This window comes from Buteo buteo, chromosome 11 (genome assembly GCF_964188355.1).
Source record: "Buteo buteo chromosome 11, bButBut1.hap1.1, whole genome shotgun sequence".
NCBI lineage: Eukaryota > Metazoa > Chordata > Aves > Accipitriformes > Accipitridae > Buteo > Buteo buteo.
The window spans coordinates 17,792,564-17,936,742 of NC_134181.1; the positions used below are offsets into that span (position 1 = coordinate 17,792,564).

The 144,179-nt window shown below is 39.1% G+C and overlaps 1 protein-coding gene across 6 annotated transcripts; it reads right to left on the reverse strand.

The window, feature by feature from the left end:
• Window positions 1-2,591: 2,591 nt before the first annotated feature.
• TOX3 (TOX high mobility group box family member 3) lies at window positions 2,592-117,528 on the reverse strand. Of its 6 annotated transcripts, XM_075040226.1 has the most exons (10): window positions 117,412-117,528; window positions 115,829-115,964; window positions 59,442-59,507; window positions 55,253-55,507; window positions 40,720-40,989; window positions 39,120-39,347; window positions 37,661-37,741; window positions 34,739-35,461; window positions 6,368-6,511; window positions 2,592-2,891 (listed from the first exon to the last, which is right to left on the reverse strand). In XM_075040226.1, the coding sequence occupies exons 2-9, from the start codon at window positions 115,829-115,831 to the stop codon at window positions 6,404-6,406; spliced, it is 1,734 nt and encodes a 577-aa protein (XP_074896327.1). In that variant the 5' UTR covers window positions 115,832-115,964; window positions 117,412-117,528; the 3' UTR covers window positions 2,592-2,891; window positions 6,368-6,403. The 6 variants fall into 6 exon arrangements, with proteins under 6 accessions (XP_074896327.1, XP_074896324.1, XP_074896323.1 ...); XM_075040223.1 differs by lacking the exons at window positions 115,829-115,964; window positions 117,412-117,528 and adding an exon at window positions 110,390-110,926 and having other exon boundaries at window positions 55,253-55,504; XM_075040222.1 differs by lacking the exons at window positions 115,829-115,964; window positions 117,412-117,528 and adding an exon at window positions 110,390-110,926.
• Window positions 117,529-144,179: the final 26,651 nt, after the last annotated feature.

The following is a 144,179-nucleotide window of genomic DNA, read 5'->3' on the forward strand; positions in this document are numbered from 1 at the left end:
AGCAAAACCCTGCACCATTCCAGCCCTTCTTAACAAAAATGGAGGAGAAAAGCAATCTATCCATGCAGAAATTAAAATAGGAAGTGTCAAGATAATGCAGTTTTACTTTGTATATGCTGGAAAGGCTGGCAGAGCAGAAACAAAAGCCATCCATGCATCGCGTACCTGGGGAGATGCTGCAACTGTGAGACTCTTGTATCTGCTTTAGAAATGGCGAGTTATGCAATTCTTGGGCTGTATTTCCCAGCAATTCTATTCCTGTCTGAATATCTTACCGAAGAGCAAAACACCAAATCAAAATCTTCTGCGTTCATTCAAAAACAAATTCTGCAAAGTTTATAATACCATCTCAAAACATCTCAGGAAATCCTTGAAGGTTGAACAACTATCAATTTCACTACTTAAAATTTCAAACAGAAGCATTTTCTTTAGACTTTTAGTTAGTTTAGATTTTGCAGAATCAGTCTCCTCCTAATTCAAATACACAAAATTTTAGTAGGAAAAGACAAGGAAAAAGAATGATCGCATTTTGATCTATTTTTTGGGTGGATGGAAACTCCGCAAGAATGATTTACTACACAGCATTATAACTCTTCCTGCTGATGCTAACAGATGTCTCAAAATGCAAAACTGAAAAAAGGTGGTAGATATTTATTATTATGATGTATACAATAGATTTATTTCTGCTTAGGTTCTAAATGGATCTGCAGTTTAGTTACATTTTTTTAACTAGTTCACTTTTCCCTGATACCTTCACTTGTTCACATCAAGAAACCTTAGGAAAAGAATTTGAGAAGACATAATGGTAATTCTGCTGTGACACATAATATTATGCCAGATTTGACAGTTGGAAAAACCCCTATTCCCAGCATGAATCCTTCCATTGAATCTTAACTACAGGATTTGATTAAAGATTTTAAAAGTTACATTTGAACTTCAATGGTGAGCACTTCCTATTTGGTAAAATAGAGAAGAGATGAAGTGGTGCTCATGCTTGTGAACCCCTGAACATCCAGGGCTAAATTCTGCTCCGAAATGCGGCAGGCACAGATTTCAAAGGCTGTTGCCTTCTCCCTGACTCCAGTGACAGCCTCCCCAGGGGCACAACCTTTTGATGAGGAAAGAGGGATAACTGCACCTAAGCACCTTCCACCTGGGTCTCCTGCTCTTTCCCTTAGTGGCAGCTGATCCAAATAAATACGAGAACATGCAGATCAGCTTTGTAGATAGGTGGGATGACTTGCAGGACTTGCCCAGACCAAACAGTCTGAAGGTTCAGGGTTTGTAGCCAACACATGGGAGCCACATGTGGGTGGCTGGGACTCCAGCAAACACTCTTTTTCAATTTCACAGCACATATCTGAGATGTTGTTCCACGGATGTTGTGTATATAATCTTAATAACACACCAATTTAATCAGGTCTGCCACAGTACCTTAGCTATCATTTAATTGACTGTGGTTTATATCTCACATATTTAATAGTCCTGTGATTTATCCACTTAACCAAAAAAAGACAAATATTAACAATTGCTATACTGTGAACTCAAATTAAATATGATGGGTTTATTTCTTTGGATTTTTTATTGTACTAAATAAGCTCACAAGCTGAATCTGTAGAGGAAAAAAAAATCTTCCTAATTATATCTTTCCAGTCTCTTACAAGGAAATCAAAGCATTATTGCTGATACAGCTAAAAAAGATCCCATTATGTCCCACTCATCTTTAGCGCCAGGTCTTTTTCTAGTAGCAGGTGATCTTTTGATCTCCCCCCTTTTTCCTCCAGGTTAACTGCATTCAGCATTTGTCCGAAAGGCTGCAACATGCCTCATGACATTTCATAAGCTTTATAAATTCCATTTTTCCCTTTACTTGTTTCCTCTGGTAGTTTTAAATCAGTTTATCTCTCCCACAGAGCAGGGGTCCTGACCTGACATGGACCTTTGACCGTCACAGTGCTAACACAAGAGCTCACTTATCAGATCCGAGTGCCTTGGAAACGCAAAGACAGCTGGCACTTACTGGGAATGGGAGGTTAGTAAAATTAATGATGTTGTACTGAAACGCACAAGGTAAATATTTTGATAGGTTAGAAGAACATATTACCCATAAACCTCATCCATATGGACACTGCGCATAAGTGGGAGTTGAGCTGGAAAGGGAGAAGCAATACTGAGTGCCAAAAAAGTGGCTCCTTCATGTCCCAAAAAAGTTTGATTTTTTTCCTCTCACATTTCTATTTTCTATGATTGACTTTTAAAATAAAAGGGAGGTCACTCTTCTCATCCTCAGGCTTCCTGGAAAATTATTGAAAGTCAGAGATATGTGGAAGATATCATGACCTCTTCTGCACACCCCATGAAGGGGCAGCCAGGTGAAATTCTTAACTCAGTTTGTCATCTTACTTATGACAAACACTTGAATTAAATAAAATATTTTGGGAATAATGTCTCTAAAATGAAATTTTGATATCGACTGCTAAGCAGAGGATGTTATTTTAGCTAACATACCAATTTGCTCATTTTCAAGAAAATTAATTAGGAAGCAGCTGCATTTTTTGCACAGAAAAAAACCCCAACAACAACCTTCAGGAATTTAGAGTTTATTTAACATCTTATAAAAGCAATGAATACATAGCATGAATTTTGTTTTCCTCAGAAATTCACTCAATTTGCACCACTGGAGAAAAAAGAACTGGAATATCTGTGGAATAATCTCTATTTTAACTGTAGCTCTATAGGGGTTCAAGTGTACTATTGCTGTCACAATGTTCATGTTTGCTAAAATGTTTTCTGGATATCTGAAGGAAATTCCTGGATAATCATGTAATCTTGAGAAATGCAAGAGGGAGTATTCACCACCTCCAAAATTAGATCGCTCTCAGGAAATATATCTGGAATGACAAAAAATAATTAATTTGTAGTTTGATGGAGTAAATTTCAAGGGATAAGTTAGGTAATCAATCTTACTGCATTAGCTTGATTTGAAATTTCTTATTTCTGCCTTCCTCCACCATCTCTAGCTGTGTGCTGGGGCCAAGACAAGGAAACACCCTTTCAGGCTGGGATTTAGAGCTGGGGGAGTGCAGCTATGGTCAGACTTTGCACAACCCTATCCCAAGAGGGCTGCACTGAAAACTGGAACATTGATTATTCAGCAGCGAAAATGGACCTTGGATGTAAGGGTCACATTTCTTTTCATTTTCCTGGGGCTTCCTCACATACACACATATGAAGAGTGACACAGTTTCCTGCATAGAAATCAAGTTGCTTCCTAAAAGTTGTGAAATATCTGTAGCTAATGGTTCCAAACAAGTTTTGTAGCTGTGAGCAGAGCATACGCCACTGAATCTCACCCAATAATCCAGCCAAGTCGTTTGCATTCGTACCAGCAGATATGCTGTGATTTAAGGATGTTAAGAATGGACAGATTACTATATCTCTTGTTAATAATTTCTGCTGTTTAATTATCCTTGTAATATGCTGCTGAGAAGTGGCATCTGAGCTGGGTTTGTATTCCACTCACTTCAAGAAGAAAAATTAAGCTAAACTTGCACTGTTTAGCAAAAAAAAGGCGGGGGGTGGGGGTGGGGGTGGGGCGTGGAGAGAGAGAAAACACTGAGGGGAAATCAGCAGTAGTCTTCAAAAGTTTGTAGAAGACATTGGCACAGATGAAAAGAATCATGTGTGATGGTTACAGTGGAGAGCATTGGGCAGTTCCTTGAGGAGTGGAAGATGCAACGGCTGTCCCTGCTGAGGTTTTTGAGGACAGATTCAAAACATCTGTCAAAACAAAAAACCCTTGGCATAGTGGGTCTGCCCTCAGGAACTAGAGTAGGTGACCACTTGAGGAGTCTTTCCAACATAAACTTATGCCATTCTTTCTTTTGAATTTTGATGTTCATTTTTCCACCTATTGCATTATGTCTTGGGTTGGTTTGGTGGATTCATAAGCACTGTGGTGTCAGGTCTCCGTTTCTAAAGCATACCCATACCCACATTTTATTTAAGATTTTCACTCATCATATAGATGCAGCATGTCTTAACTTAGGCTAGCCTTACCAAAAACTCAATCTTCACTTTCACGAACACTCCCAGTAATGTCAATGGAAAAATGTATATGAGTAGGAATATGCAAACAGGTTCTTTGTTCCTAAATCTTGATTATTCTGGTGAAAACTAGCTTGGCACATAATAAAAGTAGTGCTATTAACATGTTAACAGGAATATTAATACTACTGGTGCAGTTGTTAAGATCCCAAAGGTTTCCATAGATTTTAACAATGAATTTTTTTTTTCCCCACCAAAAGAGTATAATCCAACACAATCACTTGCCATTTACAAACAAGTTGTGCATGTACTTTAGTGAGAATTTTCCTTTACCCTAAGCACAGAAAAAATTCAGGCCCTGATGTTAATAGCTAACCCCCTGGCTTTATTAAATATAATGTCAGGTTTGCCATGGGCCTCAGTAAAAATAATCAATCAGTATTTCAGTTCAGTCCTTACGTGTCCATTCTGCTTTTCCTTCTTGCTATTGTAATTAAGCACGCTCGAGCTTGTTCAACGCAGCTGGTATTATTTTACACATAAATCTTTCATTGGCACTTTTCTACAGAAATGGACTAATCGCAATTTAGAACATAAATTATGGGAGCATAAATAAGAGAGCGTCTCTTTTCCCCCAGTCGTTCCATCTTCAAGTTTGACTTTGATTGGAGTGGGATTGCCAATAGTGTTGGACAGTTTACAAGCTGTCCCCAAAATCCTGAATGATGTGTTTCTTGCTGAGTCTATGCCCCACAGGATCCGCCAAGCAGGCATCACACTAATCCAGTATTGAACTATTCAAGCATGTGGGAGTTTGAGCTGTCAAGAACTGTAAGAATCATATGCGAGAAACTCAGCTTTTCTCTCTTTTTCTTGCCCATTTCATATATGTAACTACATTTATCAATATGTTATGTGTTCATCTCACCACTAGCCTATTTTGATTTCTTGCTTTGAAGAAGCTGCTATAATCAATCTAAACCAATCTAAACAATTCAAGGAGTCTCATATGTTCACTTCAGAAAGAGCTTCTGTGAAAAAAAGGCCTTTACAGTTCACACAAAATATGAATGCAGGGGTAGCTAGCTAAAATGGGACAAATCTCAAAGTGGTCACAGACTTCCACTGAACCCTGAGCAACCATCTGAGCCTCTTTTTCCCCTTATCTGCAAACATTCTCAATATGGCCTCAGAAATCAGTGGCTAGTTTGACAATCAAGAATTTATGCAAACCATTAACAACCCCAATTTCCCCCTCTCCCCAAGTTTAAAGACAGAGGGGAAGAAGTGGGCTCGTCCAGTGCAGTGGGATTGCTTGGCTTTGTGGTACCCCTGCTCAGGCTCCCTCTGTTGCTCAACACTTTGCAAATGAAACAGAAAAACTTGCTTTAAATACAGGGTTTGGCTCGGCTTTAAGGATACTATATAAAATTCTGAGCCACTCTTCAGAAATGCCTTGACACAGATTTACTCCTAGGTTACATACACAGTGTAATTGACTCTGCATTTCTGAGAAAGGTCTTGGAAAAGGAAGAAAAAAGCCCTAAGTTTTTGGTCAAGCTCAGTGTGGAGATCCACTGTTGTGTACGACCCAGAAAAGGTTAAGAAAAGCAGATCAAGCAGACATTCCTCAGAGTTGTTATGTGACCCCATGAATGGAAAAGACCCCAGCCTGAGCTCTCTGTAGCAAAGTGGACAGTATCTATTTCAAGAAAATGTTTTTATCATTTATTATGTCATAAGCAAAAGAGTAAAATAAACTGTTTATTATCATGTATAAAATGCTTTTGACCAGCCAACTGAAAAACTAATTTCATTTTCTCATTACCCTGCCTCGGGCATCCTTTAACATCAATTTTTATTACAGACAAAGAAGGGAAATGAAAATGATCAGGTACAGTGGCAGAAAAAACATTTGTTTCAGAATTTTATAAAGTAAGACTACTAAGCACTGAACCTGCTAATCATTCTTGGTAATTACCATAAATTTTGCAAGAAATAGAAGAGGGGTCCTAGGGATCTGTATTTTAATGCCCCAGAAGGAACTCTCCTGTGTGGAAGTATTAAGGTTTCTAAGAAAACTTGAAACAGTAAAACCAGGGGTCTCTGCAGAGACTGCTAGGTCTCATTGCACTGGAATAGGAAAGTTAGTTATATAGATGCTCCCTAAAGGAGAATTAGAGGCATTTTTCTTGCTTCTAGGTGGAATTTATTGTTCTCCTTTGGGTATGATTAAACCAGCTTCACCAGCACAGCCATATGCCTTAACATCTTTTATACTTCCAACGTGCATCAGATTGCAACAGTTCTATGGACTTACCAAACAAGACAAGAAAATGCCCACAAGGGAGATCGCTCAGAGCTCCCCTCCATGCCCCACTGAGTGGGTCCTCTCAGCCCTTTTCCTCCACAAAGGATCCACACTAGAGCGATCCCAGACTGAAAGTAGGCTCCGTGGTGATCCCTGAAAGAGACACAGGAAAAACCAGAAAAATAAATCTGCACTTACCAGTGGCCCAGTAACTCATTTTGTATTCTGGCTTTTCACCAGGTGTGAAGGCCTTTTGGAGGTATGTGGCCAGGAAATCGATAAGCAGCAAGACTGAAACAGCTGACATTAAGTATTTAGCATTTTGTGATATTTTTTTTTTTAATAATTTTTTTTCCTTGAAAGATTCAAAGAGTGCTATTGAGCCCATCACCATGCAGTGCCTGGCAGAGCCTATAGCAAAACATTTAACCATCTGGCTCTTGAAGACCTTCCACATGCTTCAGCTGCTGGGGGATTGGCAGCAGGGAGGACCTTCATGGATGTAACGTCAACTGTGCAATGATACCAAAAGTGATGTGCTTCTTACAAGGTGCTTCTGCCATAAACTCTACCAAAGCAGCATGTTCCAACAAGACAATAACACAGTAAGACATTTCATAAGAAAAAAGAATGTTGTATCTTTTTGTGTAGCAATTTCATAGGCATTTCCAATCCAATTTCCAAGCTACTCACAGATGTGGGAATTCAGGCTATTCATTTTCCTGGGACAGCTTTAGGAGCCATCCTGTTTCCTTTCCTTGCTTTTCCTTTTTTTCCTTTCCTTTTCCATCATTTTATTCCTTTCTGCAGAACACCCTGGACTTCAATGGGAATGATGAGTTCCAAATGAAGACAGAATACTATCTTAAATGACTATCACTGTCTTCCGTGGAAACGACTCCAGGGAAGTATATGTATAAATATATGAAGTTTTAATTCACCTACATGTTGAACAATCATCTAAGATAGTGGAGTTGGTGATAGATGGAGGAACAAAGGCAGAAATGTGCGCTATGAATGAGGTCAGCTCAGTCATTTTCTGGAGTCAAACTATAGGGAATTGATCCTTTACCCATCTGCAAAAATCAAATTAGAAGCCTCTTAAATTCTGCTAAAATGATAATTCTTAGGGGGTGTTTACTTTCAAAGCATCCTCCAGGACAGGCCTTCCTGGCACCCAGGTGAGATGGATTGCTATGGCCACTGCAGGCCTGATCCTCAGCTGTTGTATTTTGGTGGAGTTATTCTAATTTATTCAGTAATTAGTCCAGTTGATATTAGTTCAGACTATAGTTTGTACATGCCTGTTTGCAATGAAATATGGAGTGTCAAACATGAGACAAAAATTTCCTCATTTAGATCCAAGCCCTAGACAGGTGGTTTTCTCTTTTGTTTCCTGAAAATGGTTTAATTTTTTCAGGCAGGTGCTTGAATGATCACCATTAAAAGCTAACTTACCATTTATCTCCTCTCTAAATGACATGTTGATTTAGGACTGCATGGCACATCAGTTATAACATGACTAAGCTCATCTTAATTATTCTTTTATTTAAGCCTACACATTATCTTTAGGTGTTTCTCTGCCAGACTAACACTGAGATTGTGGCAAGTACCCTTCACTTTAAAGTTCTTCTGGCTTGTATCAGGAAAAATTAACGTTATTATTAAGCTGTTGAATCCTAATGTAATTCATCTGAAAAACAGGTAGCAGCCAACAGTTAATGCATAAGGATGATGAGCAAAGCTTGCTCTTAATACGCTCGCAGGAACCTATCACTAGCTAACGTTATGCAGTACAGTTTGCTTGGATCTGTAAAACAATCTAGTGTTTCAGGACATAAAAGTAATATAACATTGGATTAAGGGTACAAGAGGTGCTAGAATAATATTTCCAGGAAGCAGGAAAGACAGTTAAAACAGAATGCAATCACGATACAGAAGTAAATACAGTATTTTGAGAATACCCTCTATTATCCTTGTGAATATTCTCAGGAGGATAAGGAGGCTTTATATCACAGATAATTAAATGCAGCCTCTTTACTATTATATCTGTTGTATTCCAGAGAGCAGTAGGTTATAGGGCAATAGACTGAAATTAGATTTTAGCAGAACATGTGTCCTGACCTTTCTTTAAAGCAGATCTATTTACTTTATAATGCAGTTCATCTTGTAGGAACTGATGTACTCATAGACAGTGTAAAGGTTAAGATGTATGTGACTCTTAAACCTTCTTGCTTCTAACTCTGACATAATTCTCTTTGTTTATATTGTGCAAAGAGATATTTTAAATAGCTAGTGTTGAAAATAATCCTTTTTGTGGTGATATTAATTTCAGCTATCCTAACGTTTATACATGCAGTGGAGCAAATGCATTTCTAAATTGCAAATCTAATGGGCCTGATCTTCTCAGTGTAAATCAGAGTAGCTTCACTGAATCAAATACTGAAGCCAACGAAATTTCACTGATTTATATCTAGGTACCTAACTTGGAGCTTAAATGGATTAAAGCCAGATTTACATGATTGTAAGTGATAAGATCTTGGCCTCATGTATTTTGATACATTATGGGCCAGATTGTGAAACCCTTATGTCAGTGGCACAACTTGCATGAGTAAGTGCTCACTGATGTGACTGTGGGCTGCACAATCTGGCTCTGTATTACACAGATGTAAACAAGTAACCAAGAGAAAGTTATTAAGTGGCTTTGATGATCTCATAAATAAACACGTCATGACACTTAAGTAGCTTTAATAGTATCAGAACCACAAGAAATATGTACAGTCCTATATTACAGATGCCCTGTGTTGTGGTCTTTAAACATAATGGATGAGAGTTGATTCAACTATATCATGCCATGATTCTGGATACCATTTGATTTGCAGAGAGAAAATAGCATAAAATAGGACAATGTTGTACTGTGCAATGCAAATAGGAGGTTTTGCACATTCCTCACTACTCTTCCTGTTGTTATCTATTGATCACCCAAAGTCTTTTTTCTTTGGCTTGTGATCTTGTTTTTTTCCTCTCGTTCTTATTTTCTCCTCCTTCATGTAATTTATTTTCCTAGCAAGACCTTCACATTTTGAGCACTACCTTTTTTTGCAGTAGGTAAATTTATCCATTAATACTGCTAGTTATTGAACACTAATGCACATAATAGACATTATAAGTTCGTGGGTTTGTGTGCACATTTCACAGACGTTAATAGACATATACATATATTAACAAATTTTGTTTCTACGAACATCACGTAGGCTGATTCACAAGAAACATAGTCATAAATTTAAGTGGTGACAGCATCCAAAGACTCGAGGCAGTTACTACATAGCAGATCTCTCAAAATGCATGCCCACCCCTGGAGCCGCTGCTATGTCCTAGCAGCACAACGCTTCGTGACATGACATTCTGCAGCCGTTTAGGACCTGCACAAATACATTCCTGTAACACATCACTTAATCAGCAGCAGGTGAGAGATTATTGAATTAGCTCATTGACCATGTTTGTAGCTCTTAACCACTAAATGCTATGTAAATTATCACAGCCAAATGCACGGGCCTTTCTCTACTAACGGTACCATGAGCAACAAATACAAAAGAAATGGAAGGAAATAACATTTTACTTTCAGACAAATGGTGGTTCATTTTAGGGAAGTTTCCTTTAAACCTAGTCTGTTTGACCATTGGGATAATGATCAAAATTTGCAAGGTACAGGGATAATACTTGAACCTTCAGTTGGGTTGGGAGGGGGAAGTGAAGAACAGCACCTCAGCAACTTCTCAAGCATTGCAGGAAGCAGAACAACAGAAGGCTTTTGCAAAAGAAGTGTCTAGAAACAAAAGAGCAATTAAGAGATTGGCTAACAGAGCCTCCTGGAGATGCTGTGGGCTTCAAACTCACACCACCCCAAAGCTGCTTGCTTCTTCCAATGTGTTTTTTTGTCATGGACCAGGAATCACTCGCTTCCCAAGGGGCAGTACTCAGCTCACAGCCCATTCACCAACAGTGGCACCTTGAGGTGCTGGAAATACAGTTCCCAAGGAGCATTCTGTCTGTCTCAACATTTATTCTGAAAAAATATGTTTCTATTTGGGTCAAAGGACATTCCCAACAAAGTTCAAGTAATCTGAGCAAACAAAATAGAAAGGCAGAAATGTAAAATGCATTGTGCACCTACACAGCAACACAAATTTCTACGTTAATCTTCTTGAGAAAGATAAAAAATTATATGCCTTAGTGAAATAATTAATTACTTTTTAAAAAATAATTTTCCACCTGTTAGTTTTTATACTCCTTACTATTGCTGTTCCTCTCATTCATTGTATGGCATTCATATGAATTACAAATTCCAGTTCTATAAACCACAGCAGAAGAGCAATAAGTAGTAAAACTAGGAGGTTTCAAGCGGAGACTCTGGACCAATCGCTCTGTTCTGACATGATATGATAAATATCGATTCACCTGACTGTTAGGCCTTTCTACTGGATTATCCCAAATCTGTTTTTATTACTGTGTGCAGAGACACATAGAGCTATACTGCAGGTTTTAGCACATTTAGCAAAGAGTAGCCATGTGGAGTCCCAGGCCTGTGAGAGTTGCACCAGCAGCGACAGACTCCAGAGTCTTCTGCACAACCTGCCTCCTCCCAGCAAAGCTCATCTTGCAGCTTTGCTGGGGTTTAATACTGTCCTAGTTTCAGCTGGGATAGAGTTAACTGTCTTCCTAGTAGCTGGTACAGTGCTATGTTTTGAGTTCAGTATGCGAAGAATGTTGATAACACTGATGTTTTCAGTTGTTGCTAAGTAGTGTTTAGACTAAAGTCAAGGATTTTTCAGCTTCTTATGCCCAGCCAGCAAGAAAGCTGGAGGGGCACAAGAAGTTGGCACAGGACAGAGCCAGGGCAGCTGACCCAAACTGGCCAACAGGGTATTCCATACCATAGGACATCCCATCTAGTATAGGAACTGGGAAGTGGGGGCGGGGAATTGCCAGGTGTTGGTTGGCGGGTGGTGAGCAATTGCACTGCACATCATTTGTACATTCCAACCTTTTTATTATTGCTGTTGTCATTTTATTAGTGTTATCATTATTAGTTTCTTCTTTTCTGTTCTATTAAACCGTTCTTATCTCAACCCACAAGTTTTACTTCTCTTCCCAATTTTCTCCCCCATCCCAATGGATGGGGGGAGTGAGTGAGCAGCTGCGTGGTGCTTATCCGCTGGCTGGGGTTAAACCACGACAACCACTAAAGGCTTTAGACAAGACCAGAGAATTCTTCTTTTAGAAAAAATGCAAGCCCAAATACATAGCACCTGGGATCATCTAATTTGCTGGTATCAAGTCATACATGTAGGGCCTACAGAGAAAAGAAGGGCCAGAGGAGGGTCTTTGGCAGGAATATTTGCTCAGTGGACTTTTTCTCTAAGGACCAGGGAGAGTAAAAGATGATTTAAAAGGATGACCCAAGGTAGGAGTTGCATTACTGCCTGCCCCAATCTATGGGCAACTGGGCTCTCAGCAGGCGCCCCAGTTCCTCTGATACTCCTGTCCTTCATTACACTTTCCTCTGGCTTATGGGAGCCCAAGTGAAGGAGTGTGTCTTGCTAATGGCATTCAGGGAAGAGTTAAAAAATTTCCAGGTTTCTATGTGAGAACCAAACTTCAGAGAAGCCCTTATATATTTTGATGGAGCAGCACTTGTTACCAGCAACAGTACCAGGAAAAAAAAGTTGTGATGGCTAATAAATACAGCTGCATCCTAACCACTATCACATCTGCTGTAGAGATGGAATTTGGAGGGCTGCAACCACCAATGTTGCTGTTGGTATCAGGAAGTGCTGAAGAGAGAGGCCCTCGCAGTAACACAGCACTACAAGGGGTTTCCCTCCCTGCAGCATCCTCTGTGGGTACCCAGAGCCTCCAAGGTCTCCAGTAAGACTGTAAACTCTGCCTCTGCCACAAGCAACGGGAGGCAAAACAGCAGAGGAGCTCCCTCCCTTTCCCTTCAAAGCGAAGCTTTCCTGCGAGAGGGATGATCTGTCCCAGAGTGAAAAAAACAGCTTTGAAAGGATACAGCCCGTATGATGGTTGCTATACGCAGTCCGCTTACAGGAGTGAGAAGTAGCTGAGAGGCTGTTACAGACCATATGGCACGCTGCGGTCTGTGCTTCCCGGCGCTGCTTCAGAGGCAGCCATGAGATTTTCCCTGTGAGCACTAACGTACGCACAAACTGGCTGTGGGGAAGTTCTTGCAGCCCCTGGCACGGGCGCCTCTCCCCTCCTTTCCCTGCTCTCCCCCTTTCTCTCATTTTGTGACATTTCCCTTTATAGTTTCTAAACTCTCACTCATTCTCCTTTCTTAGACAAATGCATATAAGGGCCGCATTATGCACAGGGAGATAAGGGGAATGGTGAATCATGAAAAACAGTAATTAATGCTGAAATGCCATGTGTGGTGGTTTTTTTGAATACATTGCATGAGATTAGTGTTTTATATGGATATTTTTTTTCCACTAAAAGACTAGGCTTTCTCTTGCAACTGAAATAAAAAGTAAACTATGAAACAGTACCAAAACCACAAGCTTGGTAACCATCCTCAGTAATGTAATTTCCAGTCCCACAAAAATTTACTTATTCTGGCAATCTCGAAATCTGTGGAGCAATTACCAGCAGCATAATAAGGGATATCAGCACTGATTTTAATGTGAGCGAAATGGCTTCTGCAGTGTTCTTGGAGGAAAAAGTAGATATATTATGGAAAAGGCCTTACATAATAACCTTTTTGTAAAGCTTGGATGGCAAGATGATTCTGTAAGACACTGAAGTCACATGTCATTAATCAGAAATGACAGTCTCTATTCATGTATATTTGACTGAAACTGCATAATTTTAGCCTCCAATAGCCCTGGATAAATGACCCTAAGTATAGCACTTTTTCAAATTGACAGTGATTGATGACGGACCAAAAAATTATGAACACAGAAGAAGTAAACATGAAAAATAGACAAACCCTTTAGTATCACACAGGTTTCTTGTTTTTACTTTTCCAGCTCTTTCCCTCTTATTTTTTTATCTCTATAACCTTGTTCATCATGCTTTAATCATTTTTATGCTACCGCATTTGTTACATTTTGCCTGCAGTGCCCCCACGCTAAACCCTGAGCTTGCTGAAAGATTCATTCAGATAAATGGAATTGATTTCATATTTTCCCATTCATGAGGAGTCTTTAAAGATAGAACTCTTTATGCAGTATGAAACTAAAGAAACTGATTACTTCTAGGAAGCATTTATCTACATCTCTTGACAAACCGGCAGAGCACTTACTTGTGTGAGCAGCATCCCTTCCACAATAACTGGTTAACCAGTCTCACTGGGGCTGCAGCAGCCCTACATCATCTAAGTCCCTTTTATAAACACAAACCACCTGACTGACCATGGGATAGATAATGTAAATAATCTTCTCTAAGTAATTAAAGCCCCACCCTATTGATCTTTTTAAAAACCACTATGTGCTCATGCTAATTGATGAAATAGTAAAGTGAAACCAGCACCTAATTAAATTCATTGTGCATAAACTAGTCCTCATCTGTAACAGTAACCGCTGCTGGAATTAATTACTGACCCTGCCTCGGACCCAGAACAGCTCTGTACCGTGCCTCGACACCAGCTGATGCTCCCTACATGGAGAGGACACAGGTCTGAGCCCGGAGTTAAATACCATTGATTTTGTACCTTCCTCAAAGTGGCTGCTTGTATACGAGCTTGAGGTGATGGCAAGACGGCTGTACCGATGACAACACGAACAAGCATGCTGTGGCAGAGGGGGTTCACCTATTTGCTGACAGGGCTGGTTCGTCTCGCTGTGACCCACCAGGATGGGACCAGCTGGGAGATGGGAGAAGGGCAAGCGCTGCCCTGCACCTATTCTCTCCGCCCCCTGCAATCAGTCATACGGCGAGACATGGTTTCTGATTTCAGATGGGCTTTAAATGGTGTAGTCTACAAAACAGATTTCATACCACGAGCAAAATGACTGAGCAAGAGGAAAGCCGGTGGCTTGCAAAATGGATAAACGTTTGGATAACTTTTGTAATTTATCTCCTTATAAAGAGCTTTAAGATCTGAAGATGAAATTAGAGATAGATGGTGGCCCTATTTTTTTCTCTGCAGATCAAGTATTGGTCAAGTATGAGTCCTGCTATTTTATTTTGCTACTGAGGCTGGTGGTTGAGCTGATCCATCACAAACTGTTTGATTTCCCCGTTGCAGTCAGTAGAGCTGAGTGTGTGGTAGTGGTTAGTCGTCCTAGCAACTGAAACATAGTTCTCGATGCTGCTTTTATCTGGAGCTATACAACAACACAAATCTCTTCTGCCTGTCAGGCTTAAATGAAAAGTTTTGGGGGTTTTGTTTAGTTCTGTGGGGTTTTTTAAACCAAATGATTCTTGGTTTGAGCAAATACTGGCAGTTGTTATGAAGGTAGAAATGAACCTTTAAAACTGTTTCCATTGGTATTATTCCACTGTACTCCAAAGCTTTGAACTGATCCTGGGAGGTTAAAATTCTGCCTTGTTTCATTAAGGACACGCTGGTGCATGTGCTGTTAGCCTGTACAAAATGAAAGGCTTTTATTGGCACTTTTCTCTGTCATGAGAGTGACTTTCATATTGGATTAATAAGGCTAATACTGCCACTGCATTATCACTTTATGAAAATTTGCTAATGAGATTTGAAATTGCTTAATGAAAATATCCCAGTTCTTCCAAACACCTACCCTGGTGATCACCTGCTGAAAGCTGGACTGCACGGCCGCTGCAGAAACGGGGAATGAGTACTTGATGCCAGGAGAGACAAACTTTGATTTTCTCACATGCTGCATCATGTAATGTCATTCCACATCAAGGTCCCCTGAGTTACACCACGTCAGCCCAGCTTAGGGCTTCACGCAGTGTAACAGAAGGCGACATGGTGTAATCCAAAGCAATAAGCTCTAAGGAGCCTGTTGCCTCATTAAAGCACTTGTGCAACAGGGCCAGGTGCTGCCACGATCGATACTCCTGGTCTGCTGAGCCCTGCACTCTGCTTCGAGCAGGGCCAGCACAGGACCCCACACCAGTCTCCAAACTGGGGTGGCCAGACCATGCTGCAACCACCTGCCCCAACAGTCGTGGGCAGAGTGAGCGGCTGGAGTACACGGGGACATACCCTGGCACAGACCTGCTGATGGGTCCCATATTTCAAAATAAAAATTAAAAAAAACAACCCCAAACCAACAGCAGCAAAAGTTATTCCCTGCTGTTTACTTTGAGCAGCTTCCACATTGGGGTTGAAAATGAATGGCGCTTTTTTTGTAGCTTTAAGCTTATCTTGTCCCACTTTGCTCTTCCTTGCACTGAGGAGGCAGAGAGACGGTTTGGACCCTTGCAGGAAACGGCTGCAGTTGTGGACTTGCAAGTGGGAAGATCTTGGAGGCATTTACCATCCAGAGACCCCTGGGAGCACTTTGGGACTAGGAGAACAATCGCGATAGATATGCAGAGCAAGTCCACAGATACGTGATAGATCTGTTAAGAGGACCAGTTATCACTTCTTACAATAATTGCTGAAGGCCATCTGACTAGTCTGGAAAGCAATAAAGCTCCATTTTTCCCTCACTTCCAGCTGTCACAATTTTCTACTGGGCCATGAAGACAACAAGACGGAAAGCTGGAAAAGTCTTGGTCATAATTCTACATTCCCTGGCACATTTCTCAGCCATGGAATTATGCAACAGAGGAATCTGTCCTCAGGAGTCTGCTTTTCTCCTGTCATAAGTCATGGCTTGTAACACTGCAGTCAATACCCAGTGAAACAAAAGGAGCCCCTCTCTGTAGGAGGCATTTGGGTCGACAGTAGCTGCGCGAAGAGCTCCACGCAGGGAGCAGTGTGTCGTGCTCCAGGAAGCGCTGAATGCCAGTGTTTATCCAGCAGGAATCTGGAGCATCTGAATTTATCTTTTTTTTTTTTTTTCCCTTCTTTACTATCTTTTCATCCAAGTGAAAAACTTAAGGGGAAGAGCCACTATGCAGTTTAAAAACAGATTAGTGAGCAGATGTTCATCTAATCCAAGCACTCACCATGATTTTTTGTTTGTTATTAGATCGTGTTTAGACCACAGGAATGATGAAGTTGCTACTAGACTGTGCATGCACGTGTTGCTCATCAGGGCCATCCTACTGCAGGTTTTAATGCAGAAAACCCAATCTTGGAGGTGCAGCCACAATAACATTAATAGGTAGCCCTTAGGTCAAGCAGTTCTACTTTCACACTGAGGTCCTGGTGCCACCCAGATTTGCACCAGCTGAGATTCACCAGCCCAAGAGAGACATTTGATGTCCAGCTGTGGGCCATTAGGACTCATTTCCAAGCTTATAGCCCAGACCATTTTAGATTTACTGTTTGGTTTCTTTTCACTTCTCCACAGGTTGGTATTACTTCACATCACATCTGGGAAACATGTACCCTACGCCAAAGGCAGGTGGATCTATCGGTTATGTCACTAGTTAGTCAACCCCCAGCACAAAAGGCATAAGCAAAGTTACATGAATCAATGTTACTAAAATATTAAAACAAGGACTCCCAAACAGTCTACATGTATTGATCAGACAAGGAAAACCACAGAAAAACAAGCAAAACCCCAGCCCCTGAGCCAACTTCCAACATGGCAATTGAGGGACTCAGAGCTCCTCATTCTCATTCACACAAAGGTTACTGAGGCATCACTCTGGCAACATAAAGATACCTCAAAGGGGATATAAATATTCAAACCTTAAGGTCCATTTATATTGCTAGAGGGGGGTAAAATGGCCTTAGGGTAAATGAGAATTAAGATAATAGATTTTAAGGCCAGAAGGGATCACTGTGATTACCTAGTCTGACCATGGAGTTTCAGTCAGTAATTCATTTACCGAGCTGATGTCTTCTGGTAGCAGGAGTGTACCTCAGTACCACAGGTATTTACTGCACAGTGGGCCGTAAAGATATTTTGCAATGAGTGTGCCAAGGCTACGCAGTGCGGCAAAGCGCTCTCGTGGTATCCTGACATCCCAGTTGTAAGAGCTGGATCCCTTGTGTTTGGGCTAGACCCCACCAGGCTGGGAGCGCTCAGGCTAATAGTACTGCTTGAGCATTTCAGCTAGGGTACAGCAACAGAAAGAGCGGTCAGGACAGCCATCCAGGGAAAGAACTTAAGAGGAACTCTTTCTTCGACGGTTAAGGCATCTGACTTTACACTTGTGCAGAAGTCACAGCCTGAAACCAGAGTCTGTATTTACATTAATCCCATCATTCTGCTGATGGTGGTTACTGTCACTGGTGGAAAGAAACATGGTGCTGATAAACACAGTGCTGCAAAACACAGCTCTGGCAAAAAAGTGAGGAGGTGGGAAGACTTCAGTTCCAAGACGGATGCAATAGTTCCAGTCTGAAACATGAGAGGATTCAGTCTCTGACCTTGGGGCTCATCTCCCATCCTTCTGAGTACAGAAATTCTTATTGACGGTGCTGGATGAAGCTCTTTGTGCTCTAGATGACCTATTTGTAAAAAAATTGGGTTCAAAAATAGGCCCTTGCAGAAAAACAGATGCTGCAAGTGAGCTGAACAATCTTGGGTAATTAAATTGTAATAAAAAAATTGCTTCATTCATTAACTATGGTAATTGACCAAAAAGCAATAGGACACCTGCTATTTTCATTATAACTGCCCCAATATAATTCAGGGTGCAATCTCCATGTGGAACAAGTCATTTAGATTTAACATGGCTTCAGATTATTATATTAAACAGCTCATAAACATCCTCACTCTTTATTTCAATCATTGCTTTCAACAGAGTTTGACCAAAGATGAATCCTTAGCCTAGGATTTATAACAAACAGCATTTCACCAAATCTCTAAGAGTATTCTCATCTTCTCTTGCCCATTCCTCTAGGCTCTATCTAGCATGAAATGTAGTCTTTATAGATGTCTCAAAGTTCAGTGGGTGTTGCCTTCTATTTTCTTTATTTGTTGTTTAAATGGGATAATGTACTGTCGTATTGTTATTTATTATTTACAATGTACCAATACATGGAAGTGTCTCCCCTGCAGAGTACAGTCTGACAGACAAATGTACTGGAGATGCAAAAGAGGACTTTTATTTTTCAGTAGAGGGGTTTTTTTAACATCCTGCACAAAAAGGATTTATTGTCTAACTGTATGGGTGTCGATGCTGAGCCAATTCCATGTCCCAGTCAGACAGGGTTCTTACTGCAATAATATATTTACCCAAACAACAATAATTGTGGCAATTGGTTGCAAAGATCCAATGAAACACATTTCTCCCACTTTTAATTTAAGTAGTAATGGAGTAGTAATAAGTAATAAGAAAAAGAAATAAGATTAATTCATATAAAGTAACGATTTCAGTGGCTTTTGTACTGTCAAAACTCCCCCAAAGCTCCTAAGTTGTGTCTTGAGAATTTTAGCTAAGCTCCTTCTTGGCTGTGTTTTGTAAGGGCTCTGCTTATTTTCAGTTTCAGCTGTACAATTTGTACAGCACATTGAATGATTTAACCAAGCAGATTTAGAGTTCAGTAGACAGTGTTCTTTGTTAGATTTTAGTCACATACCAAATTCAATAGACTCTCTGCTGCAGGCGTACGTCAAAATGCCAGGAAGGCATGAGACATTGTTGAATATGTTGGAGATTATTGTTTAGAAAAAATTAAACTTGGTCTCTCATTCAATCTTTAATTAAATAGTCATACTCTAAAGCTCAAGGGACAAAGGAAAAGAGAGAATAAAGACAGTTGTTCTGTAAAACACAACAGATATTTCTTTATATCTGTATTGAACAAGTCAGTATATGTCATCTTCTCTGGAAATAAATACAAGTATTTTGGGTAAATGTGTTCCAAGCAATGAATTACCATCACTACTGCTAGCTATTACCTAAGATCATTAATGAACAGACAGCTTTTCTGCATAAATAGAGATGTGTTTGTTTCCTAATAAGAGCTGCCATCCTATTCTCTGCTGGTGAGTTTTGGAAAACAAGTCTTAGATCTCGCTGTAAAGACCTCACACAAAAACTGAGCAGCCATATGTGATAGCTAGCTAAACCCCAAGTAATTTCTCTGCTCCCTGTCTGCAAATTTGTCCTTAAATATGAACACTGAGCAGACTGTATGTTAGATCCTAGGCGTCAGGCATTAGCATTAAATTGTTTAAGCCCAGCGAACTGCCAGGAGTCTGCCGAGCCTCCCATTTCAAGGAATTCTTGCAAAGGCCACTATTAGTGGTCTGACCACAAACCCACCCAACTGATTCAGAGTGGGAACACTTCAAAAGTCCTCAAAGTGTGGGCAACCACACCACAGAAAACCAGCAGCCCTTAACTATGTCACCCCTGTGATGCTGGAAGGATTTGCACTCTCCAGGGGTCACCGTGGGAAGCATGCTGCTTTCCAGCAGATTTCGTCCTTCATTTTGTTAAACCATGGAAGCAAGATTTTAACTTCATGCCATCCATGGGACATGGTCTTTACCACTTGTCTTGGTTTCAGCTGGAATAAAGTTAATTTTCTTTCTAGTAGCTGGTATAGTGCTGTGTTTTGGATTTAGGATGAGAATAATGTTGATAACATGCTGAGGTTTTAGTTGTTGCTGAGCAATGTTTACACCAAGTCAAGGACTTTTCAGCTTCTCATGCCCCGCCAGCAAAAAGGCTGGAGGGGCACAAGAAGTTGGAAGGGGACACAGCCAGGACAGCTGACCCAAACTGGCCAAAGGGGTATTTCATACCATGTGATGTCATGCCCAGTATATAAACTGGGGGGAGTTGGCCGAGGGGCACCTTGGCTCGGGGACCGGCTGGGCATCTGTCAGGGGGTGGTGAAGCAATTGTATTGCGCATCACTTGTTCTGTATATTCTCTTATTATTAGCAGTAGTAGTAGTATTTTCCCTTCGTTTTCTGTCCTGTTAAACTGTCTTTATCTCAACCCATAAGTTTTACTTCCCCCTCCAATTCTCTTCCCCATCCCACTGGGGTGGGGGTGGGGAGCGAACAAGCAGCTGCGTGGTGCTTAATTCCAGGCTGGGGTTAAACCACAACACCACTCTATGCCATGTTTGCCCAGACAGTAAAGCATGTCATCAACCTACATTAAAAATAACAATGGTTTTGGCTGCTTTCTGGTATTGACTGTGTGATCATCAAAATAACTAACAACAGAAAAGATAAATCTCTTTTACTCTAGTAATTGCTAAATTGTGTGACAGAAGTGCTTTATTCCTGCAAATGTAATGAGAATGGGAAATGGTAAAAATTCTAACCCATTGAATTACAATCTTTAAATTGTAATCCTGTTTTCCTCCTTGCAGACCTTATTCACAGTAACTTGCAGCAAATCAATCAGTAGCTCTTTAAACTGAGCTTCTTAATATTCATATTCTTAATTATCTATTTAATGTGGGTAGTGAAAGCTCATTATTCCTCTCCACTCCAAATATTTTTAAATGTAAACTGAAGTTTTACAAGGTTATGACCAAAATATGCACTATTTTCTTATACCGAATTGTGAAGGTCAGTAAAGTCATCCGATTAGTGGTGATCAAACAGCAACCACAGTCTTACAGGCAGGAGCCTCCATCTGTTCCCATTGAAACCAAGAGTTACTCGGCCAGTTCGGCAGAGCATGGTTAGGTCAAAGCTGAGTGTACTCAGTTTCAGTAATATTTGAAAAATAAAACAAGGAAATCCTCCTAATGTACTCACAGTTTGATAAAGAAAGAAAATTAGTAGTTAACTATTCAGTGCTCAACAATTAGGCTGAAGGCTTGGAAGAGACTAACTTAATGCCGTAAATTTTCCCACTTACTTAGCCTTCCATTTTCAGAGATTTTGCCTATAGAGTTTGTTCATGAAACTCAGCTTTGCCTTCCCCATTCTGAAACTTCCCAAAGCCAAAGTAACCTTTGCAGTGGTTTTAAAATTAGTCCTTTAAACATAAGACCTAAAAATAGGCATAGCAAAGGTTTACGCAGCCCATTCTCCAGCGTCCAAAAGCAGCTGCTCTGGGATGAGGGTAAGCACAAGACACGCACGACATGGTATTTTCTCAGATTGCTTTCCAGTCTCCAAGAAATTTTATCCGGGGGGCTTCCCACATCAGAAATGGTGTCTTTGTATTGAATAAACCTGGGTGGATTTTCCTTGATGAGTTTGATCAGTTCATCCTTTGAACCCACATAAAATTGTAGCATCCTGTCAGGAGGAGCCCGACAGTTTGATTATCTGTTCTGCAAGAGCAAGGGGATGGCCAGTGCAGGTGCTTTACACACTAGGAGTGCAGGATTTAACCTTTTTCATGAATATGTCAGAGCAGGTCTTTAGCTGAGAGAGTACGGTAGCTATGTGGCAGTTTTGTTGGGGTTTTTTTAAGCAGAAGTTAACTTTTTTATTTAGTTGAACAGGCTTGAAGTAAATTCTACCAACTTTCGTTTTCGAACTACAATAGTCAATAATGACTTACAATCCAGGTGTCGGGGAGGTGTGCAAGAACCTTTTAAAATGTAAAATAACAAGATTCTGTGAAAAATAGAAAGGAAATAATTTTCAATCCAAAAGCAGTTGGAAAATTCATGACGTGTACTCATTAAAAGTACCTTCAAGATATCAAGACAGGCTTTCTCTATAAATGCCAGATGAATAAGAATGATAAGTAGCAGCTATGATGTACAAAACACTCCAATGAACACAGTTGGTTTTGGTTTACGCTGCTGGGTTTTTTTTTTTAAGCAAACCTGTATTACCTTAAAGAACTATATATGGACCAAATGTGGGAAAGGGAGTAGGGAAGAGAATCTAATTCCACTGCTATGTGAAGAAAAAAACCCCAGCAATATTGATTTTGCTTTGTGACCAAATATTGCGACGGCAGAGGCAGCATCTTTTTTGGTAATGACTGGCTGCTTAATTGCCTAGGTGTGGAAAGCAAGAGACTGCACTTACAATTATGTGAATCAAATCGTACTCCAAGGGGAAACAATATCAAGTCTTTCAACACCAGCTACATCCCCAAATTTTCCCCAGGCTCAGTATTGCTCACAGTTGGTCCTGCAGGGCTGCAAAGCTAAACAGGATTGCATTGGGCTCTGAGTCAAAATGGCCTTCACCTCTACTTACAGCAGGCATTTAAGCACACACAGCTCTGAGTTACGATAATTCTTTTACTTGATAAAAGTATTGAAGCTGCTCTGTCAGGATTTGGTCCAGTAGCACCAAAGCCATTGCAAGCTTTACAATTGATTTCAAGAGGTGATGGCTAAACCCCCACTGGCACTAAACTAAAACCATAGGATGGAAATGCTATAAATGATACTGTAATGGGTTAATGAATCTTTATTCAAGTGCTGTTTAATTCACAGAGGAATCATCTATCTACTCTGCCCCAAGGACTCAGTTTCTTCCAGTACCTGACCAGCAAATCTCAGTCGCAGCAATATTTGCCTTGCGCTGCAGACGACCAGCACTCTGTGTTTTTCCACACAGGAAACCCAGGATAATGTTTTCAAGAAACAGGTGCAGTTATCAGCACTTAAACATCCCAGACTTTAATTAATCACCAAGAATAAAAGCAACTTGGTTCAGCTTTTCATGAAGTCACCTATTTAATCTGCTGCTTCAGTTTTACCAAAAACCTCCATAACAAACTTTTCTTCTCGCTTCACTTCTATAGAGTGAATTCCTTAACAGAACCAAAAACCAAAATAAAACATAAATCCTTCGGGAATTCTCATTATTTCTATTTCCAAAGTCTGGAGAAAGATGAGATGGATTATGAGCCGTTACAGGCTTTTCTATTGTTCTTAAATCTTAATTATGTTACCTACTCAGGAACAAACTTCATAAGGAGCTTAACTTTAAGCATGTGCTTAAGAGTCATTGAGTCCAAGAACAAGGTAGAGTCAGGACGCTGGCAGCCAGAAATGGGCTATTGGCAGGCCACAGATATCATTAGCTTATCTCCAGGTTCAAAGGGCAATGGAGGCCATTGGTGCCTGGGGGAGATTTAGACTGATTTGATTTGATCTGGGCTTTTATTAGTGTTTATAATTTTTCTGTAATTAAAATCTATGAAATTTAAGCAGATTTTTACATCCAAACACATGCCGAATCAGTATCACCTGAATATCAATAGGCTTGAACACATGCTTTTGCACTGTACAATAAGGGCTGAAATACAATTAGGCCAGCCCACAGGGGTTAGCGCCCCATACCCAATCCCAATCCCAACACCCATCACAAAATCAGCCAGCTGGACGTCTATTTCGTAATGCTCTTCTTCTCACCCACCAAACTACACCAACAGGGAGGATGGGAATGAACTCCCTGGAACTGCTTTCTTTTTGTAGGCATTTCCAATCAATTACACCGAGTCCCGCCTTTCTCCTCATTGCCTTGTTACCAAATATTTTTCAGTAGCGTACAGAGGTCACTGGAAGGATCAGGGCCACATTACAGTACGTACCCTCCCAAGAGCAAGCTATCCTTGACCCCAAGACGTGGCAATTCAAACAGCCAAAGCTTTGCATCAGAAACAGAAAAACATTAAACAACCTAAAGTGCAGGATTACAGGCTGGAAGTTCTCTCTCTCCTGCCCCTCCTCCTCCTCCGCAGGGTTTAGTCGTAGAGGGGACGCGTAACATTTTCGGCATGTGCATTAAATGAGTCCTTTCCAACAGATTCGTATTGGCCGTAGCTCTTGGATCCTCTAGCGAAGGTGTTGGAAGGCAAAAAAAAGCCACTGACTATCACTGGTTTCTGCCGCACGGCTCGCGGCTTGCAGGCCTCCTGGTGTTTTGCGAGCTGCCTCCCCTGGGGCCGCCGGCAGTGCCGCTGGCTGAGCCGGGGCTGCCCTGCAGCTGCAGGCAGAGCCCAGCTCGGCAGCCGGCGCGGGGGGACGGCGGAGCCCCTCCTCGCCAGCAGGTCCCCGGGGGCCACCAGCACCCTCCAGCACCAGCCCAGCGGGCATAGCTTTCCAAGTCAGACAAGTTTTCCTTTCCTGGAGCGCCCTGGTCAGGCAGCGTCTACGGGATCGCCCTGCATCGGCGGGATGGAGAGCTGGAGAGGACCTCCCTCCCTGGTGAGGGCTCAGAGGAGACCTGCAAAGCGGGTGCATTTCTAAGCGCCTTCCTGTTGCCCCACGCCTGGTGCAGCCAGCAGTCCAAATGCCCTTCACCCACCGCAGGGCCAGCACGAGCCCCGTTTCGCAGGGAAGGTTTCCTCGTGTCTCGGGGACTTCCTCTATCATAGGATCCTGAAAGTCGCTTTACCATCGACGTTGCCTGGCTGGGACCGGCTGGCTGTTGAGAACAGGCACCAGAGACTAATGATATGGCCTCAAGTCTGCATAAAAATGAGAGTACTGAACCAGCGGTAACAAACGGAAAGTAACATTTGCCCTCAAAACGTAGCTTGGATAGCACCTCCAAGTGCACTGCGCCCTGCAGGGACTCTGCAAGCCTGTCATGTTATTCCCAGTTGAATATTACGAGCAACAAATACAATTCTGGAGGAATTTTTGCTGCACGTGAAAGCTCATGCAGTCCATAATTTAGAGAGAATTTTTTTCTCATTTTTCGGTACTCTCAGATAACCTGAAAGCTATTTTATTTCTTTGTGCGGTTTCTTGGCTTACTCAGCTTTTATTTGCCTGTGTTCTCTGTCGAGACAGTACCATGTGAAATGCTTCTGGTTTGCTGAACCAGACAATGCTGATACAGAGTGCCCATGTGCCCTTGCATTTCCTTGGCTCCCAGATGTTGGCTGGAGATCTGTGTGATTAAAACCATGCCTCCCCATACAAATGCCTATTTGGAGTCTCTGCTCTGAGTAGGGCAGCAACTGCTCCTTGCTAGGGTTTCTTAAGGGTGCAAATTATGCCAGAATACATAGTATATGTAGTCTATCCCAAGATATGTAGATGAGAAAAGATCTAGTCATTTCCTTTGCCTAAAATTACTTCCATTTCATGCCTTTTCCAGCAGAGAGGAGGGCTCGTGCAGTCCCCACCCTCCCACCCGGCAGCACCTGAAATTACCCCACCTGAGAGCCATGGCCCTGCCACGGGCAGGCTCCCACAAGAATTGTGTAACTCTCCCAAGAGGTGACCTTCCTCCGCTACTCAGGTTCGCGCTATCTTAGTCCATCTGTTTGTTTGGTCCTCTTGTGCTCCTGGCTCCCTTGGAATGGCCCTGGAGAACTGAGAGTTACTATCTGAGATAAAAAAGATAAGGCCAACAGTCTTGCCAACCAGGATGGAAAGGACTTGAAATCCACCTTTACTACACCTGTATGTTAGCCAAAACTCAAGTTCAGTTAGGAAGACTACAAGTATTTTGCATTTTTTACAAATAAGGCACCTCATACTGTTAACAGCTATTACCAAGTATAATTGCACTGTAGTTCTATAAAATAAAATGTAATATAATACTTACACTTTCCAATTACACAATAGTGATTGTGAATAATTATACAAAATCTTGGGCTTTTTTATGGCCATTTCTAACACTGAATTTGCGTACACTATATAAACACCATCTGTAGAGAATGTAAGACACAGCTTCTGTTTGAGCACAGATATATAAAACCGTATCATCAACTTTTCAGCGAGCATCCCGTTAAACAGTTATTGTCTGTACCTTCCTCTAAACTACATTAATTCAGCAACTTACCCTTTTGGATTCACACTCCCGCATCATTGCATCCAAGCTTACATACCTCCAGTACTTTCTGTTTATTGCAAGAACATTTCTGCATGTGCCCTGAACCCCTGACTCCACCTCCATCCAGTCCTCCCCAGGCTCTGTCCGGCGTGTGTACCACCGCATCCTGCCCCAACCCCTCCACACATGGGTATGATTATGCACCAGCGGTCGACACAGAGCAGTGGTTTCCAAATTCTTGCCATGAAAAGCTTTTGAGGTGATTCAGTAGAAGGCTGCTATAGAAGGCTGCTAGTTGTGAATACCAAAGCAGGGGCTTTCCCCTCTGCAGAGGCCCCTTCTTAAGTATAAAGTACAAACAATGAAAATGAAAAGCAATAAAAAAAGAGAGATCTGGGCTTTGAACACTTCTTAGGGTCAGGCACTAAACCCTCTTTTGACAGCGACACAACGCACACTTGTTCTCCTCAAGAGAATTTGACCTCAAGTAAGGAATTGAACAAAGTGCGTATTTTGTCTACAGTGGACAAGTACATTGTTCTAAAGCAACAAACAAACTTCAGATAAAATAAACAGATAATGATAGGGAAAAAAACACAGACTCCCAGAAATGAAATCCCACTATAATTTATGCGAATTTAAAAAAAGAACAAAGTATTTCTGATTTCATTGACTTTGTGTTGTATGGCAGAAGGTTAATCAAACTAAAGTGTTACATTTCTCCTCTGTTATTGATTAACCAAAGTCAAATAACATTACCATTTTGCTTAATGCATTTAAATCACAAATATTTTCCCAGATGCTCTGCACAGTCGCTTTGCAGATTTCAGTGGAAGTTGTTTACATGCTGAAGCATTGAGCCTGGATAGAAACACTTTGCTGTGATAGCAATACATACCCAACAGTTTTCGTTTTCTCATTTCAGGAGGAAAATTGCTGTTCTTCCCTCTCCTTCGAATTATCTCTCTTTCTGCAAGAATTATTCTTACATCATTTGAAAAAACTACAAGCATGCTCATCACGGCTGCATTTTTGTGCCCATCTTCAACTAAGCCCTGGCCCAAAGTCCCCTGAAACCACTGGGATTATTTCTACTGGCTTCACAGCCTCTTATTTAGCCCCAAGTACACTGCAACGTTGGTTTTAATTTTTAATAGGTCCAGTGCTCAGTGAAGTTGCTTATGCGGAGAATTTGGCCGAATGGCATAGAAGTGATCTCCCGCCCCGCTACAGCGACTGCCGTTACACGACCTATCGCAACAAGGCCGAGAAGGAGCAGTGGTCCACAACAGGCTGATCTTGCTCCCTTTGAAATGATAACTTATATCTTGCATTGACTTTTAATACCAAAATGACGTGCAACGAGACAAGAAGGGAGTCCATGCTGATGGACTCACACCCGCTGCCTGCTGTGTCCATCAGCTGTGCTGCGGGCACTGGGCCTGGCACAGATTCCAAATGGGGATCTGCCTGTTGTGCAGCTGAACTGGCAGAGATGCACAATCATGTATCAATTAATTTTTGCTGATCAGCAGCTTTGAAAATGGAAAGAAATAATCAGAACAAACTCAGCCTTGCATTTAAAGCCAGGTACAGCTTCAGCGGACTTCAACAGAAGTGACTGTGAGAATATTACATTTTTATTACTATTTTTGTTCAAAGATGTTTGATTTGTCCAAGCCAGATAGCAAGCTCTGGCCATTTTCTGAATGAAGGACAAGGATTTCATTTGCATTGGGATTAAAAAAAAAAAAAAAGGAATAAAAAAAGAAAGGCTGCTCATTCCTTATAGAAACACAAGTATCTCTAAATTGACACTTGGAATTACGTGTATTCCACCAGGAGCTCAAGATCTACCATAATATGCTATCTGCTGTAAATGACCGAAACACATAGATTTATCTGCCACAACATTATAAGGGAGAAAGTCTGTTTATACAAGGATGATAATTATCACTAGCTTCATCTCTATTCTGCCAGTGCCACAGTATGCTAAGCAGTAACCAAATCCTTTGGCAGCCCGTGCTGCAAAGCACCTAGACTATCACCCCCAAAATTCCCAAATGCGTGCCTTGTATTTACATATATTTTAGACTTCTTCCATGTAAACTTAAGCGCACGCATCTGGACTTCTCTTTATTTAAACAGATCTGTATCATGTACATGGACTATTTATTCATTTCCTTCTGATCATCAGGAATAGGAGGAACAAGAAGAGGCTCCAGAAGAGGCTCCGGAAGAGGAGAAGCTCTTCAGGAGGAGCTTTCCACAGGTGGTGAGCAGGTAGGAACAGAGTGCAAGAGCTGGCATGGGGCAAATAAGCCCTGGCTGCTACTGTGACTAGCAAAGCAGAGGGAAAAGTGAGAAGAAGCTGGGAGAAACAGGGAACACGATTTGGGTGGTGCCACATGCAGCTCCACAGCTGTTTGGTCCCCGATCACTGAAGTCAATAGCAAAACCCTCGCTACCCCGTGCTAAGGGCAGACAGGGAACGGCACTTTCGTATGAGGCTGGAACCCACACATGGATTGCTCACTGCTATCAGTTTATACTGATGTATACACACATACAGCGGTGCAGCAGCGAGAATCCCCTGATCAATAGCTGATACGGCAGAATTTTCAAAAGTGAGCTCTGATTTTCGGACACTGAATATTCAGCATTTCCAAAATCAGGAACCGGAAAGAAATTAAGCAATGGTTCAGCTACTTAGTGTTTTTTAAATATGCATGCTCTATGGTCAATTCTCATGATTCGTGGAACACCAAAACCAATTCCAAAATTAAGCACCTATAACCACCAGTGAGAAAAGTATAACACAGGGGATTTATGTACTTTATGCTAATTCAATGTGTATGTTTGTTATCAGTACGCTATGGGATATAGCATTAAAAATAAAGCAGCCTGCAATAACTACACCCTTTAGGTTTCACAAATATTGCCAGTAGGTGCAACGGTGCTTTGTTTGCCTGCATTTACTTCTCTGTTTTGTAAATACAAATATTTGGTCAAGGCATCTGCTCAGTCAAGAGCTGTGACTGCTAATCCAGGTGCAGGTTTTCAGACCTGTGCACAGTAGAAACCCATCTAAAGGACTGAGTATACAAATCACCAGTCAGGTGGTTAATTCTTTACACATTTATGATGATACACAGTTACTGAACCAGCACAAAGGTTAGATACCCATACTTGAAAATCAGACCTGTGACTTCTTTAGAATATAATTTAATAAAAGTAAATGCAGAAAATGTAAGTAAGGCTATGTTACTTTAAGCTTCCAAATATTCTTATTATCGCTACTTGGAATTGTCTGGAAAACAAATACAACATTTTGCAGTTAGACCCCTGATCTATGAAAGCACTTGAGCAACTGTAGAATGGAGCATATGAGTAGTCACTTTAATGAAATTATTATTTATATACAGGAATTATCCACTCATTTTAAGTGATTTGCTGGATCAAAGCCTTTCTGTTTCAATTAGAGCAGCAGAGTTAAAGTAATCTAACAACTCCAGTTTTAAGAAAATAACAGACCAAAGGTGGCTGTATCAATAAAGATATTCCCAGAGGGGAAAGAGAAGAAATGATACCTGTATGAAGTGCCCATGTAACTCCACCACATCAAGCATAATTATCCATTCAACTTTTTTTACCTAGAAGCTTCAAAAAAATTTCATTTCAGACCTTGTAAGAAAACTCTGCGCTACTTTGCTTTGTGAAGGGGCTGAAGACATTAATGCTCCAAGAACTTGGACAAAAATCACCATTTAAAATACCACTTCTACTTTTTAACTGAGGTAAACAGAGCACATTATAAATCTCCAGTGTAGCCTACTGAAGTGTCAGAACAGCTCATTCAAAGCAACACATTCTCTTCTGAAATATTTTAGTATTATAATCGAAAATGCTCTCCCTCAGATGCACCTGAGAAGCATTAACTTCTTGGTGACTTTAAGAACCAAATCCTTTAATACAAACCTAGCTTTTCCCACAGGCACTTGAAAATATTTAGCATTTTTTCAGTTGAATGCAATTTTCATAATAAAGTAGCTCACTCAGCTACCTGACACCACAGACAAAGACACCGAGTGAGCAGCTCCTGCCAACTTCGGCAGAGCATGATCGCAACCCCTAGTTACATATGTAAGTAGGCTTTTAAACATCCAATTGCTGTAACAATTCAAGTAATTTATGTATTATATGTTATTGTTATATATTTTACTCAGTATTTGTAGCACAGGTATTTTATTCCATAACATCCAGACACGACTCTTCCATACCTGATGTCCTTCAGTCAACCTTAATGGAAGATACAACAGATCTTAAATTTCTGTAATATTGAAATTCTACCTCTATGACCAGTTTAAGGATAACAAAGAGCCCTTTGCTACTCTAAAGCCAATTTGGATGCCTGATTTTCATTTCCGTGTTTTAGGGGCTGGTAATCAGAACTTGTTTAATATAACACCCCTTCTGCTACCAAGTAGATTCCTCCACATAAACACACGCCCCTTGCTGACCAGCACCGGCTCATCACTACTGACGCTGCTCCCTACTTTTAGTCAACTGCTCATTTCACTTTTACTGGCACACCTCAGAAAAGTGTGGGAATGAGGTATATTTTGTTCTGTGCCACAACACTCAGTCCAGTCTATCAAATGCAAAATGTTCATATTTAACTGCATCTCGGGCAGTTTCAAGGGTATCATTTTAAAACTACAGTGTATTTCGTTAAATCAAGCCCTACAATGATACTGTTCTACTTCCATCCACTTAGCCTATTAATGCAGGCCAATAGTGCACGTTCTTGCGGTAGCAAACCCCAAAGTGTACCAGGAGACTACAGTGATAGATTACATGTACATGCTGTGTCATATCCAATTAACTCAAATTGACTGTGTACTGCATTATGCTGTTAGTGCATGGAAGATCAATAAATATGGAGAAAATCCAACGAGGCCCTCTCCATTCCCATCCAATTCTAGTAGGTCTGAGACAGATCATGCTCCTATGATGTGTATGCTGCTGCTGAAGAGGGCAGGTGGTGCATAGACACCATTCAAACTTGGCCTATTCAATCTAAACTCCTCTAACTCGCCATTCATGCATAGCAAAACACCATCTGGTCCTATTTTGCCTCCAGCAATCACAGCTGACCAAAAACGATAATAACAGCTGTTGCAAAACAAAAGCCAAACAAAGGGGGGAGGGAAAGGTTAGAATGAAGTCCAGTGCTGCAAAACACTCCATGAAGTGAGAAATGGAAAAGGAGCCATTCAAATAGCCAATCCCCATTGAAAAGAGTCAGTGCAAGACTTCTGGTTAAACTTGAGATATTTAATCCATCTGTCCTGCAAACCACAATGGTCAGGTGATAATATAAAATTGAGATTATGTTGCAGAGAGGTATTTAAAGGCTTTGTTCTCCAAGTTAGAAACTAATGACCCTGTGTCAGCTAAAAATTAAACCTCCTTATGTTCTTTCATCATGTGTCAACCTGGGTTAATGTGAAAGTAGAATGTGTTTAACCGGGGTGATAAAGCGTCTGAAACCTTGGGAAAAGAAGGGAGCAGTTAAGTGCTTGTAAATGATATGAAGGAAAACAGTCTTTAAACCGTGCACGACACTGAAATCATACGGGTACTGCATTTCTCCTGTATAAATTGCATATTAAGTGATTTAAATTAACAGTTTTATTTATGACCTACGATAGCAAAGTTACTCACTTAGACTCAGGGAATATGAGCACCAACTTGCACAGTTTGAAACACAAGATGTTCTGCAATATGCTATTGTGGGTAATGTAAAATATAATTTTGTAGCAAGCAGGGGGATGCTCCAGTTTTTCAAGATTCAAATTTTGATATTTAAAATGTACAGTCCTGCTCAATGATTAATTTTTTTTAGCTGCAGTAATTAAAACTATTTTTCCTGGAATTGACCATCAGTAGTTCAGCAGCTCTTAATCAAATGTGATAAAACCCAGGATTTATGAAACCATTTAATGAGCGTAATAACACCTGCTTCTCGCTGCAAATAGTTGAAAACAGACTTCAGTTGTAATTAACTCTTATCACTAGTGACATTTTTCCAACGATACTTCATAGGTCTTCAAAATGACAATTATAGAACTAATACACAATTACTGTCACATGCAGTTTAGCAATTATTTCTGAAGGCATTTGTCTAAAGGTTTCAAAACGACTATAAAATGGTTCCCTTTGTTATGTAACATTGGCTAAAACCAACACACACAAAAATCTCTCCCAACCAGCCTCTGCCATGCCATTTCTAAAGCGGGCAGGCTTCCTTGCACTTGGAATAAACATCCTCCGTCCCAGACATTATGAGATATCATACTAAGGCTATTAGGAGCATGGGTAGCTGTCAACTGACACCTATTATGAAAAGCTTGAATTTATACATTATTTCTTCTGCTCCGAGAAATCTATAAATTTATAATTAGAACCTCTTGCTGTTCAATATTTGTACATAATAAACAGAGTACCTGAGGATGATGAAATATTGAAAGCTGACTTCATTATTATTAAACTCACATGGTATAGTACCTCTAACCTCAAGTCTGGCTGCAACTTTTTGGGGATCTATATTCCATTATTTTTTTGGTTGTGGTCTGAGCGTGGTAGCCATGGACACCGCCTCAAACAGGATTAGGATTCGGCTCAGGTTTGACACTTGCTGTTTTTAATTTTCATTTTATCATAAGCAGTTTAAGATTGTTGCCAGTGGTAATTTGCAATTTTTATCAAGACCTCTTCATTATAGCTTCTGACAGGACAGATGCTGTAATTAATCATGCAAGACAACTGGGGATAGTGGTCAGACTGCACTCGCGGCACAGATACTGCAGGCAAAGAAGAGAAAGAAGAAAATAAAGGCTTTCTCCTCTATGTCCAGAGTAAAAATACATGAACAGCACTAATAACTTCACAACACACTGGAGGTGAATGTTTCCAAGTCCTTCATGTGAAATACCTGCCCCTTCCATCGCACCCTCTATCATGCCCTACTTTTATGATAAAATAAAAGTCAGGCAATTCAGGATCAGCCCAAGTCGGAGCTGGGGGCTTACAGAGGGGAAGCCCATGGCAGTAAGCTGCGTTTACATCTGAAACTCAAAGATACAAAGAAAAGCACAATTTGTGCTTATTTGCATCTCTGAACACTACTGCTGAGAGGCAGGCTCTCTATCCTCTTCCTGCAGATAAATGTAACACAGGGTACCACCAATGCTTTGTAACTCTATCACCTGCCTTCTCCCTCTGAAGTTGTAGAAACCTCAGAGAAGTTGTACGTGACTCTTCCGCAGTGCATCTTGATGGATACAAGAGCTGATCACACTCCTGGTTCCGATCGGTACCTGTTTACTCAGTATCTTTGATAAAAATCCAAAAAGTTAAATAAGTTTTCCAAGAAAGTGTTTGCAGAAGGAAATATTTCTGGGGTTTCTATCAAACACTTATGGCTCATCAATTTTACTGAAATGTGTTTATTCTATAGCAAGATAAAAGCATTTATTTTAGATAAGCAAAATACAAACAACTTAATTGCTGCTATCATAACTCATAAAAAAGTATAAAACAGCATAAAAACACAATAAGCAATGTAGCAATTAATAATTCATGTTACCAGTGTTTACATTAAAGCCTCATTTATGAAAACTTTACAACACATGATATGAAAACTTACAACTTTTAAAGAAAATATTTACATTGATTATTCGGTTGTGGAGTTTCATTTAAATATTCTACTGGTTTTACAGCATATTAAAAACTCTTGCATTTTTCATCTTAGCTTTCTGTAATAACAGTTTTATTTAAGTGCATTTCCCTTTTAAAAATACAGTGTATTAAATCTGAAACTCATCACTTCGACACAGAATATAATATTCACCTTTGTTCTGTAATTGGAATTAACGTAAGAGGGTAAATGTCAATATATATTTTCTTACAAACTATGGTAGCTTTATTTGGAGAAATGAAGTGAAAGGCTGGGTCAAACATTTAAGTTCAGTTACTTGCATTTGTTTTTCTGAAGACATTTAGGAGAGAAAAAATTAAGAGCTTTGGCAAAAATCTGTGATTTACTCTATTTTTTCATGACAAAAAATGCCATCAACTAACTCATGTCATACAAGTATGATTGTATGAAATCCAATCATCATCTTACAGGTAGTTACAACTGTGCTTTAAGGGCTTCATGAGTTCATACTGCCTTGAAGTGCATTATTCACTTTTAGAGAAAGAAGGGTTATATCATATAACTCTGAAAGGCCATTTTGCAGTCATAAGGTCCAGGTATTTATTAGGCCATTTGATTCACATATTGTAGGTAAAGCTTAAATAAATTAAAAAGGCATCACATGAAAAAGAGCACAGCTTTTTTTTTTTTTAAACAAAATGATTTATAGTCAGCTAAAAGATGATACACAGCTACATTGTAGTTCTTTATTGCCTATCTAATAGACACTTTAGAGGATCATTTGATCTGTTATGCATCCCTGCATAACTACCATCAACAATTTACAGTTTTCAGCCAAATATGGTTTACCCCTACCCCCTCCATCAACACAAAGCCATGCTGCAAGATCATTTATCTTCAGAAAATACTGACCTGCGATAATACTTGAGTCTGTGTCTGAGATTGTATTTGTGACTGGTGCTGCTGAGGTGCTGGCTGAGGGCTCCCAATGGCAGGGATGGGAGAAGTGATCTGAGAGGCTACCGGAGAATGCTGCTGAGGAGAAGGCTGTGACTGGTGTTGCATATGCTGCATCTGCTGCTGCTGCATCTGCTGAAGCTGTATGTGCTGCAGTTGCTGTTGCATTTGCTGTTGATTAATTTGCTGCTGAAGATGCTGCTGCTGCTGCAAATGTTGTTGCATGTGGTGCTGAAAATGCTGCTGTTGCATTTGTTGTTGTATTTGCTGATGCATTTGATGCTGATGTAGCTGCTGCTGTTGCATCTGCTGCATCTGTTGCTGCTGAAGCTGCTGTATCTGGTGCTGCTGGCTTTGCATTGAGGGACTGACTTGAGATGAAGATGGCGTTGCCACCATGTTTGTTCCCATAGAGCTTATCAACGGAGCTGCAATGTTTGTTGGCATGTTTGGTGCAATGGTAACAGAAGCTACAATCTGATTCATCGGCAGTCTCATGGTTAAAGGTTTTGGAGCAATTGCTCTGGGAAGGGACTGTTGAAGAGTTTGAGGAGATGCCGATACTGGTGCGTGTTGAGAAAGAGAAGTATTCAGAATAAGGGAGGAAGACAAATTTGTGGATGCCAATGTTTGCTGAACAGAACGAATTGTCTGGGCCTCAGCAGATTCTGCAGCAGCCTGTGTTTAGAAAAGAAATTCATTGTATTTTTAACAGAAAAAACATTGTTACTGTTTACATGGAAATAAAAGTCACAGCTACTCAGAGAGACACTTTCATCTTTTGTTTTCTATCAGAAAAGATCAATCAGCAGTCTGAAAAAGATCACTGATCCACCGATCCATTACATCACCTCTTCATCCGTCTCTGTGCACTGCGCCTCCAGTTCTTACTTGGACAAAAAACTAACCCTTGTTCAACACCAGAAAGTCACAGATGTCACATACATTTGTGGCTGAAAGAGCTAAAAAGGGCCCAACACTTTCTATATTTATATGTTTTCAAAATAACCCTGTTCTTTGGGAGACAAATCTGAGCAGAAGCATATCCCCCCCCTCCACGTGTTATCATGGCTTAAGAGTAGTGTACAAACAACAAAACTTCTCAAACAACTTTTTAAATTTTCTTGTTGAAGTTCTTCGCATCTAAGGCAGCAAGACCTAGGTATCGACAACAAACAAAAGTCTAAGGGAACGTTGTCAAGGCACCCAGCTGAATACGCTGGAAGGGCTACAGTTGCATCAGCAGGGTGCCCTGCTTAGAAACCCTGCCTACTTCCAGTGTCCTGGAGGTTTCTGATGAGACATACCTGCAGAAAAACTCCAGCCCAAAGAGGCCTATTGAAATAAATGAGGTGTGCTGGTGCCCCTGAGGGCATAGTTCTATTGGGTATATTTAAAAATATTGTGTATGCTTAAATTAGATATGTTTAAGCACCAAAGGTAGGATTCGTCTGTCATAGTTTTATACACATCTGCATTGTCCACGACACTTAGAATAGTTGCCTAAAATCCCTATATAAAGACAACGGAGAGAAAAAGTCTCTTCCAGCACAATTAACTGACATGTTTTAGACATTTACCTTAGAATGTGGCAAATTGTGCTGCAGAACTGTCTATTCCATCCCTACCCTCAGCAACCACCTCGGATGAAAAAGTTACAGCAAGGATGCCTTAGGTTAGAGGAGATGAGATGAATACTGGACTTCGAGTATAATTTCCACTCACAGTCTTCCCACAAGTTACTCAGCAGTCCAGGTCCCGTGGATTTTGGGAGAAAGTATGATTTCTGATGGTTTTGAAATGGGAACTTAGGACTGACAAAACAAATTCCCTCAAAGGTTATTTAGAATTCCAGCTGCCATTGAACTTAGCATTGTGATACTAAAGGCTTTGAGAATATTATCGAAGTCCTAGATACAACAGGAAAACACAGCTTCTTAACACAAGGAGAAGAAATCTTCCAGCTTTCAAGAATGCACATATATAATTTCTGCTGTTGTATTTTTAATCATTAATTAAAATACGTAGCAACTTTCCATGTGATTTGTTAATGCTCTGCAGTTGTACATTCAAATAAATATTCTCAGGAGTTAGATAACATGACTTCCGTTGCTTTGTTGTGGTTGAAGATATTTTTGTAACTGATCTTTATGAAGTATTATTAGAGAAATAACCACCTTGATTAATTTTTACCCATATTTTAGATGTCTATAAGCATATTACCATTTACGGTATTCAGATGCAACGGATCTACAACCAGTGTAGTGCTGCCGGTTAGAAAGGTAAATTCTCAAGTAAGAGCAGAGCTTTGTTTTCTTCGCAAGTTTTATTGTAACTCAGGATCTGCTAAAATACTCCACGTGGCTCACTGCCAGCTAGTCCATTTGTAAGTACTCTCCAAATTCAGAGCTACCACGCATTTTTTCCCCTCACCTGCAAGAAATACTTAAGTTTTGTCATACAATAACTGCTCTCCAGCTCCACGCAAAGCAAGTCGGTCTTTCAAGAAGTAGCACTTGAGGAAAGACAAAACTCTGCGAATTACTTGCAAATGTTAATGTCAAAAGGTCAGTATATTTTTCATGACTGAATTTTACTTTTGTAGTGAAGTACATTATTTTGCTTCCATAGATAAAGGAAGACGTACATTTACAAAGTTATTGTTTGGTAATCATTACTGTGCCATTAGAGAGATAAAGGTTTTTTCTGCAGAGACTAAGCAGGGTTCAAGTAGCAGCAAAACATCTTGTGGAGCTCTATTACTGAAATCCTAGGATTCTACTTTTATTTTGTGTAACACCACCCCACCACCCCCAAGATTTAAACATCATTGCCAAAGGTTAACTTGCATTACACTGAAGGCATTATTAGGCTTACCTTAGAAACAAGGCTTGCTCTATAGGCAGCAAGTGCCTTTAAGTATTCTTTTTTGGCAGCTTCAGTTTTTCTTTTATAAACCTATTAAAAGAGACCACAGTTTCACCAACTTCAATTATTAAGACGTTTTTGCCAGAATGCTCTCAAAATCACTTGCAAAGAAACAAAAAATGCAGACCAAAAAACCTGAAAACACTCTACTGTTAGATGTGCTTTTTCTTTTCTGAAAGATCTAAATATTGTTGCAGGTGGTTACAGACTTTCAGGTATACTTGCTGGACTTGCACCACAAATTATGTTGACTTATTGTAAATAAAAAAAGCTGCTAGAGCAGCCAACTGTTTGACAAGACTACCTATCCACACTTCACCTCCCCAGGAAAGGATATTTTAATGACTCTAAGTAACGGGGATATTAGAACACTGAGTATTTCAGATGCTAAGAAGTATCTGCAGTAGTATAAAATAGCAAAAAATGCCTATGCAGTAATTTTTTTTAAACAAATATTCAAAGTACAGATTCAAAAAAAAAAAATCTTTATACCTTTAGAAAAGGTGAGTCATAGAGCTTGGGCAATTCACTTTCCCCAAAGCCAGTATGAGAGAATCCCATTGAGTTAAACAAGAACAGTTAGGCAAAAATTAATTAATCTGTATTTTTAATCATCAGTAACTTTAAAGTTTACCTCTAAATCATGTTCACCATCATCTGTTAGATCAGACTAAAAGTTTCTAAATGTATTTCACAAACAAGTATCATTCTTCTCTTGCCAGAAGGTGTCCTATATGGGAATTTACTCTTTCATCGCAGCTTCCATTAACTGTTACTGGGAGCTGCACGGAATTATCAACAGAAAAACAGCCTCAAAGGAATTTTATTTTTTTTTTCTTCCTTCAATCCATGTGTAGGAGTTACATGTGTAAGAAATAAGAATAACCCTCAAGGAAGAACACAACTCATCATTCTGTACCAAGTTTGAGTTGGAGATAACATTTCACACACGACATTGTAATGAGGCACAGAGGATTGGCTTCAAAGGTTGGAAATCAACATGCTTTGTAACAAATTCATAAGGCAGATCAAAGGAAAATGGTAAATGTGCTGTACCGTCCCCTTTTCTCTTCTAACTTCTCATTAATAGGAAACAAGAGCTTTGAAACAGGAATCATCAAAAGATGGTCTTAACAGGACTCCAGGACAGTATCACCTGAGCTTTTTTACAAACTGCCCTTTAAAATTTAAAGACAAATACAGCCATTTAATACTACCTACTAGCTTTTATAACAAAATGCTTTTTAAAGGCCATCTCTTCAGCAAGTTCAAAAATCAGCATAGCTCTACAGAGTAAGAGGTCTACATCAGCAAGTAGTGTGGTCTACTCAGAGCTGAGGTAGGAGGCTTTTTTTTACAAGGATTACTATTTTACTTCTTGTGAGACAACTCTGTGTCAGTTTTTTACCTGTTTTTGTTCTTCTCCTAAACTGTCCCACATAGATGCCACTATTTTTGAAACCTCTCCAAAAGTTGCATTCGGGTTCTGCCCTTTAATTGCAGCTTGTGTATCTCTGAAGAAAAGGGCATATGCTGACACTGGCTTTTGTGGCTCATTGGGATCTTTCTTTTTCTTCTTCTTTGGAGTCTTGGGCTTCTTGCCAGAATCCGGTGCAGCTCTTTTTTCTCCAGTAGCCTAAGGAACAGTAATAACAAGAACAGTCAATATATGTGTGAAATAAGTCAGATTAATTCCAAAAAGTTATTGCCAGTCTGGCTTAATAATATATGGATAAAGCTACTATGTAGGCAACATTTTGGAGAGTCCTGTTGTGCAAGCCTTTCTCCTACCAATAGTATTTAGTCTCAGCTTAATCTCATCAGATCTACTGGAACTAAATGCATGAATAGTTACTACTCCTTGTAAGCATGGCTCAGAGAGTCAAATCCTATGAGTTTGACCTGAAAAAGTGCACCCCAACACTAATTTTATTTTTTTAAAAATTAAGATTTAGTCTATAGTACATTTTGAACAGACAATCTATGGGTTTTTTCCATTAAGATGTAATTTCAGCAGTAGAGGCTCAAAAGACAAGGGCTTGGAGGCATTTCCCGATTCCCAGACTTAGGCTGTCAACTTAGGCGTGGGTCAGGGGGTAAAAAGCCCACCCTTCGGGCAAAAAAGCAGTAGCAGCTCTGCAGCTTCTATCCACCTGCAGGGAACCCCCACTGTGTCCAGCCCTCCCCCCCAGCACTCCCCGTGCAGGGTCAGGCCCCTGTGGGGTAGCACTGGAGGCTCCGCGTCACTGCCAGGCACCAGCCCACGGCCCCCTCTTGCCTCTGGGATGGGGAACCCCCAGAGCAGCACACCCAGCATCACGGGTAACTCTGGTCCCCGTGTGAGCCTCGTGTCCCGCACCCGCTTTTGTTGAACTATGAGCAGATTATTGCAACAAGGGGATAAAGCGGCTCTAAATATACCTCTACGGTAGTCATTTTACTTTGATATTTTGAGGATCCTGTACAATGATCTTTCCATATGCGCAATTTCCATTAACTTAATGAGAAAACCTTTCACGAAGAGTCTAAATTAGGCCCTTTAAATACACTGCTAGAATAACATTTGTGCTTTATTTTTTTGACAAAATTTTCCTTTTATAACAGATTTAAGCCAAAATGTAAATTAACTAAACTTTCCATCAGAAGAAAGCTTATTTTATTTCTATCTAAATGCATCTATGTTTTACGTGACTCCAGAGAATACTGAAATGACAAAACTGTCCAAAGTTGATGAGTAAAGAGATTCACCAGATCTATAAAATCTGAAACAAACTATGAATGTAGTAGACCAAATATATATAACGCATATTCTTACAGTTATTATTATGGAGGTATTATGGAAACTTCTTAAGTAAAGACACTAAACAGCAAATGAATCGTATTCCACTATACTGTAACATTTATGTTTTAAATGACCACATTGCAGCTGAGATGATACTGCTGCATTCATGAAAATATAGCATATAGACATGTATAGCTTACTCACTACACTGCATGGAATAACTTACTCTATTTGATTCATCTGCATCTTCCTCATTTATAGAGCTGGATGGGGAAGGAGTGGCTGATTTACTTGCAGGAGGGGAGGGAGAAGTGTGTGGCAAATTAGTGCCTCCTAAATTTAGCCCCAGCTGCGCACTTAGCTGAGACTGGTTAATGGTGGTTAGCTGAGAAGGAGGCATAATTCCCGAATGAGCAGCATCAGTCATATGGACAATAGATCTCATAATCAGAGAGTGATCCTGGCGATACTGGGAAACTTGCGTGTGATTCTGATCCTAAAAGAGATTGAAACATCATTTAGTCATTAGCAGTTACCATACAGCATTATCAGGTAAAGTTATTTTCACAGCCTTACAGAATGGACACTGTCAACTTGCAGTTTGTTTCATTTCTTTTTAACGAATTAAATGCATTTTTAATATATTTAATACAGCAACAGTTACCACACTTGCCCTGGACATCACTTCTCCCCAACTCGGGGATGGGGTTTTTTTGTGGAACAAAAATTGTGTTTCCCCATTTTTAAACATTTCTTCTCTTGAGGAGATGGGAAATCCCCACAGAAACAACAGGGAAACAGGCTGACTGACAATACAGGGAAAATACTGCAACTGAGAAGACACAAACTGCTGTCAAATGCAGAAAGTAAACAAAACTGGGTTAGGGCGGAATATATATAGAGAGGAAAGCATCTTCCTTTACTGACATTCAGTTATTCTTAGCTGTTGCTAGTAATACTAGTAGGTATAAGACAATCCTGTCTGAGTGGGATTTTAAAGTTGTTTTAAACAAAGAACCCTGCCCTGCCAGGTCTCAAGCGCAGACACTGCAGCACACTGGAGAACCATTCGAGTAATCTTGATCACTCCTAAAAATCTTTGTTCACAAGTACCACACAAAACTACGCATTTTTATCTTTAATCCAACAATCAAACACATGTGGAAAGTAGCAGGCTACGTATCAACCACCGACTTTATTTGTCTTGTACTTCATGTCTTAGAAACTCAAGTGCTTGCATGGTTTTGTTTCTACTGTTTCTTGAGGGCACAAACTATGTCTTCTACATCTGCACAACACTTATCACACTTGTAAATAAAAAGAAGCGAGACCCTCAAGGTAAAGTCAACTGGAATCTGCCTATGAACAACTCAGTTTTCTTATTTTTAACCACACACGGATCAATACACAATGAAGGAACATTTAAACAGGAGAGAAGATTTTTAAAACAGTTACTAAGTGAAAAGAATAAATAGCTCACAAATTGATTCAGCAACCTGATTAATCTATAGCCATTGTTTGAACAGACAGAAACATGAGAAATAAATTAGATTTTGAAAACTCTTTCATTATTAATAACCTACGTCGCAATTAGTAGCAGGTGCAGTGATCCTTAATGAAATGACACAGAACAAAACAGCAATGCTGGGAGCCCAGCATACAGTCCACAACAGAATTTGCCCTTCCCAGTGCTTAGTAAGTGCAGATAAGCCCAAACCAGTTTTCAAAAATCTGTGTCAGCATGGAGGTAAGTTTAGCCCAAGTGACTTTCCTCTTACTTTTTACAACTCTTCCCTCAACAGAAGCAGTGGTTCTGTGCTCCTGAAAGCCTTTTCTTGGATGGGACAAGTGTGGCCGTACAAAGAAGCAATCCATGCATTAGAGAAGATGCACATCCTGCCTCATCCATCTTACGTACAAGTGCTGCAGCACACTGCTTCCCTGTAGCAATTAAATCATATTACTTCTGAATCTGGCATTCATGTGTCTTTCTGCTGAAGCCTATACAGAAAGAAGAAATCCTTCTTAGCATAAAAGTACATGTAGTGTTGCACCTGGATCCAGTACAGACGAAGTTAACCCCACAAGCTCCTGATCCAGATCCTATACACTAGGTCTCACCCTCATTTTCCCCATGCTTTCCAAGCCATTGCCAGCTTGACTCATCATCCGTACCGCACCACACTGCTTTTCCTACTTCTTAAATTCTTTTAATACATTCGGGAATGGAGTGTAGTTCCTTAGAGATGAATGCATGTGCCAACAGTAGAGCACTTGATACAGAAAGATCAAAACATCAGACTTATTGGCTGAAATACCCATTTGCTTCAGGGCACCCTTCTGTGAAAATTTACTGCCATTAACTATAGGGTCATTTTGATTTTGACTTGTATTGGCAGTGGCATCTGGAAGTCATTCAAAGTCTTTTGTAAAAGGATATAACTTTCTGCATATTACTCCATTCATTTTAGTTTACAGACATTACTTTATTGCATGAAGAAAATTGCTGGTAAAGCAAAGGTGGAGATCATCAGAATCACCTTCTCTCATAGAAATTAACTTTCTTCAGTATTTTGCAGGCAGTACTTTCTTGGAGGTGTTCTACACCTGAAAGACTAGCTTTTGTTCTCTCTTTTTTGTTACACAATACAGGCCTTTCTGGCCTTTACACCAAGGCAGCAAAATGTGATGACGTGGGTTACAAACCATTACCCCACGTCTTGTCATTTCGGTTGCATCTATGATTTTATTGAGACTAAATTCTCTTGACTTGCACTGACCCAGAATCTAATTTTATACACAAGCCCATGAATTCTTAACTGTCCCTTTTTCTGATACTATTTGATGCTTGTGTGGTTTTTTACATCCACTTATTTAATTCCAGTTTTTCTTTTCTGTATCTTTTCCTAATTCTTTAAGCTTTTTTAATTTTTTTTTTTAATGTTGAAAACTTCAGAAAAGCTAGAAGTGGAAACAACAATACTTTGTAACTGGCTATCCAGCACCAAAGAGATAAGACATATTACATAAACCAAAGTAGTCTGTATCATTTCCAATCTCGTATCATTTACATATGATAACGACAAACAATGTATTTTCTGCACTTTGAATTTAAGTTATATGGCTAATCAATATTTAAAAAAAAAACAGAAAGGAATGGGAATTTCTTTTTTTACTTTGTGGTACAGTGTTGTGGGCCTCAACAACATATGGTACCTATAGAAGAGCTTTCAGACAAGGAAGCATAAACCATTTTTCATGTTTGTACAGTGGTTTAGCAAGTAGCAAGAAGGTAGGGGAGTTAGTCCGTAGCAACATTAAAGTCCACAGCATTTGTATATAACTCCTGAGCAAACAACATCTTCTAAGGAGGAATCTATAATCAAGAAAACAAAATTTCCATCAATTACCTTTGCTCTTATTTTCTCCCTTATATTACAAAGACCAATACTGAACCAAAAGGATCGGTAGTGTTTCATTATGCATGAAATGTTTATCAAAGAAATGTTTACCAACGAAAATCATCTTATATCAGGAGCATGCATGGAAGCACAAGTGCACCAAAATATCCACGACATGCTAATTACATTACTACACGAAAATTTAAAAGCTCACGTATTCAAAATAATCCACTGAGAATACTGTGAAAATTTCAGAGAATATCACAAGTTCTTTTACATAAACTTAACCAGAAGTAAATGTGATACGCAAGTATTATGAGCATTCAGGATTTTTGTAACATCATGCAAAAATGACAGGTTAGTTCTGACAAAAAATTCATGAACTTCTCAAGCGGACAGAATCACGTTTTGATTGAGCCTGATCTGCTTTAGTGTCTTGGATTGAAGCTAGGCAAAACTTGGTGATTTTAACACAAGTCAGGCAAAACTCAACCACTGGTTTACTCAGCATGACAATCAAACAAGGACTTAATGTGTGAAATGGAAAACCAAAGAGAAATAACTCGTGTGATTCCTCTGCAGACTGAAATAACTTTGTCTCAGATCTCTCTGTTGTCATCCTACATGAGCGGTACAAAAAACCTAAGGTATAGAGACCTGTACTGAGGGGAGTGCCAGCCACCCCTCTGGTCTCTTCAGTTATACTCATGGATAAAAAAAGCAAAATATGGTCCAAAATGTTTCCCTCTTCGCAAAACAACTTTATGGTGACTGCATCTAGGCACACTGGCTTTCTGTCACCACTCTCTTGCACAGCTCTGATAGCACACATTATAAAGACATTCAGCATTTGATGCATAGAAGGCCTCATCAAAGGAACCATAAGGATATCTGTCCATCAAACTATCCTACTCGCAACTATTCTAATCTATTTAGACAGTCATGCCAAAGAACTCCTATTTAGTCATATTGCCAAAGGACACGTCTCATGGCATATGCCAAATATATAGCTTATTTTACTTTGATTTGTAAAAGTGTAAGTTCTCAAAAACTGGTAAAATATCAATTCCTCAACAGCCACTGGAAAGCAAACAACAGAGTAATAAGACTTTAAAAAAAGGAATGTGTGAACTCCCACGCTTTAATTTATACAGTATTATCAAAGGTGTTTTTCAACAATTACTGTACCGGAGCGAAACACACCACTGAGTACTAAGGGAAAAATTAAGGTAATAAAAGATAGTTCGTTCTTCTGTTATCAACCCATTAAACATCCAGTAGTTAATATTACTAGCAATACAGCTAGTATTTATTTTAACAGATAAATGCATCCAGCCATTACATTGAGAGGTGCCCCAGCTCCCACTTACCCTGCATTTTGACAGTCATTTACATACAGTAGTTTTATCCTGGATTTCTACCCTGATATAATTTTAATCTCTAGGAATCTTCAACATGGTATTTAAAAACATAACTAGGAAATTACTTTTTAGAACGTTTTGAGTAATATTGAAGTCTTTATTAAAATCAATGTCTACAGCCTTCAATCATTTAAATAGCCAACATATCCAGTAAGACTCTTTCTAGCCATGTCAGGACTGAGCCCATGGAAGTGCCTACAGGAAGATGTAGGGCTGGGATCTGACCCTATACTGCATGAGCTAGTTTTTTAACGAAAGTGAGAAATCTGCCAACAAAAATAACTATGCAAAACCCAACATTTATGGTTATGCTCACTATGCCCTGGTTTCAGAAGTTGACTCAAAACATTATATATTCCATTGCCTCGGGAATTCAACACTGTCAATGTAACCTAAGCTGATGTAATATTTTAAAGGATATATGTAAGTTGAAGCAAATGTACTGCAGTGTAAAGAGCGAAATCCTCAGTTGTCCCTGTCTGTAAATTACTCCCTTTACTTTTGGGCAAGTCAGCGTATCTCTAGAAGAAATCCTCAATACTCTTTTTCTCCACAAGTATAGATAAAAGAATCCATTAATCTAAATTTTTACAAGATTGGAATTCACTGCCAATCAAAACAAATCAAACTAACAGGATGCTTTTCTCTGTCAGAGATTAAAACCTTACTTAACAGAATACAAAACAGTTGCACTTGGTGCTGCCACCACTGAAGCAGCATCCTTCCTCTCCCCTCCTCAGATACTGCCATCAGTAATAGATCTGTCAAACTGCAGTTATCAGAAGATCCACTACAAGCCGCAGCTTCTTTTCTCCAGCAATGAGAAAACTCCCATGTTTTGCTTCATGTCTCTGTAGAAAAGGAAAGCTTACCTAATTTAATTCCCAAAGAAAGGCTACAACAAAGCACATGTCGGGTCGGAAAAAAGTTATGTCTGCAGCTGGATCTAAAAGAGCTGTTGGTGACAGGAGGCTCGCGCACATTCTGCTGCCTGGAGAACATGAAGAATATGCAATTTCTTGGTCTGTGTGCTACCTCAGTCCCACTACATCAGAAATTACTCTCGTCTCTTCACTCAGAGCACATAAGCCAGAGAAGGGACATGAAGAGAAAAAAACCCAAACTAAAACCAACAAATATAAGGGCCCACTGATTTATTTCTCAAAACTGAGCAACCATCTCCTTTTGTTCTGGCAACCCCAGATGTCTCTAGAAATTCATCTCCTGCTAAATGATAGAATTTTTTCATACGGCTGCAACCTCCAAGTTAGCTGAATGTGTTTTATTGGAATCTTTCTGATTTACTGTCCCTTGCTTTTCTTTGAGGTCTGATCTGCAACCACGTTGGCAGTGACCCCTCACATGGCTGGTGTTCCTCATGCTCCCCTGTGCAGCACAGAGCTTCCTTCCAAGCAGACAGCCTGACCTGTTACAGGGGGTGGTAAGAGTGCCATGAGATCACCAAATCACAACTTAAAATCATTTCTTCGACGGAACCGCATTCGGGGATTAGGCAGTAGGAGCACACCCACACCTGGCAGTGCAGCACCACCTCAGAGATGCGATTCCAAGCAAGAACGTGCCAAGGGACAGGGCCAACCAGCCTGGGCACCTGCCAGACCAACACCGCTCCGGGTCCCGGGGAGCTCTGTTGCTCTGGCACCTCTGCAACACTGCTTTGTGGCCTCATTCACAGTTTGCCCAGCTATCTCTAACAAAATGCTGCATTACATGGTGAAGAAATACGAAAAGCTCACAGCTAGGGCAAAATCGCACAACTGCCAAACTAAGAGACAAAGACTTTTCTCTGAAATGCTTATAATTCTTACCCCTGATGCCCCACCTCCCTAGCACAGAGCATTTGATGTTGGGAACTTTGTTCTTGCCCATTTACTTCCCTGTGACCCCACAGGTTCCTCATGCAGTCCCCAAAGCGGGCTGAAGGGGTAATGCTTCTTGGTTGCCTCAGTCACTATTGAGTCCTTCTGCTTGGGAAAGGCTTCTGCTCTTACAGATGGATGGCACCATAGGTTTGCGACAGCCCTCCACCCATCCACAGTGGGTGGATGGCTGATGCTTTAGCATCACCTGATTCACAACTTCTTTATAATTTGATCTTTACACCATTTTGTAGAGGCATTTAAAGATAGATTCTCCACCCTCTTCTCCCCAAACATCTGCCATACTTTAAAGCATATTGAATCACACTCCTTTTGGACAAGGTACCCAACAGCATGATGACAATACACGTGTGACTCAGATCACAGATGGGCTCTGATCTGATGGGTCTGGTGGCATGAGGAGCTTCTCTCCAAATTAGCAGTACAAGCTTAGGTCTGCTGTATGCAAACAGCGAAGGCACATTGCAAACAAACCCTGGACACTTAAAATGAAGTCCCAGAATGTCAGATAAATGCTGTTAGCAGTTTTGTTACAACCTCTGCAACTTCAGGTGCTTCAGCTACCAAATCAAAGGCAGACTTCAAAGGTCCTTATTATGCAGTAAGCAACTAGGGGAGAGACTGTGAGGAAGCATGACAACTGACAAAAATTATCAAAGGTTACAAAAATTGTGCAAGGAATTGGGGGGGACAGACTTGGGGGTTACATTATATTTGTTTGTTTAAAAATTGCTACAAGTGTTGGTAGCTATCTTCAGAGGGAGTATTTTTTCTTTGGGGTTGGGGTTTTTTGTTTGGGTTTTCTTTATTTGGTTGTTGTTGGGTTTTAAAGCAAATGAGAAAAGTAGGTCTCATTATCTTTATTACCAGAGCTATGTATTTTTTTTTTCCAGCTACCTGACAACACAGAATAATTTAAATTCTACAGAGACTTAGCATTTCTCAAGAACTTGAAGCGGAAGCTGAGTATTGGGTAAGCTGTCCAAAGAGAAACATAGGTGGTAACAGCAGAGAATAGCAGGAATTTCAAAGGAAGTTTTCAAATGACCCAAGAACCACGGTGGCTGGACCCAACAAAGCCTTTGGCCAGGTACAACATATCCAGACCTGCGGCATCTGCCTCATTTGGCTGGCTTAAGAAAGTAGCACCTGATTTTAAGAGTTTAAACTCGGGAGGCACAATAGTTTAAAGCCAGGCTTAATGCACAGCTGGTGTCCATGGTCATATACGCCTGCGTTCCTGTTCTTAGGAACATCAGAGATTCAGCTTCTGCTCCAATTCCTGACAGCTTTCCCATTGGGGTGTATCATTTTCCACATATTCATATGGCACCTCACAATATTTTCTGGAGTTGATGGATCTTGATTTAGGCATTGTTAATATAAAGTAGTCACAGTCTTTTTTCCCAGACTGTTCTGCTGATGTTACTGTGTTTCTCTTCTTTTGTGCAGAAGTCCCTCATGTATCTCGATAGTTAATAAACTGCTTGCATCGTTTTTTAATTATTTCCTTTTTTTTTAGCACCAGCAGTACCTGCTATTCAGATAGATGTCTTTGGCAACTGCTGCCACTTTGTTTCTTATGGACAGGTCCTTTCTTGCCGTTACTATGAGTTGCCTATTTTCGAAAAGAACACCAGAATAAGTTTCCTTCTCCAACCATAACAACTCATTAACAGATGGCCCATTGTGTCTGTATCGATGAGAAGGGAGGGAAGAGCACGTCTCTCAGAAAAGTGACTATATTACCCACACCAAGTATTACAGTGTCACTGAGGATGTGAAAATCTACACACTATTAAAACCCTATTATTTCGTACGTCATCAGGCTAGCACCGTCTTCATACCACGTTCAAGTTGCAGCACGTAGCTTCTGTGCAGAAGCCAGGGCTCTCTGTTGCCTCCAGGGTTCTCAGCCCATCGTCCACCTTCCCCCGAGGCCCCCCACGAGCCGTGCACACACGCTCTCCGAAAGGTAACTAAAAACCACACAACTACGTCATTAGAAGTAAAATAAAATATTTAACTATACAGCAATCAAAAAAAACTGACTTGAAAGTCCATCAGCAAAGCACACAGCTCAGACGTGTGGGCAGAAGCCAGCCTGCCACAGCGCTGAGCTGAGCCAGAGTGGGCACCGGAGCTGCAAAATCCCAACGGAGCCCTAAAGGTCTAATTTTACAGACTGTCCACCACCATGTGAAGGGTTCTGTATATAGCCAAATGTCAATGATCTGAGCCACCAGAGCATCATTTAATTTGGCATTACTTAATTTTGAGATTAATTTTTCTTGGTGCCACCAATTATTAAAAACAGAGGTGATAGCAGCTACCATTTCTGCTGGGAAAGTCCAATACAAACTAGACTAACACTGTTGATTTAAAACTTGAGTTTAGTAAACCACCGTAGTAATCAAAGGAAAAATAAAAACAAGAAAACTCTGAAGATAATCTCTCTTTCTAGTAAGAACAGTTGCTACTCCTATAAATGAATAACTGTAACTTTCTGGAATTAGTTGTATGCTTCGTCTTAAAAGATGACAATAAACATGTTCATAACAATAACAAGGGCTTGTTTTAATAGAGCGTTCCAGGCGTTAAACACATTAATGACCCATGAAATAACTGTTTCATCTGCAACACATTAAACAATGTTGTTATAACATGGTATTAATTGAAAACGTACTCCATTCTCTCTAGATAGGAGATTACAGATTGGGTATTAAAAGACATTTACAAATAAGTTTCTTTGTAAAGGAAAATTAAAATGAATTAGAGACACGCAGTCCAGTGAGTAGTGAAATAACTGTCTTTTGCCAATTTTAAAGCAACTTTTTTAGCTTTTATTCTTGCAATCTTCTGTCAATCTATTCGGTTAATTAGTAATTTGGGAATTTAAATTACTAAAAAAGATTTAGACCTTTAAGTACAAGGCACCACTGTTCTGAAACATTAATGATATTTCTATTGCATGCAGCCTTTAATAAGCTCAAATTTGCAACTCAGTTTTTTAAAGCCACATCATTGAGCTGTTTATTTAAAAAGCCTCTTCTTGAAATAAAAGCAATAGTCACCATCATGTCTTTGATTTGAGCACAGTGCCACTCCTAAGTAGTAATGTAATTAAAGATGAGCGCATTCCACTATGAATTAGCCTTATCTGTGCAGAATCCTGAATGCACTGACAGCACCACAACAATTGTAAAATATAAACAGGCTCAAATCTTCATCAAATAGGAAACACATTTGCTCTAGCAGCATAAGTAATATAGGGAGCAATATATTTAAAATTATCAGTCTTTGTAACATCTGTACTTTTTTGAATAAAATAAAAAAATCAGACTGAAAAGAGACAATTATTTTACTGTGTGTTTCTTAGATATCAGAAAGAGAATTTTGAAATTCATCAAAGCTAACCTTCTGTTATGTACAACAGGCTAAGCTGAAAAGAATGTTAACAAGTTCAATTTTCATTCAATCAGCACTACTGCTCTCTGAAATGTTTCATTGCAGGAAAGAAATAAAAATAATCTATATGGTAATTATGAGGATGAATCCCCCAGTAACTTTCAGCTACATGAAAGGTCAGTTCTATTCAAGATATTTTATCAGTCCCCTGCACATACTCCTGTCCTGTCATTTTAAATCTGAACAGCATTTTATTTTCCCATTTACAGCTACCTGCAGAATTAAGTACTTAAGCCAAATAAGAAAAAAAAAAAAAAAAAAAAAAAAGAAATGTTGAATGCTGGCAAAGGCTATAATAGCATGGAGATAAATCGTTCAGCTGCTCTCTCTCAAGCCTCTGGGGCTGCAGATTTTTCTTCTCCTGGTGCACTGTGGGTATTCAAAACTTGTTCAACATGATTTCATTTCATTTCAGGCACTGCCTGAGAAAACTAAATTACAGAATCAATCATACAGAAGGTCAGAGTGAGACTTCATTACAAGTATTGCATGCTTGCATGAATATCTTTCATTTATGACTGACCCAATATGTCACAATAGCTGTCTAGTAAAAATAATCCACTTTCTGAAATTGATGTACTACTGATGTCAATGCTACTCAGCAGGCTGGGCAGATTATAGAGAGGTGTTAAAAAAAGGAACCCTCAGGAGCACAAGTTGTAGTTTTACAGAATTGCCACAGTTTGCAGATTAAAATAATTTTTCTATGGGCAGCTCAACAGAAAACAGAGCATTAATATAAAATATTGGGGATTGATTTTTAATGAGGATATTGTTGTTTGTTTCCACTTATTTATATTCAAGTATTTATAGGGATAATATTTGCATCATGTAAATCCATGTGTTCTCTGAAGTCAAATGTACATCAACACTCCATTTTTCAGTGACTCGTTTTTGAACATCAGGATTTTATACGCATATTATTAAAATATTAAAATTAATCAAACTGTCTCCATTTTATCTCCTCTTTTTGTTGCTGTTGTCTGTTTTTAAATGTAGAAAAAGGCTGTTAAGAAAGATAAATGTGTTGTTTGTTGCCAATAATAATGAAGTTAATCAGCAGTGTGACAAGTTGTCACTCTTTCCATAGTATGTATATCTCAATAGTATGAACTATTGTTAACTCATCAATACGATCTCTTAATAATTGCTAGGCCACATGTATGCTGAGAATAAATATCTTTCTTGCACTGTGAATGATTTTTTCAGTATAATAATACACAAAGAATATGTTAAAAAGGGAAATTTTTTTTTTTTTTTTTTTTTACTTTGGTCTTCCTGTGGGAAATATGTGAGATACTTGCAGAAGTATTACAAGGTAGCTAGCCAACTCCATACCCTAAGGGAGACATAGGAAAACCTTGACATAACCTATTTTTAACCATGCCTCTGGTGATTCTGCATTCAAGTTTATAGGTGAACATGTCAGGTAGTACATAGAAAAAAGCCAAAGACACACAGTATTAATCATAATTCTGTCCAAGCCCATTTTATTTTTTCAACATTTGTGATTTAAAATCTCATGACATTTCTTCAAGGTGAAATTCTTCTACCAGACTTTTCAACAGGGTAGGACTACGTTTATCTAAATTAAATATTGCTTACAGTAAAGCTCTCTAATGCTTCACAAGATAACCAATAAACTCAGTGCAGTTCATATTAAAATAATTTAAGTTTGTATTCAGCTAAAGAAGCTTTCGTGATTAGCAATACACTATTAATACAGCCTTTAAATAAGACTATCCTAGTATTGCTGGATAAGAACATTGTTCTGTAAGTGTATACGAACATCGTAATTATTTTACAACCCCATCTTTAGTTCTTTCAGATATAGTAAATTCAATTGACCATGAAATGAAATTTCATAGTCAAAATGCCTCCTTTACATTTTTTTATTGCTGCAATAAAGTTTTTATAGCTCCAAGGCAAGGTAATTCATGAAATGTCTAATTTAAAGATGAATTCTAATATCATTAATAAATATTTACCAGTTTAATAAAGTGCACATTTTTCACATAAAATATGATATAATGTTTTCATTTTCTATTTTTGAAATACAGATTAACTGCTGGAAAATTTGAGTACTAAAGAGAGCTATGTGAGTTCAGGGGAAACCTGTGCAAGGACCCTCTGTTAACGTTTTTAAACTTCCTGAAGCTACCCAGCACTTAGGAGCAGAAGAGAAAAAGGCTACTGACTAAAATACAATGGCAGAGGCCACTCCATCTCACAGCATAAAACAAATCAAGCGGTTGTGGGGAAGTGTCTGACACACGAACCTCCCTATGTGGCTCCTCCATATCAAATCATGCAATTCCTCATCAATTCTCTGAAGCCAAACACACACAACCCACAGCTTTGAACTGGCAATCACCCTGGAAAATACCACTGGACTACTGGGAGAAGAAGGCATGAGCTTCTCTAGATCTACTCTTTGACCTATATGGGAACAAATTCTTACCACGGAAATCAATGTAAACTATGCCATTAATTTCTACATTGCACAGTCTAGAAAAAAAAAAGGAAAAGATGTAAAGCCTCTCAGCCAGTGCAAGAAGAGGTGAGAGAAGAGATATCTAACCAGGAGACCTCTTCTGGCTGGAACTGTTAAGGTGACAGCATGTACTCATGGAAGAATCACATTCAGTGAAAGGATGCAAAATTAAAAAGCAAAACTGGGTCAGGTTACAAACCACTCGATAATGTTGAGGGGATACTCATACATGTAACACAACACTGATCCAGCCTGTGATATTTATTACACATTTCTAAGCAAGTTTCATTCTGTTCTGTGTACACACGCTCCATTACTTTAGTTTTCACGCATAACATTCCTGACTCTCAGGTTTTATTTACCTGATCTTTCTTTAGTAGTCACCCAACATGTCCAGTGCATATAAAAACCCATGGAAAATGGGATCTGAAAAGAAGTATTGTATCCTTCAAGGCCTGTTTTAAGCAGTCCCTGCTTTCTATCTATGGAATTACTGAATTCTGTACCTCCTAAGTAATGAGCAGTCTGTGCTTAATTCTGTATTAGTGCTAGCTGCGTTTCATGACCTCCAAGGAAATATTAAAATTTGCAACAAAGCCAGCAGCCTGCAGAATTCCAGAGAAATATTTGCTACAAGTTGATTTGTAAATCTTTAATTAATTTTCATTTGCCAGAATAATAATAATAATAAAAAAGATTTACATGAAATTCTAACATGACAACATGATGACCTTTATTACAGTCCAGCAGTAAATCTGCATTTTCACTATGCCAAGTTTAGCAAAAGGCCCTATATAAAACAGCTAATCAGAAAGAATATAGTTGATGTAAAATACCTGTTCAAGCTAAACGTTCACTCTGTCTTCAATATGCAATACAGAAACTAATTCTAATTGTAACCACTGAGTTTAAAATGCTAAGTGTGATAAACTGACTCAGAGCTGTGTCTCATCACCGCAAGTATGAACGTTACTGCATAAAGCTTAGAGAAACCCAAGCATGGAGATCCCCCAAAGCTGAAAGGGAAATGCAACAAGAAAGTGGAAACTGCCTTGTACAGCCTCCCACTGAGATCACAGCCATACAGTGTGTATAGATTCCATACAGCCTTGGTTTTGATTGTTCTAATTAACAGGAATGATCACTGGAATTAGCTTCACAGTCCCTGTCACTTAGCCCTTCCTCACAGCCAGACCGTCCCTCCCCATTCTGGAGGGCTTGGAAACAGCCCAGGAACAGGCCTAACCTGCCCCAGCCTCTGTGGTCAACAACAGCACTGGACTGAACAAAGTCTTTTTATAGCCCTGTATTTCTGAGTATGGTCAATCAGTTCTATTATGAGTTAAAAAAAAAATATTAAAAAATCAATTTCCATTTATAAAGAATTAGCCCATGGAATATGCGGAATACAGGGAAATAACATGTTTTTTTACTGCTGGCATACTGTTCCCTTTCTGAGCTACTCTCAATACTGCACTTTCAAAATATCCTGATGGCTTTCAGATGTGGGTCCTATACCTGAAATACAGACAAGCGATTCCTTCTAAATGCTGTAGTTCACCCTGGCCAACACATTGGTCTTTCAACTCTCGATGCCAGTGTCAACTGTATAACACGTTTTTGAACTTTAGCAGCACTTGGGATGCATATGATGCCAGTGGATATGGGCTTCCAAGTCCATTCCCAAAATTAAAATTCTATGTTTATAAAGCCTGACTGCTTCTTCACAAGAGATCTGTTCACACACATCATAGCATTGTGCTGTATGTTAACCACCACGTTTATCTTCCTGAATTCACCAATATTAAACCCTTAACCATTTGCCAGCTGCTTTAGGGAACTGAGCAATAGTGTATCCTTTGCTGCGTAACACTGACAACACGTGTCATCATTCATACAGAACACGCCTGCACACGATACAGAGCATTGGCAAATGCTTGGTCAGCCTACAATACCAAGAAACCACACAGATCTTCCGAGAGGTCAATTAAAACTGATAGATGACACAAATCTATATTACTATGCTGTGACAGACAACATTAGGCAATGGAAACACACAAAGAACCGGACCTACCATATGCAATCCATTGCTGTGGATGATGCCGTCTTGCTCCACGAGATTTCGGGATATTGTAATAGAGGGAAGATCCAAGCTCTGGGGGGGAAACTGAGGTGTAAATTCATTTCCTTGGGCAGGCAGCTGGTCACCAAGGCCCTGAAAGGGCAGCAGGATATCTGCCATCCCCAGTGCAGGGTCTGACTCGGGTGGGGGGGTAATGGGTGGGATTTCGAACTCCTCGTCCCCAAGGCTCGGCGTATGGAATGTCTGCTAGAAGAGAACAGGACAAGGCAAACCACGTTAGGGCACCCTGCTCTCAGCAACTACCTCCGGACCTGCAGTCCAAATCTTCTTTTGTTCTCAATGCAAACTCTCTATGCAACAAAATTTTTAAGTTTCATATGCTGAAGGGGTTTATGGATCATTCTGATTAAAGATTTAAGTCTCATTATCATATGGCTTTAATGGAGTATCAGAATTAACAGTTTTTTAATGCGTACTTAATTAGCAACATCTGTCTTTGTTGTTAGTCTGAATATCAGCTACATTGGATTTGGCTGTATAACAAATTGCCACTTTATTGATATGTTAGTAAAATAGCACAAACAGCTTACATTACTCTCATGCTTCATAAAATACTGACAATTTTGTAGCACATGTCCAACATTAATTCAGCACTGACCATTTCACATCTTTTGTTTCCTTCTCATCCACTTATAAACAAGAAATATTATAATTCTGATCTTTATTTCTTTTCTTTTCCATCCCAAAAGTACAATGCACCCTTTTAAACAAGGACTGTAATTTCAAGGAGAGACATGTATAAAAGAGTGAGGGTGATTACAGCAGCTTCCAGTGTTTTCTGAAGCAAGCCAGCTTTGTTTGAACAGTAGGTTTGTTACGAACTAAACACCTGTTAAGATGCCTTGAGCAAAACGTTTACTGCCAGTTATCTTCAGGGTTTGTGCGTGTTTGTACGTGTGCATGTGTCTGTCAAAGATAATCTTTATTCAAGTAGAGTCTGTATCTGGCTTCAACATAGCTGATTTTTATTTGGGAAACAAATGAGCTATGCTTATTCAAATTTCTTGCAAGTTAAATGAACTTTCATATATTATTTCAGGTCCACTGCTACTTAATAATAGAAATTCAGTGCCTGAAATTAGGCCATTTTAATGTACCCAGATCAGGACCATCTTGATCAAACTGGGCAGTTGGCAATCCTAAAATAGGCACTCTTGTCGTGTTCTGGACATGCAAGGCTGCTCTGGGATTTGTTTGCTTGCATTAGTTCAGGATTCGTGTGTGGGGGGGGTGGAAATTGTTTTATGTATTATTTACATTGTTTGAAAGAATGACTTAATGCCAGTTAATTTAAAAATGATAAGTTCAGTGAAAGATCTCATTAACTGCTGCAAATTGTCATCCTTCAAACTGTTAATGATGATATAAATTAATAACCGCTTGAGAGAAGACGGAAACTGAAACACAAGAAAAACCTTTGCTTGCATATAGAACCTGTCAGCTGTCATTATTGGTCTCACACCAGAAATGATGAGGTCCCAGATTGCTGCAGACTGCAGTACCGTCAGAGTCTGCCGAGACGCTACCCATCTTGCTCAAACTGCAGGACTGTAACTTAATTCTGGATGTGAAAGCTGGGCCTGGATTAGGGAGACGTTGGACTTGCCTGCTGCTATATTACAAAAGGTGTGAATTTTTCTTCCTGTGGACCCCATAGTTCGCAAACACAAAGGATGGATTGGCCAGGAGAAGTGGTTGGCTAATGAACACAACCCTATGGCTGCATTTGCAGTTATTTTGGCACTAATGTGGTCTAGTAACAGATGCAACTGTAATTTGTGACTCATTTGCTACCCCATTACTGCTTAATGAAATCTAACATATCACATTAACAATACGGATAAACACTCATTCTTGATATGTGGCATTTGGCTGTTTTCATTACCACTGTAATTAACACTTGAAATATTATTTCAATAAATATTTAAGGTGCTTTAAAATGGGTTGTAGTAATCATGACATAGAGACAGAAAACATAAAGCAAATGTGCGGCTTCTAAGCCTGAATGTGGTCTAGGATTACACTCCTAAGGCATTATTTACAGGAATAAAATGGGCTTCTAGCTCAGCAGTGCTCAGGTCCAAAATCATACCGAGAAAGCTACATTCATGTTAATGTAAAAACACTCTAATTAAATACATTGTAATGCAGTAATTGCAAAGTTAGGTTCACGCTTTAATGTGAACACTAACACTTAATCATATTTTTATTCCTTGTTCAAGCAGAAGCGTTCAGTGAAATCAGTATTATTATAGTACGTTTGAACCTCTCTTTACCTGACATATTTATGAGACAGTAGTAATTGTAAGAACTGCATCTTTTTCCCCCATCTAACAGAATAACTCTAGGACAACTGTGTAAATATATAACACAGCTAGATAATAATACAATATTTTACTTAGGAAAGTAGCATTCATCTTAATACTTACAGCTTACTACAAATGGGAGAGTAAATTGATGAATACTCTAACATTTTTTAAATGTGAATTTAATTCTCACAATATAACTTCTCTAAATAAGTATATATCTTTTTTAAAAAACATATAACAGACCTAAGATTGAGAACAAAATAGATGTAATCTAAGAAGAAAGCAAGCCCCTTAGTGAAGTAGTCTTAAATTCAAATCACTGGGCTATTCAGTCTGTAAAAAGAGCCTGAATAGTACGCAATTTGGGATTGCAGAAAGGTGCGGTTATGACGAAAAGATAGTATAACATTTATGGCATTTATCTTACCAATCACATTTTTTAAAGTTATTAACTTTTCAAATATTTATATCGTACACATTTTTTAAAAAACTGTGTGCATGGTTAAATGCCATCTGTACTGAAACATTCAAAACATTTGTTCCTTTTGATAAAAATGCAAATCTGGAGAACTGTTGTATCAACATATAACAGCCAATGTCTGACACGGTGAATTATCACAGCTGGAATTAAATTGTCTCTGAACAGCTGCTGGCAGCAGAGCTTTCATCAATGTTTGATTCAAATGTAGGAAAAAAATTCTACAGAAAGAAACATCATGTTGTCATTACAGATGGGGTTTGTGTTCATTATCACAAATAACACTGGAGCTAGTGCCAAACAATATTCCCTTATCTAAGCAGTCTTGCTGGGTAAAGAGAGATGGTGACCATTGTATAAAAGATTCATAAAACACGACTCTTAATTCTAACCTTCATATTTATTGTTACACCTTTCTGCTTATTTTCTCTGAGATGGCTTTTTTAAAAGTGCACAAGAATACCTGCGAATGAATCGCCACTTATGACATGTAAAATCAAGGCTGCCCAGTTTTCTAATCTGTCCTCATGTTGGGAAGATCACTTATGGCATGCACCCTATATAAATACTTAGTTCTTGTTCTCCATATTGCTATGTACATTACTAGAGAGTGCATCTTGCACCTTCCATCCTTCCCCTTGGACTAAGAGCTGTTGGGTTTTAGCGATGAGCAAAAGGTGTTTCTGTCTGGAGCTGGGGTCAGTGTTAGCATGCTGAGAGTCTGTTAACTGGCTGTAAGGCAGCACCACTGTAACAAATACATGGAGACTCTAGTTGCCATACCTTTCTCCTGGTTCCATTCTCAAAGGCAGTGATTAAATACATCACCTCCACAACCCAGCCAGTCTCCACCAGCCTGGCCCCGGGGTTTCTTCTTGATTCTGGGCAGAAGTTTGCTTCATGCAGCACATACACTTCAGGCAACAAAGCTGGGTTTGGTTTTCTAACTTATATGAGTATTAAGAACCCAAATTAAAATGTTTGCATCTATAACAGAAATTAGCACATTAGCTAGTAATGACTATTACTAAGCTTGCTTTCAAAGTGTACACCTACTGTGCTTTTTATTTGTTTCCTTCTGTTTATTATTTTTTTCCATACATAAAGCAGATTTGTTTCTATTGACATGCTATGTAAGTAACAGCCTTATGGACAGCTAAATTGACTGGTAATGGAGAGCTGTCAGGTTATTTTCTTTCTCATTAAAGTCTTTATTTTGTGCTCCATAAAACACACAGAAATTCGGCACTTCACTCTTCATCCATTCAAAGTCTGTTAAATTATCACAGCAAACAGCAGAATATAAGCATAGATAAAAAAGAAAAACATCTACCTCATTTGCAGCAAGAAATGCATTATTTGCCTCTGCCATGTTCATGTAGTTGTTATTGTTTCCAAACTGAAAGAAAAATAAATATTTGGACTTTAATGCATGCCACGATAAACTTTTCTTTACCCCATCCCTGGCACAGAAAAAGTTGAAAAAAACCCAACAAACACAAAACAACAAACAGATAAGATGTAATTTTGCAGATGTTCTTTGAAGTCAGAAGTAGACTGGATTCAACATTATTATTATTATTATTACATACTCTGTGTCCCCAGGTCTGTACATGGAAGATATCCAAGTGTATCTCTTCAACTTTGTCCATGTAGCAAAGCCAGCCCGCAGACCTAGAGGTGACTTTGGAAATTAAGTGTCCATTAAAAAGAGACTGTTCTCCAGAAAAGACATTTCAGCTCTACTACATCTTTCCTGACACGCATTATAATATTTCTGCAGGTGATCCTGATCCAGAGGATTGCTGCAGCTAGGAGTAGCTGGCGTATTACTATTCCAAGTGGACCTGGTTTTAAAGAGATGATGGTTTTAAAGAGATGAAGGTCAATAAGGGGAAGAATGAGAATCTGCAGTGTTGTTCTTAAAATCCCATTCTTTCCACAAAATTAAAAAGCCAAACAATCCCCTTTTGTCTATCCTTCATTCCAGTTGAGCTCCCACGCCCCCAGTGAACACTAGCACCAGAAGATTTTGCGAATCAGAGAAACTGTATCACACTGAGACCTTGAGATCTACCCAGGCTGGAGTGGGCGGAGTGCCCACTTACTCCCACTGAGGCACAACTCCTCTCACACACGAGTGATCTGAAAGGATCCTCTCAGATGCCATAGAGTCATTTCCTCCAAATTCTCAAGTATGAACATTTGTTGACGAAGATAAGCACTTTTACAGACTGAGCATAGAAAAGAAAGAGATTATCAGCATTTGGTTAATTGGCACTTAGTGTGCCTTATTCCCTTAAACGGCACTTCCAAAAAGCAGCTAGTCTGGTAGTTATTTCTGCACGCATTCCCGGAGCAGGCAGGCATCTAGAGTCTTTGCTTCAAGGAACAGATACCACGCATGTCATGCAGCTACCACTAAAACACTAAATCACAGGCTTTCACATTTTCACATTTCTATTACCAGGCAAAGCGCACACTGCGAAGTAGGAGTATCAAATGAGAGAAAAGTCCCTGTGCTGTCCCTACAATGCCCTGCCACATCACTGCTGCTAAAGCCACGCTAAGCATTCTTCCCTTAAGTCCCATTTTCGAGTTCTGTAAAGCAAATTTTTTCAGGAAGGCTTCGTTTTATCTTGCCAGATCTTGGTGGACCTGCCCCCCCAAGCCACAACAGCAAACTCCACCGCCAGCAGCATAGGCTCTGCAACAAGTGCGTGAGAATGGGTAACCATGCACTTGCACAGACTGTTCTTTCCAAGGAAGAAGCTCTGTTGTGCTTTCAGAGCAGCTGAACCTGTCCTGAAAGGAAAACCACTTTGCTCCAGCTCAATTTACTACTGCCGTACTTGGTGCCTGACTGTTTTTAGCAGGGAAGTGTTTCAGACCCTGACTCTCTCCAGTTCCTCCAGCACCCTAGAGCAGTGGAGGGGACAGAGTAATCCTTTCAAGAAAGGCTCTTTCCCCAAAACCTCCAAAATCCATTTCTGAAAAGAAGACCAAAAGTTAAAAGGAGGGGGAAAAGGAAAAAAAAAATAAGAAGAGGAGGAAACTAACAGTGATAGAGGATGAAAAAAGGAAGACGGACACAAAGAATTGGAGCCTTGTGTACCTGATGAATTGTCTGATTGACAAAACAGGAAATCAACAAAATCAGACAACAATCGTGGGGAGGAAGGAATATGAGATGAGATTCCTCATTCTGAAGTATGAAATTCCTTTTGAGTACTTAACATGCTGAATCTTTCAATCTATAACACATGTTAAGCAACAGAGGCCTTAACACAATATGTAGGCTGCCTCATAGCTATTAAAACTCTGTTATCCCCAGCTATGCAGATACTCAAGTAATGTCATCCATTTTTTAAAAGCCCAGATGTCACCCATTTTTGGAGATTAAAAAATTAAAATCGAATTGCACATTCAAATTACTGTTTTGGCACATACGGATGTGTGTGTGTGGATTTGTCGCACAAAGACATAGTACTTCAGCTCAACAGTGAGATGGACAGGACAGAATTTTTTTTTCATGTCAGTTTGTGGCAAACTAAGAAGGATTTACACGAAAAATTCAAATGGCTCCAATAGAGCTATTCTTTCTACAGTAACAAAAAAAAGAAATCAAGTTTTCAAATTACACCTAAGTGCAAAAGTACAATAGGCAAGTATAGCTCTAACATTGGATAAGTGAGTGGGAACAAACCCTATCTTATTTTAATGAGCTTAGCATCCTAGGGGCTCCAGTGCCTCAAAATGGAAATGTAACCAATTTTTACCTTGAAGAGTAAAATTCTATATTGTTTTGATCTACAGGTATTCCTCACACCACAGCTACTGCTGTTCTGACTGCCAAGTGGTTTTCTTCCTTTTTGTTTTATTAAAGTAAAACAAAGGGGAAAGTGACAACATAATTTTCCATTTTATTAAGACTGCAGAAGCAAATGACATAACAAGGAATGTCAAAGCTAAAAGTTACAAGTACATATCCTTAGATTCATTCTGTTCTTGGGCTACAATATTTAAGAGCCTATTGTGTATGACTCAGGCACTGATGTCAGAACCTGGCATATTTAGGCTTTTGTTAGTATGGATCATAACTAATATGATTTACATTTATTTTTTGTCTCTGAATTAGAAATCCATTGAAGGCACACAACAATTATCAGTGAGTATTTCTAAGATTAAACTTCCTTATTATCTAATGGTACCTATAACAACAAAAGAAAATAAAATGGTTATTATCTTAAGGACCTAAACAATTCAAAAAACAAATTAAGCTTAGAGTGAAATAAGAACTGGGTTAGAAATCCTCTTTTGAACAGTTAGTCTGCGAATGTAATTACTGAAGAAACTACAGCTAATCAGCTGTGAATTGTATCCATTAATTAGTATTTGCCCTGGAGAAATGAGAAAAATCAGTAACAATGTTAACACTGCAATGCACTGATGAGTACTGAAACACAGGGCCCTCAGCATTTAGTCAAGCAGGTGGCTCCAATGGTCCAAGTAATTTAAAAAGCTCTCACCTGAAGTGCAGAGCTGGAATTACAAAGCACTTCTTGCATATCTTTGTATCTATATAAGGCTATAATTAATGGCATTTAATTTAGAAACACTTTGTGATCAGCTGGGAACAGTTATAAATCATTCTAAATAGAACAAGGGGTTCTTGTCTATTTTAGTAAAATAATTTGGGAAAGATGGTTTTTTGTGAAATGACTCTTGTTGCAGTCAACATTTTTCTCCATTCATTTTCTAAAGGATCCCTTGCTCAGACCCCTCATAAACATCTCAGAGCATTGCTATAGCTGACAGCAGGCATTCAAATTAAAGGCAAGACCTGGCTATTTGGTCTGCCCAGGTATACTCCTGTGGAGTCCCTGTGACAGAAAGACAGTAAGATGCAGCACCTAGTCAGGCTATCTTTTTGTTTCGTGCTGGCATTGGGATGTTTTGCAAATTACTTAGCCATAGCAATTAGCAAGGTTTTGCATAAACTTTTGCATCTAAAGATCTCAGAGCACCCTCACTCTCTAACTATGAAAGAATGAAATCTTTTCAGCTTCCTTTGGCAACACATCATTGCATTACAAACTACTATTTGTTTCCTTTGATTTCAGGAGTTCAAACCCTGTCTTAAGTTTTGATAAATATATTAAGCATGAGTACGACAACTTACTGCCACAGCAAAGCAACGGAAACCACAAGCATATGCTGATTTCATGAAATGGATTGCTAAGAAACAAAACCTCTTCTGAACTGGTTGTGAATCACAGCTTTCATTCTTCATGCAAATCACTGCATTAAAACTATGATAGCTCAGTCCTCTACTCTTTTATGTGGCAAGGGCACTTGAATCTTTGTCCTACTGAAATCCGTAAGAACCAACATGAAGACTGTAATGAGAGAGACTGGATGTTTGCTTACTAATACCTTGTATAGAGATGTCAAGAAAACTGATTCTTTATCGAATAGCTTGTTGAAGCTCTTCTCTTAGCTTTGACTACCAAATGTGAAGCCCAACATCTAGCCTTATTCATCTTTTCTAGGAAGGGTGTATAGCTGCAATGCTAAGGGAGAATTCCTGCACTCTATTCCTTCCCTAGCACATGCCCTAATAAAGACCAAATCAACTCCTGCCCAGGATCGGGGATTCAAAAACTGTATCAATGCCCCACTTCTACAAACTGCACATTTTCATAGACCAAACCTCCTAGGCCAGATGTTACGATACCTCTTTGCAAATCAAGAGATTAGCCACTTTTAATCAGCACAGCACAACTCTACTTGAGTTTTCCAGCTACCCTTCGCACCCACCAGAGCTTAAAAACGGCTTGGTTATGAAAGCTGAGACTAACAAATGGTTGTTTTAAGAAACAAGTCTAATATGATGAACATCACAGAAAACCTTGGCCATTTGGGATAAAAATCAGTAATTAACTGTCCACAAAGTCTGAATTCCCACTGAAAAAAATCTTCAGAAAACCTCAAAAGGTTAAATAGTGACTACTGTCTGGGCTCTTCTTTTGCAACTGTGATGAGTCGAAAGCCACAGCAAGAAATAAAACAAGCAAAAGAGAAGTTTACACCACAAACCCGTAATATAAAAAAAGCATGAAAAATAAAGCCAGCAACTAATTTTGAAGGTGTTATGGACACACAGAATAACATTTTGAACCTATAAAACTTGATGGGAATTTTGCTAGTGATTTTAATGGAGAAATTATTTTACTTACAACATTCAGTCATTAGTATTTACTACAACTTTCTACATTTCTGTCTTTAAATCAACTCAATTGTGGTGCAACTCTAATCTGAAAAATATTAGAACTCACACCCACTATTCATTTCCTAAAACGTGCAAATACAGAAATACATAAGTAACTTAAAACCAGACATAGAGGAGCCCAGACTTTTATCTGAGCATCTCAACGGAATAAAAATGTGTTTTTAAAATACTACTATTTTTATGCTCAACAGTAAAATTAGAATCTTCAGGCAAATACATTAGGTTTTCTAAATAATTCTTTTTAGAATATTGCTACTTAATTTAATAGTGCAACCACAAGGAAGAGGAAACAGTTGGAAGGGTTATTGTTCCAGCACAGAATACCACCAAAACCATGGAATGTGAATAAAAGTCCCAAATGAAAAATTCAAACAAAATATATCCAGAAAAGGAACAAAACACATTTTATCTTCTTCTCATAACTAATCCAGAGACTTACATTTTGCTTAAAAGGAATGACTGCAATTCTGTACTCAGAGACTACATTTCATATACCTAAGAATAAATTAAAAAAAAATTATAGCTATTACAGAATCCACTCTCCCCCCTTTTTTGTTTTATTAAAGAAAGCCCTATCCCAATCCTTATTGCAAAACAGAATTCAGACTTAGTTTTCATGACTTTCATAATTATTAGTTAATGTTTAGTTAAAATACATATTTAAAGTTTCTGAGGATAGTATCTCCAGACAAAATTCTCACTGGCTTGATGCTGAACTACTGCCAGCAGAACTAGCCCTAAAGTAGTCCTGTCACAACACTACATGTCCACCTGCATATGTATTTTAGAGAGTTACACATCCAAATTTCTATCATTTCTGATGCCAAGTTATTGCTTATGGAAAATGGCAGCCTCAACTGATCACAATTCAGTATTTCTGCAATAAAATTAGAAGCCATATTTTTTAAAATATGGCCATTAATAAAATCATTCTTTTACAGAGTGAGCATGTTCATATTTTTTATATAGAATAATATCTACTTGCACAAATATATATTACAGCAAGAATCTCAGTTCTATCTTCATATTTGGCAAATTAATTCCTCTGAGGTTACACTATCCTTATGAGTAAAAAGAAAGATAACGATCCCAAAAGATGTAATTACAGACCAAAACTAAATTACTTTGCAGGTCTAAGTACTGTATCTTAATAATTTCACCGGAGAACATCTTCACTGCGTTTGGGCAGATTTGATTTTGCTGCCTGACCAATAATTACAGCTCTGGCAAATACAATGTCTGATAAGGACATCAATTAAGAATGAGCATTGTGTTATTTAAAAAAAAAAAATAAAATTCATCATGTTCACAGCCTGTCTGATTGAATGAAATGCCAAATTAAATTAATGGAGATTGCTAAGTCTTGCTGGCTGGTGGCGAACCATGCAGAAAGTGGGACAGCATAGACAATAAACTGTCTGTAATTAAAAGATGAGAAGCTGGACTAATGCTACTTCAGCCTGATTACTCCAAACAAAACAATATACACTAAAATTATTCTAGCAACAGAAGTAGATGGAGTGGGAGGAGGGTTGGGAGGGGGGCATTTTTTTCTTTTCTTTTTTTTTTTTTTAATAGTATCAACTATCACCATCTATGAACAGCAGTGTCCTCACCAGATGTATTAAATTAAATATTGGGGTTTTTTCTCATCAGGAAACACAATTTATTTTCTCAATGAATGTAAAAATAACAGACGAGAATTCTCCAATCATTTCTGTTCTAGATGGATATCCAGCTAATCTATGTAGAGGCTTTATTTTTAAGTATGATGTGTTCATAGCAGGAGCAGAGTGTTCTTTTCTGGAAGAGCAAGTCCTTCATGACAGTTTCAATACTTCAGAAGCAGTAGGTGGTATTCATGTTATTTTATAAAATACAAGTATTCTATTTTATTTTTGCTACTAGAAACAATGAGGCAGATTTTAGTAGCTGGTTCACAGATGCAATACCACTAAAGTTGTTAAGGATTTCTATCATTACAAGTGAATGAAGCATCTTTTAAAACCTGAATTTCAAAACCTTGTAAATAAAGAACTAATTTTATCTCAGTCTGAACGCAAAATGGTATCCTCAATCTTGACATTACATAGCTACCCGCAGAAATTTCTGTACTCCTCTGGCAGGATGCTAACATTTTGGAAGAAATAGCACGCACTGCCAGATGCAAGAAGTATTCTTTACCATAGACAACACACAGCTGTTGGAGGTTAAGGACTGAGTCACTGAGTATAAAGGAGACGGAGAGTCGGACCAGATGCAGTCAAAAGGCTGCCCATTTGGGTCAGCCTTTGACCAAATGTCAGTAAGCAGATAACGTATCCCAGTTACAGCAAAGATCAAACCGCTACGTGTGTGTGTGCACAAGGGTATGGATACATGCATAGAGACAATGCTTTTGTCAGCAAAAGATACAATTTTTTAAGAATTTCATGAAGTACTGGACCACTAGGTAGCATGTATTATATATGCCAAGTTTATACTTGAGCCTTGCCATTCATATTCTCACAGCAAATTTACAATACGTGATTATTATAGGATAGTACAATAGAAATCAGCTTTCTGAGACAGATTACACTATTATTCTTTTTTACAGTAGAGAATATCTTCTGGAAGCGGGTTCATTTCCCGCTACGTTCTGCCTACAAATTTTCTAGGAAAGATCTTCATGTACATGTGAAAATATACCTGGGAAGTGTTAGCCTTGATGACTTTGGCCACCAGAACTTACTACACAAGAGTGATTTCTCTCTGTTTCTTCCACATCAGGATCTTCCAACAAACCATATCAGGATCCTGCAATAATCACGAGGAAATGCAGGCCCTGTTGAAAACAGGAGTTCCTATAGAGGATTTCACACCAGAAAGCTTAATTTGCTTAAGAACACATCGCTGATGAGCAACTAGCAAACAACAGACAGGAGCACAAAATGTTAAAATAAATATTCTAAGTACCCAGTTTTGCAGTCACATCCCCAATGCTGAATTTTAGGCAAATGAATAATCTCAATGGTGGTTCGTTAATTATTGAATCTGTACATAAGTGTCTGTACAATCATACATTTGACAGTCTTTTGATATTTAAAATCTTAAGAGCCTTTAATTCAGGGGACCATTTGGATTCCAATTTTTGACTCTTAAACATCTGCCACACTAATTGTTATATATACGTTTACATATGCATGTCTATGCATATATATGTATACACACACATTCTTTACTCTTTGCTTAGAGCCAAAAAAACCTCAGTGGGATAAAATATTTGAGCAAGATCCTAAAGAAAAATAGACATTTATATTTTATTCATATATCCTCAAATCTCCATCAGACACACTGTTTGCAGTTAGTACAGATTTGAAAGTTTTAGGAAAGCAATTAGAACAAAAACGTTTGAAGTTACTTGAAAGCTTTCAGCCAGCAAATAAAAACTTCGACAATAACAATAAAAAGCACTGACTTAATCTCTCCGATTCCAGCCAAATTCTTTAATATGAACTCCTTCAGTGAATTCCATGGCCAACAGCAGTAACTGAATGATATTTTGCAAAGTGTGATACTGTGCGAGTCTTAGGAACAGTAATGAAAGGAATATTTAATGGTCTCATGTTGGACATTTTCAGATCTCTTAAGAAGGATACAGTCTATAAAAGTTTTTATATGCAAGAAGTAACTTTGCATGAATATGCACAGTATAATTATTCAGTTGACTGACAATCAAGGCAATTCAATATATGCCAGATTTTTAATGCTACTTATTCCATATTTAAATGCATAAATATTAAAAGGTGGTCCGAAGTACAGTCCTGGTCCTAATATTTATACAAGATTAAGGTGTTATAAAACTAGTCTGAATCTTGAAAGTTCTCTCCGAGACAAACACAGCAAATATTTTTGTGTCACAGGTTCAGCGTTTCAATTTACCATTTTGGCTCTTTGTAGAGAAGAATGGATTTTCCATTCTGTCCACATTGCCTTCGAAGGTAGTAAAATGGAGAATCAAACACGGATTCTGGGTATATCTCTGCATCCACCTACATATACTAAGTCTACTTTTCCTCTGTTCAAGGCTAATACAAACATCAAGCTTAGACCAACCCACTAAGTTTCACATAAAAAAGACACCACAAGATCTACAGATGTTACTTCAAAGAGTTCTGAAGTACACTCACTATCATCACATCCTGTTGTTGCCTGAAGCTTAAAATACCCAAAGAGACCAAATGTTAAGAGAAACACATTCAGTAACAAAGCCAAGGAGAGGCCATGGTAGTTTAAGTATTTGTTTAAAAATATATGAATATTTAAAAAACGTGTTTTCTTTCTTTGCTTTCTAACCTAGAGATGTTTGCAGTGATGAACTACGAAATTATTTTCATGATCACTCTCATGAGCATGTACTTGCTGCTGGAATAAACCAAATTAGACATAAATGTCATGGAAGGAATATATTGTTAAAATGCAAAAAGAACTTACTTGTATGGCTAGGTCTCTTGTTTGTATATATTTTTCTACAACTTTCTAGCAATTTGGATTCCACACAAGAAAGGCCTTCTCCAACACACAGTTCCACAGCATCCATTCAATGTATGCGTTTTACGAGCTACATTTCTCTAAACAGCTCAAATTATACATAAGATCCTACTTCTGATGACATCAGAGGACAGATGGTGGTTAAATTAATAAATTAAATTATAAATCTTTTCCACAACTGCTCTAAAGAACTGAAGCAAGGGTAAAGCACAACTACTCTCTTTCCACTGCCCTGTGAGAGGGTGGAAACGTCTCTGTTCTCCATGACATTTACCAAATGGAAGAAGTTCACCAGCTTCTCAGACCGGCCTCAACACGTACACATGGTACTGCAAAATAACTTGTAAGAAAGACCCGAACCGGTGGACCCAATTCTGGGGCTGCCCCTCCAATCCACCTTCCACACAACAGCAGCACCGATACCAGCACCTGGTGCTGTGACCGGCGGCCACTAGCTCGTGCCCTGCTCGGGGACGGGAGTCCTCCAGAGCACATGGGACCTGAAAGGTCCCGAGAGAGAGCAGCACCATCCCGCTCCTGTCCTAACATACTAAGGGCCTGTCTTTGAGAACTCTACACCTCTATTTGACTATCCTTTTACCCCCCTCAGTTTCTTTTTAACTGCTGTAAAGGATACTTTTGGGGGGGGGGTGGGGGAAAAATGCATAAATACAGAACTGTTTTTGCCACATGAACATTTCTGTTTCATCTTCCTCTTCAATGCATTAAGTTCATACAACCAAGGTGTTAATCATGTCTACCTCCCCAATTATTTTATATAAACTAAGAATTGAATCTAAGCATTTCTTAACATAATGACAGCATTTTATTCTTAGAATCCCAAGAAATAGTTTTATATCACTATATTCAAGATTACTGTAACATTTTCTCACATGAATTTAAAGTGATGTGATTATACTGCAGTTGGGCTCTAAGTAGCTTTCCTTAGAATCTTATATCAAATTTCACTCACTCCAGTGAAAATTGTAAATTCCATTCTAGACTGTGATTCAGCTCTACTACACTAGCAAATTATATCAAGTTTTAAATATAGAATTGATAGAGAAAGGGTGAAGCAGATGTAGACATTTTATAATAATCATAATGGAGGATCAGTCAAGACACTTTCAGGCTAAAATCAGTACATGCATAAAATCTTAAACATCTCAACTCTCAGTCACGTTGATACCATGGGTTCCTGTGATTTTTTCTGAAATTAAATACTTTCCACTTTAGAAATACTAATCATAATCAAATAGAAAAATAGCGTTTTTTTAAAGTCTATATGAACTCTACTTCATTATATGCGAGGCTGTATAAAGCAATCCGCCTACTGCAAAGACAGCCTGTAGGATGTAACTCTGCTCTTACTACACACATATCCAAATGATAAACAGAAAAAAGCCACCCAGAAATACACCAACTCCAGCACTAGTCAGTGATGGTTATCCTCAACCAAAGCTCTTCGTTGCAGCATGCAATAAGCAACGCCCTTCTGTGTGGGAAGAACAGGAAAGCACAGATGAGGCTCAAGGATTTCATATGCTAAGCTTGTAAGAATAGGGGTTGTACAAGAAAATCACTGATAGGCACAAGATTTGGGAATTCTCCTCAGGTGAAGACGTTTTCCAATTTGGAAAAATTATGTGTGTCAATATAACATAGATCACAGATGCATTTTGGAAGCCTGCACATAGCACATCGCTTCCTCCTGTTTCTTTATCAACTTTAAACCTGGAGGATTTCTCCACTATTTTTAGTTGGGGCTGGATTACAAATCCCACAGCAGGGAGGCCTCTGGAGAGTTTTCAGCAACGACTAACTTTATTTAAACATGCAAGATTGAATTGGATGTAATGGTCTGCAGTAACAGTAGAGGAGAATTAAATTTAAGAGTGGAATAATCCCTCATGCTAGCTTGTATTCCTAATTTATGCCACTGAGACTAATCAGGCTTAATTTATCTCTCTTTAGCTTCCCACTGTTTCATTCCCACCTAAAGGCAACGTTTTGGGCAGCAGAAACTTTATTTTGTAGGTGAGTAACCTACTTTAATTGCATTTTCATCCATTACTACAGTCTAGCATTTTCTTCACTTAATTGGGTCACTGTATTTCTTCTTGTAAGCGGGCACAGAAATTACTTCTGATATTGATTGCAGCCCCTGAGGTTCTGCCGCGAGTTGAGGACACACAAAGGGTACACAGCAAATTCCATTTATGACGAGTGAAACGAATAAAGTTTCACTCAAAACTTTCACTCCCAATAATGAAAAAAACCCATGAAAATCCTAATGTTAAAATATTGAAATCTTATATTAAGCAAATTAATGCCAGTTAAGAAAAATCAGGTTGCTCTGGTTATAATCTTATTTCAAATGCAACCTGACCAATAGCCTCACACATGCAGGGCTGGAAATGTCTAGCACCATATGAAAGCCAGGCCCCCCAAGTCTACAGGTGATCTTCAGCACTGATGTTTACAAAATACTAATGACTAATTAGCATTAGAATTAAGTACATATCAAAAAGCATGCCAGGCATCTCAGTAACGTAATTTCTCCTCATAACTTTCAGATGCCATAGCAAAAACAATGTTTTTTAATATAAGACTAAAAATGGTAATAAAAGCTCTCTTGAATAGTCAAGTACTACCCTTCATGTCTTGATGTAAGCAAGCCTGAGCTTTGATACATGCAAATTCTTGAGTTTCTTTTCTGAAGTATAAGAGACACCAGATCCTAGTAGCATTTCTGCTGCCAAGCTGTTCCACAGCTCACAACTCACGCTCTGAAAATATTCTCCTAATTTAGTGGACTGAGACAATTCAGTGTCTTATGCTATTCACACCCAAGATGTGCAAGAAGTTGAATCTTTCTCAGCTGAATTTAAAATAATCAGATTTAGCTTTACTATGAATTCAAACTAGATGTATGAATTAGTTGTAATCTCTTCATGAACATTCTTTGTCTGAATGTTCAGAAACTATGCAAGATATTCTTAGGAATACCTGTTAATTACAAGCCACGTTAACAACTGGAGGTCAAATGGGAAAAGTCACAAGCTTATATACATGTAGCACTCTTAAGTTTTCCTTATTAGCTGATAGCATGATGGTGATCTGAGCTCTACAAAAACATTTCTTCAGGTGTCTCTAAGACAGTACTTTTGATACAGAAACCATTCTGATGGAACAAAATAATACTTTGTACCATAACCATGTGCTTCTGGCACGCAGATGCCTGCTACAACTAGCTGCAAACTACTGGGAGTTCTCTCATTTTTATTTTGTATCTTGAACCTTATCATTCCATCCCACTTCTAGAATAGAAAATTTCCCAGAGACCAGAAATCTTTGCATAGTAGAAGTGAGACCTGGACTCAGTACACTCTCAGAAAATTCTATATATTTGGGGGTTCTTTTTCCAAATACCCAGGGCTAAATCTGTCCATTACTATATTATATTTTGGATCACAATAACTTTAGCCAAGTTTTACGACACAGGTAAATTATGTTTCTGTGATATCAGAGTTGCAGAAGAGTTGAGAACTACTAATCCCATGTCCACTTCTGGTGAGCAAGTGAAACGATGCAAAACCATACAAGGGAGCGTGAAACATGAAAATTGCTTTTATGTTCACAGTAAGAACAAATCACAGTAAATCCACAAGGTTGGTTGCTTCACTGTCTGCAAAACTGGGGGTATTTTGTTGTACCATAAAACTTCTCAGTCATTTTTTCTATCCAAACTGGGAGACACTGCACAGTGTTAGTGTGAATGCAATGAAGAAGGCAGGAACAGAGGAATAGCACATGATGGTCTGGCAGCTCTCTTGACACTAAAAAAGGAAAATACCAACCAACACTGGGGAAATAACTAACTGGTCACAGTAAAAACTAAATGCTATTATAAATCATGACTTCCTTTTCGTTTGCATAAGCATCTAGAATTGTTTCTGATAATATTGTCCAGTGATTTTTAGACTTAAAAAAACCCACCAACCCTAAACCAAACCATCCTCAAGAAAATGGTTTTGCCTGATCTGCCCCAGAATTATTACAACAGTTCTCCAGTGAAAGAGGTTTCCTTTGCTAATCAAAACAAGGTTGCTCAATGGTATTTTCAAAATTTATTAAAAACAACATTAAAAATATATATCTATTTTATGGGAGAACTGAGTTGTCAAATACGATATACATAGTCTGGTTTTAAGATGAATAAAATGATACGCAATTGCTATAAAATGATGTACAAGTGCTGGGTACTAGGAAGCAGAGAAAGTGTGGAAGAAAGGCCCATAGAAAGGTATAGTAAGACAATGATTATCAGAGCAGGATAATAAAAATTAGCTTATCAGCTAGATAAGGAAAAGATAAACTGAAAACTGGTATGAGAAAAGGGATGAAAATAAACTTCGAGGAAAGATTAACACATAGCAAAGGAGAGGCATTCAAAATTAAAAGAAAAAAGATTTAGAAGTTTGTGATATCTTGTGAAACAGGATTTTGAGAGCATCTAGAAGCAATTCAAAGCATACGTATTTACATACACTTTCATATAAATTTTCATATTTTGAAAAAATAGACAGCTTGTAACAGTGAACATGACATTTAAACTAATCTCACAATTCCAGAGCACTACTGGTTCTAGATAAAAAGGTCTTTTTTCCTTTGTCTCCCATACAATCTTGTTTTTGCCTTCCCAACAGCATGGAACAGTTGTTCATGTCCAAGCTCCCATAGGTCCATGGAAAACTCTGGGTAATGTGCCATGACGATCCTTCACACATCTCTGTGCGGGACCTTCCTTACCACTGCTGAAACCAGCAACGACAGATTACAAGTGACACAGGAATCTCTTCCAGTGCTATAATCTCACCTTCGTCCAACCATATATACAAACCACTGGTTATAAGAAATATCTCCTCTTACATATATACACAAACCCCCTCCCCTCCACCCCAAAACCCCCGCTTGTCTCATAAAACCAAAATGCAAACAATAACTTGTGTAAGGGTCATCTAGGAAAAGCAGAAATCTGCAGTGGTACTTACCAGGGAGAAAAACAGTGAACGGTTATTTGCCAGCATAAATCAGGCTGTACCCTTGGATCAGACGGTGGTGGTGGTGGCTGTGTGCTATATTCCAGTAACTGAAATATCATCTGTAGCTAAACTAGCTACTATAAAAAAGGTAAAAGGACTATCAATTTTCATGTCAACATATAAATATATCATCTTCTGAAATAAGAAAAATGTTTCTGCCATCTTGTATTACTTAACCACACATGTGCAAAAAGGGGATAAGGAGCAAATGAGGGTGCATGTATTGATTACATTCCTTACAGAGATGTATACACTAAATGCTTCATAAACAGAACACTACATTGAAAGAATACTCAACCTCTTCACCATTCTCAAATGCAAATGCTCTTTCAACTGTGTTCACTCCTCCTACATTTTGCTCTGTTAACATAAATTTGGGGCAAGTCAAGCCCCTTTCTGGTCTCTTCATCCCTTTGGAAGCACAACCCATGCTGTTGGCTCTAACCTCTGTCTCCTTCAGAGATATAGAATGGTGTTCAGCTTGTGAATATCACAGCGCTTCGACCTCGTTAATGGATTTTTTTATTGTCAGAATCTAAAAATGGCAATTTCACACACTCCCTTCACACCAGAATTTCCCAGATCATCCAAACAGAGTCGTCAACATTTAGAATGATCATCAACAACAATGAAGGAGATTTACAGCATCTCCAGCTTCCATAAAATGGTTATATGCAGGATTCAATTTCAGCTATCAGCAGCAGTGGGAACCAAACTAAAGGACATTCCAGTGACTCAAAGTCACGATGTCAGCACTGCCACCTGCAGCCACATCGTTAAGTGACCTAAGTTCCAGAGAAGATCTCGTGCATCATGCTTCAAACCTCCACGCCCTTGTTTATTTAGTTATTTGCTCTATATTCAGGGAATTCAGTATCCCTTTGCTTATGCTGATACAACTGTTTTTGAGGTCCCACTGCAAAAATGAAACATGGAACTCGTTAAGATTTGGGGAGGTAAATGCAATTAAAGTTTCTTTTTCATCTGGGGCAGGAATGAAGAGGGGAGGAAGGAATTCCTTAAGATAGCCATAATGCCAAACCTGGCACATTATGAAATCACACCTTTATTTACCAGTAGAAATGGTCAAATTTTGAGTAATCATCTTGCTGGCTACAAGGGGACTTTTTTGTAAAAGTCAGCTTTTACACAGAAGCTGAATTATTAGAAAAACGGGCCTGGAAGGGACATGCTGGACATTTACAAATCTTACTTACTCATTGAAGTACGTCAGATATCCTGTACACAAGTCACTCCTGACTAAGGCATAAAGTGCACATGACCTAATGGAAGCAGTGATGATTAATATTTATATAACCAAGTACATAAATTATGTTTTGCTGTAGTGTACTACTGAGAAGCTTAGGGGACAGAAGCAGGATTAGATCGGGACAGAAGCAGGATTAGTTTGGGACAAGGGAAATTATACATGTAAGAGTTAAAGCTTAAGAAAAGAGATCTGGCTTATATCAAGTTGACGCTTCAGATAAGAGACTGCATTATAACAGGTTATAGTTGCAAAAATAATTTTGATTGGCATATCATTTATACTAACTACTGCTTGGAACCCACCCAGAATATGCAGCCTACTATAAACTGTTAGGAAATATATCTGTGTATTGTTCAATATTTACAATGTGCTTTATTTTGTAAATGTAAGACCTGGCAGAAAAATGGGGAGTATTAAAAATAGTTCTGCTTTAAAAGAATCCCCTTTTCCCTATAAAAAGAAGTATTTCACTAACAGCAGTTTATAATTTTGCTCAAAAGCGTCCACAGTGAAGCTAAATAAACTTTCAATGGGAAAAATTTGATTGCTTTGTTCAGCTGCTCAAACAGATTTCTATCTCTACTTATTTGCATATTTCTGAATATTCTCTTTCAGGCCCACACCATTTTTGTTAGCAAAATCAATTTTCTGTTGGACAAAAAGTGAGATTTGGTCTAATGATTTTAAGCTTTTAAATAAACATGAACCGAATGGTGTAAAGAGCTCTCCTTTTAAGAAAAGATCCTTGCTGTTTGGAAAGAAAAGAATTCTTTGCATTCATAGATATCAATTGACAGCAACAGATTTTAACATGAAGAGAGAAAAAAAATATACAAGGGCAAAACAAAAAGAGCTGCAACCTAATTATGTAGCTACAACACAGACTGATGCTAAGTTTAATTTTTAAGGAACACTGTGTACACGCATCCATACACGAAACGAAAGAAACATTAAACTATGATATAAAAGCTTTATTATTGATTTTCCAAAGCTCAAACACTACTCGTGTTTATGAAATTGTTTCCTCTGCACCTGAAGAGGAGGATTGTTCTAAAATCCAACAGTTCTGCAGAATTCTTAGCAAACACCAATCAAACACAATTTTTTCTAGGTCTGTTCAGCTCTGCTAATAGTTATTGTTTGCACAACTGTAACTAAGTACATTACCAACTAGTTGTTCAATCTATATAAATTTAAGAAACGCACATTGCCAAGGAGTGACTCATATATCAGTCTATTATATGCTACAGAGCTGACTGTATTAAACAAATCACTTTCCCTACAGCTGAAGAATAGAAGCTATATACAGAGCAGAGGTTATTGTCTAATTTAAATCTTGGCTCCCTTCCCAGAGCTGTACAAGATTCCAATTTGTGGAAATGTTACTCTCTGCTACTGCCAGAAAGGCTACAGAAAATGGTATTGGGTGCCTTCCAGAAATATGTCTGCAAAATGCCAATCAACAAGTCACTAAAGATTAACAGTATGACTGTACCAAATTAATTTAAATTATAGAAACATATGGCTAGGATGTTTGCACTGCACTTAACACAACACCTGCTTCACAAACAGCTAAGTTTCCTTCCACAGTATAAAATAATATATGTCAAACACCTTGAACCTGATTCCTATAAATGGGAAAAAATCCGTTCATAAATAGTAACCAGGGGTTACCGCTATTAGCTACAAGCCACAATTTTGTAATGGTTAGATCCCTTATTTATTTAAAATTTTACATCTACCCAGATTAAGTGGTCTTTTCCCATCATAGAAAAAGTAATTAGCAACGATAGAAATGAAGAAAAAAAAGATGACAGAAACAAAGTTCTTTATATTCCATTTGTGAAATCCAAAATTACAAGTTGATTTTGCTAAAATACTTCCAGCTTGTAACAGTCCTTCAAATACAGTGTTGTTGTGCCTTCTTTCTCTCTCTCTCTCTCCCCCTCTAAAGTTGACATCCTTAAGCAAAAGCTGCTCCTGAAAGGCACTATAAGCTCATGAAAAGTTAGAAGATTAACAATCACACACTAAAAGTCAAATATTTTATACTTCCTTGATGTGTTTTTTCCATTATATTTATAAAACTCCTTAATATATATGATCATGTCATCAAATAAAAAAAAATTAAAAAATCAGTGACAGTCTTAGAAATATTTACACATTAGTGTATGCCATATTTCAGCTGAAGAGGAAGGGAGCTGTTGTATGTTTCTCTCCACTGCTTTTCTATTATTGCCTAGCTAATGGAAATACATCAAACAAATGTTCTACAAGAGCAATAAATATTAAAGTTGACCTATCCATCTGGAAGAAATGAGAACAATACTGCTCACTTTTAGCCCAAATATGACACTGATAAATGAAGCCGTGAGATTCCATCACACTTTCAGCAACCTGGGCTAAGCGCCCACCACGTGATCCTTGTACCAGCAATTTTCTCCATTCATCTTCATTAGACACTCACTTGACCTGCCTCCTAACATCCCTGTCAAACTTGAACCTTCAGGGGGCTTGTTGTACTTTCTAACAATGTACTCTAAAAGCTCTATTCCCTTTTGGAAAAAAACTCAGATGAACATAAAAGAACACATGAGCCATTTCTTCTGGAGAGAGAACCATCAGATGCTAGTCGTGATTAAAAAAGGAGATCGCAGCACCATGTGTGTGACAGTAGGAAGAGTGAGCATTCTTTCAGTCCAGAACCAACACCACAGCCTGGCAGAAAGCACAAGTGGGCAAAGCAATCACCTTTTCAGCCATCAAAAGACAATTACGCATTCAAATGAGAACGTATGTAACCTCTTGCCACAAACGAAACGCCCTCCATTTCGTCCCTCAATCACTGCTTGAAGCAAGCTGGAAGAAGCAGCCATAGCATTCTCAACCTAATATAATAAGAGCGCTTCGCCACATTAGCAGTTTTACATTACATCCCCATTATTTTCTTTTTCAACAGTATAATAATAACAGCACTGATTTGATTATTCTGTAATAGTGAAAATGAATACCAATTCAATATGCATTTGCCAGTATAATAAAAAGCTCCTAACAGGATTCTCAGAGACCTCCTAGAAAGACTGTTTATAACTTTATGATCACTTAGGGAAATCAGAAAGGCTAAAAGCACCAAAAGGCGTTAAGCTTTTGACATTAAAACCATCTCAGACATTGATGCAATTGCAATACCTTCGTTAGGGCAGATCTACAATGTTTATCTGACAAACATCTGATGTACTGACTCTGTTTTTCGATTGCACACAAGCTGCTTATCTTTCTTTTTTCAAGAATGCTTTGGAATTATAAATATTGTAGACTGTCACGGTAATGTAGCAATTAAAATACACCCACATAGATTTCTTTTAGGCAGCAAGTTCTTCTTCAACCCTTTTTCATGTTGATCAGGTCTTACATGAGTGGTTCCATACAGCTGCTAAGCACACCAGGGACTTACTCATCCAGCAAAACATTGCTGAATGCACGTGAAGGCTGCAGAATCAAACAGAAAATACGTACATATGATACAGAGTTAAGACGACCAAATAGAGTCATAGAGTCCTTTTGTGAACAGATACTACAGTCATGCTAAGTTGAATTTATAGCACTAGAATTTTTACTTTTCTTTTTAAAAGCATTCAAACCATATCTGACTTCAAGGGAAAACACAGAACATCTTATTTTCTGTCATTATTTTACAGAGTTCTGCAAGTATGAGAAACTATGCTGAAATACTGAAAAGATTTCCAAAAGTGTGGACAAGAAAAATTATTAACAGATGTGCAATTTAAAATCAAGACCTGGCATAGGTGTATTTATGGTAGGTACATTAATTTCTTGACTACAGAACGCATTACAGGTAGGAACTAAGTAATCGCTGATAATGTGGCGCACTTTCCTGTGCAACATAAGGAATGCTTGTCTATGAGCTGCAATGCTGATCTGAGCTTCATTTTAATCATAACTATATGTTCTTATCTCTGCATTAGAGCAATCACACAACAATCCCTGGCAACATTTTCATCAGGCTTTTACAAGACAACAGACAATTCACAAGAAAGCCATCGGTGGCATTAGGTTTCACCTGAGCCAATCCAGTATTACGCTGTATTAGTATTATCTGCATTAGTATCTGTATATCTGCATTAGTACCTGTGACTGCAAATGCCTTCACCAATACACACTCAGCCTCTCTTTGGAAGGAAAAAAATGGGTTCTCTCTCACTTGCTTGTCTGAGATGCTGAAGATTTCAGGCCCTCTGCATTGATTCCATGTTCAGAGTTTGCCACATTTCCTCCACTGACAACATAGGCCCTGGCCATTGTCTTTGTACAAACAGATTGTTCTCAAGAACGAATGAATGTCTCAGTGATGACAGAGAGATTAAAAAACTTCACAAGTGGTTTGCATGTGTGGTTCAGTCCACGGCTGCTGCAGACAGTTGATTCTCAACATAAAGCAACTTGGAAAGATCAGCTTGTAAATCCAGTGGTTCTCAAAATCAGCCACATGTCCATTATCTACCAATTCTCTTTGTCTGAGGTGACTTCTTCCAAAGGATTAGTATCAAGTCAATAAGGAAACAAACTGCTCTAAACCGAGTCTCTGGTTACAAGATGACAAGGACTTCTCAATATTTTACTGAATTCAGTTCCTGAATGAAGCCGGACTGCAACAAGATTAAAACAACTGTTTTGCCAAGATTGGGAGCCAGAAAAATCAAAACACTGAACAATGACAAAGAGAGGCTTGAGGTAGTTTTCAAGGAACTTGTTAAAAAAAAAAAACAAAAGTGAGAGAGATATCTCAGCACAGCCCCAAAGATGATCCCATGTATAGCAAGAGATGCAATGTTACACAGAGGTCTAAGAACGTATGTCAGGGAAACTACCCTTAGGTCTCAGAAGACCCGATTAAGGAAAAAAAGCAATCATTTCACCTGATTCCAAGAAGCCACACATATATATATATAGGAAGAAATCCTATATGCTAGGGTGAAGAGGGGAAAAACCCCAAGCGAACAACAGATATTCCAAGAAGTGGAGTCGAACAAGAAGCGAAGCAGATTTTCACCTCAGCTAGCTGGTGTTTGCTGTGGAATGTTTCATCAAAAGTGATGACTATGTGTTATGATAATGTCAGCTTTACCATCACCATCATCTGTCATGCCAGAATTATTCTATGGCTCTTGATGATGAAGTGGCTCTTCAACTCTTCAAGACTGAGTGACACTGAAACAACCTGTAAAAGTATTTGCTAAACACCTTCAGAAAAAAAGCAGCAAAAGCAGTCTATGTTGCTTGAGTTAGGCTATGCATACATTAGTGCAATATTCTAGTTGGAATTAGCCTTTCTCTGAGTAGAAACTTCAATAAGCAGTTGTACCCTGACAGCAGGCAACTCATCTTACATTTCATTAACTTTTCTTCTACATTACTTTCTTAACTTTATTCAGAATGCCCTTTCAAATGCAGTTCAGCCATGAACTCTATCATTCATAGTGCAGCATTGTTTGTGTCGAGTCTTTGCAGCAGGGTTATCACCACAGGTTAATGGATTTGTGTTCTGAGAAGCCATGATTAGAATAGGTTTACCAATAGTGACCTGTGTTCTGCATTATACAGTGAAAAGCATATCTAGCAGCATGATTGTTATCAACCATCAAAAGAGATACTGAGAGCTGTGTGAATAGACAGCACTAAACTCAGATGTTTTTATTACTCTATATAGGTATTGTGCAGTGGTTAAATTTGACACGTACAAATTGCTGAAGTGAAGATTTGCAAAATAACAGTATCTATCAATGCTAATGGCTTAGTTTAGAAAATGATGTGCAGGATTTCAAGTGATGCATGAATATGTATTTCAAATATTCATGGCTCTTTAATAGATATTTTCATTAGCAGAGGTTGTAACAATGGCAAAACCCTGAAATTTTATATGAGGTATGAAGTTATTACAATGAACCCCCAAAATACAAAGAGATACATTCTTACTCTTGGAGAAGACATGAGAAATTAAGACCCTTGAGCTCCCTTCCCAATACAGCTATTCCAGTGGAAAAATCAAGCACAAATAAAGGAGTAAGTTTTCATAAAGGCTTTGTAAGCTTTCTTGTCCCTTCTGTAAAACTTTTTAAGCACTGTTCAGCACAAAATAGTAGAAAGCTTAAGCTGTCATGGCTTTTCTCTTCCTCTTTTTCATTATGATACACAAGCTGACATCAAGGAGGAAAACCACAGAAAACTCATTTATATTTTAAGTGGACCATAGAGCTGCTTTCTATACTAGCAGGGCATTGGAAATAGTGATCAGGAAGGAGAGCATTTAATAGTAACTATAACATTACAAAGAATAAGTAGTACATTCAAGGTAGAAGGCCAACTAATCGCCTAGTGAAGAATAACACTTGCTGTCAGAACAGACTGCACATATGATGCAGGCTTGGACTTTCAAACCATTATGTATGCACAGCTACAGCCTTCCCTTGTTCAAAATTGGACTTTTATGCATTGATTCTTTTAACAAATACACCGATACTGCATTGTGATACTGAACCCATTCAGTTATGAAATGTGCATCAATAAAAAAAGCTTGCAAGGAAAGACTTCAATGCACAGGTTTAAAATGTAAGCACTTCATAGCATTGTGCCTAGAAAGTCATTGACTTTCATGAGTTTTACCTAGCATGTTTCCAGTTCCTGCAAAGGAAAGAATTCCTTCCAAGTTCAGTTCAGTATGCTTGGAACAACTTGGGCTATGGGGAAGAGTGATTTCAGATGGTCCACATCAGTCTCATTCACAGGTATGGCTCAGAGAATCCCAGATTTTGGCCACTGTTTGTCCACTATTACAACTATTCGCAGGCGGGCATTGCTGCACTTCCCAAGAGTAGCAATAACTACGTATTCCACATACACAGCTTTTGTGGTCTACACAGCTGAGTTCTAACTACGATACTTGAAAATTCAAGTTCCTTTTTTTTTCTCCCCAATAACGAGCCCTGAACGGTCAAACCAGTTAGTTATGCCAACTGTTTATTACACTTAAACAAAATTTAAAAAACCACACTGCTTTCCTTTAGAGGTGGCAATGTACTTGCATCTGACACATGTTGTCCTCAGGATATAATTTCATTGATCATCTCTTCTTCATTTAGCAAAGTAGCTTCATCTGCCTTAGTTCTTGTTACAGCTTTTTTAAACTGTTCTCAGACTTTTTTCTACCTAACACCTATTACACTGGCTATAATACTTCTGACATAACATGCTGTGCTAGGAGTTGCTAATGATCATTTCCAGGACAGTGCCACTGACATATTATTTTCAGTAATATTCGTAACAGCCCTTCTTTTTAGAGGGAGCTCATCAAAAGGTTCTAGAAAAGGTCCTTTGTCCCTTGAATATTCTGTTAACAGGGAGTTTGACTGGTGTCTCCACACAGCACACTCACCAGCTTTGAACCGAGACATCTGTTTATGACTTGCCAAGACAGTAACTCCTTGAAGCACCATCTTCCAGATTTTCTGATGTGAACCTCTGTTACGAGGAAATAATGATCTCTGGGATAATAATATTGACTCCAAAATAATAACCTCTGTGAAATACTGAAAGACTGAGCTTTTAGATAACTTCTAACTTCTGCTGTTAGCACAGTTAGATAAACTGCCCTAAAGGCTGTATTTTCAAAGCCTGAAAGTTGTCACACCACTGGCAATGTATTAACCATCAGTTGCTCAACCTGATATGACAATTCAGCCCATCCTACTCAAATAAGCACTTTCAGGATTCTGTTCCAAAGAACTTTAAACTCATTTCTGTAATGAAGATAGTAAGTACCGTCTACAGAAGAGCATCTTCTTACATGGAACCACATTCTGTTAAAAAAAAAAAAAATGAAAAAAAATCACGAGTAATGGAGAATTCTGGCATTCGCTGAACTGAAGCACCAACCATACCAAGTTTTTGTTACCCAGATATCTACAGGCTGAAAAGGCCTGCGATGTTATTGACTATGAAACGCAGATTCTTTATTTTCAAAAATCCAGATGCTACAAATAAGCTGCCTTGAAAAAAGCAGTATTTTGAATGCCAAGAAAAGAATTTAATGCAATGTGATGCAGAACACACACTTCAGTATTTTTCAGGAAAACATTCATAAATGTTACCTTTCTATAGGGCTTGGTGTATTTGGAATTCTACAGAAGAAAAAAACATAAGCAGAAGATTTGATTTTCAAAGGGCAGCATCTTTGTCTTTTACTGCTTAAGCAAATAGCTGGTAGTTCAGATATCTTTTTACTTTGGAGGAAATTAATTTGCAGCTTGTTGGATGGTAAGGTCTGTTCTTGAAAGTGGAAAAGAAAAAGAAAATTGAGAGCACCTAAACAATGTCTAGTCCGAGTAAAAGCACTTCTCTAAAAGTATGAATACCCTATGAAAAACTCTACATAACTTTGCTAACTTAAATCTACATCACTATGCATGCTCATTCTGAGCTTTTTTTCAAACAATGGTATGTGTCATTTAAGTTAGAATCAAATGTGAAAGTGTCTGTATCCCTGAGCAATAACCAACAGGAACATATTCCTGTGAATTTTTTATTTTTCTGGCACAAGAAGTTATTCTCACATCTGTTAGGGCTGATTTGGAATCGCTACTCTTGGAAGACAGATTCTTTTATTTATTTCTTGAACATGATTCCCTAAAGAGTTAGAGAGGCCTCAGACACACAAATGGGGTAACCTAGGAAAACCCAACCTGTGCCAAGGGGCAGGGGGAAATCATTTTAATGGTACAGTGTGATCTCCTGAGTCCAGAGAACTGTAACCAGCCTGGGGACTTTTACTGATTACAGTTCAATGCAGCTTTTTAAATTCTTCCCTGGAAGTCACTGACGCACATGTAACAGTCTCAAGGGAGTTGCCTATAGGTTTCTGCATCTTAGTAGGAAACACTCACTAGGAAAGGAAGGATGGACTTAGGGCTATAAAAAGATGTGTAAGATTCCTAATTCTGCCACCTGAGTCTGCATGACCTCGATCAAGCTACTGAACTTCTCTGTAACTCTTGGGCCCGAGTGTCTAAGGAAAATAATAAAACCTCTGACATCACAGCGTATAGATTTTAGGTAATGGTAAAATGTAAGTAGGAAAACTTAAAGGACTGCTGTTCCAAAGGCAAAGAGAATAAGCCAAAAGCACTAAAATCTATAAGGATAAATGAGGCTCCAAAGTTTAATCACCAGGTCCTATGTTCACATCCAGCTGGGTATCAAATTAAGGAGGCAAAAAAAGCGGTAATATTCATACAGCCTCTATTTACAGAAAATTGCTGATTAGAAACTCATTCTTTATATTTGCTTCTACTTCAATTATGTAACGTTTGTTAGACAACCAAAAACAACAACAGAAAGCCACACGCTTACAGGCTGAGCTAAGACGTAGTAGTCTTTCTTTGGAGATACTCTGGCATTTGTTCGCTCCTTAAACGTAACAGTGCCACATTTAAAACACAAAGTCCCCTTCCACTGGCTTAGGGCTAGATCTGCAAAACACTGACCTTGGATTCTTGCCTGCACATAACTTGTAGGCACCCGAGTTCCACAACAGAGGCCGCAGCCCTGAATGAAAGCAGGATTCACAATCGCAGAGTTTCTCTTTGATCTAGGTCTTATCAAGCTGCGGTTTTCTCTTTAGCAGGCTTTCTGCAAAATGATGGCATTGTTGGCTACCTGTAGAAATGCAGGAACTTTTTCTAGGTATAAACACTTTGGAGAAAAATCGCAGGTTCCAGAGGTTTTTAAAGCTCATACTTTTGGATTTAGACACTTTCTGTCTAGACCTTAGCCCTACACACAAGGTTATAAACTCCTAAACTATTTAGGTTTCTAAATGACAGAAATATTACTCGGTGAATTAGTTCTTGGCATTACAGAATCACAGAATGAAACAACCACTCATAAGAAGTGACTGATGGATTTTATTCTAGTAACTCATCTGGCTGAGTCAACTAATTTCAGACTTCTTTTTTTTCTTCCTTAGTACAAGGATGACTGTACAATCCAGAATATTAGTGATATGAAGCTATTTCAGCTGTACATGTAGTATTCATGTGCAACTCAATACCTCCCCCTACACATGCATATAAGTGCACAGAGCAGCAACTGCTGCTGCTGCCTACAGTAGCACTGGAGAAAGCCAAGACTGAAAATCCATGTTCTTTAAATATTTGCTTAATTCTCTTGCACAGATACTTTTTTCCATTATTCACCTTGATGATTTAAAATGTAAGTGCTACCACCTCTGCACTTTGAGCTAGTGAATTTTACAAATGGTTTATAAAGCTTAAGAATGGCTGCTCCCTCCAAGCCAACATATAATGAATGTTAACACTGGTGTGAGATCACAGTCAATGTCCAGAGCCATCCGTTCATGCAGGTTCGAATTCAGAACCCACTTCACTACCATTTAATCTAGTTTTATTCTGGCATGAAGTTGTTGGTTTCATTAAAATCTAGAAAGTACATAAAGGTGTATTTCCACTGCATAGTCCTGCATGGAGAATGCATAAAAAGTCATGGATGTTTGATGTGAGATAATCTTTGTATCTTAAACTACGACACTTGCATTACATATGCTACTTACTTATATTACTCATGGCACGAGTGGCAGACTGGTCTCACTGAGCCTGAAGCCAGTGCTGACATGCAGCCTTCCTGCAGATGAAAGCCAATGCTTTCCGGAGCTAGAAGCTTTTGCTTCACTCCTGCAAGCTAGATAAGGCGACACTGAAACTTCCGAAAGGTTGCCGAGGACAGAGGAAGGAATGGTAGAAACTGCTGTGCTGGAAAATTGCACTGCAATAGAATAAATCATAGGAGAGCCACAGGAGTTGCATTTTTCTCCTTTCCATTTTTGCTAAGAGAATGAAACGGAGGTTGGCCCAGGAGACAGACTCCAGATCGCCACATAAACTGTAGGCACCAATATTTAAGACTTTTATCAATTACCTTGCTTACACTGTGCATCATCCCTCTATCTAAAAATGAAGCCTCTAACAGGTAAAAACAACTTCCTCGTTTTAAAGATGTGGGAGGTTTGCGTTTTGTTTCTCTTCTAAACTGTGACTTTAAATACATTTGTTTTGACACAATCTTTGCAACTGCATTTGGAACTAATACTCAATGCAGAACTATTTATACTGCTCTAAATCATTGGCTTACAATGCCTGTTTTCTTATTGAACTACCTTCACTGCAAAAGGAACGTTGCACAAAGAATTCTTCCCCAGAAAATCAGAAAGCACAAAAGACGCTACCTTTGAAAAAATACAGCATTCAAATACTAGATTATAATTAGGTTTCTATTCCAACTATTTCAATGCACACTGTTAACCTTAGACAACTGTGCATGAACCTTTTAATTAGCATGTTATCTTTGGTGCAATTAATATCTTGTACCTCATATGCTATCTTTAAATTAAAACTTTTACTATCTGAGCATTATTAATTAATCAATGCGATTCTAAGAGGAAATAGACATCGTTCAAGAGAAAGTGTTTTTAGAATGTCACAGCCACTGACATTTTAGAACAATTATTTAGCTGTCTTGAAATACTACAAGGCTATTACCTTTAGCTTACGCTGTCTTCATAGAACATACACAAAACCCATGACATAATTATTACATAAATTTTTACACCCGCAAACAGATTTTATTGTTGCATTATACAAAACATCCAACTGTTGCAGTCAAGAAAAAATTCTAATAAAAAAAGAATTTTTTTTTTTTTCAAATCTTTAACAATCCCCTCAATTGAGTCAAGAATCTTTCTCTCTATTAGGGCCTGTAGTAAAGCATATAGACAGTAGCACCAATTCAAAGTAAGAAGCGATGTGATTGTTTGACCCTGAAGATACCAACATAAATGATGATCTTTTATAAGCCACTGTGCCAACTTGATTTACTGTGATGAATGAATAAATTTATAGTCTAATAGCTTGTCACAATATGTTTGATTTGAGACATTAAAAGAGGAAATCATTTCAAAAGATGATTGTCCTTATAAAATACTTAAAAACCCTCGAAGATTTACAGTTTTTCTATCACATATCAGATTTAATAAAAGTAAACACAAACCAGCATAATATGGCTAGTTTCCATCAACAAATAAAGCTATCTTTTCTAGCCATAAATTTCCTGTGCTTAAACTAGAAACTGTCTTATGTCTGTTTATAAGCAAAGGACTCCTTAATCTATATTGCACCAAAGGAAATTAGTATATTCCCAAGAAAACACAACAGGAATCAGTTGCAAAACATTGTGTTTTCTTTAATTGGCTTAGAAAATGAAAAGTATGACCTAGAAATATCTAACAGATGAGATGAAGATTTTCTTAGAACTGCAGCACATCAGATTCCCAGTTTTATTCCACACTTACTTGATTCCATACAGCCTTATACATGAAAATTTAGGATAATTTGGCAGCTACCTACCATACAGTATTGCTGTCTGCATAATGATGTAAGCAGACTGCTATTCTAGTGATTTGACTTTACAATTCTTCTTTTTAGCGTAATTACTCAGTTTTTATTAACACCATATTAATTAAAATCCATGTGTATATTGTTACAGTGTACCTACTTTAAAAACAAAAATAATCCTGACAGCTATAGAAACAGACATTCTGAGTCAAAACACCTGCGGATTTAAGAAAAAGAATTTGCTCCTACTTCTTACATCTGTATTCTACTATAATCATAAATGGAAACAAAAATGTGAGTAGTGTCACAAGATGACTCATTAACTATAATTATAGAGGATTGTAGTCAAACATGCTGATATGCATTATATATACATATATACATCATACATAACAACATATATCACGCACAGTCATAATATGCATGAACATACAGAAATATCTGCAGTAGTACCTAGGCAGGTCTCCCAGAGCCCTCCACAGATAGCAATGAATTAAGCTTCACAGCACTACCAGGAGGTCCCCATATATTATCATCTCTATTTTCATAGAAAAAGCCAGTGAGGGACAGGCACAATAAACAGCTTGCCCAAGGTCATACAGCAATGTAATAACTGAAATGGGATTGGAACCCAAATGCCCTGACTTTTATTTTAACAAATACACAGTGTTTCTTCTCTTATAATAAAGGACAGAAACACAACATATGTTAGCTTGAAGTAATCAGGTTTCATTAGCTGATTTAGAAAAATCTTGAACTATGTTTGGAACCATAGGACAAAGGAAAAATAACAGGACAAAAGACTAATAAAAGAACCACCGCCAATTTGATAAGGAGTGAACTAGATTTGTATCACATCCACATCAATGTGAATCAGTGAATTTTTTAAAAAGGATGTAATTGTTTAAGCATAAAGACTTTTACCAAGATTAGTATCTTTTACATTTCTTACCAAGAAACTAGACGGTATTCACTAGATATTCATGATAAAATGCAAAGGTATTCTGATGGTACTAGTTTTAAATCAAATACAATCTCTCTCTAAATGCATTTGCTTTAAAAAGTCACTTTCTTAATACAATAAGCCCTGAGAAATACATTTGCTGCTGAAACTACTCCATTCCTTTCATGCCACAGGGAGAAATGCAAGTAGAATAGTCCAAAGGAAGTCCTACTCACTTAAACCATGTCTAGCAAAGCCCAGAGTCTGAAGGTCACATTGGTGCTGAATCACACTCATGCACATAAATAACAGATAGTCTGTTTGGATACTGCTAACTTTCAAACACCCCTAACCCATAAAAGTCATTATAATGGCTTATTACAAATTACTACAGCACAAAATTTACAGATTTCTAACTACTGCTTCAAAACCAAATCTAGTTTAGATAGAAATAATAGTAGACTGATGGAAAACAAGGTAGTGAACTCCATAGGTAACTGAAGGAACCAGCGTGGTATCTGAAGAGACCTCTTTTTTTGCCCTTCCAAAGAAAATTTGTTTGGAAGGTCCAAACCACAAAAGACCCAGAACCACCCAACTGTCTCTGCAATGTTCCCTGAGAGCACAGGACAACCTCGCGAAGGTTCACAAACTTGAATGAATTCCTCGAAATCCTCCTGTCTTAACACATAACTATGAATCTTTTTGCCAGGAGCAGTAAAGACAGGGATAGGATATATGTTGTTGCCCTCCCACCCACCCACTGATGGTTTGTTTGTCATCTTTTCCATATTTAGTGACAAAATTTGCCTTTTTACATATCTCAAGCTTTGAAATTCCAAAGAATTGTATCACAAAATACAAAAGCTTCATCCGAACCACAACTATGCCACAAGTTACTGCTTTTACTGACCCACCTGTCACTTTTTCAATTCTTACACTAGCAAAATTACCACATACAATAATTTAATAGGTCAAAGTATCTAACCTTAAACAGACCATTGCCGAACTTTGGATGAATGATGGATGTTATGTAATAAATTTTTAACTTTTAAAAAATTCTTTGGTTAATCTGCAACCATTATTTTTAATTTTCCTTTCCAAGGACATGATGATTCTGATTAAGAAAAGAAATTTACAAAACTTTGTAGCAAACATAGCTATCAATTACGTTTAATAAATCTTTGGTATAAATGTGAATAGCTACTTATGCAGATTAAGAGCACTAAACAATTAATTTAATGCTACTGAGCAAGTGTCATTAACATTTTTTGAAGACTGGATGAATATTAGCTTTGTTGGTAAATGACATTTTGACTATTTAGGGTTTTATAAGGGTGGTTCATTTCTTTATACAGCAACAAATCTTCAGACAGTACTCCTGTCTGGTTGTAGAAAACTACAATTGATATCTTTTCCATATATACTTAACCTCCTACAGATTTATTTGATTCTTAATAATTACTATTCTCTGGTAAGAGGCATATGTTATTACAGCACACTGCACTCCCACAAGCTGTCCACTCAGTGTATTTTAATAAATCTCTGCCAAAGCTGTATAAATTTGATCCTGTTTAAATTTAATAAGGATCAGAATATATCAAAGCACAGATTCCCATGGGAGAAATAGATATTTTGCATAGTTATTGAGTGCCCTATTCATAAATACAATGTGTAAGACCTAGACCATCAACCTTGAATTAAAAAGAAAAAGAGATTAATGTGTGCAAAGCCAGCTACTTCTTAAATAACTAGTGAAATTAGTGTTTAATGAAACATTTTTCCCTATACTAGTGTTAAAGACAGCAGCAGTGCTACAGTTCTAATATCTAACTATTGAATACCTGCAGTAGAGAAATACCTTTTCAGGTACTTTCTGCAATTCTTTCTTTAAAAATTTACCTACATAAGGACACAAACTGCTAAACATGTCACCATGTTTCTCTTTGGTTATGCCTTATACTTTTCTATTCAGTGGGACCACTGCCTTAGGCAGAATGTAGATCAGCAACAAAGAGCCATGACTATTGCAGAACCTGAACTAGTTTAGGACAATGAATAGCATGAACATATATTTGACATCCATTTTCTTCCTTTTTCTGGAAGTATGTCCAGAAGAGGAAGAAAATTCTTCAATGCTCTATTAATTCTAGGCAAATTTTGGTGATTTTACATAATGCTCTACAAAATATTATGTTCTATTAAGCAGATGATTTCAGTGCTTGCTGTGGCAGGAGACATAACTATACAAATAGATGCTGAGCTAGCATCTTATGAAGAATTTTGAGGATCGCTACTATAAACACAAATACTGCATGTCTTCCAAATACAAATACATTTATATAATTAGTTCTTCAGATTCCAGTGTCGTCTTTTTTGTTGTTGTTTTAAAGAAAAACTGTTTGTATATAAGGGGAAAAAAACCAAACACCTAAACCACATTTCCACCAACACATGTAAAGACTACACCTGATAGCTGCTAGTTACAGAAATGATTCATTAGTCTTCCATAGGAAAACTGCATGCCTTCACATTGGTTTCTATCAATAATTGTGTATATAACTGTGTATACCACCTACCACTTTCAAAATAGCTCCACTTTATTCCATCATCTTTGACGTTTACATGATAATAGGTAAGGGAAAGAAATAAGACTATATTTATCCTGAATTAAAATTCATATTTTCAGAGTAAGAGCATGCAAGTCAAAAGACAAATCGTTTTAGATGGAGTAGAGATCTTTCCCAAGGGGGGCGGAGGGCAGGGGGGTGGGGAGGAATGTACTAAATGAATTTGCCATTGTTTTACAAGTCAGCCCCAGCGAATGAAATCACAGATATCTGAAATTAATGGGAGTTTTGCCATTGACTTCAATGGGCCAAAGATGTCATCCTCAGTATTTTACTATATGCAGAAGCCTGATGTCAGAATTAGTACAGCTTTATGAAGTACAGTACAACATAATTCAATCCATCAAAGTGAAGCCGATCATATCATCACTCAATCACTGTCCGCACTCACATCTATGGTAAGATTCATTCTTGTATTCTTTTTCCTTTACCATCATATATGTGTTGGAGCTGGGAAAAACCTCAGCCATGTTTGTCAGCAATATTACTTTATCCACTGCCAGTATTATGTTGTTACGGTGAAAGTGCAGATATAATAATGGAGGTAAAAATTCAAATTATATCAATGGAAATGTGTGGAAGTCACAACACAGGCAACATAGCTTTGCCAGAATATTGCCATCAAAATCATAGCACTTAAAACACAATTACTTTGAATTAAGATCAAAAAATATCATGATATAACTATTCATCCTGGGTAAACACATGGCTAGGTCTTTTATGTGCCACCTGTAGCACAGGGTTACAATCTGTCTTCATTTTCAAGAATTTTAGAAAATATTGCACATTGAATGGTGATAATGTTGGATCCATTCCTTGAAGAGATTCAGCGCTTAAGCACAAAGAGGCTGAGTTAAGAGTACAGGGACTTAATTTCCTTGCTTTCATGGGTTTCTGTCTTTTGACTTCAATGTTATTTCAACAAAGTGCTTTGTGTTTATTATGGAGATATTCTGCTGTATTTCCCTTTTCTCAGTTCATGAAATTTTCAATATAACAAGAAAAAAACAGCTCAAATTCCTATTTTGAAAACCATATTGCCATTTTTATTCAGCCTGTATTTTAATATAGCATCAATATTTAACTACTTCATTAAATGAAGTGTGACTTTTATAGTGAAAATGTCAGTCTTTGCAGTTCATTAAATTCATTTAAAGTATAGCTGCTTGATTTTTTTTTCCTGAAGGAATAAAGGACTATTAACTGAAGGCATAAACTTAGCATTAGCATGTACTTTTTCCTTCAAATTAACATTCAAGATCTGTAACAGTCTTTACAAATTTAAGGGATTGTTTGTATCCTTTTGTATTATCCTTATTTTTATAATAGATGTCACTTTTATAGCATATACAACTGTTTATCACAGTTGGATATGACCAGTAGGATGTCATAGAGGATATTAACATGTCACGTGCTATTATGAATCTGTAGAATTCTACAAGTAGTATTAAAAATACATTATTTTGAACTGTGGCATCTGGAAAAATAAACTGTATATGATGTAAAATGTAATAACTCTTGGAATCCAACAGGGTTTATGAGTACTGTTTTTCTGTTTCATAAAACATTCTTTGATGAGTATCCTTTTTCAAGGAGGGTTTCTATTAACTAATACAAAAGAACACAAGGAAAGCTCCATTTCCAGAAAGGTAGCACCATGTTTTTGCCAGATGTAAGAAATCCTGGTCCATATTCTCCAGGACTTCTGTGACTAATGTCTCTAAAGCTGGAAAAGCTAATTATTTCTGGTTAAATTGATGCAATTATAAAATAGTGAGAATAAAAAAGCTGCTTTGAAATGTACTATGGTATGAAAGTGGTCATACAATCTTTCCAATTTACTACTTGTTTCAAAGCTTGGAGTAGATCTCAATGACAGTGAAATCTTTGGTTTTGGAAGATAATCATGAGTTCTTTTCAATTTGCGTGTTTGGGTTCCCCCCCTCCCCCCCAACAAAGCAATTTGATTAGGTTACTCTCTTGTAGTAATGATCTGAATCACTACCATGACAATTCTCACACTTCCTATTCTCAGATTGCACTAAACAGTCAATGCTTCATTTAGTACAATACAGATGGTGATTAGGGGGAGGAGTTTGGACATGAACACATGACATTTTAAAGGGCTTCATTTTTGTAACTGTAATATCCATCCTCTGAAAATCAGATACTTTTCTAGTGTCTTAAATGCAGAATCCGAAATACCCTACCACACGCAAACATCTTGGGTACCATTAGACACCATGAAGATTTAGGTTGGAACTATGACTTTAAAAAGTATCAAATTATTCAATCTATGATTTTAAAGTTCACTATATTCGCCATTCCTCTCACACATGGGCACTTTAGCCTCCACTCAACCAGCAATTGGCATCAAACTAGAGAGGAAGAAGAAATTAAGTAATTAATGCCTACTTAAAAGTTTCCTTCAGGAAACATTCTTCCATCAATGTTGTGCACAACAAAGTTTCATTTTCTAGGAAAACTACTTTAAATTTGCAAATTTGTGCTAAACTACTGTGATTTGGTTTTCTATGTGTCAAAAGTAACAGGATTTATAGGAAATTCTGGTGTTTGAACTACCTTCCTCTGGATGAATTTTTCTAGAGTACTATAGAAAATAACTGAATTATCGTGTGACTATAACTCTGAAGAAAGAAAGAAGAAACTCTCAAACTTAATTATAGATGCAGCAGCCCAGTCAAATATATAAAATCTAACAGGTACCAGTGACACATATTCCAGATTGGAGTTTGAAAGAAACAGTCTTAACACACTGTTGTTTTCTACACTGTTACATCTGCCAAACCAAACTGATGGGCTCTAACTAGCAATCCCTTACATTAAGATTACAGAGAGCTAAACAAAAAACAATTCCTTTAGGATGTCAGGAGGTAACGTGCAACTAGAAAGGGAGAGGTATCCAGCCGCCTGTATTAAATCCACTGCTCTAGACAGGTCACAACTACCAGCTCACTTGCACCAGTACGCACAGGCACACCCTGCAGGACTGGGATTCCCATCCTAGTTCTTCAACTTGAAAGCAAACTCTGCACCAACAGAGTTAAGACAGCTATCCTGAATGTGAAAAAAGTCCTTGGTTCTCCCACTGCATGCACCTTCCAGGTAAAGGGTGAAACTGCCACTCTTCCAAATCCATGTTTTTCCAAAACAGTACAGGGAGGGTCAAATTAAGCTTGCTACCTATTCACCTCATGCAACCATAGGATTGTTCAGGTTGGAAGGCACATCAGGAGATCTCTAATCCAACTGTTTCTGCTCAAAGCACAGGCCACACTGAATTCAGGAACTGCTTGCTTGGGGCTTTTTTTCAGTCAGGTCTTAAAAACCATCAACGATAGAAACAACCCTTTTGGGCAGCGTGTTCCAATACCCCATTATCCTCAAAGTCCGTCCCCCCCCCCCCCCCTTATATGCAGTCTGAACCTCTCGTTTCAACTTGTACCGGTTGCCTTTCATCCTCCTGCCGTGTACCCCTGTGAAAAGCCTGGCTCCATCTCCTCACAGGCACTGGGGCTGCTGTCAAGTCCCCTGAAGTCTTCCCTTCTCCAGGCTGGACAAGTCCCACTCCCTGAGCCTCTGCTACAGGGCAAGTGTGCCAGGGACCAACCATCTTGCTGGTCTTCCGTGAACTCACTCCAGGTTGTTGGTTTATGTTACTACACCACCTTTTCAACAGATCTGCTTCCCAGCCAGTCAGACCCCAGTCCATATCTCTCAGACCAGTACATCATAAAAGGTTTTTGATACATTAGGCCAAGGATAAATGCACTGACATTGAGCTTCAGGGTTCTGTGATGCTAAAAGAGCCTCACAGATCTCCCAGCCCCTTTTTTAAAGTCTACTTTACAAAAAAAAGTAATAAATTATTTTCCATTTTTTCATCCAGACAAAATACTTCATTACCAATTTGATGCACGAGCATAAACAAATAAAATCCTATTCTTAGTATTGTGCAGCTGAAGAATCATTACTTTGGATAATTGAAGCTTTGAAGAAAACTTACATCAGCTATAGCCACCTGCTTCAAAGTTTAACTCCAACAACAAACGAACCCACACTTCAAAAAAAGGCAAAGCTAGAAGAACCCTCTTTAAAAAATTGTATGCTGGTTTTTAATCACGCTATAATAGCACAAAATTATGTACCTGGCCTAGGACATACTAAGAAATAGGAGCAATGAAACTCGACAATAAGATTTTCGCACTCAAACTGCCTTATAACGAAGCAGCAAATCTTCACAGTACATTTCAGAGTTCAGTAATTCTCAGGAAATCATGCTGCAAATGCAAATAATCAGACCTCTAAAAATGAGGCTACTGGTGTCCAGAAAGAGCCATCCAATTCTTAAAACGTGGGAACTAGCAGATATTTGCTACTTCTAAAATTTTTTCTGGACTTCTGAAATTAATCCACAGATTTCTTGAGTCTGAGACTCAAAACCAGTGCAACCAAATTATTGCTTCCAAAAATATCAGCCTACCATGTTCAGTGCTACAAATGAGAGGCTTTCAAAAAGACCTGTGATTTACCAGGTCTTTGTCTATTGCACCACACATTTGGGCCATCTCCTTTGTAAACAAATAACTAACCCGATTACAGAAAATGGATACAAGAGCTCTTTTGGAAGTGAATTCCTTTTAAATTCATTTATTGATTTAGTAAAATGAAGCTAAAATAGAAGTATCCTTGCAACTGTAGCCAAAAATATGTATTTCATCTCTATGTCTGCAAGCACAAATACTCCATAAAATGATATAAGAAGTTGTATAAAATGCAACCATTTGCTACTCAATAGGATTATAAACTGGACTTTTCAAGGAAAGATTGAAAGAACGGAATTATGCTGTATCTATGTACCTTTGACATTAACTAGTAATCCATAATTTAACTCTAATCCTTAATTTACTCTACTGTAATTCCACTTTTATCATATATATATAAAAACAACTGGTACCATCCACAGTTTTGCTTAAATTTAAAAAAGAAGCAGCTATGATCTGCAATGGCAGAAAATACCAACAGTATGAGGGAAACGGAGTCTTCCCTTTGCCACATGAAGGAATCAGGTCAGGCTATGAGGAATTAAGTGCCCAAACTTGGGGTGGAGGAGTATATCTGGAAAGAACCACATAGTTGTAGTAGCTGCTCCTTCCTAGGCTGGAATATTTACAACGGTGCTGGCAGATGGAACTTTTTACTCAAACAAGACTACGTACTCTGTCTTCATGGATTACAGGCAAAATAAAGATATCCACTATCATCGTTCTCCATTTTTATGACCTCTAGAGAAGAGAAACAGACTTGCATTGCTCACGAACACAAATGGATACTAAGATGGGCTGCAAATTTTTGCAACTGTTTCATATACCTCTCCAAAGGGCTGCTTAGCTCCACTGTCCAAATGCTTTTTGAAAATGAAGTTCTTATTCAGATCCATGAGACCAGAATATTTTTAGAAACTCGGAACTGAGGCAGTTACCTCCTTGCTCTGCTAACTGGTAAGAAAGCAGACGATTATTTGATGTGCACTCTCAAAACACCCACATCAAGCCAAGCCATCTAATAATTTGGTATCACACTTCCAGAGACTGTCAAACTTCTGAAAGTGGATTTTTCCATCACCTCTTTCAGACACTCAAAGGCCTTTCCCTCCCCACCACCACCAAGGAAAAGCACGGCATAAGTAATCTCTCCATGTTCACAGATACTAGGTAACTCCCCAGCATCTATAAATCTCATTTATAATAGTTTTCCACTATAAAATTAGACTTCAGATGCGAATTTTCTTTACTAGCTGTCATGCATAACTCCAAAATTGTTGTTGAGTCTGGAAGTAACTAATCACATCTATGCTTGCCTTGTCCAAATCAGAGACTCACTTGGCATCACAGAGTGCATAACAACTTTGATATCATATGTTTAGGAATGTAAACATGAAGCCTAAAAGAACCACATTAAACAAGATTAAAAGTACAATCAACCCCATGGTCCATGTTTCAGTCAACCACAGTATATGATATTTAGCATAAACTCAGAGCCTTAAAAGTGACTACCGTTCCTTTGTCCCCACTATTAGGGAAGGCTGCCTCAGCACCCTACTCCTCTGGAACACAAAGGCTTTCTTCTCATTCCCGGTCTAAGCTCATAGCCAGTATTTATACAGGCACACTTGTAACAACACTGTCTTCTCTCTTACCCTGCTGTTTCCGGTATTACTGTTGAAGCATAGATAGTTCAGGTCTCTTATGTCTTCTTTTCTTAAGAAAAATAAATTCTCCAACTGTAAGGTACTTATTTAAAAAATAAATAAATAAAAATCTTTGCTGCCAGACCTGCAATTTTACGTGTCAGTTCTTTCACACTTCAGAGATGAAGATTATCTAGACCTTCCCAACTTGAAGCGGCTGAACGTAGCATTTTGCTTCATTTTTGTTTGGTATCTAAGCTGGAGAAAACATAACAATGATTCATTTATTTAGTAAAAGTGCAGCCAAAACAACTGGAGACCATTTTTATGATTTCCAGTGAGGCAGATGTGTTGCTTCTGGTAAGGATGAGAGGCCAGATAGAACTGGCGCTTTTCAGCAGCCAGAGTGACGCTTATCAACATTACAGCCTGTACCCACGTAACATATTATCAGTACTGATTCCTTTGTTTTGTCAGCAGGTACAAAGAAGTGGCTTTATCCTTTTAGGAAATGAACGGTTCAGTGCCCAAGAAACTATTACTTTAAAATGCATCCTCCAAGCTGAATTTTTTCCAGCAAGTTTATAAAGCTCAATTCAAAAGCAGAAACATCTCTCTTCTTCAAAGAGGGTATATGCCTCTATGCAAGACCAGAATTGCACCCATTTCTTTTGAATCCACAGAAAATTTCAGAAAGTAAGGATGAGAAAGAAAAAGTCGAGTATGTTTTAAATCAGTTCTTGCACAAAGTTCAGTTTGTTTGTCTAACTGATTGGGTTGGGGGGGTTGTTGGTTTTTTTTTGTTTTGGTTGTTTTTGTTTTTTTTTTTTAAGATAAACATAAATCATCTTCACAGGGAAAAACTTCAGTAGTTGGGATCAATAAAGCAACTGGCCTTGCTCTAGCACACATACTGAGATTCATCGTCTAAAATCTTATTTCTTATTTCTACATTCAAAGATCCCTGGCAGCTAGAGTTTCAGAAGAAGGCTACAGATAGGAGCTCCTTTGCTTGGGTGCCATAAGCCAACCAAATGGAGAAGTAAAGATGAACCCGTCTCTCTCTTTTGATCAAATGAGAACCAAAGATCAGTTCTCCAAATTTATAGGAAATCTTTAAATGTGAGTAACATGTATTTTCACCCTCTCCTCCACCTCCTCCCCCCAAAACCCCACCTAAACCCAACAACCCACAACAAAAACCAAACACCACCCAGAACTGCAGGAAGTTTAGGAACTCAGGCAGACTGAAAATACTTGATCCTCAAATTGTAAATATTTAGCAGAGTTCCCTAGCCACCACTCCCTCTTTCTCATTAAGGTGTTTCACAGCCATTTCTCTATTCTTTTTCGAAATCAACAAATGGCCATTTCCTTTGGCAACAGAGAATGCAATGACTGCTTCCTACCACAGCAGTGTGGAAAATGAAGTAAAACAGTAAGACTCAACGAAATAAGAAGAAATGAAAAACTGTAGTTAAGAAGTAGGAGATCAAAGACTTCTCACTGTCAAAATTCTGTGCCAGATTTGTAGTGCATTGCTTGTACTCACTGTAGCTGCAAAGTATCAGTCCGAGTTCATGATTCTGAAGGACCAGAATTGATTTTCCTCCACGGAAACTGTTCCTTCTTTTGTACTTTCACATTTACTTTAAAAGAAAAAGGTTACATCTGGGGGGCAGAAAGCAAGGATCTACAAATACTTTATATATTTTAAAATGATATGAATAGCTGTTATATTCTTATGAATTCTAGACTTTATCCTTTCATATGCATTTTAAATACTCAGTCTATTGATGTCATGGTATTTTAATGGAGTTTATTATCATTTCTGAGTCACAGAAACACTGAGAATGAGGCATAACAACAACATAATGTTCACCTGCAGTTAGTCAGAATATGAATGAAGACCTTTATCATCACTGTCTCTCACTTATGCCTCATGATGGAATAACCTGAAAAACTTTTATTTAGAAATAATTCTGCATAAACACACAAATAACATGGAATATGATGCAGAGAACACTATAGTGGAATTCAGTTAATTAGCAATCCAAGAGTATCGACAAAGGATAAGGAGCCCCATGATCTCCAAGGTTGATGTACGTATCCTCATGTATGTATCTTGCACAGCAGCAAATACCCTCTCCCTACATTTTCCAAGCAGTGGAAAATTGTTACAACTGATGCAGACCAATACACATTGTCTGCTCTTTAAAAACGTGCGACTGTACAAGAGTCACATTTTTGATTCAACATTTATTAGTTACATGTATTACAAGTAACCGTTGCCAATTTTCTTTACAAAAAACAACACAAAGCTCAAAAAAACTCCCCTTTAATACATTATCAAGTGAGGAATCGGGATTCTTTTCTGCTATGTAAACTCTCCACCAGACTATTAACAAAAGGGCAAATTCTGAGACTTTCCTTGAAAAACTGCTATTTACTAGAGACAAGAACACAGGAAGATAGGCAGCATACTCATATGATATGTTATCACCAGCAATAGATTTGTGCTGATAGAAGTCACAGCCAATCTTCGCCACCCTTACTCAAACACTTTCTAACAGCGAAGGCAGAAAAAGGCTGCTATCCTATCACAAGTTGTTTGCCGACTAAATTTAGAAAAACAGTTTGCTACTTAAACTGGGCAAGCTATAGTTGCAGATTGAGGCAAAATAAACATAGAAGCTCACAACACAATTTTGTAGCTGGTTTTTGAGAAGAATTAGAGGTAGAAGAGCAAGTTCGATCTCTAAGCTGTACACTGGACATATCACAAATCTGCATATGCAAATCACTGAAGTGCTATTGGTTTGCCTAATTAATGAACAGAACTACTATGTCTTCCTTTCACATGATCTTTGATTAATCTCTCTGAGTTATATTTAGCCCTAGATCACACAGCCTGCCTTTCACCTTGTTCAGTCAGAGCTGCATGTCAACTGAAATTCTGTCCCAGTTGTGTGTGGGTGGCTCCAAGAATTTCAGGTTTTTGCTGAGTGCTATCAGCCAGCAAGTTCCAAGTCAAAGCAGGCAGCGGAGCCAAGGGGACACGAGAAAGCCGCCCAAGGAATGTGCTGACGCAGAGCACGCTTCAAGGGTCCTCTCACAGAAAAGGCACCCACAAAGCTGATTCTACAAAGGCAAAATCTCAGAAGCAAGTCATCAGCCCCGTAAGGCACGATGACTGGGAGAGCATGGGGTACTGAAACACTTCACTGAAGCCACTGATGCACAACTCTGATTCAGACATTACTTTAAAAAGACCAAGGTAAGACAACCATCAGAACTGAGAATGCACACATATATGGCCTGTCAAATCCTTGAAACAACAATTACGTATTTTCAACAAGCCATACAATACCCTATGCACCTTACAAGCATCACTCAAGATCCCAGCACAAAGCTATTATATTAAAAAAGGCTTAGACAAAGGTACGAGAACGAAACAAAGGTGGCTTTCCTTACCAGCACTTCTGCTATGTAATAAACAACAGGTAGATCTCCATCATGGAAGCAATGATGCAAGGCACCGTTTAGGAAGCCAGGCTGCCTTGTATGACATAACGTCTGATTTACCACTCCACATGCACTCCTTGGGTCGCAGGTGTATCACCACGGGAGCATGAAGATAACTTTAAGTAGGTTTTAAAAACGTCAGAAGGAAAGGACAGCAGAAGCAACTGTTAAGTAACTTTAATAATACCTTGCACCTGTAAACTATCTGGCAGGACAAAATAAATTGATACAAATTACTTCATTTTATCATTTGAAATACACTTACTGGACACTCACAGAAAACCACAAACAGAAAGTCACATAGGTATAAACATATTATTTACTTTAATGATTACTTTGCAGTGCAAACCTAAATTAAGCTCTCATGTTTGCACCTCACAATGTGTTTATGTTCATGGTATGTCCAGTGTACAGTCTTGAGATCAGTCTTGTTTTTACTTATAGTTCTGCTGTGAAAAAGAGCACAAAACACATTGTAAAATTCTGTTTGTTTTGTCACATGTATTGAGTAGGCTTTTTTTTTTTTTAACGTAAAGTTAATGTATTGCAAACCATACCAAGCAAAACAATAGGAGAAAAAGGAACCATGTTGGGTTGTGGTAGGAAACCACAACTATCAAGTTTTTCACTAGAACAAATCAATACCATGATATCCCCATATTTACATGGCTGCCTGTTATTATCATCATTTCATCCACATGCTTACCAAGAACCCACAAAAGTAACAGCATTAACCTACTAAAGCAAACAGAATGGCCATTTTCCCATGCCTAATCAAATTCTTATTTATTTAAGAAAGCAAATTGCTTAAAAAAATAGAGGACCGCTAATCCTCTATCAGTAAAAGTTTACTGATAAAAGTACAGTTTAACAAAAGCACTTTTATTAATAACAAAGTAATACTGAAATACAGTAACCTAAACCATTCAAGATTCAACTATTTGTATAAGCCATATGACTATAAAGAGAAGAGCATAAAAAGAACAGCAGATAAATATGATCTGCTCTGAAAATAAGCTACTCCACTGTGCAGCAATTGATTTTTGCATGGTTTTAACACAATTTTTCATATCAAAATTAGACAGTTAATCAATATTGAGGTGTTTAAATACGTCCTGTACCTACAAACCTTTATATAATTCAGTGACTTTAACTGTAGGAGTTGTCCCATTGGGATAGAAAGGATTATTCATACAGCTCAGGTTGTTTCCATGCATGGGTTCCTCGCAAAAAAAAAAAAAAAAACCAACCACAACCTACCACCCAAAACAAAAAAATGAATACTTTATTAATTTGCATGTCTAAAACTATTTAGTTTTTAGATGCCTATCTAATTTCTCTCATATTAGCTGTTTACAGAATTACAATGTAAACTATATCCATTTTGAGTGCTAAACACAGAAGAGTTTCTCTTAAAGAATTTTCTTAAGAAAACCAAATGGAGAGATGAAGACAACTCGCTTCAAGTGACCAAAAACATCTGCACGTAGACTTCAGTTTCCCCAAATCCTACCACAGTGGTAATTTTACATATTTGTAACCTTTTCTTCAGTCGCCCAGTTGATCAGAACTCTTCAGATTATTAAATATAGAGGAAAGAAAATCCAAATGTAAATATGTCTGTTCAAGCAATACTCTGCTTTAACATAATGATTTTACATAATCATCAATTACATACTTTGTAAAGCAGCTGAGGAAAGTGAGGAGATACCCATGCTATTGCCTCTGCAGCTCTCGCCTCAGCCAGGAGCAGATAAGGTCATGCCAACCACCACCAAAAAAAAAAAAAAAATTACAAAAAAGCAGAAGACAAACAGATCCCTTATTTCAGAGGTTGCCCATGCAAATCCTGGCATATCATCCCAACACAGCCTTCATTTTTAACTTCACTATGTCACAACCCACTCTTTTCCATAAGATTTAGTCTTGGCTCTCACAAGTCTTTGGCCAGGAATGATAATATATGGTCATAGTGACCCAGACAGGAAGAAGGGCTATAACTTTACAAAGGCAAAAAATAAAACATTAAATTGGTAACAATTTCTCCCATGAAATGCCAAGGGCAGGCCTGATCTAATGCCCATATAAGGAAGTGAAAGATGCCCACATTGAGTCAGTCTCCAATGAGCATAAACAAAGCTGAGATACAAGTGCCAGGGGGAAAAAAAAAAGTTGATTCTGTCCATGGTTGGTTTTTTTTTTGTTTGGTTGGTTTTTTAAAATCAAGCTTAAAGGGATATTAAGGGATACTTTCAACTTGCAGTTTTTGAGAATGGACTGCTTTTCTCTTCCCTCTTGATACTTATAAGGGGCTCTTCAACAAAACGTGGGCTGCTGGGCAAACTGGCCACGCAGGAGTAAACAGCGAACACTGATGCCAAGAGCTGGCACATGAACTCTACAAACAAGCTGAAAACTACACTGTTTGCTTAAAACATTTTTAATTTTCAATAATAAACTAATACTGTCTAGTTTTAGTAGCACACCTTTTCCAATAGAATTGAGTCTCTAGCACTGGTCAATCATATCTCCAGCACTTTCCTCATAAAACTCAGTCATTTTTAACGTGATGAGAGTAGTATTTTCAGCTTGTCTGCCCATCACCATGAAGAGTCTGAAAAAGTTCATGAAAACATCTGTTCAGATAGCCGAGGCACCTGTGGCAGAAGCAGTTGTTTAACGACAGTCTCCCCTTTTGGTTTTGCTAGTTCAGCAGCCCTGTAATGCCTGTATTTTTCAATATATTGTTTCAGGTACAAACAGAGAGAATATATTCAAAACAGAACTTGGATTGGTTTGACACGTGCTAACATGCAGTGGAAAAGATATGAAGTAGAAATCTTGTTACAAAAATAAATAATGAATAACGCGACAGCAAGCATGATCTCATCAAAGCCTTCATCTGAACAGAGCACAGTGGCAAAGACCAGAAGGCTCTTGTGTGACATTGTTATCTAAAGTCCTGATTAGATTTTCACCTCAGAGTTCTCAATTTTGGTAGCAATCATCGCAAAGATACTATGGTGACTGGCACTCTATAAATACATCACACAGACAGGTAACAGTATAGAAGACGGCTATCAGATAAGAGTTTGAAGCATTTGAAAATTCAACCCTGCCATTAGGTCTCTAACTGTACTCAATTTTACGGCAATAGAAATGTGATTACAGATAAAAAGGTAGGATTAGTGCTGTACAAATTCTTCTCCTCTTAAATTAGATCATCATCATTCGATAGCATTAGTTACATGTTTAGGGAGTGTCAGAATTCAACAAATATACAGGCATGTATTAACTGTAAATTTAATAAAAGCCTGCAGCGCAACCCAAAGGTCACAGTTTGATCGGCCTCGCTTTGCCGAACACTGCACAAAACTGCAACAAACGAGTCACACAACTTCAGTCAACACAAGTTACTCTCATCTCAAGTATTTGCCAAAGAATATAAGCTGTTATTTCCTGTGTTTCTATTTCAGATTTTATTAGAAAGTCATCATAATTCATGACAGGGTTAGGCTGGACTTGGTACCTCTGCATGAAGTACAATGTTTGACGCAGGCGATGCTGTGGGAATCAGGCTCTTGTCATCCCAGTGGATTTAGTCAGTATTTCCTCACTCTAGAGCCAGACGTGTGAGTGGGTGTCCATGGCGTGGTGTGCACACATCAGAGTTGTGATTGCTACAAATTATCATTATTTTAAAACGCACCCACTAGTCATTTCCACACATACCGTAAGTACTCTAGATTACCTCTAAGCATTAAACTCAAACTCTTCACATATTACTGTACATCATCACAAGTATCTTCCTAATACAATTGTAACCCATTGCAATGAAAGCGTCTAAAAAATAGTTTTAAAAATCGACTTCTACTAAGTATACTTTGTATACAACCAACTCCTTATATCTTGAAAACAAATGGTACATTCAGTGTAGGAGCTGCATTATGTGAGCAACAGAAAAACCATACACTGCACAATCCAATTGGTATCACCATTACAGATGCTCATTCTGAGCAACATAGGTTCTTGCAGAGTTGCTGCCTTTGGCATACAGGGGTTTCCTTTCACAGCTACCTCTTCAAGTACATCACGAAACCTGGGGGATGATGGCTCCTGAAAAACAGTGTAATGCAAGCCATGGTGATGATACAAATTATAATTTGTATTCTTGTGGACATACTCATCTGATTGCTGCACTTCCTCTTCCAAGCACTGGGAAGCATACATCCAACACTTTTAGTGCTGGATGGACAGCCAAATATTTTGGGAACTTTTTTTGCTCCCCAGCAGTAGTTGCCTGCATAGTCCTGAGGCTTTGAGATACCAGAGGCAGGGGAGGGCCGTTCTGGGAAAGCACACGTGCCAGAAGATCAATGGGAAATACTGAAGATAAAATGGCATTTACTGAGTTGATAGAGCAGCAGAAAGTTCCCAACCCCTTAATTCAGTTGTGTCCAGCAAGACCCATGCTTGTGTCTCTGCTTATGAAACTCTACTCTCAACTTTGTGGGAGCTCCTTGGTGCTTTCTGGCACTCTCCCATCACCTGGGGCCACCTTTGTCACGGTCAGGCTGTAGGTAGACACATGACCACAGCACACATCAGCTTCCAGTCACCAGAGACTAGCCCGTCTGCATCAGAGCAGAGCCCAGATGTAAACTGGCATATATGCAGGGCAGATGATGAGTGAGCATAGAGCTTTCCATCTTAACAGAATACATGCACCCATTGTCTCTCACCATCTGGTATATGAAAGAAAAACCTATGCATATATAGCCACACTAAATTTGCAAGAAGAGTAATTTTCAATCGTTTGCATAACTGTAATCCATTTTTCCCTAACAACACACACTAATAGGAATGACTTATAGCCCCAGTTTAGCATGCTACTAAACTACTGCTGTCTTTGCTTTACCTCTGGAAGAACAAGATAACCTTCCTGAGCTTCCTTTGTAAAATGCAAAATATTTCAGCCAAAAACATCAAGCTCTGACATTCACATATGTATGCTAGTGCCTAAATTAAGGTATGTATGTTTGAAATTTGTATCCTTCAAGGACAATCTGTGTAGAAGAGATAAACATTATAAAATGTAGACAGCTAAATAATGAAGTAAGGATTCTGGATTTAATATAATGATATTTTAAGCACTGAGCTGTACGTGTTTAGGTTTTGGAGTTTTCTTTTCCCTTTTTCAGACTGCATTATAAGAAATGTGGTTCCTTTAACAAAAAATGTATTTGTTACGATGAATAGTAGTTCCCTAAATATTTTTAGTACAAGGCATGTAATTTACTCAGTAAGTGAAAAAGTTTGTTTAGAAAAAAAGACTACTCAACTATAGCGAATGTCCAAAATCATTCTCCATCTGCAGAACCATAAAAAGGGCTCAGAACAGAAGCAGAATGTTTTACAACAGCTGCTCTCTTTCAACTTTCTGTAAGTTTTATACCTACTTTTTGGTGATTTTTTTTTTTTTTAGTACACCACAGTAGGACTCTTCTGGAAACAGGCAGACGATGATTTCACTTGTGCAATTCCATGAAGGAGAGGTGGATCGCTGTTATGCTGAACCACCAGCAGCCAGACACATGCAGGGTCAAATTATGTACTCTCACACCAGCACTGAAAACTTATCAAATATGGCCCTGATCCAGCAAAGCACTTAAGCACATGCTTTACTTTAAACATGTAAGTAATCCTATTAGAGTAAATGAGATTCAGCATAAACCACTGGACTGAATCTCAGAATACCTTGGTTGTGGCCCTGATTATGTCAGTGACCGACTGCGTAACCTTGGACAAATCACCGTATTTCCATATCTTGATTTCCTCTTTTGCCCTCTACATGTGTTTACCATGTCGCACACCGTCTCAACAAAAATAATCCCAAGCCAGAATCTTCTAGAAACTGCTGCACTATAAATAATGGCAGGGATACTTATGTACTTCAGTCCGTTTTCAAATGCCTGTCACCTATGCAAAACTAATGCTCCCCCCACCAAAAACCCCAAGATGACATCCCTTACCCTTAGGCCTACTTATCCAATATTGACAACCAATTTCAAAAGCACGACATTGCTCTTAAAAAGCAGTTGTGGAGGAGGAATCCAACTGAAAGGCACATGCAGGTATGGGCCAGGACAGCTCCCAAGCACGCATGGCTACAAGCCCAGGACTCGCGCTGCAATTCCCCTCCCACCGCTGGTCCCTCACTCACAGGGCAACGCGAGATCCCAAGTCCTGCCTGGGGATTCATGCGGCAGCGTGCCACATTTCTGCCAGCGCTGCACCCACAAAAGGAAAAAACTGTACAGTCCTGGGAAAATCTGTTTAAAGCATGCAGGTGGAAGACGGCATTGTCTCACAGGGCGCAGGGTATTTACACTAAAAGGCTTTATGTTCAGTATTTTTAGACACTGCGATACAAGACATGGGCTTCCACAGGTAGGCCATATGCCATCAACTCTATGTCTTAATGATCCTGAGAATATTTTCACATAAATAATGCCGGTTTTGCACATATATACAACCACGCAGCACGTTTACTCTTGCCATCACACTTCCTGCTTCCTGGCAGTTGTCACAGGCAATGTCATTGTCACAAAGAGAATATGGATTCAGTTCCTAACAATGAAGCAGACACGGATGAGTGGGCAGGATACTCAAATGAGTTTCAGAAAGACTTGAGGTGAAATACTGTCCCTAGTGAAATCAATAACCGTTCTCCCATTTACTTCAGCAGAGTAAATATTTCAACTCTTTTTTTTCTATGCCTTCTGGTCATCTCAGTCCCTAACAGAGTAATCATTTATTTTCCTTAAAAACACAGGGAAAAGGACAGAATGGATAGAAAGCAAGGGAGGGAAGATTTCAAAATAAAGGTAGTCTTTTTTCAGAATAATTAAAAAAAACCAAAACAACTTACAATGACTCCTGTAGTTACAGATTATACACAATGCAGAAAATGAGATTAGATTAACACAGTTAAGATCCTCCTTTCTAGCAACTCATTCACAAATTCCCCTTCTGTCCTTGAAACACCTGTACAACACATTGCTACTTTCCCAGCTGAACCAAAGAAGAGCTCACAGCAACAGCGACACAGTTTCCCATGCGTCGGTCTGCTCTGGATCAGGCCTTTTGCATACAAAGATATCTATTATAAGACACATGCATCGTGAGCTGGGCTCTGTTAATTAAAATATTTTCTGCTGCAGATTGGAAGCCTGGCGTACAAGACACTTGCCAAAATTATGTTCAGGAGCACAGCGACTGAAATGCGTTTCTGAATAGGTCAAAAGTTAGTTACTTTTGACTTTTTCTGAATGCGTGCTCTGTTCTCATTGTATGATGAAGGGAAATACAGTCAAAAGGTTATATGTAACTGTGCATTTACAGCAAGTTAATGGACACAATAAACTACTAGTTTTCAGAAGACATTCAAGATTTTGGACATTAAAAAAAAAAAAAAAAAAAAGAACCCATACAGTAACCTGCAACAGAGCCTGAAAAAACGCATGCCATGCATAACACAATAAAGTCACTGAACAAGTGAAATTTACAGTAAGCATGCTGTTTGTCAGTAAGTGTTGCCAAGTTTCCAAAATTAGTTGGCGTATCAGACAACAGTGAACATTTACTATGCATTTCAGAGCTCTTGAAGTCCTTAGCAGCATTCAAAGTTAAGGTTGACATTTCATCTTTAATTCATGCTCCTGTGTCTTTCTATATTAACTACTAACAAAAGCAGCATGCTAATAGCCTCGGCACAGAGAGCATGCGCAAGGCAGGGACTGTGCACGCTCCACGGGAACGCTGGTCTGCATCTCCAGTGAAAGTAAATCTGCGCCTTTCGACAAGGGAGGCAGCCACCAAATCAGTACTGACAAACCTGAACATCGAGCAGCTTAGATGGAGATTGTCATAAAGAGCAACAGAGAAGTACACTCATGACATCTATTCAGAAGCAATTTGTCTAGGAGAAAGTTTTCTTCAGCTCCTGAATCCCTTCATTTGAACCCACATTATTTCTCTCTCTGAAAGTGATCTTCGTATTTCATCAAACTTTATCAACTCATTTGGACAATATTCTAAAAAAACAGGCTTTAACAGAAGTTTAGACTTTGTACAGCACTCTTCTTTTCCCCAGCATCTCACGAAGTGCCTCACAAAAGGCCCCAGAGGTTGGACAAACATAGCACCAGGAAAAACACAGTGTGAAAGGGATCTTTATGTGCATGTGTGAGGGCCCAGTGCTAATAGCTCAATGTGCTATTGACACATCACAGTGCAAACAGCTAAGTCTTTTTCAAAATAGCATGAGTCACAGTGTCATTCTTAACTTTGCCTTTCCCAGATTTGGGTAATTTGAGAAACAAATCATCCCCGTATTATTAAAACACATTTTTGTCAATGAAGGTAGCCACTGGGAAACGACTACTGCTTCTGACTGTACCGTTTACTCCATGAACTACACATGCCGCAGAGAAGGTGCGAACAGATAGAAGCGGTACCGCAACTTCTCTGACAATCCTCGTCAAACCTAAACGTTTGTTATCCTCCCGTGCTAGCAGCTGATGTACTTTTAGGTAATCCTCCTGTTTGATATAATCCTTTGGTTAGAGGCTGGCCATAATACAGCCAGAATCATCCGAAAGAGCAGAGCAGAGGAGAGGAGAGGAGAGGAGAGGAGAGGAGAGGGAGGCGTCCCGTCCCGTCCCGTCCCGTCCCTTCCCCTCCCCTGCCCTCCCTCGCCGGGACGCCCGAGCGCCCGCAGGGCTCTGCCCGAGCCGCGGCGGCTCCAGCCCGGCGAAAAGTTCAGCAAGTCCCGGCCCGAGCCTCGGAGGGCTGCGCGCTCGGCAAAGCCGCTGCCTTTTGTTCCCTGCCCGCGGGGGGAGAGGGACCCGCAGCCCAAAGTTACTCGCGGGGCTCTCTGGGCTTCGAACTCGACCGAAACGACCGAGCGCCGGGCCGAGGCAGCGGCCGGCTGCGGCCTGGCGGCCGGGCCCCCCCGGGGCCGGGCCCCCCCGGGGCCGCCGCCAGGCGGGGGGGAGGCGGCGCGGGGGTCCCGGCGCGGGGAGTCCCGGCGGCTCCGGCCGCTCGCCGCCCCCAACTTTCCGGGGACGGGCGTCCCACGGCCCCGCAGAGACCCGCCGGCGCTCCCCGCCGCCTCGGGCTTTCGGGCATCCCCCGGCCCCGAGCCTCCCCGCCCCGACGGAGCCCGAACTCCGGCTCTCGGGGAACTGGTCCCGGCAGCAGCACGAGGAATTAACCCACGCGGGAATAATCACCTTGTTGTAGTTGTAGTAACCCAAACACTGGGCAAAGTCCAGGTTGGAGGGGTCTCCGGGAAGCGAGCTGCCCGCCGCAGCCGGGTAAAATCTTACATCCATGCCGGTGCTTTGGTCCAAGAAGTGCACTTGGAGAGACCGCCGGGAGGTTTAATAGATCCACCTTCAGGTGTCTTCCCGGGGCTGGGGCACGGGCAAACCGCCGAGGGACCGGAGCTGCGGGGCGCCGAGCCTTCCCCAGGAGCGGGGACGAACGAGGGCCGGGAGGCGGCAGGGGACAGCGGGGGAAAGAGGCGGCGGAAAAGTGCAGGTAAACAAGGAGAGGAGAGGGAGAGGAGAGGCCAGGAAGAGAGGAGAGGTGGGCGGCGGAGCCCAGGTGGGTGCCCGTCCGCCTCGGCGGGAGGAGGGGAGAGGACGAGGGAGAGAGGGAGGGAGGGAGAGAGGGAGGGAGGGAGGGAGGGAAGGCTGTTGTTTTTTAAAAGCTCGGTGCCAAGCCACGGGCTTTGCCTCCGCATTCAGGAGCAGCTGCTGTACACAAAGGAGCCACGCGCCCGGCGCTGATGGACGGACCGACCGACCGACCGACCGACCGGCGCTGCCCGCCGCAGCCTGCCCGCGCCGCCGACAAAGGCGGGGTGGGGGGGCGGGAGGGGTGGCCGCCGCCGCCGCCGCCTGCCCGCGGGGCCGGGGGAGCCGGGCAGCGCGATGTCACGGCCGCCCCGCGGCTGCCGGGGAGGGGGCAGCTGCCCCGGAGTTGGGGGAACGGGGCTGCGCCGGCCGGGGCGCGCTGCGGAGCGCGGGGCGAACTGCCGAAAGAGCCGGCGCCGCGCTGGCAGCGCTCCTCGGGAGGAGCGAGCGGGGCCCGCGCCCCTCCCCGCCCCGCCGCCGCCGCCCCTCCCGCCGCCCGCCCGCCCGCTGCCGCCCCCGGCGGCCGGTGCGGGCTCCACGCTGCGCGCCGCTGCTCGCCCGCCCGGGCCGGCAGCGCGGCCGGGAGCGAGCGGCTGCCGGCCCTTCCTGCCCATGGCTGTCCTCGTTCCCGGAAGGTTCTAGGTGAGGAACGGGCACCGCTTCCACCAGTCCTCCGGCTTGGGCTTTGGGGTCATGCGCTTTCTTGATTTACACCGCTGCCTTGTGTGCGCCACGCAGCGCGGTGGCAGAAGGAAGGAGATTTTTCCGACGTGCTGCCAAGAGCAGGACTTGAAAACACAGTGGCCTGCCTCTCAGAAGCCTTCTCGAACTCAGGGTCACTGGAGGCTGATTCAAAGCAATCCACTAATTATCCAAATGGGTTCAGTCGCTCAGAGGCGCTGCGCGGCTGTATCTGCTGCCCTGCGTGGAGCTTTCCTGACCCAAAATCTTGCTCCAGAACTTTTGGAGGAAATGGCGAGGCCATTTAACCTCACGACTTGTGCCCTGCAGACAAGGTGCAAGGAAGAAGGACGAAAATATGCCCTTGACGCAAGGCTTCTGCGACAGGGAGAGAGCTGCCGTTCGGGTCTAGGGCTGACTCCGGTGCAGTAGTAACACAACTGGAAATACACCCCAGACTGCCTTTAAGTTTACTCCGTTTGGTTGCAAAACAGCAACGACAACACAAGTATACGAGGTTTAAGTGTACAACAGCAGCAAGACCTTCTCCGACCTTCTCTGCTCTGGCTGCCAAGGACATATATCCTTGGCCTGTGCTGCAGTCCCACCTCGGACTGAAGCCTGCCTCAGGAGCTTAATGCCCCACGGTTCATGTCCAGGCATGATTTTGCACTGTTTAGGTAGATTGGGAGAAAACCATAAAACGGTCAATAGCTACACCATGTAGGAAGGGAACATCTTCCCAAGTCCTTTCCTAGACATCTTATTTTCAATGTTTATGGTGGCTCAAGTGGCTCCTGCTAGCACAGGCAACACCAGATCACCCTTATTCAGGGGATTGATCCTGAAGTGTCACGGTTTGAAGCAAAGAAAGATCTCTAAAGTGACGTTTTGCACTAAGAGCAGAATTAAACATAGCGCAGATACACATCAGTATTTACATGGAATATTTAGACTTTAACTTTCTAGAAATATGTATATGAACTGCTAAATGCCTCAGTAGAAAACAGGCATATTCTGTCAAACAGCTAATCCAGTTTCATATTCATTGCATCAACCATTTTTAACCAAAGGGAAAAAACTGCAAAATCTACTCTGTTGCTAGAAGGGAAATGGTTGAGGAACATACAGCGCAGAGTGTTCGCACAGGCACACCCCATACCTGTGGCAAAAATTATTTATGCTCCCGAAACAAACTGTTCAGAAATAAAAAGACATTGAATCTCTTTCAGAATGCAACGTTGCATTAGGGCATTCCTCCAAAGCAGTGACAGAAAAGGGGTAGTGTATAGGCACAGCAAACGCATTTCAACCTTTCAACTGAGGTTAATAAAGTAATACCTGCTTTATTTTATTCATTGGGTGACAAACTTCTCTGTAAAGCCAAGTGTCTACTTTAGAATAAGCAGGTGCTCAGGTATAGGAACAGATCGTTGGCGCCGAGTTCTGAGGTGCTCTGCTATATAAATACAGGTATTTTCAGACTGCCTCGCTCTGGTTCTCTACGCTTCTAACGAGATCTGAAAGCATATTCCCATTGAATTCAGAGGGGAAATTGCTTCAGGGAGGAATGAACACCGAATGATTCCAAGTTTAGGATTTGGTCCCGTCGTCCTATTGCAAGGAGCCCCTGAAAGGGTGCAGACCTATGCCATTTATGGCTTCTGGGCAGCGCGTGGCCTGCAAAGCAATTTGCCTGCGGCACAATTCCTGCCTTGGCTGGCGAGGGGCTGTCTGTCGGGCCACAGCACACCCCAGGCTGACCAGCCCAACTCATCCCTCCTGTCCCACGGCCTTGGCAGCGGTCTCCGCTCCAGAGCCAGAAACACGAGCCAGCAGAGCAGGAGGTGGCCGATGCGAAGCACCCAAGGTGCCGCGGTGGGCGGGCGATGACCGCCTCTGACTTAGAAGTCTTAAATTCAGAAGGTTAGCAAATAACGGTGATGTAAACAATGGTGATTTTGAGTATTCTGATGGAATATACTGTTTCCAACACAGTTTCTTCTGAAAACAAAAGAACAGGCACAATAGGAAAACCCCAAAATATTCCATCTTGACGTCACTGGTGCAGGAAGTTAATGTAAAATTGAAATGGAATAAATCAGAATTAAAAAAAAAAAATTAAATTCCAGCTAGGTACAACACTTATCCCCAAAATATTATGTGGTGAAAAGTTTTGAAATACTCTCTATTTATACAATTACAAACTAAAATATAGAAATTTGGTGACATTTCCAACCAAAAAAATTCCGGTTTCTGACTATAATCCAGCTTTGGCACCTCTACCGAGTGCCGAAATTAAGTCTTTTGCAGAACTACTAAGACTGCAGTGACATTAATGAGTCATTTAAGGGAAAACAGAAAAGAAACTGGGATATATATGCTAATTTCTTTTTCTTTTTAAAGAAAATATTGGGTTTTATGCGATACTGTGCCAGAGAGAATTTTACCAACTAAAAAATTAGGCAAGTGTGTGTTTTCCTTTCTCAGCACCTCTTCAATGTAGTTTATTAAATAAGTAAACTTGAGTAATCTCTGCTACACTTTAAATCCATATACATGATGTCAAATCTGTCTGTTAGTAACAGTATTTATCTCAGGAGTACTTTAAAAATGGAATATAAGCCAAAGTATTTATATCTTTCTGTACATATTGCTTGAAAGGAATCCAACAAATTCTCTCAAGCTATTCTCTTTAAGGTCCTTCAGTAAAACTATGGCTTTGGAATTCTACTTCTAATTTTTTTTTCTTTTGGAGCAGTTGGAAGTATGGAGTACTTGCAATTTTGAGTAAGTATTCCCTTCTTTTCTGCTGGTTTAATAAAACTAAACATCTGTCTACAGTAAGTGGAGTACTCCAGTAATTTCCCTGGTCCTGGGTAGCCTTGATTTCGAAGAAACTTTTTGAAAAGCGTTGTTCCATAAAGATTTGAATGTATGCCTACCGATGCCAACAATTATGATTCAGGCAGTAACACACAAACTGTGACTTTGTTCCATCTTCAGCTATACTTTCCTCTGACTCATCATCACAATTCAATTTTAAAAGCCATTAAGAACACTCAAACTGCTTTTCTGATGTAAGAGCAGAAATTGTATTGGAGTGAATCAGTCATATAGAAACTTAAAAGTGTGCATGCACAAATTCTCACTGCTGCCCAGAAACCTTTCAACTTGCACAGGTAAATACTAACGTTCCAGGCCTCGCTGATTCCCGCACAAGCCTGGCAAGTCCTTTTCTTTCTACCAGGATGTAGCAAGGGAACATGTTTAACAGTTATGGCTTATTTGCTTTATCTTTAACTAGTACCCTTACAGCCTCTGCAAACTACTTTGCAAACCCCATGTCAGTCTTGCAATCCGTAACGTGGGTACAGTACCAGAGGCTCAGTGACGTTTCTTTCTTTTTACCATACAGAAGTCAAAGGCACTGGGAGATTTACTCCAACAAACAGCAGTCAGGAAGAAACCTCAGAGATAAGAGCAGACACACCAGCTCCCTAACATCTAAATGTTCAGATAGCCAGTCAAGTCCCCCACAAGTACTGCAGCTCAACAACCCCCATGGCTCTGGCCTGACAGTCCCCTCGCTGGCAAAGACGGCAAACATGAGAGGGGGCAGGAGAATGAGGGATAAGGGGAGAAGGGGTGGAATGAACCAAGGCTGGCTCGAGACTCTTTGCTCCAGTTTCACAATGCAGAATCAACTTTAAAAAAGATGTTCATTTTCACAGTGTACAGTCCACCTGTATTGGCTCCTATAAGAACTGGGAGGAAGAAGAGGAGATGGAGGAGTACAACATCCCCGATTTCACCTGCTAAGGAACAGTGTCTTAGCCCCTTCCCCTCAGAGCACATGTGGAGGATGAAAGGGCACAAAACAAAAAGGATGGAATACAGGAGGAGAAAAGAAAGACAGAGCACCAACCAGGTCTGGTTTAGAAAATAATCTAAAGCCTCCTAGAATCAATAGGAAGTCCCTTTAATTGATTGCAATGGGCTTTGAATTAGACCTATATTCCACTTATCAAGTACAGCTGCTGAGAATCAATAATATTTTGACTTCCCCCTCAAAGCAACAACTACACTGGTAACTTTTGGCTAAGAAAAAGTACAATTAACAGCATATTAATTCATTAGAGTTTCTCTCACTGAAGTCCCCTTCTCATCAGATTGTATAGTCAGCTGGCATTTATAAGTGATCATGCAGGCATAAATGTCCTATATAAATGAAGCAGTAAAGAAAAAACTTTTGTTCTTAGCATTAATTCAGATCAAATATTCATTGATATCTACATTTCTCAGCAAGTATCTCAAGCAGAGATCAATAAACACTTATTAGTCACTGACCATGTTTCCTGCAGTAAAGGAGGGAATGTCAGCCAGCAGATGGGAGCAGCCAAATAATCAGGGGAGCTGGAGTCTAGTGCTTGTCTGCCAGATGATCATTTACCTTCTCTTTGTCTCAGTTGCTGCAGCTAGAAAACTATAGATCAAAGGATAAAAAAAAAAAGTATTTTTAATAGTCATTCCTTAAAAATACAAATAATTATTTCAAAATACAAGTATGGACTGTTGCAGGAAAAAAAAAGAAAAATAATCACAACTGAAAGTTTTGGGGTTGTGAAAATTCTATTTCTTTTAGGCCCAAGTCAGGAAATGCACTACTTTGTGAAACTGGGAAAACCAATATTATTAAACTTTTCAAACTTTTACATGTGCCTACATTGATGTTTCTGTGGATTGCTGAAGTCTCTTCTCTTACCTGAAGTATTTGACCACCTCAACTCACATACAACAATTTTAACCATATTCTAGCAGAAAAACAAGTATTTGAGTTGTTTACAGAGCAGAGATAACCACTAATACTGTTGAACTATGTTACAGCAAAAAGGTTTCTGCCGCTTTAAAGAAAGTATTCCACAACCCTCCAAAATAACCTGTGTGTAATGGACAATATAGGATTACTTTTTGGCAGAGTGAATATCCTATTGCTGTTGACTGCAGTGTTACAGTATCCTGACATACTAGTATACAGTTATTGTGAGATAACGACCACGTTGAAAAACAAACTGATTGCAGTACTGAAAACAGAAAAGGAACTGTCCAGTAATATAAAAATTGACTTCTTTAAGAGAACAATGACTGGAACAGTGTTGCTTCTAGATTAGTATTAAAGAATAAAAGCTTTAACAGAAACTAAGAAATTGTTGCAATGTATTCCTTTCTTCCAGGGATGCCATTTTAAAGCAAGACAGGAAAACTTGGTTAGAGATGGCTCTCTGTGTGTGCATTTATATCATCTGTTGATACAAAGCTGTGTGGTATGTGTCTCTTTGTTTGTCTGTTTTTCCCCTCCAGCCCTCTCCACATTCATACATTTGTTGAATTTAAACTAAAAGGATTATTAAAAGAGAGGGAAAAAGCTGCTGGCATCTACTTTTTAAAGGGAATTTACAAGGACAATGTCTACAGAAAGAAAAACATGCTTATCATGAGCAATCCAAATTCTTCTTCAAATTTCTGTATTAGTCTGGAGGAATTTGTTGGGCAGAAACTTTAATTTTACAGGAGAACTAAATCTAATTGCTGAAAGAATTATTTTAATGAAATGTATCTGAAAAGTCTTAGTGAGATATGGCAAAGAGGTTTTCCAGGTGAGTAAGGTTACATTTAGTCCTTGTATCTGCACCAGATTCACTCATACGTGCTTTTCAGTTTTAATTTCATCCAATGTGCTATTAGGTAATTATTTGAAATATACAGCATATAGCTATATTACCTCTGATACATTTCAGGTGCACACATTTCATTATGAAGCAACTGAACAAGGAGGTGGTGATGTTCCTGGAGTGATCAAGAAAATATCTTCCTGTGATTTTGTGGGTTTAATGCAATAATACTGTATTTCCCCAAAGAGAGGGCACACTTACCCTTGAGAGCCTGCATGGTTCCCTGGGGAGATGTGAGCAGCGGCGCCCTGGCTGTCCCCAGAAGCCATGGAAGCGGTTGTATACGCTCTCAGTGACCACAATGCACATCTTTTATCGGTGGGTGTGGAAGGGAGGGGCTTTTGGTCATGGCTTGGAAGCCACTGAAGGACTTGACAAGACACTGCCAAGATTTAAGGTAAAAAGCTATGAATAGTTTAACAGTCATGCCTTAAAAATAAAAGTCATTATTTAAGAATGCTGCTGTTCTCATGTCCCTTTCAAACGTTACAGTGACTTGCTGGGATATTCATGTCACCTTCTACCAGCACAGGTTATAACATAAAATAATTAGTGACCAATGCTAGAGAATATGCGAAGATACACAAAAATTTATCCATGTTTGATAGGAGTGAAGACATACAGCTTTATTTGGATAGATCAGATCTGTACAATAACTGGGAGTAGTCTTCCAGAGGACTCATTACTTATCCTTTAGGTCTCCTAATTAATGATGTAGTCTTCTGAGAGCATATTAATAACTCTGGTATTAATAGCAGCATAATTCTAGCTGAGAATTAAAAAAATAAAACACTATTTTATAAGTACTTGTGCAATAGAGTTTGGGACTTAGTGATAGACAGATAGATAAATTCATCAGATTAAAAATTAACAAACAGATTTCTAGAAGTGTGATCTAAGGACCACAATAGCATCTCCAAAATGAACTGCTATACTTTCATTCAGGAGACTTATGTTCAATTTATAGAGCTGAGCTCTTTTTTTTGATGCTTCAATGGGCCGGGTTTTCAACATTGAAAAGCTGAAGACAGATTTCATCCAGTTCTCTAGACTATTTCCCCAAGCTCATAAACAGTATGTGCCAAGCTGTTCTTAAAGAATCAGCCTTCATTTCCATGAATGGCTAATATTTAATAAAACATCTGATCACAAAAGCAAATCTAAAAAAATCAGTACTAAAATAACACTACGACTTGCTACTAAATGCAGTGTTCTTTGATATAAGTCCATTTCAACTCCATTTATTCCAGGGTTCTACAGCAGTCAAAATAATCAATGCAGAATTTTCCATGTGATTTACACATTGCTTTTCAAAATGAATTGACTGAAACAAAAAATGCTTATTTCTGCTGCCTGGCTTGTTTTCTAAAACATATTCTCTTTCTTTTAAAGTGAGAGAACCGACCTCTGCTTCAGGAACAATTTTCTGAAACGGTGTGTTTATCAAATGGCTTCTCTGCTTTCATGAAAACAATTTATTTTCACTGAACTCTTCAAGATAAGCATTGAAGTCAGGAAAAATGTACAATGACATTTATAATTACATTCAAGAAACAAATATTTTGTTAAAGAATGGGTTTGGATTTTTAGCTTTTTTAAAGATACAAAATATTTTCTTTCCTCTAACATACCATTTAAAGATATTTTCTCACTGAAATGACAAAGTGTATTTTCATATGCATGGAAAGAGAAGCACAGGACAGTAATCTTCTCATAGAAAGGCTACAGTATGCATCCTAAACAATGAAAGCTGTAGCATAATCCTTACAACCAAATTGCTTTCCCTGCCCCACTCTTAGGAAATAATCTGCAGACAAATGACAGGGAGAGCAGGGGGATACATGACCTTGCAGATCCTCCCCCAAATGCCCCCCATATGCCCAGTCTTAGAAAATGGACAAAACAATTGTCCCTTGGAATGGCACTTCCATCTCTCCAGCTTTCCTCCCACATTTTCCCCTTGCTCACAGACAGTTTCTTAAACCCCAGTGCTCGCCTCAGAGCCTATGGACATAGGGCATGGTGCCTTCCATTCTTTGGGGAAATAGAAGATCTTGCTGAAAAAGCTCCCTCTGTTTCCCTTACAGATTCAGCCCCGGACCCGTTCTCAACTATCAACAACAAAAGCTCAGTCATGCCGGACAATTACTGCTTCCTGCTATATTCTGAACTGCCCCTAAAATCAAGGTAGTCCACAATGTATCTCGTCTTTCAGGACAAAACAGCTGCAGATTTAGCCATATAGTGCCTGTATTTTCAAATGCAAATTCAATAACTACCTATGCAAAAGCTGCCCGTGAATGTATTTAGGAGTTCCGTTTGGGCTGCCTGGAAACGTGGCTCTTACTGGATTAAAAAGACATATTACTATCACTCCAATGAATGCCCTTTAATTTGTGGGAATTCGGTTTAGAATTAAAAATTTAAGATCTGGTTTATTCCTTGTCAGTCAAACATCCTAGCTTTTGATTATTCTGGTTTTTTTCCAGTGCAGGGAGGTAGTTCTCATCATAAAGATTGTCTGATAAAGTTCTCCTCCGGAGACATACTCTTTTTGTAGGCTCAGCTAGTGAAGAAATATCATTCATTTGTAATACTCATCAAAGACAAGTGGAAAAAAATCAAAAGCAGCTGCAAAGAGATTGTATTTCACTAATATACACCAAGGCTTTATTTAAAATATACAATGTTAAATTTGATCAAATATCAACCCACCATTCAGAGTGAAATAATCTCTTTTAATTTGCATGTATCTGTGTGTGCCAAAGAGAAGCGTGTTTGCTTTCAAGCAGGTGCACATCCTGCTATGACTAAATCTCTAACTCATCAAATTGCTTTACCAGTGTGGGACATGCCCTTTTTTCTGGAACAGCTTCAAGCATTTTCCCCAGCATTTCAGCCACCTGTTTACTGAGTTCATACTCCAAAGGAGATGCATGCAATTAGAAACAAGGAAATGAAAATAAATGACCTTGTTTGTTATAAATAACAAAGAGACTCAGCAAAATTAATGCAGTGAAGCCTGACCTTCTGACCTGAAAGAAAGAATCACCTCATTCCTTTGTAGCAGGCTCACAATGCTCCAGCACCAGGCATTGTTATGCAGCTTTGCCTCTTTTGATGGATCTTAAAGGAGTATATTCTAAATATTAAATGTTTTACAAGTTAGATTAGGAAATTTGCATTAAAAAGCATGTTGAAACAAAGTCGAGGGAGCAATGATAAAGATTACCACTGCTTTATTGTAGAGCACAGGTAAGCCTGCGTATGTTAGTTCACGCTAACACATTTTTTCGGCTGAAAAAAAAATACGGCACTCCAGGTACTAAAGAGGCATGGAATGTCTCCTTCGGTGTTCGCTGAATTGATCAGGGAGAAAGTTTTTAATTACCCAACTCCAGGAAAAGGAAACATTTTTCTTTTGTAAATTGTTTGTGCTGTGATGATCTGACTTTTGAGAAAAAAGCAATGCACTTCCACAACGACTGCCAAAAATATACAATTTTTTTTTCGTTATCCTTTAATTGGGCAAGTAGAAATGCCTTCCTTTGTACAAAGTCTACTGAATAATGTTTCTATGGGTTACATTTTCACTTTTGAATGATTCATGTCATTCTGGAACAGAGTCCAGCTGTAATGGAGGGCAAGGTGTTAGAAATTTGTTTCGCTGCTTGTCTTTGGAGGTAATGAGAACACACAGTTGTTTTTATGGCAGTCCTCACAAAAAGAGCAGTGTGTAATTACAGTGCTGGTTCCCATCTTGTCACTCTCCAGAACAAGTCTGTTATTAATGAAGCAGCTCAGAACCGTTGCAGAAATGAAAGGATAACCCACTTGTATCTCGCTGAAAGCCGTTCCTGCAACAGGTATTGTTTGACGAGGATTTTTCCAAAACTTGTTTTGTGGGTTTTTTTCTCCTTCTCTCACTTTCAATGATGTCCATGCAGATGCTGAGGTAACGGCAAGGCCCTTCACAGCAGTCAAGGCCTCGGCTCTGCAAGTCTCTCTTCTGCCCACGGTGAACTGAGTGGGGGACAGGGGACAGTGGGGGCAGCTCTACCTGCAATGCCCTCGGGGTGAAGGGCACGTCCCCAGTGACCCTGAGGGCCACCAATGCCATGGGACTGGGGAGGGAAGGCAGGCAAAACAGTCTCGGAGAGGTACTGTGCAATCAGTCTCGTACACGGGAGGAGGCATCGGGGCTGGGCCAGCAAGAGGAGCCCGTGACCGTAGCCCCAGTGCCACACCACGACGTGGAGGACCTGTGACCGCCAAGTGCTTTGGGGATCAGGAGCATGAGGGTGCAGCAGCTTTTTTCCTCCCCACCCTCTCACCCATTCTTCCACATTCTGTATGCGATGGAGCAACTCCACCTCCTTAAGGACTCAGCATGACTCACTCCTGCTCCCATACTTTTACAGTAAAAGGGTGACTTGAATGAATAATTTCCAGCAGAAAAAAAGTTGGTGAACACAGCCTCCCTTCCCATTCATGAAGTGTCATGAACAGGTTGTGTTTTTTTCCAAAGGTATGTATCATTAAAAACTAAACAGCCATTAAAAACTAAACAGCCCACATGGCTGAAGGTAGGGATGTGCTTAAGTGTTTGATTGAATCAGAGCCCTTAAGAGTATTGTCTTCTCAGTAAATCTGCATTTGCTCACGCGGATTGAAACCAGACCACTCACATTTCTAAGCGCTGATCTGTGAGGCCCTGTATGACAAGCCACATTTGAGGAAGACTTGCACAACAAACAGCCTTCTGAGAGCTAAGCCCGAGTAGAAGAAATTCTGCTGTTGTGGAACATGAAGTCATGATCTCTGTCCTGCTCTAGGGCTCCATGCCCGCCGTGTGGGCCCGCAAATACCGGGGCGGGAGAGCGGCTGCGGTTCTGTGCTCAGCCACCATTGCATGATATGCAAGGGCTGGAAGAGGGAGGGCAAAGCTGGGGATCCAGTAGCATGTCTCATGCTCCAAGCATGAGACCTTCCTGGCCTATATCTCGTGAGTATTTATGTGAATATCTATTGTGGAATGCCTAGACTGGGTTTCTTTTGTTGGCTTTTACTGGCTTCAGCATGTATAGTTCCTCTTCTTTGTGAGGCATAAGTGGAAATAATTGATCGTCTTCTGCAAAATCTCATTTTTATCCATTCAGAATAAATTCTAGATTAATATTCTCCAACAACTAACGTAAAATTCACAGGTTTAATATTTGTCCTGAAACTCACTCATTGAAGGATTTGTGGTAATTCAGCTTAAAAAGCGTATCATTCCAGGCAGAGCAAATTCAGGGCTCTCAGGAAAAGTCTATTAGCTCCCCCACATTTGCTTTATTACAACCTCAATATATGATGTCTTAAATGGGGAAAATAGTATTGCAAATATTCTGTTGTTATGTATATATTCAAGACAAAGCTCCCAGATACCTGCGAGCTGCCTGAACAATCACTGAGTGGAAATATTAGAAAAATGGGAATGGATAACTTTCCTTTTTTTTTTTTTTTTAATTTGTATTTAAATAATTACCAGAAAACTGACACTGAAGAAAGGCACTTGGTACCCCTCATTAATAATGCACTAAGTCCCCAGCAGCTCCAGAGCAGTTACTGCAGGTAGCTAGTGACTTCCATAAACACTTTCCTGTCCCTTAAGGAATCCGCCTCTCAGGTCTTTCCAGATTTTTTGCATTTTGCCATCATATTCCAGCCTTTTCCGCCCATGGCGTCATGGCACCTTTGTGTCCTGCCAGCTGCACATTGCCAGTGCCTGCATAGTATATCATGCATGTGACAAAAAACAAGTCAGAATCTCATAAAGGCTGGGCATCAGCCTATGCTGAGAGCTGCACGCTAAGAGAAACTGCAGGGCATTCTGGAATGAAACTCTGCCTCCAGCTACCTCTGTCAGAAACCCAACATTTACCTACCTGCAGCATGTTGCTACCATAAAGCTAAAGCGCCCGCACAGGGATACCATGTGGCCAACCCTGGGCAGATAACACCACTCCTGGAGTTCTGCCTCATTTGCCACGGAGCTAAACTCAGGATGCACTTGCAATTCAGAGATGAGCCACACTGCCTGCAACATCCAAGGCTGTGCATCTGCTCAGCAAGCTTTGGTAGGCTTTGTTTAACCCACACTGTGGTTCAGGTTCCCAGAATATTAGAAAAACTATACTGTCTGCTGCAGACTGAGGAGAGCGATGTGAGTGTCCCCGATGACAACAGCACAGGACAAAAGCGATTTCCATTGTTTTCAGGCCATATGGATCTCAAAGGTTAAAAGCTGTAATTTCAGTGCCACCTTGGTATTGTTTACAGACAGAAGAGTATTAGTCCTGCTAAATAAATTTCCCCCACTAATGGAAAACTTGCATGGGCTATTTAGAGATGGCAGGCAGCAGAACAGAGCAAAACCATTTCCTGTGTCATGTGAGCAGTGTGATCATCTGGCTCAGTAGTTCTAGTCCCTTTTGAACTGGTCTCTGCTCTAGCATGTGCTTTATAACCAAGCTTCAGCTAAGACAACTGAATACATGCATTTTTTCCCTTCTGCAAGCTTCCCAGACTCCTTCAGCTGATCACCTTTATTTTAGAGCAGTTACTTCCAGCCTACAATTCCAGCCAAGTTTACTGCAAATTGTGCAAGCACAGAAACCATGCTAACATGCAGTTCAAACATGCAAGCTGGTTGTGCAAGCCCAACCATTTGCTCTGCACCACATGTTTGAGTGTCCTTGAGTTACATTGGTGAGACACATCTCTCTGCTGGGAAGAGTGGTCTTGCTTTTCCATAACGATAAACTACATATTAAGAAAGGCAAAGAACGCAGCAGTGTTACATTCAAGAATCAATGCTACAGATATGCAAATAAGAACAGTATTCCAAAGGCTGGAAATGAGCAGTGTCCAAAATGAGTGATATTAGAAACTGGGTTTAAAAAGCAGCAATTTTCAGGAGCACTAGTTTACATGAATTAGATGCATAAATGGCTTTCAAATTCAGCTGAAGTCAAGTCCCTCTGGAAAGCAAATGGTCTATTTTTACTCCCTGGCTGTTTCAGCTATTCAGGAAAGGTAGCTACCCACACCGGAACAGGAGAGCACATATTTGTTTCACAAGAACACAGGAGGCACATGCTGACCGAGAAAACAGTTGTGGAGAACAGAATTCCTACACGTAAACCAGGGCCCACCAAATTGCAGCCCTTGCAATTAACTATTAAAGGTGCCACACAGTCAAAGTTATTGTCACTAGCATTGAGGAAATGCTAAGAATTAACAAAAGTTTCCTTTTTTCTTCCTCTGAAGGGGAAGTTACCTTCCTTCCATCCAAGGAGAGGGCAAGCAATACTACAAACAGTTCAAGAGGACAACAATAGCGTCAGGGCCAGCGTCCCCTGTCTCAGCACGACAGCATTTACTAGCCATGGCCCTGAGAGCTACTGCTGAGCACATAATGATTTTGCACTGAAACACTAAGCCAGCCATGCTCTGGACTGAACAACCACAACGCTAACTCATTCCTTCATTAAATGCTTTGCCATTCCTTGAGAATGAGAGGTTCTGTAGAAAATCACATTGTCCTGTATTCCATCGGTAAACAATATCTTATATATATTAAACTGGTTTATAGTAGTCATCTGTTCTTTTCATGCTGTGACAGGACTTTGAATTATTTGCTCTATCACCAACTGCTATAGTAAATTCCCCAGTTATGCTGTGCATAGCAGGCTTGCGGAAACACCCGTGACAATGAAGTGAGCAGAGAACTCGTACATGACGGAATCCACTCAGCAGACTGGTTTTTGGGGACAGTTGGGCCTCAACAAACAATCCTTTCTTCTCGGTCTATAGAGGAGCTGCACTGGGGCCTACTTTGGCCATTAGTCTAAGGCAAGCCTTTGTTGAACATATAGCTGCTTCTCACATTGAAAGAATAAATCACATTCTTATTCTGGGTATGTCTCCGCTGCATTCACTGATGTGAATGTTGTTGCATGGCTGAAAAACTGGGTAAACAGCTTGCCCTATGCCGGCTCTGTGCTGCTGTGGCTACATTACTAGCAGAACAACCTAATTTAAAGCCAGCTTGGATGTGCTTGTAAGAGTGGCAGCCCTAGCATAGATCTGTACCGCAGACAGCGTACCCCCTCTTTTCAGGAATATTTCTTCTTCAGGCTGGACTACTGGGATTTGAACCAATTTGGGACCTGCTTTGCCTAAGAAGGGGAAGGGAGAATTCTATTTTTGTTATGAGCTTAGTGAAGCAAAACCCAATCTAGTCATGTTTCAGGAATGGTTCTGAGTCTATAGGTTTTTTTAGGGTTATGCATGTATATTTCAATTCTTAAGCACACATACTAGAAGCACATGTCCTGGATAGTGCATGCTCCCCCCCCAACCAATATTTAAAATCCACAGTAATCAATGTTCCTAACTGCTTCAATGTACAGCAATTCAATATTCAATCATCTTTACAATCATACGCCACTCTTCAATTTGCTTCATTTACTTCATCATTTACTATTAACTTACTTTTTGCCCATCTTCATGTCCTCAGAGAAGAATGGAAGATCCAGGGTCTGGCAAACCATAGGGACCTCTACTAACAGCTTCTATACAGAGGGTCATCTCTGGATAAATAGAAGTGGTCTTGCATGATAACTGAGCTTCAGTTATTCAAGATGAAGATTTCTATCTAATAGAGTGAATGTGACGATCCATCATTGCCCTGGCAGAAAGGCTCCCATTTCCAGGCAGGACACTACAGCTTCATCTGAGCTTTTGAGTGACTCCTAACAACAAATATAGCACATGTTAGTCTGTGGCACCTATAGACAGAATTCTCAATTTTGCCATTTAAACACGAGTTTGCCTCTGGTGAAAAATTCATGTGTCCCTTTTACTTCACATTTCAGTTAGCACTTTTCCATTAAGAGCTGTGCTACAGAAGAGGACCATGGCTGAAGCATAAGGGGAGCTGCTGGTTAAACAGGGAGGCTCTCCGGAAGCACCCATCCCTGAAGTGCTCTCACAATTTTTCTTCAGAGCTACAACAGGCAAATTCCTGAGTTGTGTTTTAGCTGGTGTGTGCATTTGTGTACTCCTGTGCACAGATGTAATTTTTTTTTTTTTTTTAAGAAACAAATAACTCCTCTGATGACACAATCCCATCTGCTATACATGTTTTCAAACAAGGTAAATGGTAGACACAAAAATATATTTAGTGGAGTAATTTTTACTCCCTCTTTCCACACAACACACTTGTGCTGCTGGGGAATCACTGCAGAAAATTTTCCAATAACCAGAATTATAACCACCTCTAAATTAAAATTTCTGTTTCAAAGTTCTTTTGCCTTCTTTTACTATTTATTAAAATAGAGCTGCCTTGCAAAAAGATTATATGTAATTATTTGCAAAGAAAACAGCTCACTGTAAATGCTAATGTTAAATGTCTATATTTTTTAAACCTTAGATACACTAACCCTTTAAATTATTGTTTCAATTATTTCTTCCTCCTGTTGCAATTAGTGAAATATGTTATATATGCACTTGCTCCTTATTTGTGTAAGAAATTCCAACTAAATATTTTTGCCATCCATTTCTTTTGGTTCACACTCCTTTGTTCTTGCATCTCAGAAGAGTTTGACTAACTTGGTAGCATTTATCCTATTCCCTTCAGAATTATCTCTGACACAGTGAGATGACCTCTTAATTTCCTCTTTTCTACAGACCTGCTTTCTCTAACTTTAATGAATAACTAAGATCTCTCTGCCCTTGTACCACACTAACATCCGTTTTGAACCTTGTCTGTTTGTACAATAACTTTTTGTAAAAATAACTAAAACCAGAGACTAGTCTTTTGAGTATTACCATAATACTGTCATCTCTTAGCAAAGTCAGACTACATGAAGCCTCTGTATTTGCATTTCACTGTTTGTTGTGATTCTTTTTGTTGTTCATTCTTTTTTTGTTGTTGGAAACTCTTCAGCCTTACTGCCATCCATTGGTTTGTGCTCTCTTTGAAAGCATATTTTATACATGTCTGCGAGCTCATGATCTTTTCTTTCTCCTAAGTACTGTTCATTGTGTTTTCTCAGATTTTTAAGTGAGCTTCTGAAAATTACCCCTACTTCCATCTAAAAATGTCCCAGTATATGTCTGTGTTTTCTCCTTCTAGGGAGGATTTATATATACCTAGTGGTTGGAACTATATGGGGTGATGATGAATAGGATACATATTACTTAAGACTGTATACAACCCAAAACTGACTGGACCGAAACTCCAAACATCTGATTTTTCTTACCGTATTTATAACAGAAGAATTTAGGCTAGATTATGTATGGCATTGTTGTGGTTTAACCCCAGCGGGCAACTAAGCCCCACGCAGTCGCTTGCTCACTCCCCCCTAGTGGGATTGGAGAGAGAATCAGAAGATTAAAAGTGAGAAAAATCATGGGCTCAGATAAAGGCAGTTTAACAGGTAAAGCAAAAGCCACACACGCAAGCAAAGCAAAACAAGGAATTCATCCATCACTTCCCATGGGCAGGCAGGTGTTCAGCCATCATCCAGGAAAGCAGGGCTCCATCACATGTAACGGTGAATTGGGAAGACAAACGCCATAACTCTGAACATCCCCCCCTTCCTTCTTCTTCCCCCAGCTTTATACGCTGAGCATGGCGTCCTATGGTCTGGAATATCCCTTGGGTCAGTTGGGGTCAGCTGTCCCGGCTGTGTCCCCTCCCAACGCCTTGTGCCCCCCCAGCCTACTCACTGGTGGGGTGGGGTGAGGAGCAGAAAAGGCCTTGGCTCTGTGTGAGCACTGCTCAGCAGTAGCTAAAACATCCCTGTATTATCAACACTTTTTTCAGCATAAATCCAAAACATAGCCCCACGCTAGCTACTATGAAGAAAATTAACTCTATCCCAGCCAAAACCGGCACTGATGTGATGAACACAAGCACTAGCAAAGCACTGGGAGACCTTGCTTTGGCAGATTCTTTCTCCTCTTTCACTGCTCTACTTGTTAAACTTGCCATTAAATACCCTACTCAAATAGAATGAGGATGTGGCCTCTCATCACTGCTCCTTCACATGAACCTCAACTTGCTCCCATTTTGGTGCCCTCCTCTCTACAGCAAACTAGAAAAAAAAAGCACTTAGTATACAAGGATAATGGAAACTGCTATGTACGAAACTATTCTCTTGTAACCACAGACTATCCAAAACATCTGTCATGACTTGAAATCTGCCAAGATTTAAAAGTCTTTGACTATACTTGAAGTCATCAGACATTTCCAGTCAGCCACTATTTCCCATGACATGGTCAGCATCTTCATGTCTCCTCCTGAGTGTTTTAACTTCTCACAGAAATCTGGGTTGAATTTTAAAGTCCTGGATTTTGTCAGTATTCAGAGTCTATATCAATTCTTTATTCTTTTTCTGTTTTTTCTGTCTCTCTTATTTGTATTATCCTTCATACTATCTTCATTGAGAAAAATGAGTCAAAACGTTTAACATATGAAAAATATATTTCTCTCAACCAAAGGTGGGGTACCTTTGCAACATCCCAAACTTTCTCCAGTGACCTCATTTCTTCTGTATTCAGAAAAGCACTTATTTACCTTAGCCCTTTGCACAAACTTCTTTTACTTTGTTCCTTTTGCTTACACTCTTCCCTTTGTTCTGTAATCTTTCAATCTTCCCCACCAGCTTTATCTTACAGATGATTGATGTATGCATTTCAGCAGTCTCAACTGCTATTTTATTTATCCCAAATAAATATCCACGCTGGATGGCAGGTATAATTCTCTAGCTACAAAACTTTAGCTTTGAAAATCTCCTATTTTATTTTCCATCCATACCTTTCCATGATCCTCATGCTTTTTAAAGCTTTCCTTTCTTCATGTCCTTTTTGATTTAATTATTAACCTAACTTGGTTATAACACCTCATAGCAAGATATTCTCCTATCCTTACATCTCCAGTTGTGCTATATATATTATGCACACCTATGACAAGGATTGTTCCCTTTTTAGTCCAACTTTTAAAATTGTGTAAAGAAGCTATATTGTAGTGTTCAGTCTGTGATTTGGGCTACACACCCAGACTGAATTAAAGCTAGATGGAGGGCAATTCAGGTATGTTTTGTGTTTAAAGGTCTCTGTGTGGAAGAAAAAGAAATCTATAATGTTACCCTCAGGATTTCAGGCAATGATATTCCAAGTCTGAAAGAGAGGGAATAAAGAACCTGAAAAAGGATACACACCACTGACCAATCAATTGAAAAGTATGGTAAATGGAAAACAGAAACCTCCCTGGATCTGCCTGTGGGATGATAGCACTGGCTTTGTATAAAAAGAGAGAGCACTTATGATCCACTTTCTATGTGAGACATATAAATCAGTTTTTTGGAAGGTGTAAGCCACCATAACAAATTCTAAGGTGGTGCGGAAAAATCCCACCACTCCTCAAGACGAAGACTAAATGATGCCCTGTCTTCTGTGGATGCAATGTCTCCTTGTTCAGGCACAGCGTATCTCTGGGAAACACAAAAGCTGCGGAAACGTGCCGGCCTTTACTGCAAAACTGAACCACACTGAAGGACGATTGCAACCTTTATTAAGACTCAGGAGACTTTTTGGTTAGGCTTAACAGTAGACAAGTTACAAAAGGCTCCTGTGCTTTGTGCTATTATCTGTGGGAAAGAAACCTACCTACAGGCTTTGAATGAAGAAGAGAGGAGCTCCCCTACATCCTAACATACAGAAACTTCCCAACGCACAGTGCCTCACCACTGGCAGTCAGCTTCATCTCATTTTACTGACACAAAGTCCACCTCATTACTTCTGGACTTTCAATAGATCTTGAGAACCAAAATTAGTGAAAATAGTACATGAGAGAGAGAGACTATCTGGAGCAGAATTCCTCAAGTACCTATTACATGGCTGGAAAACGGCAGAAGTCCCAAAAGGATCAGTGTGGCATGTAGTCTCAGACCATAGCAAGGGACAGAGAGAACCTCTCAGAGAATCAGTCATTTTAGAGCTGGGTGGTGATGCAGGGAGCATTCTCTGACATCTTTTTAAATACGTGTAACTCCATTCATTTCTCCTCCTGCTTCTAATTTTCTCTCAGCTCCAGGAGTATTACGGTGGCATCTCTCCTAATATACTAGGCTTTATAATGTTGTTAAATAATCATTAGCGAAAGAAAAAAGAAAGACACACTAGAACCAAAAAACAGTGAAGTCGAGCCTGTCAGTCAGGCTTCCTGTCTCCTTCAAAAACTTCCTTTGGAAACAGGGTACAGAACAAGAGAAGCCTGCACAGGCAACCTGGACCATTCCCCACTCGCTAGCAGTTCTCTCCAACCAAACCAACAGGTACATTTAACCTCATCATGACTTCTCAAAAATCCAAATCATGATTATTCATCAGTAGGATTCCTTGCATGAGAAAGATCATAGGAGGCTTTGCAAGTTCAGATCTAAAAGACAGTAAGTTAAATACTCTCCGCTACAACACTTTTCTCAAAGTTGAACTTATTTTGCCAGCCCACAACTCGCCTTTTTAGTACAGGGACACTTCAGGCCATAAAAGTAAATAGGCAAATACTAAGTGAGGCGACTCAAACATTTATGCAAGCAAAGCCACTCTTATTTTGTCAGAAAACAAATAAAGTTCAATGTTAGCAGAGTTTTATAAGCCGTCACACTTCACTTTGTTTTTCCACTTCTTTTTCACGTCTCAGACTTGAAAGGCAAGGTAACCTTGGTGACTGCAGAGGTCGCACACAACTGCTCAAGATTGTCCCACCGTTCTCAGGACTTCATACAGTCAGGACATATAGAGGCTAACTCCTCAGCAGGTACTGGGGGCAGCAGGAAGCAACATAGTAAGTGTGCATGTTGGGTATGTGATTGGGATAACGAAAAGATCAAACAGAACCCCAGCCTCTCTTTTTATTCTTGTAGAACATGCATAAATTATACACGCTGTTTCTTAAGTAAGTCCAATATATAGAAAAATGTAAAAAGAGAGCCTGAGGTAACTTTGTTTATATTACAGGCATTGAAAAGTCCTACCTTGATATCTGAGCCACATGATGGTTTTGCTACTCAGGTCAATTACTACCAGGTTTCTCAGAAGCTGGAAAGAGACAACGGAAAGTTAAATTCTAATGGCCTGGATAAACAAACATCTTCCTTTGAAACAATGCTAGAATTGTACAGGGGCTATACAAAACCTACTTAATGACAGATGTACGTCAGAACAAATCAGGTTTTACTGAAATGCTTAGCTTAGCTATTTTAGCTTGTGACTCTTGCTCTTTTTGTGTACAACTTAAGTGATGTAACTTGATAGGGAAGACACTGAATGGAGACTGGAAGCAGATAGCTCTGTTCCAAAATGAGGCACGTAAAGGTTGTACGAATGTTTGGTGGATAGTGCCCTCATTCATTACAGAATGGGATTCATATACTTACACAGTGAAAAGCACGGATTAGGCACACAACATAATTTCCATTATGTTAATGTTGCTTTAAAATATATTGCACGGAGTGCTGCAACAATCAAATTATCAATTATAATGTCTACTCAGAGTAGAAAAGTGTTGCAAACAGAGGGCTGATTACTGCTTCAGTACTTCCAATCTGCATACTCATTGTTTAGTACAGGGAAAACAAATTATCTTGTGTTGGCCCTAGTTCAAATTTAATTAAATGAGTGCAAAGCAATTATAATAAAGTACAATAGTATAGTAATGAAAGGAAAATAACTCATTAACCTATTAATCTTTATTTATGTTCCTCTCAAATAAGTATGTAATTTCTTTATCACTGCATCCCATAAGAAACAGCAGGCTCTCACTGCTCATGGCCTGCTTTAGCGGGGCTTATTTTGCTAAAGATCATTGTATGACTTCACTGTTGCTATTTATATAGATTTTATTTAATGCGTCTGATTTTTCTGCTCTCTCTTACACAGTATATTTTAAAACCCTTTCCCACATATCTGTGATGTAGATTATAAACCTGTTCTCACCCCTCTTTTCTTTTAACACTTGTCAGTTCTGAAAGGTAAACCTCTCTAGGAGCATTGGTATGCTTCTGTCATTGCGTAAGGGAGGGAGCACTCCCAGAACATCTGCTATAAAAGACAGTCTTACATTAAGACATAAGATGAAAGCATATTCTTTTTAAGAGGACCTGACACAGCTATTGCTTTACAATCTTTATGGGTATAACAACATACCCCATATTTTCAAATGTGATTTTTGGTTCTTCATTCCAAGTTTTATATAGGTTGCTGAGTTGTTTTGTTATTCTGACAAATTTCAAGTTTAGGGACAAACAGTATTTTTAGATGATTAGCCAAATATTATACTGTGGTGTATTTTAATCATGTTTGCTATATACTAGCTATCATTATTACTTTATCTCTCCAGAACTGGTTATGTTTTCACTGACATCTTACATTCTAGTGTGTACATTTAATGTCACACACCAGTGCTTAGCTTATTGCAGCCAGTCAGGGTTGACTCTGTCCTTTCACTGAGCTGAGATGCTCACAAAAAAAACCCCAACCAAACAAAAAAACCAAACCACCACCAAAACTAAGCTGTGAAGAAGCAGCAAGATTATGAGCAAATACACATTTAAAAATTTTTTACTAAATAGCACTTTCTCTTTTTTAGGCTGAGGAAACTAATAACTTTACCATTACATTTTTTTCTGCTAATGAAATGAAGTAAAGGTGGTACTGTACCATAAGCAGTGACTAAATATTATCTTGAAAAGTAGGCAAAATTGGCAACTGCTATATAAACCATAAGAAAATTAAATTTAAAATATAGTCTCCACTTCTGCATGCACAAGTATAATTACTGGCAGTTACAGAAGACCAGAGGTACCTGTGTAAAACATATAATCAATAGAAATACAATTCTGAATATGCATGAAGGATGAATGAAGGCTGCTTTTGAAAACTGGGAAATAAAACCGTCACAAAAGAGTTTGCAAAGTCAGATGTCCCCAGGCTTTTTCCTTTCCATGCATGGACCTTGTGCAGGCAGGGTCCAATCTTACTGACTTATAAGACTCGAGCAGAATAGCTTCCAAAAAGTTATTAACAGATTCTCTGAGAGGATTGTAGAGGTGCAAATTTACAGCTCAGATGGCTGAGAAACATACAAGTTCACCATATCTTTCCTCTTCACACATAGCAAAAAACTTCTGCCTTGTAGAGTATATTTCTGGTTTCACAATCTGCTGCTGAGAACTCTGTTAGCAAGAAATGGAACTCTTTAATCTTAATGACACTTAATGAGTCACTCTATTCTTTGCACATTTTTAACACTCAGTTCTTTATTTCACACTTACTGCTCAATTCTTGCTTTTATATTATTGCAGAACTAATACTGCATTAACACAACTATGCACAGAGCTGTGTGCGGCTCTATTGTGTTGTGTGGGACAAATTGCTGCTGACCTGTTGGAGAGTGATCAAAAAGTGCAAAGCCATCACCAATAGGTGGCACATTCGCATTTTGCAGAGTATAGTGCCATAATTCTTTTTGTTTGTTTGTTTTTGCTTGTTTGCTTTGACAATGATTCATGTTTTAATTACAGTATTTCAACATGTGAAGTAACTAAATCATTACAAGAGGAAGAAAGACAAAAAATAAATTTTGCTATGTACAATCATCAGAATCTCACATGAATTCTCATCTTTTTTAGTCTAGAGTTAAATACTTGTCATCAAGCTAAATCAATGTTTATTCTCTGTGTAGAGCAACCACTAGAGGGGAGTTTGACACTCACATTGGGAGTTCACAACTATATGCTAAACTGCAGGGAAATGTAGAAGATCAGAAATCCACAGTAATTAAAAAAGACCATCATGCCAAACCCACAAATTCTCACCATCTTTCCAGATTACTGACTGAGATGATTTTTATCTGACTTAATAAAAGTCTAAATTCTGCTGCCAGTTGAGCTGACTTCGTCTGGCTTCCTGATACATAAAATGAAATGAAACTCCAGTGAGCTGAGGAAGAGACTATGAAGCATGCTCAACAATGAAGACAAATATAAAATAGAATTGCCTGAGATGAGACTAGACTTCACAGTCACTGGACTATGCAAGCCCTAGGACAGTTACACAGGGAAAGACTTTTTCTGTCTTTCTCCTGCCTGCAAATCACCGGCCTAATGTGGTATTCAGTGAAAATACACAACTTGAAAATATACAATGTCTGCCAATGTCTGCTGTCTGCACCTAAAATGTACACCTAACTACCTACCCTGGTTTCAGCTGGGATAGAGTTAATTTTCTTCCTATAGCTGATACAGAGCTGTGTTTTGGATTTAGAGTGAGAATAATGTTGATAACACACTGATGTTTTAGTTGTTGCTAAGTAGCATTTATCCTAAGTTAAGGATTTTTCGGTTTCCCATGCTCTGCCAGCAAGCAGGCGCACAAGAAGCTGGGAGGGAGCGTGGCCAGGACAGCTGACCCCAACTAGCCAAAGGGCTATTCCATACCATAGGGCGTCATGTTCAGTATATAAACTGGGGGGAGTTGGCCAGGAGGGTGGATCACTGCTCAGGCATCGGTCAGCGGGTGGTGAGCAACTGCATTGTTCATCATTTGTCTTCTCGTGTTTGGGTTTTTTTAAATATTCCTTTTCATTACAATTATTATTATTATATTTTATTATTATTATTATTGTTAGTATTATATTTTATTTTACTTTAGTTATTAAATCATTCTTATCTCAACCCACAAGTTTTACTACTTTTTTTGATTCTCCTCCCCATCCCACTGGGAACAGGGAGTAGTGAGCGAGTGGCCACGTGGTGCTTAGTTGCTGGCTGGGGTTAAACTATGACACTACCCATGATACTACTCTTAATGTTTCTTCCTGTGTGTATCTTGGTTTTATTTAAAGTGAATTCCCACTGTACTGTGCACCACAGGGAGTGACAAGGTCAGATTTTCAAAAAGCATCAGTCTCCCTGTGCAATGGGTATAACACACATCACTGGTAAAATTTTCCTTTAATGCGTTTCACTCAAGTCAATTTATACCTGCAAAAGATTTGGCCATATCTGTATAAATCATAAACATACCTGCCAGAACATCAGACATGTTGCAGAATGCTTGGCTGCGGTGGGAATTAGGACACAACTCCTCAAGTGCCTGAGCACAGAGAGGTACAACCAATGCATGATGACCTCTCCAGGTTTGATCCTTTGTATACCTAACTCTTTAGCCAGAAGGAATATTTAAAGCCTAATTGACTTATCCTATTAATCATATGCGATCTCATCATAACACAAGACCTTGTATCACAGTATCATATGGAACCCCTCTGGTAAATAAAAACACCACCACAGTCTGCAACTTCCTTAAAATTGTAGTTTGTATGACTGTGGATATTTTCAGGTGCAAGCATATATCTGTCACAAGCAGAATATATATGTATATGTGTATATATATACACACAGACACATCATTTTTTCATAACTGGGTCTCAGATGTACTTCTGATCTTCAGAATAATGGAAGAGTGCAGATTCAAAATAATAAAAAAGATAATATATTTTCTAGAAGAAAGAAGTGAATACACTGCACATTGCTTGTCACAAAGAATGTACTTAATCCATGCTCTTATTTATAGCATCAAAATGTTTTTGACAGTAGTAAGGAGAGTAAAAAGGCAACAAACATGAGACAAAGACAAGAAACAAAACTGTACTCAGTTTAACTCAAACAGTATTTAAAGGGACGTTGATCATGTAAGAATATATAAAGTATATATTTAAAAGTTAAAGCTATCGCCTATTACGATGACACTCCTGTTGTGCTCCATAACATACTATTCACCTAATTAATTCTAACACCTACCAGTGTAAATCAGTAGTTATTCCACTGACAACAATGAAATTTTTCTGGCATACAGTTGATGGAAGTGGAGAATTTGACCCTATATCTGAAAACCTTCCATTAAAGAAATAATTAGTGTACACAGGTGTTGTTTTTCCCTAGTAATTGATGTGCAAGTCTAACCACTTCTAAAGGCTGGCCATTTGCTTGACAGGCAAGAATTTATTCTCCTCAGTAATGAGCACAATTTCATATGGATGGGCTTTCTTTTTCTCCACAAAATAGAAAGGCAATCTATATTTCAGCATTCAATCTTTCTCATGCCAAAATCTCAAATGGCCCCTAAAGACCTTCTGTAACTCCACTGAGTTTATGCAAGATACTGCAACTAGCCCTACTGCAAGGCACCACCTTGGGCACTGGAACACACTAATTCCTGAAGATTTGGAAATGTGCTGAGAATACCAAACTCTTGGAGACTACTGCCCTCAGTGTTCATACTGGAAAGCTTCCAGGAACTCCCAAGTAGTTCAAGGCAGGCTGTCCTGGTTTCAGCTGGGATAGAGTTAACTGTCTTCCTAGTAGCTGGTACAGTGCTATGGTTTGAGTTCAGTATGAGAAGAATGTTGATAACACACTGATATTTTCAGTTGTTGCTGAGTGGTGTTTAGTCTAAAGTCAAGGATTTTTCAGCTTCTCATGCCTAGCCAGCGAGAAAGCTGGAGGGGCACAAGAAGTTGGCACAGGACACAGCCAGGGCAGCTGACCCAAAGTGGCCAACAGGGTATTCCATACCATGGGACATCACATCTAGTATAGGAACTGGGGTGGGGGGCAGGGGGTATCACCGCTTGGGGACTGGCTGGGTGTCCGTCGGCGGGTGGTGAGCAATTGCCCTGCGCATCTTTTGTACATTCCAATCCTTTTATTACTACTGTTGTCATTTTATTAGTGTTATCATTATCATTATTAGTTTCTTCTTTTCTGTTCTATTAAACCGTTCTTATCTCAACCCAGGAGTTTTACTTCTTTTTCCCGATTTTCTCCCCCATCCCACTGGATGGGGGGGAGTGAGTGAGCGGCTGCGTGGTGCTTAGTTGCTGGCTGGGGTTAAACCATGACACAGGCACCAGAAACCAAAAGGCGAAATGACCAAAAGGCATTTCTTCATGTTTGCAACTGAATAATAACAATATTTTGCACGCCAGCTCTCCCTCCACAGGCACGGCACAGTTAAGACAGTGAAAGCAGGGACACAATGCCTGGTGATGGGACCAACCTTACAGAAGTGATCATGCTTAGGCCTGCAGCTCTTCCAGCAGAGAATCAGCACTTTTGTCCACCAGAAGAATTATCCTTCGTAGATTAATTCCCAGCATGAAAATTAAGAATGTCTACTCTAAAATGAGATTTCAAGATCACAGTGTATTAATTGATCATGAAATGACTATGAGTCTGCAGTGTAACACTGTCCCACCGCAAAGGCTTAAAATGATCCTAACAGATGATGTGAAAATAGACTGCCGTGTCACTGTTTCCATAAAGGTGCTGCAAACCCTGCATCTGGAATATTCGACAGGTTATATTCTGTTCAATATTCTACATATCAAAGAGGATCATACACATGATAATAGGATCAACGTGGACATCAAGATCTAATCTTACAAGGACTGCTAAAGAATTTGCCAGCCTCACAAAACAAGTAGCTCTAGCAAAAAACCCTTAAAGTCACTATTTACGAGGTGTGATTCATCTGTTTAATGGTGACAGAGAATTCAGTATGTAGTCCAGATGGTCACACAGATAACAAATCTAGCCTGGCTTTTTGATGCTATGGACAGGCTGTCTGACTAGCTTACACTAAGTTAGATAGATTGATAGATAGTTAGACAAACAGACAGACAATGATCTCTTCTTGAAACGGTTTTGCTGTTAATACACATTTTGGAATGAAAAAATCCAGCTATGCATAGACGTCACTAACCTACAGAACTAGTACAGGGGAGACCTGAAAACATAGGCAGACTTTTATTTTAAGTTTACAAGTTCAGATGTTTCTGTTGTCCCCTTAGGAAAGAAAAGGGCAAGGACTGAGTTCGAAAACCTATTCAATAATAGATCTTAAGCTCTTAGCTAGAACAGGACAATTCTGGGCCAGCACAGTGATTCCCCAACAGCTGGTATATATACTTTGTAGTACTACAAGCTTTTGGCAAAGAAACTCAACCGACTGGATTCTATTCCCAGTGCTGCCTTTCCCCAACTTTTAACCCAGGGCAATTTACCTAACTTCTGTCTGTTCCTGGTTAGCCATCTGGTAAATAGATAATATAATTGCATCCTTTATAGGTTCATTGTGGGGCTTAATTATTGAACGTCTTTAAGATATGTCAAGGTTCTTGGTGAATAGTTGTGCAATCCATTAATAAATAATAAGGGGGGGGGGGAGCATAAAGCTGAATTGTTGCATAGGAGAAACATTAGCCAAACTGAAGCAAGAGAAATACAGGGAAGTGATTAGTTGACATGATGTGAAGAGGAAGGGAGCAAAATCACTAAATTAATTGCACTAGAAAATGTAGAGAAGGAAAATGGGCTAAGTTGAAATGACAAAAAAGTAAACTGGGACAAATAGGAAAGGACAGACCTGGCAAAACAGAGTAAGCTGTATGTCACTGGAGAGGCGTCGAGATTGGACTGAGCCAGGAAGCTTAAACTGACTGGAAGGAGAAGTTCTCCGTGCTTTACAATTCATGTTTCATTCTGTTCCAGTTTGCTCATTTCTTTACTGTGTAGCTTACACAGATTGTTCTAATGGATGGCACTGCCACGGGGCATATGCCCACTTCTATTTCATCTGAAGTGGGTGGTACCTCGGGGAGTTGACAGCTTCTCCCAAATGTGTGGCATTTCTGGGACAGACGTGTGCCCAGACATCTCCGTAACAGCCTAAGGGAAGCAGCATTGACTCCTTTCACCAGCCTGATCATCTGCAAATTACATCATAGGAACTACTTTTGCTTCCTAAGCATAATTGCCCTAAGTGATCCATTGATTGCTATCTGACACTTAGCTTTTGTTTTCATTTCCCAGATGTTTCTGGTTTTCCCATCACTCTCAACTCCATTTTCGCAGAGATGTGACAACATATATTGAAAGGACACGGCCATACTGCAAAGAAACAGTTACATCAGAGAAGTACAGTAGAGAATCATTGTGTTTAAATAGGGTTATCGCAAATTTAATAGCTTGCAAATGAAACACAATTAGCTTACTGTTTATTCAGCTCTCATCAGAAAAGTTGCTTTCTATACTGGGTTTCTTCACTGCAAAGGCCATGCACTTTAGATAGCATGGCAGTAAACAAAACCTTTTCCCTTAATTTTTTGAAGTGCCCTATTTTTTTTGAAGAATAATAGATATTTATTTAAAGAGTGTTTTTTCTGCAAGTCCCTGTCTGAATTGGAAATCTTTGGATAAAATTAGATTTATAAGACCACCAACTTTATCTTCTTTTCACATAATTTTAAGTTATTGATTCTTCCTACCATAAATATAGCGAGCACCCATTGGAGCTATCACTGGATTCAGTTCTCCAGCCCCTATTTACTTTTAGTATTATAAAAGAAACACAGTGATGTGAACAAGGAGATGAGCAGTCTGCACAGTAGGAACTCAAAGATATTTTTTTTTCAACTTTTTCTGCAATCAAACCAAAGCAGAGACCTAGCTCTCAGATTTATTTTTTAGGAATTACCTTGTTCCTGATTTTACAGAAGTAGTACATTATGTAGACAGGGTATTTTTATGTCAAGAAAACTGAGAGATTGGAAGACAACCAAAGTCCACAAAAAATATCCTTATATTAACATTTTACTATGGCGTTCCTCCTGTACTTAGAAGCTACAGTCTAATTGCGGGGGTAGGGGGATGAAGGCGTGTGGACCAAAGATCTTTTCTACCAATGTGGATGGGCTCTTCTCCTTTAATATACAAAGATAACCTGTGGTTTTCAACAATTTTTTAACCATACCAAGGAATGTCCCTCAAAAAAACCCATAAAGAGTCTTTAGGCATACCATAAAGAAAAACATCATCCAGCAAGAAGGAGAAAAGATGGTAGGAGGAGGACCTCACAGTTATTTTCTATATTGCTGAGTCCATGGCACACACCCTGAGATATACTGAGAAGTTAAAATGAGTTTGTTCCACGCAGTAAATTTTGAAAAGTCATTTGGCCTCATCACTTGGTACCAAGCACTGAGTCTTGTTGAATCTTGCTCTTAAAAGTATGAATGACTCAGAAGAATTCTGAGCAATAAAATATTGCTGAGCAATTCTTAGCAATAAAATATTGAATATGAATATTGAGCTTACCTTCTGTCACTCCACTACTCATTTGCTTACTATTGACAATGAAGGTGTGTCACTTCCAATAAAACTTCATTCCAGCTTTCATGTTTTTCTTGGAAAAGATAAATGCTATTTTGTTCTGGTCTGTCTGACTAGTCCATCAATGACAGTCATTCATCTGCTGTGGAAAAGCGAACAGTCCACCATGAATTTGCTAACATTGCATCCGCCAGTACATTTTTCTTTGATAGTAAGTGAGGCATAATAAACCTTGATCTTTTTTATATGCTGGTTTTTGTTTGGAAAGTGTGATTCATTGGCTATTTGCAACTACACATTGTTCCTCTACAGAATCACATTCTACAGTCACAACAAATTTCTTCCTTGGATTCAACAAAAACCACTATTTATTATTCTTAAAAAATAATACTATAACAGAAAACTCCGTGTGAAATTTTAGGCCCACATTTTCAATGCTGACACCTGCTGAGTGATGCATCAGAGAAAGAGGGCCTATTATCACCATAAGAACTCAAGAAAATTTTTTCAGAATTCCAGTAAATATCTTCTTTTTCAGTCGCTTATTCGAGATATATGAATGTGATGAAATTCTGTGATCTGTGTGAGTGAAAGCATTTTCATTTTCATTCAGCAAATAACAATCTGTAACCCCCACTGACATTAGAAACAGTATTTGTCTTTGCAGTGCTCCATGGAAGTTGTTTGAACACCTCTGTCAAAACTTTACAGCCTAAAAGCTACATTGGTGATCATTTACACACACACAATTGATCATTTAGAGGCTGGAAAAGTCTTCTTAGACTTTTCATTGCCTATGCAATGGTATTTTCCTAACAGTACACATTTCACTAAGTCTGCTTCACAAATAGAGTGTACTACTGAGCTGCATTTTGCCTACAACATACTAATGATTCACCTTCTCCTATTATACTTCTTCCAAAAGAACAAATAAGGCAAGGAGAGCACCAGTCAGCTCATGTCTTTCACCAAAAGTAGATGAAAAACTATTAACGATATCACAGATGGCTTGCTTTTCAGACAACTGTTTCTTTACATAATATTTATTAGCTTTCCTCTACGATTTGGGTAAGCTTCTTCACTTTTTTAAGAAAGGGAAGACAGAAAAAGGAGGGGGTCCAAACTAACAAATACAAACAAGCCTACACATGGGTGTAATCTGATTCAAAGAATGGGTTTCAGCTTGTGCATACTGTATCTCACCTGAAGTTAATGGATTCACAGTAACAGACACATGATGAACCCAACCCAGTATGTCATCTGTACATAGATGAATTAACATTAATTAAATAAAATCACAACAGAAAATAGCAGTAATGTTCCCTGTTAAATATATTTTGCCTGTATGTAAGAAAGCCAGTATGAAGATTACTTTTGACTCCATGGCTCTTTCCAATGTTGAGATGCATGAGAAAAAGATTTTAAAATAATATGAGATGGGTTTCTCTCACTCCAACACTGAGATTCCTTTAAAAAATAAGTGATTGGAAACATTCTTGTATGAGTAAATATTACTTTTGTTTTGTATAAATTATTTTAATCCTCCTGTTTTTTCATCTTGATGAGTAGAAAATTATAATGTATTATATAAAAACATAACTTATAAGGAAATAAAACAAGTAGGTACATGACATGCTGAGTAATGCAATGTATAATTACTGGATATGATACAAATTAATACACTTTCTATGTTTCATGTAGGAAACACTTTTCCAACACTGTGCTAGTAATTTCTTGCCCTCCAGTTCTATTTTGTCTATTCCTTCGAGAAAATGTCTCTTCTAATGTATACAGTCTCTAGAGGGAGACTGCAACTGTATTTATAAGTACACAAACAATGATATTCACTGATACACTATATTCTTAATTGATTTGAGTCAGGAAAAAGATTTGGAACAGCTTAACTCACACAGTAGGTACATTATGAAACAACTTCCACTTATTAAAACATTGAAACATAATGATCATTTAAACAGTAACAGAGGCTCATACCCATGAGCTTTGTTTGCTCAGTTAATATTAAAATTCTTTCATGGATTCACCATAAGATATTTCAGTTTTTCCTTTTATATATCAGAAACTGGTGAACTCTTTTTCCCCAATGTACCTTTCCATAGTCAGAGCAGCATCAAGAACAAGACGGAAAATCATCTTTAGAAACTAAAGTCATCACCTGACTTATATTTCCAAATTATTATAAATATTGTTATTTAGCTTTCATTTTATGGCAGCACCAAGCAAATCAAACTCTGAAGCAGTTCTCCCTTCCACAATGCCAAGTATAACAGCAGCAAAGCAATCCTTGCTCCAAAGCCATTACATATAATCAAGTTATTAAAAATAGTAATACTGATCATTATGGTCTGTCTGTAAGACTGCATTTAAATTAACCAGCAGATGCCACATCAAGCACTATGTAATCATAAATTATTATATAATCTGCTCAAGGACACAAGACCAACACTTCTGATCCACAGCTATGGGACTGTGACTTCATTGAACAGTACTTGAGAAAAGTGAATTCACAAAATGCTTTGGTATGGGCCTAGCTCCTCTTCCATTGGAAAAAAGGCAAAACAAATATCCTCTTTCAAGAGCACGTCACTGAAACGGTCTTTAATTTTAAGGTACACAAACCTGAACTACCTTACATTGTAACCAAGTTCCTAGAAAGGGCTGGAGCTCATACATTTCCTAATTTCCAGCAGATGTGCAAAGTTTTACTTGAATAATACCATTATCATCAAGCTGCACTGCAAAAAGTGAAACAAAGAGATATTTATATTCTTAAAATAAATCTTGCTACCTGAGTTTCAGAATAATGTGCATGCAATTCACACAGAGAGAAATTTATGCATTTTATTTTTTCATAGTCATCTTAACTGCACAGCCAAACATGGTATGTGAACTAGGTAGACTCCATAATAATTATGTAGAAGCTCAAATTCCATGCTTGCTTGTGCAGTTCTAAGGCTTTGACTCATAGTTGCAAAATGTTTTTTTGGTGTAGAGATTTATACTAATTTCTCACCACCAATAAATAATATTTCCTTAAACAACACGTTTTCTTAATTTACTAGGCTTTTCACATATAAAGGTTCAGCCATTAGCCATTCTCACTTCAGTAACTACAAGGGACCTGTCATGGGTTAATAAAACCTATCATCTAGGCAAGCAAAAGTACACTGTTAACACATTCAGCACCCATCAGTTTTGAAAATGCTAACATACAAATGGTTTGCTATAAATTTATAAGTTGAACTAGATTGAAAACCTCTTTTAAGCTTAAGAGGAAATGTGGTCATAAAACTGAGGAAGCTTTATGGCAGAAGGCTGTATTGATATCTGTATTTACGTCCTTATCAAGAACAGGTCAAATAATCCTTTCTTGGAATTACACAGCGATGAGTTCAGATAAAGAAACCAGACCATGTAATTCATAATCATAAGCAGTAACAATTAATTTTCAGAAGCTGTCTCCTGTGAAAGAAAGCACTGGTGTTTCGAAGCCATGATTATTTTAGCTCTGATTTACTCACACTGCAGTGTGTATTGGCGTACTTCTGAACAGACCTGGAAAGCTAAGTAACTAGGCCTATAAAATTATACTCCATGGATTTCATATGAGTCTAAATGTAAACAACAGAACTTACAACTAATTGCCTTTTAGATAAAGCT

Bases quoted from the DNA above. Each gene is read 5' to 3' on its own strand.
- TOX3 (XM_075040222.1), bottom strand. From the start codon at position 110,491: ATGGATGTAAGATTTTACCCGGCTGCGGCGGGCAGCTCGCTTCCCGGA. The intron at 59,508-110,389 runs GTGATTATTCCC...TTTTTCTTTCAG, and splicing joins GTTACTACAACTACAACAAG to TTTGGAAACAATAACAACTA. The intron at 39,348-40,719 runs GTAAGTTATTCC...ACTGTTCCTTAG, and splicing joins ATGCAGATGAATCAAATAGA to GCTACTGGAGAAAAAAGAGC.